The sequence below is a fragment of the Schistocerca serialis genome, chromosome 1 (assembly GCF_023864345.2).
Source record: "Schistocerca serialis cubense isolate TAMUIC-IGC-003099 chromosome 1, iqSchSeri2.2, whole genome shotgun sequence".
Lineage (NCBI taxonomy): Eukaryota > Metazoa > Arthropoda > Insecta > Orthoptera > Acrididae > Schistocerca > Schistocerca serialis.
Genome location: NC_064638.1, coordinates 706,661,484 through 706,788,074, shown reverse-complemented (window position 1 = coordinate 706,788,074; position 126,591 = coordinate 706,661,484). Strand labels below are relative to the sequence as shown.

The 126,591-nt window shown below is 43.1% G+C and overlaps 1 protein-coding gene across 1 annotated transcript; it reads left to right on the top strand.

Annotated features, from left to right (window-relative positions):
- Nucleotides 1-29,397: 29,397 nt before the first annotated feature.
- LOC126426824 (potassium channel subfamily K member 18-like) lies at nt 29,398-93,341 on the top strand. Its single transcript, XM_050088878.1, has 6 exons — nt 29,398-29,494; nt 42,637-42,792; nt 65,834-66,023; nt 79,580-79,682; nt 79,731-79,883; nt 93,003-93,341. The coding sequence occupies exons 1-6, from the start codon at nt 29,398-29,400 to the stop codon at nt 93,339-93,341; spliced, it is 1,038 nt and encodes a 345-aa protein (XP_049944835.1).
- The last annotated feature ends 33,250 nt before the right edge of the window (nt 93,342-126,591 follow it).

Below are 126,591 nucleotides of genomic sequence, written 5' to 3'. Positions count from 1 at the left end.
ACGAGAATCTCTCTCATCGTATGATCTTGTCGATCTTGTCATCTCAGGTGACGACGTGAGACGCGGCGTGCAAATAACGCCTCAGTAGATGAGGTGCGCCCTATATGGGGACGTTTTAAAGCTGCTAACGTAAAGTCAGCGGAGTTCGTGCCGGAGTAATGTGTCGGTTACTGCAACCCAGTGAGCGTCTTAGGCGTTGGTTGGTAGTCAGAGGATGGGTAGGGGGGGGGGGGGGGAGGGAAGGAGCAGAGACACTCAAGGCGTCTCCATTCCGCCAAGCTGCAACGCAGCCCTCCGCTAACCTCATTGCAGGCGGCAGAAGAAAGCCGTCGACAACGCAGGCTGTGTGACAGCAGCCTTTATGGGAGCAGGGGGGGCAGGGGGAAAGCACAGCGATAAGCTGGGACAAAGGTCCGCTAAGCGGAGCCTCGGCTGGTTTTCTACTGCAAGGCGCCGCCGACGTCGCGCTATCTAGCGCTTCCGCTACACAACAGACCAGATGAGCTCCGCTCTTGATGATGCCTCTGCTGTCCCATGAGCGATTTATCGCCCAGGAGAAACGGCGCAAATTCTAATACAAAACTCCTTTTACGCTTTTACTTCCTTTAGTCGTTATGTGTTTATGAACCTCACAGCAACAAAAGTAAACCCATAAGTAGACATTAGCACTATGGCTTACACTATACGCAGTAGTAACTGCGAATGTACCTTTTAGTTACTATCGGTACAAGTACAGCATTAGTAATTTCGTCCACTGCCCATATCATCACATACCCAGAATGGGGAAAGTTCTGAAAACTGATACAAAAAAAAAAAAAAAAAAAAGGTTCCAATGGCTCTGAGCACTATGGGACTTAACATCTATAGTCATCAGTTCCCTAGAACTTAGAACTACTTAAACCTAACTAACCTAAGGACATCACACAACACCCAGTCATCACGAGGCAGAGAAAATCCCTGACCCCGCCGGGAATCGAACCCGGGAACCCGGGCGTGGGACGCGAGAACGGTACCGCACGACCACGAGCTGCGGACAAACTAATACCACACATAAACGCTAACGGTGAGATGCATACACATGTAATGGATGCAAGCTTTGTGCCTGACATAGCACCACCACACTCACAGTAAAGGAACTGAGGTCAGCGCACTAGCCAACAACAGATTTCTTCGTTGGTAGTATGATCTAGATCATGCGATAACATTTCCAAATATTAGCCACAGCCCCTTTGGCAGCGCGTCTGTTGAGTTTGGCACACCTATGAAAACAGGTTTCGGCAAAGCGCGGCAAGATTGTATCACATCAGCACATTTAATCATTGCAGATGTTGTCCACACGTCCTGACCCAAACATGCACACACACCATCTACATCTACATGGTTACTCTGAAATTCACACTTATGTGCCTGACAGAGGGTGCATCGAACCATTTTCATACTACTTCTCTACCATTCCACTCTCGAATGGCGCCTGGCTAAAAGGAACGTCTAAATCTCTCCGTCTGATTTCTCATGTTTTATTATGCTGATAATTTCTCCCTACTTAGATGGATGTCAACAAAACATTTTCGCATTCGGAAAAGGAAGTTGGTGATTGAAATTTCGTAAATAAATCTCGCCGCAAATAAAACCGCCTTTGTTTCAGTGACTGCCACCCCAACTCGCGTATCATATTAGTGACACTCTCACACCTATTGTACGAACACGAAACGAGCTGCCCTTCTTTGCACTTTTTTGATGCCATCCGCCAATCCCACCTGGTAAGGATCCCACACCGGCAGCAATATTCCAGCAGAGGACGGACAAGTGTAATGTAGGCTGTCTCTTTAGTGGGTTTGTCGCATCTTCTAAGTGTTCTTCCAACAAAGCGCGGTCTTTGTTTCGCCTTCCCCACAATATATCTATGTGGTCTTTCCAATTTAAATTGCTCTTAATTGTTATTCCTAGGCATTTAGTCGAATTAACAGCCCTTAGATTTGTGCGATTTATCGTATACCCAAAATTTATCGGATTTCTTTTAGTACCCATGAGGATGACCTCGCACTTTTCTTTGTTTAGTGCCAATTGCCACTTTTTGTAGCATACAGAAATTCTCTCTAGATCATTTTGTAATTGGAAATCATCGTATGATGACTTTACTAGACAATAAATTACAGCGTCATCTGGAAACAATTTAAGGGGGCTGCTCAGATTATCACCTAGATCATTTCTGTAAATCAGGAACAGCAGAGGGCCTATGACACTGGCTTGCGGAACGCCATATATCACCTCTGTTCTACTCGATGATTTACCGTCCATCACTACGAATTGTGATCTCTCTGAGAGGAAATCAAACATACACACACACACACACACACACACACACACACACACACACACACACAAATGCATGCATGCATGCCTGCAGCATCCCTTGTTTAACCGAATGCTCTATTGTTGTACGTGACTTCCGTCTAATGACACGAGTCACAGAGTACTACATGAGCTACATTAGTGTGCATGGGGAAGGTACTTGAGGTAACACTGTCATGGCCCCACCTTCTTCTTCCACGCTTGCGAACAGTGACTGTCGGTAAGCTGACGAAAGAGTCATAATTGCTGTTATTGTCCCGTCGGGATTATCGTAAACACAGACCCTGTTCTACTGTTTACACACGTATCATATGCCTCCGCAGCAAACATCAAATATATCATTTCTCAAGTCAACAACCCCTTTCCTCGACACATACTAATCGAACAGCGATGAATGAGTTATTGTTAGGAAGGTTTCGTCACCGTCCTCTAACATTACCTACAGATGTTGCACTAAAACTTACTATTTATGGAAAATTTTGACATAAAAGAGGCATACAATTATCGTAGGTAAAAAGGCTTCCTGGGTGCCCAGCTTTGTCCACATATGTCGCGAATCTAACTTATTTGTCACTCCCTTTTCATATTATCATATTACAAGTACCATTTTACTTGTTTGAAAGAACTTAATAACATGATAATTTGTATGCAGCATTGCATTAGTTCATTACATGTGCCCGTCGTATAAGCTGAATTTTCTAAACGAATATACTTTCCGAAACGACAATCATATTTTGTCATTGTCACCCTGATTGTGATTTACCTGTTGATACTACGGCCTAATCTGCTTACTCTAAATGAAAATGTTTGCCGAGTTGAAGTTATAGGTTATGTGGTCTTACAGACAGTCTTTGCACTCTGCCCGTCGTACAAGCCGGGACAAACAGTCTGAATGCAAAACACATTTTTGGACACATGGAAATGTGTCTACAAGGATTTATCATAAATTCGTGATTATTGTTTCACATCATTCGATTCATTTTTTAAAGACGCTTTTTCTTCATTCCCACAACTACCCTGATCCCAACGACTAAATTTATTCCAAATACTGTCATTATTTATAACTGTAAAAGTGCGAAAGTTTCGTACAGCTCCCCTGGTTTATATCTAAAACGGATTACGATTGCGATCCAATAATACTTGAGCTCACAACATAAGGGGCAATAAAATGGAAAAAAATGTAAGTAAGCTCTTTATTATTTCAAAAGCAATAGCCGTAATTGTTAATACATTTATCCTCCTATGATATAAGACCGTCAGGGCCTTCATGGAAAGATGTTTGCGCTTGATTACGGAACCCTGTTTGGACCAAGGTGTGCACCTCTTCGTCCGAAGCATATCGACAGCTACGAATGTCTTTCTTCAGAGCTCCAAAAATGTGCAAATCGCACGGGCAGAAATGGGGACTGTATGGAGGCTGTGTAAGGACTTTGCAGGGAAACCTCTGCAGCCTGGTGGAAACAACAGGAACGCCAGGTCCGGGAAAGTCGTGGTGACCTTTTCCTCGACTGCAAAGACCCGCTGCTTATTGACTTTCTAGAAGACGGTGCCACTATTAACACGCAGCGGTACATGGACGCTTTACAGAAATTGAAGAGCACAATCAAGTCCAAACGCCCAGAAGTGATTCTGTTGCAGAACAATGCCTGACACATGTCGCCAAGGTTGTTTCGACTGCGCTGGAGAAGTTTCACTGGGCAGCCCTTACACATCCTTCATACAGTCCCGTTCTCTCGCAATGAACTTTCTGTATTTTTCTAGCCCTCAAGAAAGACAATCGTGGCCGTCGATTTTCTACAGACGAAGTGGTGTAATCCTGAGTACAATCATGGTTCGCAAGCAACCGTAAACGTTTTACCATGTAGGCACTCATTGTCTTGTCACACACTGTGTGTCTATTCTTTCGGATATATCCGAAAGAACAGACACCACACATTCATATAACTGATTCTTCCAGATAGGCAATGGATCCATTTTCAGGTGCACAAGAACGTCCGACCGCCTGCGAGAATCACTGAGTAGGGAGCATGGAGGAAATGGACAAGGACTGTGGATAGATGACGCTAGGTGGAGGTAGGCACTTTAGGCAATGCGAGGCTGAGTGTTACGTACGGCGCAGCATCTCATCGAAGACATAGTGACCTGAATATCAGGCAGTGATAAAGCGATTAGCTGATTCTAGGATCGCTGCATTCATTAAGGCATTAGAAATGCAGCATGAGTTTGTTGCAGATATTTTAGACGGTACTGGTAGACATAGAAAACGCTAGTGACAGTGGATAGGAAAACTCAAGTTGCACCAATTCTTGAAGAGAGATTCCTTCCTCTGAAGTAGCGCAAGCAAGTACCAAGCTGTTTCACTTCACACTTTGAATCACGTTTTTATTTTAACACTTTGTTTTACAACATTTTCATTTGTATACATTTAATAATTGTAATCATGTAATTATACATATTAAGCAAATAAAACAAAAATGAATTACAGACCTGTGGACCCTACCCCCAGGGAGAATTTTTGAGAATAGTTAGGGTATTTTTTTATGGTAGAGTTAAAGTGGCGGTCCCAAGTAGGGGTAGATTACATTTCCGTTTCTTTTATTTTTGGAGATTAAATTAGCTCGATGAGAAGATAGGTTCACGAGCAAAAAAGTAATTTGGCTGACGGCTTACGAACATAAAGAACGAGCGTTCGAATCTAAGAATCTAACTGGCAACTGGCGTTAATTGTCATTTCTCAATTAGATCCTTGCAGGTAATATTTTAAAGCTCATTTCGCTACAAACTGTGCAGTTGTAGGATTTTCTACGTTCCATAATCATTTTAAAAAATTCAAAAGAGGTGGTTAACGCACGTGCCTAGTAAGCAAGAGATCCCGGGTACGAATCGTGGGCCAGTACACATTTTCTCTCGTCGCCGCTGATTCCGCTTAATGTCCAGATGCAGCTGACTTCTGTGGACCCTTCCCCTTTCTTTCCTTGTGCTCGCTTCACCGTCAATTTACATGTAATATATTAACTGTTATCGGGATAACTTTCGAAATAATAAACAGGTTACTTACTTTTTCCACCTGCCTCGTTCTCATTGACTGGATCTTATACTATTCCATTGTGGTTGAAAAGCCACTCGGTATCTTTCACACAAAAAGCAAGTCGTAATCTGCTGCAACTTACACACTACATCGCAACAATTTAATTCAGAACTTTAAGTCCATCACTCAGTTTCCAATTTACTTTGCAAAAATCAACCAGCTTTGTGAGTATCGCATGAATCTCCCTGTAATGATAGTCTGCAACGTATTAGCATATGCATGGGAGGTCTCCTGACTGGAATATCACTACTTACCGCACACACACGCAACCGACTGGACTAAGTATCCCATTAAAACTGTGCTCCAAGCGAACGGTATGACTTTGGCAGGTGCTTTCTTCTTTTGTTTCCAACACAAATTTAGGAGATACAAATACAGCGACAGGTTAGTTCTGTATTAGCCGTTTTCGGTACAATTTGTTTAATCCATACAACATCTGCAACTAGAAATAATTTCATTCTCAGTAACGATATTTTGTTTCAGTGGCTATTGTTAAAGACGAAACGCGTGTCATAACTTCTGTATATGTGGGCTCTAAATGTTTTAGGGGTAAAATAAATATGTTTCACGGCCCTTCCAGAATCAACAACAGAAGTTGTTCTGCTCGATATTCTATCGCCTGGAGCCAGATTTATTGCAGCTCGCTGATAACTGCTCGCAGTGTTTCATTGTTTATAACATCGTGAGTCGCCATGAAATTGCGGCTGTTCGTCTAAATAGATATATGTTACTCCGTGAAAAAAGTTACAATGTAGCGATAGGAAATACACCATATCATATTTAAAAAATCCTGACGTTTTTAACACGTCGTCCGCTTTATCAGAGTCGCATTTATGAATGTGAATGAAACGAAAAGTCGTTGCTTTTCAGAATAAAAGTTATTTCTATCCTCTGTATCCTATCGTTTTGCATAGTGACGTGCTAAATCTTTAGATTCAAATTATATCGACGGTAGAGAATCTCAATCTAAGAAATTTGAGATTCGAAACTAATACTTGTGAATGATTATTAACACATACATACACATATTAAATATGATACCAAGATCTTCAGTACATAGCAACTGTTCAAAGAGGTGGTCGCCGGAGTCAAAATGGCGCTTGGGGGTTTTGCTACACTCTTAAGTAAGGCGCTTGGGCAGTTTCCACCGCTACATCCGTACCTTCTATGTTGGTGAGCTATGGAGTGAGGACTTGGCAATGGGGGATGAAATTCCTGATACACATTGCCATTCTCTCCCAGCTGTCAACCTATCAGTGCGGTAACACCTGTTGTCAGGAGCATTTGCACGAAGTACCGTAGGACGACGGTTCAGTCCCGCGTCCACTGATGACAAATAGTTCAAATGGTTCTGAGCACTATGGGACTTAACACCTGAGGTCATCAGTCCGCTAGAACTTGGAACTACTTAAACCTAACTAACGTAAGGACATCACACACATCCATGCCGGAAGCAGGATTCGAACCTGCGACCGCAGCGGTCGCGCGGTTCCCGACTAACGCGCCTAGAACTGCTCGGCCACTCCGGCCGGCCACTGATGAGAGAACGCAATGATATTGACTTCCTCAAATTTAGTTGGTGACTATTTTTTTGATGTTTTCAAAATACACACTTTAGGGTTCTTTATTGTCTGCGCAAATTTGAACCTGTTGACTAACGACGCTCTGGAAGACAAATCTTTCAATTTCATGAATGTAGACTGAAAAGACGAGTGAAACTTTGTACCAAGGCCCGGAAGCGAACCCGCCGTTTCATCCTACATACATAAATTCATATCTTTATGAGACCAGGAAAGTCTCTGAAATCTTGTCGTTTGATTTGTGAATCTTTAAATGTTTTTAAAAAAAAGGAATTAGTGTTTGTTGCTAGTGTTTAACAGAAGATCACTACAGGTGAACATGGATCTTGTACATTGCCAGGCACATTCTTCATTCTTCAGTTAAGTATTGTAAAACCTCTTTGAACAGCTCATATAAATTGTCAATAATCTTTGTTGCCATACCTTCTTGGGATAGTTGTTATCTAACCCTGTCTGACCCTGCGAGAAATCTGTACAGTCGTTGCGTGGAACAACTACTCGGTGGTAGGGGGTTCCCTTCTGACACATTTATATGTTTGACGCCAACTGCATTTGGTGGATACAACAGAAGTGCTTCCTGATTATATGACAAAGAACAGTAAACGACCCTTTTAAATGAGACATCTCTAGTCTACCTTCCAATAGTCTAATACTATCTAGACAGTTAAGTTCGCAGTCTTATCTCACTTCTTTCAACTTCCTCGGTCAGGATACACCACTCACACTCCCGTCACTTATATGCACATTCTTTACTGAGTCGTATTTGTAACAGAAGCTAGAATCATTTACCATTTTGTGGCGGCGTTCGTAGCGACAAGCAATTCGCTGCAGAAACGGCTTACGAAGTCACCGCCACACTTTTAATAGCGGGCCGACCGGTCCGCTGGAACAGTGAACAGAAAGAGGAAAACCCAAACACTCTGATTAAATAAGTCGGTACTTATCTTTATTATCGAAGATACAGCAACACAGTAGGGAACTCCGTGTCTACAGAAATCTGTCTAGTTCGAGTCGGAGCGGCTAGGTCAGCGTCGGCTGACGACAAACAACAACTCTGCTGCGATGAACACACAACTGACTAGCAAGTACACAATTCGGTGGCGAGTATACAACTGAGCGGCGAATACAGAACTGTCCTAGCGCTCGCGACTCCAGCGCTTAAGAAACCAGAAGCCAGCGGTGGCGCGCGCAGACTTGCGGCGATTTCCTGTCTCGCTGGCGCTGCTTATGCGGACGGCGTCCGGACTTTGATGCTGCCAACCTTTTGGCAGCGGGCTCGGGTGGCATTACTGGCTAGGATATAACATACCACATGTGATATGATGAAATATTTAAAAAAGAACCACTACGAAAGACGTGACACGAAAAAATGACAGTCCCATGAGGCAGTGCTAGAGGAAGTAAAAAATTATTTAACGCGATGTTCTGTGAACAAGAAAAGAACTACGTACTGGGCACGAAATGCACTTGCACGTAACAACTGTGTTTGGCTTGCTGAGAGTGGAGCATTGTAGTAAATAAACGGCTCTAAGTACTATAGACTTAACATTTGAGGTCATCAGTCCCCTAGACTTAGAACTACTTAAACCTAACTATCCTAAGGATATCACACACATCCATGCCCGAGGCAGGATTCGAATCTGCGAGCGTAGCAGTAGCGCCGTTCCGGACTGAAGCGCCTAGAACCGCTCTGTCATAGAGGCCGGCGCGAGCATCGTAGTTGTTTGGTACCTTTTCTACAGGGTGTTTCCGAGATTATGTTACAAATTTTGATGGATAATGGAGGAGGGTAAATGTATCAATTTGGGGCAAGAGACCATGGTCCGGAAACAACCGAACTGCAAGTTATAAGCAAAAATCGTCCTAATATTCTGACAGTGAACTACGTGTAGTGGTACTGTTGTTGAAAAGACTGTAGGCTAGGGAACTTCCAAAGGTGGTAGTATGGATCGATATAAGAAAAAAAAAGACCATTAAAAGTGGGCTCTACAGTGCGCGCGTTAAGAGCTATGAGCACTTGTTCAGCAGAAGAGGCGTGTTTGACAGTAGTGGGCCGGCCGGTGTGGCCGTGCGGTTCTAGGCGCTTCAGTCTCGAACCGCGTGACCACTACGGTCGCAGGTTCGAATCCTGCGTCGGGCATGGATGTGTGTGTTGCCCTTAGGTTAGTTAGGTTTAAGTAGTTCTACGTTCTAGGGGACTGATGACCACAGATGTTAAGTCCCATAGTGCTCAGAGCCATTTGAACCATTTTTTGACCGTAGTGAAGTTGAACAACTGCTCATTTGCTAGCTTCTACCTTGCGACTTGGTCCTTTACCACAAACAGATACATCTGTTTGTCTGTATGACTGCATCCCTATCTGAGTGGTCAGGGCGTCTGAGTGTCATACTGTGGGCCCTGGTTCGATTCCCTGCCGCGTCGGAAGTTTTCCCCACTAGGATGTTGTTCTCATGATCATTTCGTCCTCACCGACACACAAGTCGGCCAGTGTAGCCTCGAATGGGAAGACTTGCAACTGGGACGGACAACTTCCCCAGGACTCTCGGCCATCAACTCCATACGATCATTTTATATCTCTCGCCTCTATCATTCCTGGAAATTTATAACGTCATCACTGAACCACCCTGTACAAGTGTCTATTCGATGTTCACGACTAAAGTCGAATGACTCATCTGAGATAACATTAATTTCTCTGTTTCTCAAGTTTATGTTTCATGCATGTACAAACGGTTACAGATCTTGTCTCGCGCAGCCGGATGAAGAAATCTGGAAATGGCTGCGATGATGTTCTGTGTCTGAGAGGCATCTCTGGCAGTAGATTAGTATCAGAATTTACAGCGATCTGTTATAGCGCCGTGTTCTTTTTTTCATTTTCTGTTGGCCTAGCGAGTTATGTTGAAACAAGCCTGAAATACTGCCACAGAAAGTAGAGTGTATGACTCCACTTAATATTAAAAACGCACTGTCCACCTGACACCTGTACACACCCCAATTTATGTTTCACGTAAAAAATGAGCAAATAAGCTCTTAATATAATAACATGCGAGTAATCAGCTATTTAAAAAACATTCCGGACCCATTTTTGGTATATTTCTGTATACGTCTTCTTTACAATAATTTATCTATGCAATTCAATGTCAGTGGAAAGTAAGTTGACTTTGCCTGCCCGGCTAGCCGTGCGATCTAACGCACTGCTTTCCGGGCGGGAAGGCGCCCGGCGGATTAGTGTCGATGTCTGGTGTGCCGGCCAGTCTGTGGGTGGTTTTTAAGGCGGGTTTCCGTCTGCCTCGGCGAATGCGGGCTGGTTCCCCTTATTCCGCCTCAGTTACACTATGTCGGCGATTGCTGCGCAAACCCTTTCTCCATGTACGCATACACCATGGGTCCACTGGGGACCGAACCGCACAAAAACCCTGGGTTCGGTGGGGGGCGACGGTAGGGTGAGTGGACTGCTGTAGCCTGTTGTGGGGTTGTGTAGCACTGCTGGCTACCGAGGGGACGAATCCTCTCCGCCGTTTCTAGGTCCCAAGTTCCATACAATAAAATAAAATACAAGTTAATTTTTATTTTCGCTGTAATTTCACATATTTTCGAAGTAGTCGTTCTTCAGAAGTTCTCATATCTGATATAAATTGTTGAGATTAATTTTTTGTCCAACATGTCATTTTGACACTATCTTGCTTCTACATTTGCCAAAAAGTTTGATAGGCTTCACTTATTAAAACAGCGTTTTGACGTCGATGAAGATACTGTATATAAGGTTGCGTGTAATTACAACCGTAAATATTTGCGAGACAGCATGCTTAGTTTATTTAGTTTGCTTTGTGAAGGAACGTCCGCCATCGAGTTTTACCGCAATGAACCACCTGTAAATTTATATGGGGCAGTCAAACGGAAACGCGACAGATAGAGAAAAGTATGTAACTTGTTTATTATTTCAAGACTAATCGTCATAACTATTATCACATTTATTCTAATGTCGGACTAGCAGTATATGCCCTCATGGAAAAATGTTTGCGGTTTCCTACGGAACCATGACTGTACCTAGGAGTGCAGCTCTTCGTCCGAAGCAAATTAACTGGGACGAATGTCTTCCTTCAGGGCTTAAAAAATCGCGACCGGCACGGAACTTCCTGCACCATTCAACAACGGTGGTTTTGGACGGACATGCTGCCTCATACATATTCTCCGTTCTCCGATGGATGTCTACCGGTTTTGTCCTTCAGCAACCAAGGAAAAAATAACAGCACACTGATCCTGGCATGTGGTAATAACGTCGCCGTAGTTCATGTTTCCCCATTTATCGCACGCACGTCGGAATGACACAAACGCCACACTAATCCCTTGCCTACATGTCGGTGGTCACATACCTGCTACTGAGTCTCGCTACGTTACATGTACGCTGCAGCAACGCCCTCAAACTGAAGCTTTCTGATCGCCCGTTGTAATGTATTTACGCACTTTAGTCACCTTGGTAATGCTGTTAACTTACTTTCTCAGCGTTTGCTCGTCGAAATTGATTTCTTGGAATACTGAGGATAATATGCACTAATGTTGCTATCTAAACGTATTTCGGTACAGATGTGTCATATCAATATAATTGTTTCTACCATATTTGTCTGAAACGTGGATCGTCAGAAATAACACATACACTATTTTTCACTCATTAAACGTCTGTGTAATTTGGTTTCTTGCATACACTGACAAAAGAATAACCAAAGTTTTCAGAAAAGGAACTTTGCTATTACCGATGTTCAATTATTATGTGGTGATGGTGATTCTTCAATGTCATGAGAGTTTTGAATGGTGGCATTGAATGTGTGAATAGGAAAATACCGATGTGTGTATGAGTGTGTGTGTGTGTGTGTGTGTGTGTGTGTGTGTGTGTGTGTGTGTGTGTGTGAGAGAGAGAGAGAGAGAGAGAGAGAGAGAGAGAGAGAGAGAGAGAGACGCATTAAAATAAAGAAATGCAAGAGGAGTAAACGATCATGTCCGTGTGCAGAGAGATTTTACTTAATGAAAGCAAACTGCAGGAAACCTTCCCTGAGACTATAAGGAGCAAAAAGATATTATGGTCATATGGTCTCAAATCCATTCAATGGATGTGCCCCCAGTTAGACGTGGAGATAAAAGATCTTTTACAGAAAAAGTTTCTGTGACTGAAAGTGCACATGAGAACGTCTCAGGCAAGTGGGCATTTTCCGTGTACGCTAGTGTTACAGTGAAATTGCGACAGCAAATAATCAACACCGTTTCAGCTTGAATTTGTGGTGGGGGTAGATGTTGCTGAGACGGCAGCGCACGGAAATACGGAAGTGAGCTGGGCCACGATTATGTTGTGGCCACTTTACCCTTTGTACCACCAAAGACACGTCTTCCAACAGCCTTGCAGACAGAACGTTCCCATCTGTCCGCTATTGCGCTTTCAAAATTATTGAAATCTACAAAGATCTTTTACCTCAAAATTCAAATGGGTGTAGCTCCCTGGAAATGCATGTCCGTATGATCTATTGTACTCCTTATCCTCCTAGGGTTCCTTCCTCGTTTACCAAAATTATCCACAGTAGATGATTTTGTGCTCTGCAGAACCCTGAATCCCCGAAACTAATCCGTACTATATCACGGCTTGATTGGATATATTAACGGGTTTTTCCATACTACGGGGAATTGTCATGAACTCACAAAATTTAAAACGACGTCCATCGCTTTAGTTGGGGCAAACCATTAGCTTATCGTGGAAGTGTTTGGATAAGAAACGCCAACTTGCATCATTTACAGGTGTACAAATCCTTCTGATTATAGTCCAAACTGCAGAAGAATCACGTATTGTCCGTCAATGGACTCGTTCAAGCATATTTTCTTTTATATACATGAAAAATATTACAAACCCAGACATAGCAAAATATGTTTTAAACGTTTCCGGGAAGAGGACATAGACCGAACATAAGTTTTGTCAGTCCGTATTAAAGGGAAATGCTGGGTTACGAAAGCAGCCTTTTCGAATCATATAATTAACTTCTTAGTTATTAGATACGTGTAACAAAAAAAAAAATTCACTAACGAGGCCAAATCCACTTATTTCTGGATCAACTATTCCTTTAAGACCGGTAGAAATCAAAACAATATTTCCTACAGCACAAAGAAAATAACTGACTTATTTTAAAGGCGTTAGGGTTACAAATGAGCACATATACGCCAATAAGTATAGTCACAACAGCCGAAATTCGCCGTGCAGTTCAACAGGGAATTTAGTTATCGCAAGTTATAGGTATTCGTCCCACGAAGCGCAGTTTGAGCGCCCTCTTTAGAATTCAAATCTTATGCGAGCATCCCTTGGCAGGGGGTGGCTGGGAGCGGATGGCCGCGTGATGGGATTCTGATAGCGGAATCACTGCCCTGGATGGCACCGCGGGGACACCGGAAGCTGAATATAGGGCTATTCGGGGACTCGGCTGCGTTCTCAGTCTGCAGTAACGATACGTGCGATGAGTTAGCAGTAAACACATACAGAGAGGATATTGCTCCATTTATATCATTTCTGTAGCCTGCTGCGCTAACGCCAACATCGGCAGACGACTACGTACGTTAAAATGGTCCATTTTTCCTTCAGACGCTCGTAAGATTTTATTTGCAATAGATTTTGCGAAGTTTTTGGCAATCGGTTTCCTTTTTAGTTCGTTGCCGTTTGTAAAAACGGTTATAGTGTATCTATGTGGCTCCAGAATGGGCTGTGCCTACAAATGATTCACATGAACGATAACCCAACTCAGAACGTGACACGAAAAAAAGAAAAAGCACGGGAAGCTTTGAAAATAAGTTGTGTCACTGCTGAGACCACTGTAGTCTGTCAACTGAAATATTTCACATTATGTGAATACACTATTGTATTTCCTACAAAGTGAGCAGCAGCATTCTTCTTAGGTAATGGAAACCCCTGTTGCGACCTTTCCTCATGATGTGCCCAGACAGTCTCACATAATTATTATAAATGCGAAAGTTTGTGTGTCAGTATGTACGTCACTACTTCACGCTCAAACGGATGGACGGATTTGGCAGAAATATGGAATGGAATAAACTTATACCCTGAATTAACACACAGACTACTTTCAAAAGTGTGTAGTACAACATATTCATTGATTTGAAGAACATAACGCGAAATGTACAACAGTAATTACAGTTAGAAAAAAGCTGTATACTCTTTGAATTTTGAACTGTATCTTATTTGTGAAAATGCTTTTATTGTGTAATATTCAGTTAGTAATGTAATGCTTGTACAATCCTCAAAGTGTATTACGCATACTTCCATACATGCCCGTTGCATTTAGGCCGCTGAGCCTCAGGTGCATCTGGGTCGGCCACAGGATACTTCGCCGCGGTATATGGACGAAACCAACGAGGGCAATAAAAAGCATCTTTGCCGCTGTCGGCAAAGTTAATGTTGTTATTTACAGTTATTGTTTAGTTTACCGTACATTGCTTTTCTATATTCGTATAGTAAAGTTCATTATCCAATAGTAGACGATATTTATTGCGAAAGTGAGAATAAGCTAGCGTTCCCACATATCTTGTAACTCCTGAGACGCTTGAAGACACACGACGGTGACATTTAGAACCTGTACGACACAGAGACGACGTGCCTCTACATGTAGAACTTGATAGGCTTTTAGTGAGGCTGGGTGTTATTGTGATATGCGGCCTTATCTGCAGGTAATAGGTACACGTGTGAGGGAAAAATGACGTTGTTGCACGTGCAAGTAATATTAAATTCTCGCTGCAGCAAATTAGGAACTGCTTATTTCCTTTCTTGATTGATTTAATATGTTTGTTACTCCTTCACGCTGAAGCGACTTGTTGGATTTCGATGAAATTTGGAATGGAGATAGCCTACACCTTGAATTAACACGTAGGATACGTTTCATTACGAAGAAATCACTGTTCACATGGGATGGTCAACGCGACCAGTATTCCCATGGGAATTGAACGTTATCTATAAAACGAGTGAAGTTTAGCGTGGAGTTATTGGCGCCCAAGAATGAATCGGTGTGAAACATCAATAAAAATTGATGAAGAACCTGATGAGGTGACTACTTCATGTCAATCGATACAGTGATGGCAAGAGATAACACTGGTACAAAGCCTCTGGAGTTTCTAGTTGGAGCTGAAGGTGGGTGTACCTGTCATACTGATAACCTAGATGCACCAAGATAGTGCAGTGGTATGTGTTGGCACATGCAAAAAGATGATCAGAGCTGAGAAGTTCTTGTGAGGTGTGAGATGGGTTAGTGAAGTCACATTGGCACAAAATATCACCACATTTCTACCCAACGCCAGTGCGGATTAGTCACTCGTTGGGAAGGTTGTCACACCCTTGTTACCTATGTCTCACTCCTTCTTTTGAGGCCTCTGCGATGGAGTTCAGAACTGCGATGTAAAGTATTGAAATCACGCTGTTTTCTTATGGGTGTCTGAGGAAAACATTTCAGACACCGAGCGAGGTGGCGCAGTGATTAGACACTGGACTCGCATTCGGGAGGACGACGGTTCAATCCCGCGTCCGGCCATCCTGATTTAGGTTTTCCGTGATTTCCCTAAATCGCTCCAGGCAAATGCCGGGATGATTCCTTTCAAAGGGCACGGCCGACTTCCTTCCCCGTCCTTCCCTAATCCGATGAGACCGATGACCTCGCTGTCTGGTCTCCTTCCCCGAAACAACCAACCAACCATTTCAGACACACGGTCGCTCAGAATAAACACGAAAATACCCTACCGGGTGGCATAATGGCCGTCAATGAAACCACCCCCTTCCTTGTGTCGTTGATTCCCACGCTTTTCGCTATCGAAAAAGACAGTTCGCAATGGAATAAGCTACAGGACGGCGTCCTTGACTATCTTTGTTGACACCCCTCACCCCCACACCCTACTCACACCCCCTAGACGATTCAAACTTCCTACAAGGAATCATAGTCCTACAACCCCCGCGAACATGACTGTACCACTTTGAGATGCAGTGTGGCCGCAATGTTTGGTCTGGTGAACCGCCAGGGACAGTAAAAAACTACTCGACGAAATTTCAACGCGATATTCACTCATATGTCAGTGTCACACTCATGTGCCAATGTCACACTCCCCATGCTCACGCCACAGGAAGGTGCAAAACAGGAGTGTTTAAGAAGGATAAGCAACCCTACCGCTTCTGATCGCGTTCAGATTTCGTTCAATATTTTTGAACTTTCCTTAGTGGTTTCATGTACACCAGAGCAAAAATTGTGGTCGCACTGTACACCACCGGGGTATCACGTCCAACGTGGAGGCTGGACCACGATATCCTTAAAGAAGGGTTGAATCGTGTGGGGAGTGTCAGTAGTGGCAAAGGCTGTCAAAAACGTTGTCCTGTTGTTCATCGCACAGTGAACTGACGTTTCTGGCAGCGAGCAACAAGGAAGAGGGTGGCTTCACTGACTCGCTTTATACCACCCACTGAGATTCTTCCCGTCGAGCTTAAATGTTTACCTCGGTTACCATTACGAAAACCGCCTGATTTAAATGCCGGGGGCCTCGCTTCTGACCTCCATCGCAAAGACGTGGTGATGAAGCCCCATACCGCCGTACAAGGCAAGGTCCTAGCGGAGGTGGTTTGCCATAGCCTTCCACCGACCGTAACGGGGATGTATGATAATGATGAAGGCGACACAACAACAGCTACTCATTTCGAAGCATGAAAAAATCCGTGCCCTCGCCAGGAATCGAACCCAAGACCCCGTGCGAGGGAAGTGAGAACGCTACCGGAAGACCACGAGCTGCGGACGCAAAGACATGAAGAGCGGGTGAAATGTTGGTAAGATGGGGTGCGATGGCCTCGTCGTTATACACTTCCGCGGTGGCGTTGACGGATTGGTAGTGAATTTTGGTACGGGTTTGACATCAGTAACCCACTTAAACCTCAAATGAACCTTTTTTTTCACATGTCTCGACACGTTGCTGTCTGAAGCGTCGCCGAACCCCCGGGTCATATTGCAGGGCGGCACGTTTTACCATCATTACAGAGGAAGACTCTGTATGTACATCTTTCCAAAGATGGTTTCGGGACTCTGCTGTGCACTAGAGGATGTCAAATTAAACACCTATCGGCCGTCTAACTTGTTTTATTTGGCTAGCAGCTTCGGCGATTTACTACGCAATCTTCAAGCCCCTGACCGACATGTAGGAAGAGTCCACCTCGTTCTGGTCAAAACAGGAGTCAGCATTCAACTACTGGTATCTGTAGATTTCTTTTTGATATAGCGATCACTTCAACCGTCATCTGTCGGCAGGTGATGGTTGAAATGATTGACCAGTATTTGAATGCTAGGCACTGTTTTGACCAGAAGCGAGGTGGAATCTTTCTACACGTTGGTCAGGGGCCTGAAGATTGCGTAGTAAATCGCCAAAACTGCCAGCCAAATAAAATAAGTTTGGTATTTAGACAGCCGAAAGGTGTTTAATTTAACATTACAGAGAAAGGTCTTAGGTATCTTTGAGCTAAGTTTAAAACTTCTACGTCGCAATGGGAGACAATTTCGGCATTTAGAGAAAGTGATCCTTTAATTGTGTTACGCAGCGAACACCTACATCTACAAGATCACACTGCAATTCGCACTTCAGCGTTTGGCAGAGGGTTTATCTAAACACTTTCAGATTATTTTTCTACCATTCCACTCTCGGTTAGCACGTGAAGGAAACGAACACTCGGATTTGACATCTATTATTTTATTGTAATTTCCATTTCTTGGTGATTTAAATTCCGTGAAAAGATGTTATTGCAGTGAGAAGTGCCTCTGTTTCAATGAATGCCACGCCAAATTGCGTACCATACCTGTGACACTCTCTCCCTTTTTTGGTGATAGCACAAAACGAGCTACCCTTCTTTGAACTTTTCTGATGCCCAACGTGAGTCATATCTGGGAAGCATCCAAGACAGTGCATCAGGATTCCACAAGGTGACCGACAAGCATAATGCAGGTAGTGTCTTTAGCAAATTTGTTGTATCTTCCAATTGCTGTGCCACTAAAAATTACTATTTGGTCCTTCTCCACAACCTTTCCCTTGGCTACGTGTACTGCTCGCCTCAATTTATTTTCCATTAGCTCTTTAACTCCAGTCTGCTGGCTGATCAATATGTTTCTTTTTTGTATATATACATAGTTAAGGCTCACCGGCCATTTGACCATCTTCTTCTGTGCGGATGCTCAAACAGTGCCCGAACTCTTACGGGAAACTGCAAAATATAGTGCGGTACAAGAAGTTGGGAATATGGGTCTCACGGAATGCGTGCCAGAGATACGTCGCTGCAGTCGCACTGTCCTCGGTGGCTCAGCTGGATAGAGCGTCTGCCATGTAAGCAGGAAATCCCGGGTTCGAGTCCCCGTCGGGGCACACATTTTTAACTGTCCCCGTTGACTTATATCAACGTCTTTATGCAGCTACGGGTATTCATGTCATTGTAATTTCTTTTTTGTCTCTCTCTTTGTGCTTCCGAATACGTATCTCTCATTTTATCGCTCTGGATAATCCAGTTTTGCAATAGTTTTCACACTGAAAGTTCGTGCCTTACTGCTGTAACTCAAAGTGGTAACACACATTGATTGCAAACTTTCATCTCAGATTCATCGGAACCCAAGATTCGAATACCATATTCAGTTATCAAAAGCACTCCCACTCGTTTTTCCTTTGTGTTTATTTCTTTCCATGTCCATCTAGTCGCTGCGTTCATGCTTAATACGCAGTTCTCTAGCGTATGATACAAGGTGTAAGTGATGAGTGGTGGAGTGTTGAGGTCGAAAGGATGAGCGACACTGACGACCGTTGGGCTGCTGCTTCGGTCGGCCGGAGTGTGGTTTTTAGGACATTTTGTAATGGTAGGATGGTATTCAGTCTTCGCCTCAGAAAACACGATATACAAACAGTTAAAATTCGGTGAGCCACGGAACAAGGTTTACACGATTCACCCTTATGTTAACTGACGGCTAGGGGGACAGGGAGCACGTCCGGACACAAGGTTAAAATAAAGAAGTCTATAATACCATTAAAACAGGGGATCACGTACGACGAGGTGTATGCTAGGAAAGAAATTATAATAGATTTTCAGATTGTTTACTAGTAAGTTCATAGCTCGTCCTCGAAGTTTAGCTAAGCTGGAGATGAAAGATGAAATGCCATAAGCTAAACACAGGTAGTTCCAGTACGTTCCAAAACACACTTTCCTTCTTTACTTTGCTGGTTTAAGGATTTAATAAGCTCTACTACAACTGCTTAGAATATTCCGAGTCTCCTTACACGCCTCTTTCAATTACAAAACTCCTACTACCTTGACGGAGTCTAATGTAATCGGTAACATTGATGCTGCTACTTTTTAGTGTACTAACTTAAATTAAATCACTGTCTTCTTATTGTAGAGGTACATGTTTGGTAGAAACTGAATCAGGTTATTTATCGAAACCGTTGAATCTCATGCAAACTTCCTTCATAGAATTGCATGGAACCTTGCGTGTCAATTGAGTGAGAGCTGACTCTATCCAAAAATCTCTCAGCCTTGAAGCATTGCGGTATTTTAAAATCTGAGGACTGTTTAATCTTGTAACAGGGATTAATTAATATCAAATGAATTTGTGTTTATTTGGCCTTCAATGTAATTATTTAGCAATCAACAATTACAAAAACTATTTTTTTGAAACATCTTAACGAACATACTACTATCAAATAACTAAAGAAACTTTACTTCACTAGCAGTAAAAGGTGAATAGGTTTTCAATTTCTAGGCGCAGAAGTAGTGATTAAAGTTTTCTTTACTAGAAATTTTCGCAAACAGGTTTGTACAGTCACTATTCTTTGAGGCACAAACAGCTTTTTCAATAACCACTAAAATGTAATCCTGTCTCATCTACAGATATGTGGTCATATTTTAACATTTTTTATTAAAATAAATGTCATCAGAATCTAAGAGCCACTCTATCATTCGTTATTAAAAGTCCGCTTAGGCTTGCAGGGAATGGAATCCAAAATTTTTGCAATTCTGTATGTTTCTGGAACTTGGTACAAGTGGAGATTAAATGCCTGAGTCTGCAACTTTTGAATTATTCCAGTTTCAAGTGTCTGAATCTATAGGCAATAAAATGAAAAGAGAAGCTGTCACGATTGAATCTTACCCGATTTATTGTAGACAGGGCTCTGTGATATTGTGACATGTTATGAAACCAAGGTAAGCGAGGTATGTGACGTTGAAGCAAACCATAACACTTTCTTTTACTGCTATACCTACAGAGACCTAACTTAAGTTTTTACTTGATTAAATCAGATGTAATGTTGGAATGTAATATGGTTATCAGATGGAAGGAAGGAAGAGCAACACAATAATAATAATAATAATAATAATAATAATAAAAGTCATAGAGCTTTTAAGGAATTAAATATTTTTTGTTTATTCTGAGCTCTTTATTTATTCAGTCGTCTATGGTTCAATATTCCGTCATTCGGTTGTAGGTTTGCAACATCCTAAAAATTCCGGCCACATACGTATTTGTCAGGTGCTCCTCTCGGGTCTTTCCATATTTTATAATTTGCATGTAATCAGAAAGGCTACATAGCTCTAGAAGTTTCAGAGCTCTTCACGTTTCCTCCTATGCAATGAGTTACATCCAATCACAGTTTTAAGAAACCTTATTTTTACTTTTCTGCTCCGTCATTTCGTTTCGGTTGCATTATCTAATAAATTAACTTTTTAATAAATGCTATCGAAAGCGACATTTAGTGAAATGAGCTGAGCTCTTGTGCTTAATTGATACTGGATATCAGCTGATACAAAAATATTTTGTATCAAAAGTTTGGCAGACCTTGAGGTACAGGATGGCCTGTCAGAGTGATATGAACATCATGGGGAGGGTTACTGGACGCTGGGGACAATTGCTACGTATTTTTCTCGCAAATTGTGATAGACACACTGTTCGAGACTTCCACTTTTCTCATTCGGATGGAGTTAGGAATCTTCAAGCAGCCAGTTTCCGCCCTGAAGTAGTATCTCAAGGTTAGTAGAAGAATATTCATTAGTCTACTATGCTATGAACGCAGATCTCAAAAGCCGAAGAAATGTGCTGTAGTTAGGTAAAGCAACACAGGGAAAAATATGAGTTATTTAAACGAACCCTAATTTATTCGAAATAAAATTCGTTACTCTTGGGCTTTAAAAGGTAGTTTCATGTGGCTTAAACAGAGACAAAATCTACTTGGCATAAATATGCTCCATATTCGAGCACTTGCATCTATTGCTACAGGCACATACAATGACATTTTGCACTTAATCATTGTAGTTCGATGAGAAAGCTTGCCTCTTCTTTAAAAATTAGACCTGGAAGCGATCCAAGAATACTCCGAAAACTTCAATTTATTTGTACCAAATTCAGACTCCTAAGGATTGTGTATTCCATGCAAATTTGTGATCAACTGTTGACTGACGTCAGTGAAGGTGCAAACATAAAATATCTGGATGTCCAACGAAGTTGAGTTTCATTTAAGTTGATGGTCAAAAAGGAGAGCTTGGCGATTCTGGTCTGCAGAAATCCACTCCATTTCGCAGTATCAGAGTTATCGTATGATATCTAGTGTAGTTGTATGGGTTTTTAGGCCCTTACGTCTTTGATGCTGAAAGACGCATTGAGGTCACGGTGACGTCTCAAGTGATGTAAACTTGTTACAAACATTTTTCACTCAACGACTTCATACTTTTCACATTTTGACATCGAGCATAGTTGATTTCAAATAATGCAGCCACCTCGAACACTTCTCAATTGCCTGTCGCTAAAGTGAAACGTTTGTTTTACAATCACATGTACGTTAGTATGTTTTCCCGAAATGATTATCATTTTAGTCACCTCGGTTCAGCATGTATCCTGTTGCCTAGGAGGCACAGAGTCCACCATGGGCCATGGTAACTTGTTCCACCCGTGATGCCATCGACGCCTATAAGACGTGAATGGCATCCTATGGTACAACCACCCATGCTGCATTCACCTGGTTCGAAAGTTCATCTGTGTTGGTTGGCACTGTGTCCATGCACTGCACCTGTCGTTTCAGCATATCCCACACACTGTCGATTGGCGACAAGTCTGGTGATCTGGCGGGCCAGGGCAGAAGGCTGACATACTGTGACACCAAGAGGGCAAGTGTCCGCGCAGCAACATGTGCTCGCGCATTGTCTTACTGGAAAATGTTGTGCAGAAGTGGTGTGACTAGATGCACCAGAGCCGACGAGGACGCAGATCCGTCCTGCAATGCCATTCGGATGAGGTGTCGATCTTCTCGGGGGGTGGGGTGGGGGGGTGGGGGGGTGGGGGTTAACCCATATCGTCGCGTTCTCGTCCGTGAACCATTCTGCACGCACCCGTTACACTGCCGAAACATTTCGTCCCACACGAGATGCAGTTTCCCTGACGGATGCATCAAATCCTCTCATGCCCATAAAGCGCTCTCTTTCAAACTCACTGATGTGACAGTGACATCCTGCACGTCTGCTCAAGTCACACCGCTCCATTACCTTCGGTTTATAAAGACAATGAAAGCCCCAGGCACGTATTACCGGCAGGTGGTATTGCGCCGCGATATCGACATTGACCCTGAACCCGTGGGCCGAAATGGTTCAAATGCTAATCATTTCTGCAGAACATACTAATTAATGTACGTGTTCTGTGAATATGAACATGCTGTCTCTAGTAGTGCAACTTGTTCAGTTATTTTTTTTTTTTTTATGAACGTGAGTGTGCAGAATGTAGCTTGGCAGTAGTAAGACTACCTATCCTGAAAAAGACAAACATGCTAAAATCAAATAAAATTTAAATATCACATACTCTCTTCAGTTAATACTTCTCTAGGTAGCAGCGTTGTACGGAGGTGAATGGTTCGAGTGGCTCTGAGCACTGTGGGACTTAACTTCTGAGGTCATTAGTCCCCTAGAACTTAGAACTACTTAAGCCTAACTAACCTAAGGACATTGCACACATCCATGCCCGAAGCAGGATTCGAATCTGCGACCGTAGCAGTCGCGCGGCTGGATCTAAACAGCGTTTTGGTGCAGCGAGGTTGATAAAAAACAACTTGGGTTGAATGAGACAATTAATTGGATAATTGTGGAAAGTATGAAGACTAATAGTTATGAAGGCAGATCAAGCATAAAGAATAGGATGCCGCATCCAATATACATTGCCATGTCACATTAATGCGACCACCTGTTAAAAGTCGTAGTAATCATTTTTGTAGTGCGGACCGATGCGAAACGTTCTGGAAGAAATTTTGGTAGGTACCGACAGGGATTTGGAAGCATGTAGTCTCCAGTGCCATGACGAGCTACGCTATTTTTTTCGGTTGAGGCTCCATGGCGCGAACAGTCGGATCGAGATTGACCCACAAATTCTCGATTGGGTTTAAATCCGGAGAGTCCGGTGACCAGGAGAATATGGTAACTCAACCTGATGGTCTTCGAACAACGGACGTTTTTTTTTTTTTTTTGGTCATCAGTCTACTGACTGGTTTGATGCGGCCCACCACGAATTCTTTTCCTGTGCTAACCTCTTCATCTCAGAGTAGCACTTGCAACCTACGTCCTCTATTATTTGCTTGACGTATTCCAATCTCTGTCTTCCTCTACAGTTTTTGCCCTCTACAGCTCCCTCTAGTACCACGGAAGTCATTCCCTCATGTCTTAGCAGATGTCCTATCATCCTGTCCCTTCTCCTTATCAGTGTTTTCCACATATTCCTTTCCTCTCCGATTCTGCGTAGAACCTCCTCATTCCTTACCTTATCAGTCCACCTAATTTTCAACATTCGTCTATAGCACCACATCTCAAATGCTTCGATTCTCTTCCGTTCCGGTTTTCCCACAGTCCATGTTTCACTACCATACAATGCTGTACTCCAGACGTACATCCTCAGAAATTTCTTCCTCAAATTAAGGCCGGTATTTGATATTAGTAGACTTCTCTTGGCCAGAAATGCCTTTTTTGCCATAGCGAGTCTGCTTTTGATGTCCTCCTTGCTCCGTCCGTCATAGGTTATTTTACTGCCTAGGTAGCAGAATTCCTTAACTTCATTGACTTCGTGATCATCAATCCTGATGTTAAGTTTCTCGCGGTTCTCATTTCTACCACTTCTCATTACCTTCGTCTTTCTCCGATTTACTCTCAAACCGTACTGTGTACTCATTAGACTGTTCATTCCGTTCAGCAGATCATTTAATTCTTCTTCACTTTCACTCAGGATAGCAATGTCATCAGCGAATCGTATCATTGATATCCTTTCACTTTGTATTTTAATTCCACTCCTGAACATTTCTTTTATTTCCATCATTGCTTCCTCGATGTACAGATCGAAGAGTAGGGGCGAAAGGCTACAGTCTTGTCTTACACGCTTCTTAATACGAGCACTTCGTTCTAGATCGTCCACTCTTATTACTCCCTCTTGGTTGTTGTACATATTGTATATGACCCGTCTCTCCCTATAGCTTACCCCAACTTTTTTCAGAATTTCGATCAGCTTGCACCATTTTATATTGTCGAACGCTTTTTCCAGGTCGACAAATCCTATGAAAGTGTCTTGATTTTTCTTTAGCCTTGCTTCCATTATTAGCCGTAACGTCAGAATTGCCTCTCTCGTCCCTTTGCTTTTCCTAAAGCCAAACTGATCGTCACCTAGCGCATTCTCAATTTTCTTTCCACTCTTCTGAATATTATTCTTGTAAGCAGCTTCGATGCATGAGCTGTTAAGCTGATTGTGCGATAATTCTCGCACATGTCAGCTCTTGCCGTCTTCGGAATTGTGTGGATGATGCTTTTCCGAAAGTCAGATGGTATATCGCCAGACTCATATATTCTACACACCAACGTGAATAGTCGTTTTGTTGCCACTTCCTCCAATGATTTTAGAAATTCTGATGGAATGTTATCTATCCCTTCTGCCTTATTTGACCTTAAGTCCTTCAAAGCTCTTTTAAATTCCGATTCTAATACTGGATTCCCAGTCTCTTCTAAATCGACTCCTGTTTCTTCTTCTATCACATCAGACAAATCTTCACCCTCATAGAGGCTTTCAATGTATTCTTTCCACCTATCTGCTCTCTCCTCTGCATTTAACAGAGGAATTCCCGTTGCACTCTTAATGTTACCACCGTTGCTTTTAATGTCACCAAAGGTTGTTTTGACTTTCCTGTATGCTAAGTCTGTCCTTCCGACAATCATATCTTTTTCGATGTCTTCACATTTTTCCTGCAGCCATTTCGTTTTAGCTTCCCTGCACTTCCTATTTATTTCATTCCTCAGCGACTTGTATTTCTGTATTCCTGATTTTCCCGGAACATGTCTGTACTTCCTCCTTTCATCATTCAACTGCAGTACAAATGGTGCAAATGGCTCTAAGCACTGTGGGACTTAACATCTGAGGCATCAGTCCCCTACTTAGAACTACTTAAGCCTAACTAACCTAAGGACATCACATACATACATGCCCGAGGCAGGATTCGAACCTGCGACCTTAGCGGTCGCGCGGTTCGAGACTGAAGCGCCTAGAACCGCTCTGCCACACCGGTCGGCCATGGACGTACACTATCTGAAGTGTGACACATTACATTGTTCTCCTGGTAGATGTCATCGTGCCGAGGAAAAACAAATTGTATATAGGGGTGGGCACAGTAGCAGTGGATAGATGCATACATGCGTTTATCGGTTGTGCCTTCCAGAGTAAAAAGATAACCCAGGAAGGACCATGAAAAGATTCCCCAGACCTTAACGTATGCAAGGTATTTGCTTTTCAACGTCTCGCGCCGTACAAAATAACGGCCACCTGTCGTATGAGAAAGTCACGGTTGTCAGTCAGTGGAAGTTCAATTGAAGCACTGGCGGGCGAGTTCCAGCTTTCGTCGATGATGAACAGCAATCAGCATGGGGTATGAAACTGGCGTCTGCTGCGGAGACAGATACGCAGCAGCATTCGCTGAACGCTCGCTGAGGAGACACTGCTGGCAGCCCCTTGCTCTGCAGTCAGCAGTCAGCTGCTCAACGGCTGCACATCTATTCGTCCGCGCACATCTCTTTAGTCGCCGTACACCCCTGTCGTCTATGGCCCGTGGTGCACCACAGTTGCCTCGGTGCCTGTTTTGAATAGCGTCATTTTGCAATGCACAGTATATTTTAACCACGCCGGTGTGCGAACAGCTTACAAACAAAGCCGTTTTGCAAATGCTTCCTCCCTTGACCCGAATGCAATGGACACGCCCATTTAGATGTGTGATAAGTCACTCCCTTTTCGCTCATCCCCTCCCCCTCCCCCAGGCCGCCATTGTTAGAGGTGCCATCAGCCGTCTGCGAGTGGTTAGGGCACCGTGGCGGAACATAGGCGATGGCCACCTTAATGTGTGTGGACCGTGCAATGGTTACGAAACTACGAATAGATAGTCTCCTGTGGAGAACTGCGCAATCCTCTCTTCGGACACATTTTTCATGATTTCCTCAATTATTTTATAAGGCGTTATCATTTATGTTAAAGCTAATTTAAGATGATCCTTAGTTCTGCGTGATCTGATGACTTACATAGTAACTGATAGATAGTTAGGTGCATTTTAGTGTTTTGCTTGTGGTGTTTCGCATAAACGTCTCATTCTTGTTGGAACGTGACCAGGTGACGAGAATATCATACTTCGTACTGTGTTAACCACTCTGGTTTTCCATGTAGTCTATGATTTTGACAGTTGCACCAAGTACAGTTTGTGTCTACTGTGCCTACGCTGTGAATATATAAAAGCTTTCGAAAAATGTTGCTACAGAAGAATGCTGAAGATTAGATGGGTAGATCAAATAACTAATGAGGAGGTATTGAATAGAATTGGGGAGAAGAGAAATTTGTGGTACAACTTGACTAGAAGAAGAGATCGGTTGGTAGAACGTGTTCTGAGGCATCAAGGGATCACCAATTTAGTATTGTAGGGCAGCGTGGAGGGTAAAAATCGTAGAGGGAGACCAAGAGATGAATACACTAAGCAGATTCAGAAGGATGTAGGCTGCAGTATTCGTTTTCGTTACTTGCTCTTCACAGTTTTACTGCTTTAAAGTATTATTCTTATGATGAAATGAAGCTATTTGTCTGACAGATTGCAGATTAACTAAATTATACTAAATTCTTTACAGAGATTAATGTTCTCTTATGTGTCACATACATTAATGACCGTCGCAACTCTTCCATCAATAATGTTTTAATGTAATCCACGGAGCCTCATTATTTAAGCCAGAAGTATCAAACTCACGGCCTGTGGGCAGCATGGGGTCTAAAGCAGGTGTCAGTGCGGCCCAAGGAGTGAGCATCGTTCACACGATTGACAAAAGAAAAATCCATTGCATTTCGTTTACGTAAAGATAACTTCTGCTACACGATGGTAGTCTCACCTTGGTCCATCCCCCTTTTTTGTGTCAAGTGTATTAAGTATGGCCGAACAATACTCATATTTTTCGGGTGTAGTCGAGGTGAGCTAAAAGGTTGGACGCACCTGTTTAATGCAGTATTTGTATACAGGAATGCTTAAGAATGGCGCTGTGACCCCTGAAGCTACAGTGGTGTGCACACACGAAGGCAGGTGTTCGGGCGATGTGCAGTAACAAGAGGCAGAGTACCACGTGACACGATAGTGAATAGCGTCCGTCTGCTGCGTCTGCCTGTAGCGTGTACTATGGGTCACGCGTATAACGTATACCGTAAATTTTCTTGTTAATTTGTGAGTGGTGCGCATATTTGGCCATTGCGGTGCTCATTACTGGAAGCGTAAAACAAATGTGAGAAGTATACCGTTAATAACTGCAGCACTAATTTTCCGAGCATATAAATTATTCTAGGGAGAGTAAGAAGCAGAAACGGTGGTGCAATGTGGCGCTTATAGCCCTACTTTGCCTCTTACAAAAGTATACAGCCGCTGGCGTAGGAGAGTGGGACAACGATAGCGTATATGAATGTATGGTGTCTGTTGTCCGAAAGCGCAGACACCACACATTCATACAATTTAATAGGCCTAGCTGGGAAAGCCGGCCGTTGTGGCCGAGCGGTTCTAGGTGCTACAGTCTGGAACCGCGCGACCGCTACGGTCGCAGGTTCGAATCCTGCCTCGGGCATGAATGTGTGTGATGTCGATAGGTTAGTTAGGTTTAAGTAGTTCTAACTTCTAGGGGACTGATGACCTCTGAAGTTAAGTCCCATAGTGCTCAGAGCCATTTGAACCTAGATGGGAAATGAATCCACACTCTTCAGTGCGAATCCACAAATACGTCCGACCTCCTGAGGGTGGAATCTCGTAAGAGTGAATGTGGAGGAAATAGCCGCAGTCTGCGGATAGGTGGCGCTCGATGGGAGTGTGGATAGACCGTGAGGGGAGCTGAGATAAGCCGTGCAGTGTCGATAACGCTGTGTCCCGGATGGCGCAGTGGTTACCTCACCTAGTAGAAAAACATTGTCGAATAAAGCAAAGAAGGCATTGGGCACAAAGTAATTTTGCCAGTTAAGCAGTTGGTTGGTTCTCTATTTTTCTTATAAATTTGAAGCTCCTCTAAAAAAAAAAAAAAAAAAAAAAAAAAAAAAAAAAAAAAAAAAAAAAAGTAAGTAGGAGGTCACGGGTTCGAATCCCGGCCCAATGCACATCATTTTTTACTCGTCGCCTCCGATTCCGCGTAATGTCCCCACGCAGCTGACAGCAGTGGTCCCTCCCCTTTCCTTTCCTTTGCTTCCTTCCCCTCTCCACCTTCAGTTTACAGACAATGACAGGGGATACACTGGCGCCGCTGCAAAGCCGTCTCCGCCTGCGCACAACGCGTCACGCACCTCTATTTTTCTTGCACGTCGCTGTAGCAGCTGATAACAACAACAGTTACAACAACATTGCTCTTTCATTTGTACCAAGTAATTTCATTTTTCTGCGTCGTATTCCGTCCACTCGTTTCAGCTTTATGGCTTTCTATTGATTTATTCGTGTTTGACAGTCTGTAAGATATTTATTTGGCCAGGTGCGCCACTTTCATTTTCGGAGGCTATCCTCGTAACGTGGGATCCTTTGTCCCTCCTTTGAGGCTGTTTACAACTGGCAGAGAGGTAGAGCGGCGGCGCTCGGCGTCCATATCCATTAGCCACGTTCGCAAAACCGCCGGGCGCAGACCCGGCGCAGGTAACGGCGGGCATTATCGCCCATTCCGATGCGCGGCTGGAAGCGGCCGTCAGCTTGCTGCGCCAGCGGCTGCCGGTGGTCCGCTAATGACGGCCAATAATTAAAACACGCGTGGCCTTTGATCGGGACAAGACGCGTGGCTGCGCCCAGGGCGGAGCGCCGTAATGGCACGCGGGCGCGCCGTCTCCAGTAATGACCGCTGCGCCGCAGGCGTCGGCTGCGGCTTGGCGTCGAGTGGCCTTCCTTTTGTGGCAGACGCGCGTGAGAGCGGCGGGGCCTTTCACGTGAGCCGATACTCTCTCCTCTGCCTCCTTTATTCTCCCCTTTTATTGTCCGCCCGCCAATGTTGCGCTTTGTGTGGCAGTCGGTAATAATATACTAGCGTGGAGCGGCGCTTGTTGCTGCCGCCAAGTGTGCCCCCGCTGTGTGACGACGCGTCACTTTCACTCCAGTCGGGCCGTACACCGACAACGACAGTACCACCAGCAGATCGCCTTGTTGCCTCCAGGAGAAAAACCGTCGCAACTCTTCCATCAACCAATAGCTCAAAAATGTTCAAATGTGTGTGAAATCTTATGGGACTTAACTGCTAAGGTCATCAGTCCCTAAGCTTACACACTATTTAACCTAAATTATCCTAAGGACAAACACACACACCCATGCCCGAGGGAGGACGTGCTTGCTGGATGTCTTTTGCTAGCTCGTTTTGCAGTAAGGTGATCCGACTCTACTCTTCTTTAACCTCTGATATTTCTGCCTGTTTGTTGTCGATATGTTCAATGCACTTCGCGTGCTGGTCGATCTTTCGATCGCTTTTGGAGCATGGAAAGAATCTTTTTGGTTTTGCATATTTGGTTTATGCCATGTTTCACTCGTTCTTTGGCTAACAAAGCGTCCTTGCGTGCACCTTGGGCTACTAATATTCCCGAAGTGGGATATCGTTTTGCCTCATTCGCAACCTCTCGCTTGTCTATTGATGTTTTCTTGACTTTTCTACCTCTTCCTTAACACTCGCAACTTCCTTCTTAATCTGTTCTACACTCCTGGAAATGGAAAAAAGAACACATTGACACCAGTGTGTCAGACCCACCATACTTGCTCTGGACACTGCGAGAGGGCTGTACAAGCAATGATCACACGCACGGCACAGCGGACACACCAGGAACCGCGGTGTTGGCCGTCGAATGGCGCTAGCTGCGCAGCATTTGTGCACCGCCGCCGTCAGTGTCAGCCAGTTTGCCGTGGCATACGGAGCTCCATCGCAGTCTTTAACACTGGTAGCATGCCGCGACAGCGTGGACGTGAACCGTATGTGCAGTTGACGGACTTTGAGCGAGGGTGTATAGTGGGCATGCGGGAGGCCGGGTGGACGTACCGCCGAATTGCTCAACACGTGGGGCGTGAGGTCTCCACAGTACATCGATGTTGTCGCTAGTGGTCGGCGGAAGGTGCACGTGCCCGTCGACCTGGGACCGGACCGCAGCGACGCACGGATGCACGCCAAGACCGTAGGATCCTACGCAGTGCCGTAGGGGACCGCACCGCCACTTCTCAGCAAATTAGGGACACTGTTGCTCCTGGGGTATCGGCGAGGACCATTCCCAACCGCCTCCATGAAGCCGGGCTACGGTCCCGCACACCGTTAGGCCGTCTTCCATTCACGCCCCAACATCGTGCAGCCCGCCTCCAGTGGTGTCGCGACAGGCGTGAATGGAGGGACGAATTGAGATGTGTCGTCTTCAGCGATGAGAGTCGCTTCTGCCTTGGTGCCAATGATGGTCGTATGCGTGTTTGGCGCCGTGCAGGTGAGCGCCACAATTAGGACTGCATACGACCGAGGCACACAGGGCCAACACCCGGCATCATGGTGTGGGGAGCGATCTCCTACACTGGCCGTACACCACTGGTGATCGTCGAGGGGACGGTACATCCAAACCGTCATCGAACCCATCGTTCTACCATTCCTAGACCGGCAAGGGAACTTGCTGTTCCAACAGGACAATGCACGTCCTCATGTATCCCGTGCCACCCAACGTGCTCTAGAAGGTGTAAGTCAACTACCCTGGCCAGCAAGATCTCCGGATCTGTCCCCCATTGAGCATGTTTGGGACTAGATGAAGCGTCGTCTCACGCGGTCTGCACGTCCAGCACGAACGCTGGTCCAACTGAGGCGCCAGGTGGAAATGGCATGGCAAGCCGTTCCACAGGACTACATCCAGCATCTCTACGATCGTCTCCATGGGAGAATAGCAGCCTACATTGCTGCGAAAGGTGGATATACACTGTACTAGTGCCGACATTGTGCATGCTCTGTTGCCTGTGTCTATGTGCCTGTGGTTCTGTCAGTGTGATCATGTGATGTATCTGACCCCAGGAATGTGTCAATAAAGTTTCCCCTTCCTGGGACAATGAATTCACGGTGTTCTTATTTCAATTTCCAGGAGTGTATATTTTTGACAAGATACCATCCGTATCTCCTTGTCTCCTTTGTGACCAATTCCTTCATCTTCTCCATTTCCTTGGGATTAATTGCTTTAAATCCTTCATAGCTAACTTCTCTCTCTCTCTTGCATATTCTTCTCCACTTCCTATCTCTTACCCTCCGCTTCCTCTGTGTATCGCATGAGGGCCTCAAATTGAGATGCCCCGCTAATACCTCTGGGACTAGACGAACTCGATTACTTTCCTCTTTGTGGTTTTCTTCGTTATCTTCCACTCTCACTAACGTTACGTCTTGCTGTGCCTGAAGAGTCTACATGTCGATTTGCTGCTTTGTATGACCAAATTACTCGTAATGAACAGAAAATTCTGCTTTCGACATATCTGCAATATCAGCTGCTACATTCGAGTGAGAATTCTCCGCAACTTTCTCTTGATTAGTGCTAATAGTCTAGCAATGGTCCATCTGTGACGAATTTCGAATATGCACACTACTTTGGACCAAACGTGCCTTGCTTCTAGTGGGCATGTATTCAAGGTTTTACTCCCGCGAGATTTCAACTGCTCCTCGTCGCAATGCCACACAATTCTACCTTGAAATTTCCTCTGGTGTGCCACTGATTCTAAATCCCCAACAACGCATATCAAATGAAACAATCCTAATCTACGATAAAATACAAGAGCCACAGATAGTCCACAGATAGTCTCCCATCCCACGCATTCTTCGTCAGGAACTATCAACAAGTGACACAGAAATCACAACAAAAAATGAATGAAAATACGAACAAACAATAAACACATAGTTACAAATCATCAATGTACTGAGCGCCAGAAATTCGCATGGTAGCGAGAAACTAATTTACCTCGGTGCACCAACTGAATTTCAATAAGTGAAAACAGAAACCTTGTAGTGGAAATGCATCTGACGATCACAGAAGATGCCATCAATTTAGGATTCTGGTAGCGGTCGCCAAACTGCAAGGCTGCACTGGTCGTGCAGTACGATTTTAAAGGCTACAGGCGACTGTGAGTTTACGTCCTGGTAGTAACAATTTTACTAGTAAACGTTCCACTTCACTGGCTGGCCCATGCACCTATTAAATTTATTTTTCCCTTTGACTGTGGTTGTTGGTGTTGTTAGCCTGCTTTAGAGGTTATCACTTTTATCGACATCTAAATGACTTTGAATGCCAAAATAATTTAATTGAACTGTACCCCTGTTATTATTGTAGTCAAATGTTGATACGTGATTTATTTGATCGACATGGGCTTCATCCTTTATAAAAAGTGTGGCACAAGTTTATTGATCATAAAATAGGACACACTATAAAAGTTAAGCGTGATGACAAACAAATCATGATCTGGTGGCAACACCAATAGATGCAACAAATACTTAATACTTCACTGGGCGGCGATTAGTTGGCAAAGACTAACGTGTGTCTGACTGAATTATTTACTCTGGTTCAAAACGTGGATAACACAATCTGACATTATCTAACGCTGAAAGACTTCTATGGATTTATTCTACACAGAAATCACACTACGTTGATGCAGCTGAGAACAAGTGGCGAGACTGAAATTCTGCTTGCCCTAACAAGCTGGAGCAGGAGTACTATACCCCTTTCTGTATGTGTAGCGCTGTCTCCAGTGTCGGTCGTGGTTCAAGCGTCAGCGGAGCAGTGATACGCGACGCCTGTAACTTTTTATCATGGGGCACGAAAAATGCAATAACAATAATCATGACCAGAATCCTCTCGAGACTGGAGTCTGAGTTAGGAGAACAAGTTTTCCCTTTCCTCGCATTCCATCAGATCTTGGTAAACACCACAATGGTACTCATGCAGCCGCCCCCAGAAGGGTTTAGTCGTTTAGTGTCCCAACGTACCATTTCAGAGCTGCCATAAATGTTGCGTTACATAGTAAAATTCTTTAGAAGGCCTGAGTCTTCCGAAAAGAGTGTCAAGCAGAGGGATGACACAACCTGACGGCTACAAATGGCTCAAATGGCACTGAGCACTGTGGGACTTCATCAGTCCCCTAGAACGTAGAACTACTTAACTAACCTAAGGACATCACACACAGCCATGCTCGAGGCAGGATTCGAAACTGCGACGTAGCGGTCGCGCGGTTCGAGACTGAGGCGCCTAGAACCGCTCGGCCACACCGACCTGGCCTGACGGCTCCCTCGGCAGCGACCAGTCCTCAGTGAACATGGAAACTCGCGAATTCACAAAGATATTTAAGACATTGTCGAAATACCTTGGTCGGGCAACCTAAATTTCTCTCATGCCCTTGCTCCTGCTGTGGCTAGAGATGACCAACAGGTATGTCGAGATAGGTAGTTTTCCGGAGTCTTCAGCCGAAAGCATTTTCTGCATTCTTGGGAATAGTATTCTGTGCCTGGTAAGTGATTCGAGATGTACCTTTTCCTAATATCTGCATGTGGATTCCAAGCTGCATACCTCCACTGCAGGATTTACTATTAAATAACCAAACTGCCTGCTTGTTCTCAACTCCAGAAAACACTATTCGAAGGAGAGCCACCATGAAGATCCACATGCATTAACAACGTCGATACTCCCATCAACGCCTGCTCATGTTGATACTTCCTGTCGCCTCGCTAAAACGATGTTTTGGGTGTAAAATCAACATTAAACAATAACCTTGAATATGAAAAATAGTGGGTGAGTGACTCGTCCTCTCTCAATGTTTAGTACAGGAAATTTACTAGTAATTGTGAAAACCTTTAGTAAATAATCACTTGTGTGTTACCAAATAATAAAATTCAAAGAGTAAAATTCAATAAAAATCATCTCACACAGTTGATAAATTGTACGAGCTTCTCCCGATCTCACAAAGTGAGAAATTTTTATTATTTACATTTCACAAAAGGATCGCCTTTTTCGTCCATCACCTTTCTGCTGATGCATCAACAGTCCCCCAGTTCACGCTGGAATAGGCCGAATCATCAACAGAGTCGCCCTGCCAATTAAGTCACGCACCAGGGTCTTCTGGCTTGTGACATGGATGGCTATAGCAGGCGTCTAGGAGTTGCTGCCGCAAATCGCTGCTCTCTTCTGTTCGTAGTTGCCGTCAGAGGGACGTTCAATGGTCTAGTATCCTTTGCGTTTCCTTTCTCCTGCGTTTCCTTTCTCCTGCGAGATGGGCTATTGGAATCACGTTATTTCGCTTCCCTGGCAACCCTCACCTCGTAATCCCCTTAAGAATAAAAACCGATACAATCTCTTTTTTTCTGAACGTAATCACTGTATGTTATTTACAAGCTCACGCTGCTTTTAAATCCTTACAATACCTCAGCTCACCAAGCGGTTGTACAAAATGAAAACCAAAAGAAACTCAATAATTTTCCTTGTGTTTTACAGTTTCTTGTACAAATTATCAAAAATTCACGGGCAATCCATTAATTTATAGTGAATAAAGAAGGTGTTAGTTACTATTAAAGCGCATGAGATTCAGTACAATAAACAACATTATGACTCGACATTTTAAAGAAATTTTAATGAAACTGTAAATCGGGTACCCGTTTCTGCTGCCCTTATAAATTGTAAGTTACATCTGGCGCATCCTTAGCAATTATCCAGCAGTAGTCTGTCGAAATAGCAGAAGGCCAATTTCTTGCAGATCTCCTCTCCACGTCTGCAGTATGCTGGTGAAATTGCTCGCCAATTTCACTAGCAACTGTTTCGCGATTTTCAGTGAATGAGCACGAAGAAAGTGTATTTCAGAGAAACGTTACGGACAAGCTTTTATAACATGACAACAGTTCACCCACATGCTCCTTATAATTTTCTTCCATTTCCTAGGAAATTGAAGTGATCTAGGATCACAGGATAGAGTAGCATGGAGAGCTGCATCAAACCAGTCTCAGGACTGAAGACCACAACAACAACAGAAAAATATCGTCGACAAAAGCACTCTTATCCCTTCGGGACAAGGCTTGGGTTCTGAGGGAGAAATCAAAATAATGATAGAACACAATAACTTGCAGAAATACTGTTACATGAGTATTCAGCTTTGACACAGAGCGTTCCGTCCATGTCCAACTCCATGTACAAGTCCTTGGCAAAGAGGGGATAATTTAAACGCTTTGACAGTTCGCAGTACAGAAATAAACGCAATTCTTGAGGCCAGTTCTTACGTGCAATATTCGTAGAGGGAAAAAAACCGAGAGCTCAGAAGTTCATTTGACGATGTGACGTATCGGTTAATGATATCACATCGGCACCAAATTTTACCACAATTCTGCACAACCCCATCGTGGACGCCTCACACGATTTACAGATCATCACAGCCACTTCTGCCCACATTTCAACCCTTGTTTGATGGCTGTACGGCGGAGTTCAGTACCGCGACGTCCAGCGTTGAAATCACACGGTTTTATTAGGAGTGTCCAAGAAAAACATATCAGACACACCGCCGCTCAGAACCGGCAGGGAAAAGCCCAAGCGGTTGGCATGAAGGGGACAATGAAACAACCCCTTTCCTTGAGTACCACGTGTTTCGCTGTCAAAAACAATTTGCATTGCTATGAGCTACAGGGACCATGTTCTTGAGAACCTTTGACACTTCTGACACTTCCGACCATTTCAACACTTCTATAAGAATTTTGTGGGGCTCATTCCCACTGAACGTGATTGCACTCCTTTGGAGTGCAGTGTGACCGCAATTTTTACTCTAGTGTACTGTTGGGAACTACCAGGGACCGTCCCGAACCATTCGGCGAAGTATGAACTTGATCCCAATCAGAAAAGGGTGCTTACGCTTTTCCAGCCCTGCTGATTCACGTTCTCATGTAACAAGATCACGGAGCTGTGTGACATCCTCACACGCATCAATAAAACGGCAAACGGTCTCTCTCAGAGGTCATCCAGTATCAAAGGCTATCAAGGATGTGGTGCTGTTTGTTCATCATACTGCGAACTGTCGTTTCCGACTGCTAAAATGTGTGGGAACCAACACCACAAGGAAAAGGGGTGATTTGATTGGCGCCCTTTATGCCACTCTCTGAGGCCTCTTTGTGTCGATTCTGAGGGATGGTGTATCTGAAATATTTTCGTCGGCCAGTCACAGGAAAACATCGTGACTGCACCGCTGGGAATAGCAGTTCTGACCACCGTCGCGAACGCGTCTAAAGAAGGGGTGAAGTGTGGCCAAGACAAGTTATAAAAACTTTCCCATCGTGTGACACGTTCACACTGCCGTTCACTAGAATTGTCGTGAGATTTGGTGCCAATGTGACATCATTAACGAAACTTACAAGTCACTGAACTCTGGCGTTGCTGTCTTGCTCTTTGAAGCGTCGTTGAGCCCGAGGGTGACGTCACAGGGCGCCACGGTTTCGCGCAAATACAGAGGAAGGTTGAAGACAACTTTGAACAAAATTTCAAACATGTATGTCGCAACGGGAGACAACTACGGGGTTTCGAAAAAGTGATCCTTGCATTTTGTTGCCCAATGTAGTTTCATACAGTTAACACTTTCACAGTTGCATAGTGTCATAGAAGTATTACTGTCATCATATTTATATGGAAATGTAAATACTTTAGAAATATGGAGATATATTTTTTTGAATTTCCATACATCACTGAAATGGCGCCTTTCAATAAGCGACGATCGATTTGCTTCTGCATCGTACAGAATCGTGTATGTATAGCGGAGTTGGTAAATGCCTTGTGGGAGAATGGCAGGTTTTCTGGGTCAAGAAACAGTCCGACATACATGTTTAATTAGTCAGAAGGTTTCCAATTGATTCTAATCGACTGTGAGAAGCATCGCTTGTGAATTACAAATACCGTCAAACTTGAACAAGGCATTGTAACATTATTGACTACAATTTTTAATTGACGTAACTAGTAACTGGAAACAGAGATTTTTGATGCGTCACACTACACGCGATTGGCATGTATTTTTTTTCTCTGACATGTCTGTGACCTCTGAAATGTTTCTGATTAATGTTTTACGTAGTTTTCCATTTTTTACTCTGAACCAGTAATCCCGCCACTCAGATGCTCTAAGGAATCAGATTCCCACGAATAAAACGCTAAAGGATTCCACACAGCTCGACATTCATGGCGTCGTATCTTCTGAACTACGTGTCGTTTAGTAACATGTGAGTAGCTCTTGGCCTATTGGCTAGCGGAGCTGCCTCTAGAACGCAGAACCTCGGGTTTGATTGCCGAACGGAATGGAGGTTTCCTTCGCTCGGCATTGGCTGTTTGGCCGACAAAAGTCACCATTCTACAGGGCACGCGAAATTTTCACCATCCTTTCACTCTCTTACGCCACTGTCTCAGTCAGCTGTCTCGTTAACATTGTTGATTTCAATTTTGTTGTGAGGGCGCTCTATACTTAACCCTTACAAGCACAGTAGTTTCGTAATAAGGCCTGAAAAAATTAATTACTAGGTTTAATGCTGTTAGAATTCACACTGTTTTGACTTAGAATTTACACGAACGTCATTTTTTATATTTAAAAGTGCTGTGAGAGGGGTTTTTAATATTCAAAATCTCGCGCTTCACGCACGAGGTATGGCTTAGGTGGCTTTTGTAGCCCAGTTTGAGGCTTTTTAACAGTTTCACAGACCACACAACTTTACAAGCTGTACATGAGATGAGATACCGAAATAAATACTTATTTGAAACTACTCAAAATTGGTGAGACGCATACCTAAGACGAACGGCTATTTTTTTAAATAACGGTGCCAACCTGTTTTCAGTGAAAAAGCTATTTTCTTCGATGAAAAACTTCTTAATTAGCTGCTGTTTTTACTCGTCTTGAAATTTAAAGATACTATTAGCCAGATTACGGCATTTTTTTCGAACGCAGATATCAATATTGCGTTATAAGTTAGTATATACGCGTTCCAAGCTGTCACCATCAGTTTTTACCGCTTCCTACTTAATTACTTCTTTCAGGTCGGCTAAGGGGAGAGAGGGCGGGCTCCTATAACTTAGATATGTGATTGGAGCTATCACTACAGAAACACCCACAAGTGGTCAAATTAAGGAGCCTGGGGGCCAAAGGGTGTCACCAAAACATGAAATGCCCCTTCATGGAAGCATGTGACGAATCAGATTCATTTTCAGTGGTACAGTGTGTGAGGTTGCACCAGAATGTGGGAAATAAACATTTTTATGTAGTCGTCTTCTCAACGAAGTGTTGGGCATGTGAAATAGTGTTCAGAAATGATTGTAACATAAGTACAAATTTAGTTTTAAAAAATGGACAGAAAATGCCAGTCCCTCAGCACACTGTTATTCGCTGTATTGGCTGCGAATAGAAATGTTTTCGTGGCATTCACGAGGATTTCCGTTGGCCTATTATCAGATATTCTGTTTGTTGACCTCCCTTTTGAAGTGATAATGATGTTCTTTATTAATTATGATTATTGTATTTCCAATTTTGGAAATCAGAATTTGCGTTGAAATGGAAACGTCCTTTAATTAGTCAGAAACTGGTACCTTATACTGGTAAACAACGCACATTACATGTGGGTTACATTTCAAATCTTTCCGCGAACTAATTTTACTTCACGTGTATGTCTTTGTGCAATTCGGTTTCGTCATCGCATTAGTACTTGTCTTACCCTGTTTTCTGGGGGCTTTAGTGTCTTGCTTAGACACGATGTATTCCTCTTCACTATACTTCCTATTGTTGTCTGACGAATCCTCCTCAGAGTTGTAATGTGGCTGGGAACAGTTTCTCAGCGCCCTAGGCTGAAACGAAAGCAAAAAGGTCACTAAACGGCCAATCACTTACCATATACGCTATGTGCAAACATGTCGTGCCCTGCTATGCACTCCATCTCTGCTGAAACGTGAAATTGTCACTAATTCATGCACTCTACCCACCCAAGGCACATCATACTAGCTACGCTCACGGAAATGAAAATTGTTGCACTGTGACCATCTTAACCAGCTGTTACAGCTGTTACGAAATACTCCATTACCTCCATTCCTGCGCTATATGTTGATCAAAATCACATCCTTATTTTCAGTGTAGTAATGAGGTAAGGTGAAGAATAGGGTGAGTCGAAAGTTGCTGAAATTTTTCAGCTGGAGACTGAAACATAACAGGCACAGACGGCGCACACGTGTAGCTTAATCCCATTTCTCGGACTCTGAGAAAGGTCGAATCACTGTCATGAGGTCATAGAAGCATCACACCGTACATCAGTTAATTGCAGTTCAATGACTGCAGACGGAGTGGGGACGAGGTGGAATAACGACTACTGTGTGGGAATAAATGACCGCGGGTCCCTCCGGAAGGACTACACAATGACAAGGTGTTGGGTTGATCGATTGCCTTTCCCGAGTATACGGATGGCAACAACTGTAATCCGAACACAGGTCACCGGCAAAGTGCCTCCACGTACCGATGGGAACAGGTTACTGGAAGCTACCACTAACAGCATACCACGGACAACAGAAACAAATGACATATTTCAGCAGGATAATGCGAGCCTCCACACTGCAGGTCACGTAACTCACTCCCTGAGAAATTTGAGGAGACTTATGCCTCTGCTGAATAGGTCGCTAGACTAGCTGGTCATTTTCCGTTCAAAAATGTTTATGTAGTGACGTGTTTCGGGCACAACCCATCATGAGAATATCGAAAAGTCTTCATGCAACATATGGAGTCACATGTTGAAAAGCGTCAGAGCTTTTCATGTTTTTAATTAAAGGAGATAATTGCTTTTAAAATCAGTCATTAGTTTATTGCAATATATATTAAGTGTGATGGAGGGAATTATTGTGTCATTAAGCAAAGGGCTACGATTCTTCTCTTTGCAAACTTCGTACACTTTGAGCATGAAAGGAATTCTTCTGATGCGTTCCTAGCTGGGAAGCCCGGCGACCAGGTGGACACAGGTAGTGCGCCCACGGGCGAGCGGCGGTCGCGCGATTATGTCGGCACGCTTCACAGAGGGCAGGCCCCCAGAGGATTAGCGACAGGCGAAGACGCTGCATACATCAACACGCTGCCAAGGGAAGCCGTGGACATTCGCACGTGTGCCCAAGACAGCGGAAACTATAAACCTGGAGCGAAAAACAGCTTTGCCACGATTCTAGATAACACGGACAGAGCGGCGAGTTGAATACCCACAGCACGACTTGGGTGTCCAAGAATCTCAAGTGGCCCGGGGAATTTTGGCCGTTTCCAGCGAGCAGAACACCTGGGAGCGTAGCGGAAATACTCAGAGGGAGAAGTCTTGGTTTATTTGTATACTCTGTCTCACACAGTGTATGGCTCTCTTTTCCTCGCGGAATGCGGCGGCAAGGAGGGAAAAAAATTTGAAACGGACCTCTTCATTGGCAAGAATCTCATGTTCGCTTTGAAAAATAGTACAAGCTACGTAATTTACGGAAGGGCGGATACAAGACACTGGAGGGGAGCGGCTCTCTCTCTCTAGGTGCGAGGAGCGCACTAGTATTAGGGATTCCGAATTTTGCTTCTGAGGAGGCAGGATTTCACTCTTGACTGCTTCATATAAGTCGCAACAATTCTCTTATCGCTTGTCATGAGACAATGCACTTTGCATTCGTTGCAAACAGCGTAGAGAGCAAAATTTGTTAGATCCAAGTAGGTGAGCTTCACTCACTGTGCGCGTTATTAAGAGCTTAACTCAGGATCATTTTGATTTACTACATGTCCGATGACGGTAGTACTGTTAGAACAACTTTGAGCTTTGTTTAATGCAGTTTCACGTAGGTTTGCACTTTCAGATGGGCGCATACCGTCATCCAGTAATGATAACTTCCAATAGCAGGTTTCGGTCACTATTTTCAGCGTTGGGCATGTTAGACGCTATCAACTACGTCGCCGGCAGAGTCTCGATGCAGCCGCACGCAATCAGCCGACTCCACCGCCACGCCGACCACGCTATGAACATGGTAATACAGAAAACGCCCGCTTTTCTAGCTGCACATTCTTCTTTTGCTTTCTTCAATTTCCTTGCAATGTGTTAGATGCTCATAAAGACGCAAGGCACAGTATTCACCGTTTGCCCGCTAAGAGAGTCATATGTTCAGCTGCTTTTTTTATTCCTTCCTCATTTATTACACCAGGTCAACCCATCTCGTGTAATTTATTTATATGTTAAATTATAATGAAGTCATATAATGCTCATGTGAATAAGCAAATACCAGGGCAGGCACCTTATATAATTCACTTGTTGTGAGCTCTTGGTGTCAATTCAATTCTATTTGTCGTTTTTTTAATACTTTCTACAATATCTGGCGACCCAATTTTCTTTATTTTTGTTTATCATTAATTGAATAATTTGTGAGTGAATGTTTACTGAATTTGATAAAATTTCAATAATTATTGCATATACAGTTTAATGCAGTTTCACTGAATAAACCACTTTTATGTTGAACAACACTCCCTGCATTTCATTTATAAAAATCTAAATAAAATTCACACCTCTTTCTCCCTTCCTCACGTGGTATCTTGCAATGTGTCACGGGTCAGTATCAGTTCTCAACTTGCGTAAAGTACGGATCCTTGACTGTCCTGTCTATTTGTCTCATTTTTGACCTATAGAGCATGGATAGCAAAAGGAAACGTATTATTTCATACCAGCCTCCAACCAGCAGTCTTCATGATCGGAACCAGCGTGCGTTTCAGATATGGAAGGGAATTCCAAGTAACTTAAGGTGACTTGCAGAGATTATTTGTCTTCAAATCACCACTGATGCAATAGTGGAGTTTCACATCTTAAGCTGATGTTGATTATGGACTTCAATTCTGAAAGGAAGAAACACTTAGTCATTTAATATCTGTAAAGTGATGAACACCTCAATAACGTTCGGTAAGAACGGTTCTCATCTACGCCACTGTATATCACAAAGAAGACCTGTTTCTGTCGTCCACACACCTGTTTCTATTCGCTACATTAGCTGTGCCGCCAGTGCAGCCCGCATCGCCTGTGTTGTCGGCAGGGTACGGCAACCTGGCGCCCAAGACGGCGGCGGGCAAGGTGGCGACCATGGTGTACGCCATCGTGGGCGTGCCGCTGATGCTGCTCTGCCTGTCCAATCTGGGCGCGCTGCTCGCCGACACGTTCCAGTTCGCCTACTCGCAGGCGCACGCCTGCTGCTCGCCCCCTCCGCCTCCGCGGGCCTCGGCCCAGCCGCCCCCGGCCGGCGCCGCCCAGGCATCGGCCCCCGCCGCCGCCTCGCCGCCCCCGCCGTCGCGGCAGCCTCCAGAGAAGCCCCTAGTGACGGCCACCCTGCGTCGCAACCGCCCTATGGCTCCCGAGGTAAGGCGCGCATTGTCTTCGCACAACTTGCGTGCGGTAGAGTTCTCGGATTACTTAGGAGCTGACCCTTTAGAGAGGCAGCGAGAAGTATTTAATTAGCCTCTACCACTGACGTACGTCAAGCAAAGTATCGGATTTACTATGGACTAATTTAGCTCTCCCTTCACTTGCTTCATTCTCAACAAGATTTTGGTAAGAACTGTTTACGTAAGTTACTAACTTAGGAGTTCGTCACATCATTTCTTGTATATGTTGTGGTTGGGTTATGTTTATACTTAAATGATTAATTTGCTTACTGTTGATTTAACTGCCACAGATTGCTTTTTGCATACAAATTTCTTGAAAACACATCAGTGGGGTGAAAAACCCATCTTTGAGTTAGTAGATTTGTATAGAAATTAGTGCACCATAATGTCGTCATCAGAGCACAGATTGCCGGATGTAAACAAAAGTTTTCAACAGTAAAGCAGAAAAAAATCCCGACAAACTTTCCTAGCGAATTTGTTTGCCCACTGCTCCAACAGTGTAATATTTTACTGCATGTTGCTGGCCACTATTTCTCTTTTATTACTATGGTCTTTTATTGGCGCCATATATCATTAAATAATCTGTATGCAATAGACAAAAGGCTGAATGGTTATTTATATGCATACGTCATCTTTAGCTTGTCAGGTTATCACAAGAACCCATCGTGTGCGAGGTCGCAAGCTCAACCTTTAGTAAGGTCATTTGAAAGTGCTATGTTAATAATCATGACAAGAAAATTTTTAGCTACTATTGATTCACCATTTGCATCAGGAGGGCGACGGAAAATGAGTGTTCGAGAGGTGCAGAGAGTAAACTATTATGGGACATATGTATTACTCTTCACAAAACGGACATCGTCGTCATTCACGAAATGTTCAAAGCAAACCATTAACTTGCACCATGAACACCCAGTGAAAAATGATGCGTCACAGTGACCACAAAGGTTCGAACCATTAACGTCGAAGGTGAACTTTTTGGAGTTACAAACAGTGCAGGACATTCAGCTAGGTATTCACTCTTAAGGAATGCATATAGAACCATATTGGTACAACGAGGTGATGAGAACTGATGGAATGTGATGGCAAGCAGCCGAATGCGAAACAGTCTGAAGTGGAACTTATTATGAAACTGGCTATCTTTGAAGGCGTGGCTCCAGACAGAGAGATAACATGTTTTATAGGTACGGAGCAAAACTTTCGGAGGCCGAATTTGTCCAGTGGTTACACGTGATATGAACTGCAATGTCACACACATTTTAGGAAGGATAGTTTGCTCTAAAGAAGGAAGATTTCTATACGCCGACCAGGAATCAAGCAAAAGCAACTTATTTTCACCAGATATTGACCAAAAGCAGTGCCCATACCACAGCTGTCGTTTTCTTATGACTACTTTCCCACTCTTGTTTGCTGTAACATAAACATTTCCCCCTGCCCTTGCAAGACCACCCACACTAGAAAGAGTCTTAGAGAACAGAACATCTCCGACTTCTCACAGCAAAATAAATAGCTTTCCAGACAATTTACCATCCCGATTATCACTCGGCATAACTGTATACGATTGAGTTGAGGCATTCATGTTAGTTGCTCTTGACACAACTCTTTTGGTAAGTGTAATTTCCAGGGTTCCTTTCGTACACATTTCCTCTTCAAATACCGAGTTCAAAACAAATTCCCTACTGAACGATGGAATGAGTTTGTTTCTCACGTACAAATTTTCGGGCCGACTCCACGGTTTACTATGCATCGCCAACTTAACACATTGTTTGAAATTTCATTATCTTGCGTCTTCCAACTCTGTACAACTGTTTGAAGTTATGCAAGCATCCACGGCTCCTCTTCAAATCACTGTAATCTAGTTCACACAAAATTTGATGTGCAGCGTAGTAGGTCGCTGTCATGCGCACCGTTAATCTTATCAAGCACCCTTGAAACGCGTAAACACCAGTTTTTGTAACAAATGCGCCTTGTCCTCCCTTGAATATCCGTAGTTTTTCTGATGGTCTTATGCACTACACAGTCATATTGTTGCAGGCTTATTCGAAATCTCTCTCTCTCTTTTTTCCACTGCGCTGCGGCTGATGTTCAACGTACGTAATTATGCGTAGTACCCGTCCTTGGAAACGGTTGCCTGTTAGTGTGTTTCACTGGAGACGGGATTTGTGACTCTCTGTTCGACTAGGGTAATGAACTACATGACTCGACACTTTCACTTATTAAGCACGTATCGTCATCATTGTACTCCTCTTGTAAATTGTTCACACTGTCGAGTGCATACAACACAACGCATTCTACTTACTCACCTCGCAGAAATGCAAGTATTTCACCTACCACTTCTTTCTCAGCGAAATTCCTTGTATTCTTTTCTGGCGAAACATAAACTTCGCCACGCCTGCTAGCCGCGCGGTCTTAGGCGTCTTGTCACGGTCCGCGCGGCTCCCCCCGTCGGAGGTTCGAGTCCTCCTTCGGGCATGGGTGTGTGTGTCGTCCTTAGCGTAAGTTAGTTTAAGTTAGATTAAGTGGTGTGTAAGATTAGGGACCGATGACCTCAGCAGTTTCGTCTCTTATTTATTCAACAATATTACACTATTCCGACTTCGGCTTAGAATAAACCATCTCAGCATAAAACTAATAACTTCGATAGGTGCAAAATACTCGGTTTGGCCCAACCATGGGTTAAAACTGGGTGTCCATTTAAATTATTGGAAACAAACATGAAAACAAGAAAAAAGTCTTTTCAGCGATCAGAAATCCTTCAAGATGCTACCAATCTATTTTAGGTACCAAAATTTATTTTTTTCGAGAATTTATAATTTTCGAAACATTACACTAATACAGAAAACGTTCTCAATAACTGGTTCTAACAAAAAAAAAACTTTTTATAAAACACAGAAACCACAAACGAAGTGGTTGTCTTCTCCCACAACACTGGGACATTGTTCTTGAGCCCAGCCACAAGTAGACTGGCTGTTTTCTTTCCTTCGATAATGAGTTAAGTTAAAATATAACCCACTTCAAAATATGAAAGCTTCGTTTGGGCCTTCCTCACCTGATAAATCGAAGAATTTTTTGAGTCAATTTAGTCTTCCCAAACCGTCATTTTCCTGCTCCTTCGTCTTATTTACGGTTTGGCCTTTTTGGTTCTTCAACATAAAAAGCTTTCGTTTTGAATGTTTCTACGCTTCTTTCTTTCCTGGCTGCCAATTTAGTTTTGTATGGATAGGACGGCAGTATTACTGTTTTGCCCTTTTTTCTATTGATGATTTTCTTTCTACCATATCAACCTTTGGAGGAGGCATTAGAGACTTCGATGACACAGATATTGGCGACGGCGTACGAGAAGTTCCAGCAAGCCACAAGCAATCCGCCCAATGTCGTTTTCAAAGTCCCAAGAACAGCTACCAATACATATTGTGTGTTTTTTTGGAATTTTTCGGTTATAGAGGATTGAAAGATTTTGTCTTGAAGGACACTGACTCGAGGGACGTCATCCTGAAATACTTCCCGTTGTGATACTTTGATTTGTGGGCTCTTATTTTCTTTAAACCACTGGTATACCAGATTTTTCCCCATATGGAAAACATACTAAGTCGAAATAATTGCTTACCTATTGCTTATCAGGTAATGTTTCTCTGCCGGCTGCGGTGGCCAAGCGGCTCTAGGCGCTCCAGTCCGGAACCGCGCTGCTGCTACGGTCGCAGGTTCGAATACTGCCTCGGACATCGAAGTGTGTGATGTCCTTAGGTTTAAGTAGTTCTAAGTTCTAGGGGACTGATGACCTCAGATGTTGGGTCCCGTAGTGCTCAGAGCCAATTGAACCATTTGAATATTTCTCTTCGAAACACTGCTCCAACATCGGAGAATATTTCAGAAAAACATTAAAAATGCCTGAAAGAAAAAGAGCAGGTGTCCACTGTTGATGATTATCTACTGATAATAGTTCCTAGCGTTATGAGACGCGCTGGTCACTGAGATCTGGAGCTACCTGGTTTGACTCGCATAGCCGGTTTTGGCCCACTCTTCCTTAAAGCCTTTTCAAAAATGGTTCAAATGGCTCTGAGCACTATGGGACTTAACATCTATGGTCATCAGTCCCCTAGAACTTAGAACTACTTAAACCTAACTAACCTAAGGACATCACACAACATCCAGTCATCACGAGGCAGAGAAAATCCCTGACCCTGCCAGGAATCGAACCCGGGAACACGGGCGCGGGAAGCGAGAACGCTACCGCACGACCACGAGCTGCGGACAAGCCTTTTCAGAAGTTGTCATCAGTTTCTGTATAAACAGACGAACCAATCTGAAACGACGACGTTCGTGGACTGTACTCATGTCTCTGCGTACAAAGTTACAGTGATACTTCTAATGGTTTTATTATGAATGATCAGTGTGTACCCGTTGAAACTCTTATTTCCACTGACGTCTAAGATGAATGTTGAGTTAACACGACAACTATATGACACGCTACACTGAAAACGTTAAACATCAAAGCAAATCGGGGGGTGGGGGGGCGACCAAATTCGTATTTAAGATAATAAATAGGCTATATCTTCTGTGTGAACTGTTGAACGATGTTTGAATCAGAGCCAAAGATTTGCAGTTTAGTCGAGAATACCAACAATAGATTAACAACGGCTGTCATGTAGCAACCTTCACAGTTTTACTACCATAAACTTGATAATAGCGACTTCGGCATGAAAGTTCAGAGGGCAAATGTTCTACAATCATTACTGGAGGAATCTAAAGTAGGTGTAGAATAGTACAATCTAGATAACATTTTTCTGTCCTATAAGTTTATCAACCGGAATGAACGGCTCTCTTGAATGTTTTTGTTAACTATTCTTCCGTGAAGATCACATTAATGTAGGTGATAATTTTTCCCTTTTAGGGTAGGATCTATCAGAAACATAAATTGCGTTCCCAGACTACTAATTACGTCCGAATGTGACTTGAAGATCCAGTACCTCATTGTACTTAACAGATAATTAATTTTTCAGGACACTTTACTCATAATGTTATTTATGTGGACACCTTAGCCATTTCAGACAGTATAGTCTCAGACCTATTTGCAACAACTAAGTGACTTACAGCTCTTGCAAATACCAAAATTCTATATCTGTATAAAGTCGTAATAATGTGAACTGAGCGTGTATACAGGGTGATTTCAAATGGTTCAGATGGCTCTGAGCACTATGGGACTTAACATCTGAGGTCATAAGTCCCCTAGAACTTAGAACTACTTAAACCTAACTAACCTAAGGACATCACACACATCCATGACCAAGGCAGGATTCGAACCTGCGACCATAGCGATCGCGCTATTCCAGACTGAAGCGCCTAGAGCCACTCGGCCACTACGGCCGACATACAGGGTGAGTCAAGAGTCATGTCCCAATCTGCATTGGTGACTCAAAAGCACTGGCTCTTGAGAGAAAGTCGTAATTAGTGAAGACGTAATACAAAGAGATGAACGCATGTTGCAGATGTGCTTTAACCGTTCACACAAAATGTTACGTCACTGGTACATCGCAACAAGGATTGGGATAATATTCAGGAAAAACACGTGGAAAGCGGACCCACATATTTCGTCATTTGTTGTTTCATGGAATACACTTTATTCCTCAACAGTAATATTATAATTAAAATTTGGAAAACCTAGTTAGAAGAACAACAAAGCTCACAATAATTTAAAAGACTTGAATAGCCGCAATTCATGAATAACAGACTTTAACGGTTTATACCATTAAGAACAGGGCTTGAAACCAGGAATATACAGTCTCCAAATACAAGTAAGAATTCACACAACTAAAAGTGGCTGGAGGCGGGTTCAACAATCTGTTTTATCAAGAATGAATTACGAATGACTCCCACTAAATATATTAACAATTCCCAAGCATGGATGACGTGTTAAACAAGTGGGTAACACCCATCGAAAATACAGAAAAAATAACAAGTCATGCCACTCATTGTGGCTGTTGGAAAGCCTTTAACAGTGTATAAGACTTAATAAAATCCCTTAAGCAATAAAATACACAATGCTTGGTTCAAATGGCTCTGAGCACTATGGGACTTAACTTCTGAGGTCATCAGTCCCCTAGAACTTAGAACTACTTAAACCTAACTAACCTAAGGACATCACACACATCCATGCCCGAAGCAGGATTCGAACCTGCGACCGTAGCGGTCGCGCGGCTCCAGATTGTAGCGCGTAGAACTGCTCGGCCAATCGGGCCGGCCACAATGCTTCAAAATACAAGAAAAGCTGGGAAGGTATACAATTTAAATGTGACTCCCAGCTGTTACACATCAGCAGGAAGATTAAGAATGAAGCTTAAATAAATGTACACTTGCTGAAAAAGCAAGATAAGCTGGGAGGACATGCAATTTAAATGTGACTCCCGACTGGTACACACCAACAGAAACATTGACAATGACCCTTAAATAAATATACAATCCCCCGAAACACAAATAAGCTGCAAATACAATCAACAGGGAACAAGCAGGCAAGTTTCACAATGAGTGGAGTTAGCTAATGATTGTGGATAAAAGGAAAAGCTCAACAGTTCACATTCATAAGTAAAAAGCCTTAAAACTTAATACGCTCCAGAAGTAGCAATAAGGGTGCAGGGTTTAAACGAGTGGTTAAAGAGACGGTACAGTGAGGTGGAACTTCTCTTACAGGACACTGTTTAAGCCTCATGAGCTTACTGAAGGCACCAAATAGTATAGATTAATAGTTCGCAGTCAGTTGGTGACGCTCCGCCGTGACACGTACCAGACGATCAACTTTGCCTGACTTGAGGTAACACGAGGCGGCTGATAGAGGCACCAGATTTCGGGACAACCAGTCGTGTGACGGCGGAAGTGGTGCCACAGCAGAAAGAAAACATGTCTCTGCTCTGATCCCAGAGAACAGGAATGCGTGGTCCGCTGTCAAAACTACCCTGCAGACACGCATCAGATGGGAACAGTTATCTGCCCAAATAAGGGTACAGATGAGAACGCCTAAGATGCAGGGAATATTAAAATGCTGGGCATTGATTGTAACAACACTGCTGGTATTTCTGTATAGGCTCAAAATGATAATCTCCTGCAGGTAGATTATTGTCCTTGGTTTGTTGGTGTACACTGTAGGATTCAGATGCCCCCAGAGAAATACTACAGGTGAGCTCTGGTGACCTAGGTGGTCATTCCAGTGGACCGCGTCTTCCAGTCCAGCGCCCAGAAAGAATCGTATCCAAGAGTCGGCAGACGTTGCGTCCGAAGTGTGGAGGTATGACATCCCGCAGGGAGAAAAACCTACGTCTCCGTTCCAGAGGCAGATCGTCCAAATAGAGTAGTAATGTTTCCTCAAGATGATGTCTGTAGCGCCTAGCACTGAGTGTGCCGTAAAGTATGTGACCAGTGAGGACATCCTCATGTATGCCACACAAGACATTTAACGTAGGGTCAGTCTGAAAGTATGCTTCGGCGGTGAGATGGGGTCTGTCGTTTGCCCAACAGACGGCGTTATGTCTGTTCACCCTCCTTATTATATGGAAACTAATTTCATCGCTGAAGAAAATATCAACTTCAAAGTTCCCCAGGTGTATGCCTATTTCTTTAAGTCATTGACGGAATTGCACCCGCCTGTCAAGTATCCAGTAAAAGGGCCAATTGAGTTTACGTTGGTTTGTATGTCGCCTGTGATATTCTGCTGCTGCTTCCCGTTTATCCATGCCTGCCGCATGGATGAGAACCTCCTTCTCCTGATGTGTATACGTTGCTATACGAGTCACTAAACTGTGGAACAATGTTACACTAGACGGTTATGGTAACTGGCACATCTTTAATATCCTTCCGTCGGACTACATCAATCTATTGCCTCACAAACGACCGTATGGTACTATGCTTTGCGAGCTACTAATCATGTCGGCGGTGTGGTAATGGTAGGTCGTTCCTCTCGTTGTAGTATTCGCTGTTTCGAGTAATAGCCAATTTGTCGTATGGCACGTGACGTTTGAATCTCCCCGTATGTTACATACATTTCCAGCTGCTAGAGATTATTTTCTGTATTTTTGAAAAACAATTTATCAGCTTTATTCAGAGAGTTTTATTCAAACCTTAGAGATACAGGCTCTGTGTTTGATTCTGAGACTATATTAATGTTTACTCACTAGACAAAATATCAGAAACCCTCTGAAAATGGTACACTGGTCGCTTACGAGTGCTATAGAGCTGTTAAGAGGCGGCCATGCGATGTCTACCGCTGATTTAAGTCATGGCTATGATGTGTGTGTGTGTGTGTGTGTGTGTGTGTGTGTGTGTGTGTGTGTGTGTACTAGTTGGTTGTATGGAAACAGCGCAGTAAGATGGATCGACGTGGAAACGTGACGGAATGGCAGAAATATTTGAACGTGCCGCTGACCACATTGCGAATGAAGTGTATCAACTCACAGCACCACGTAAAACTGTGCGTATTCACTGGAAAAAAAAACAGTGTAGAAAGTGGACAAGAGACGTGTTATGTTATCCAACCTGTCACGAATTCGTATTTTTTTCAAATGAGGCGAGGCGTTGAATGGACCAATAGCGCTCTGAGGCTTTTAATTTCGCAGTATTTTGAGGTTGTTGTTCAGGCTGGAAGGGTTTCATGATGTTTTAGGGGTATTTCCCATACAGTGTCATGGGCCCATTCAGGTTCCCGCGATGTTTGTTTCAACTTTCTCGGCGACCAACTGTTTCCCTTTCTTCTACATCTCTGCGATGAATGTGCTGTCGACACTCCTGTCCCCGAAGGTGATAGCAGCAATTGTTCACACAGATGCTGGCATGTATTAATAGTTTGATGAACACTCTGGCAGGATACAGCACTTCGACTGTCCCACGGTCACCCAATATTAATTTAAATGAAATGAACTTAGCAATCAACGTCTCCACATCGGCTGTATACGACATATCTGACGAAACCTGTGGACCCTCTTCATAGCCGAGTTGAGACCATTACCAAATCAAGGTTATAGATGGAGCTACATGGCGTTAGCGTGATGTCTCATGTACTCTTACATTCTAAGCATGATTTCAACATTCTGATAAAGACTTACGCAAATGATTGGAAGAGCTCTGTCAACGTAAGCCTTTGTTATTTCTCAATTTGCAAAACCTTAAGTGAACGTCTTTTCGATCATTTTACATGTGTGAGTTGTCTTTGAAGTGGAGACAAATGCTGTAGGTAATATGGCGCTGTAATTTCAATGTCCTGTTTGGGTTACTTCCAATTCGCCTAGCTGTGGCGTACAAAGGCCATTGCTGTCATTAGTGTCGGATCGTTGTAGTGTTTCTTTGACAAGTGACGTAGCAACCCATACAGTTGCTAGCCCACAGAATAATTTAATCATTGTCGCTCTAGTTTAGTAAGGACAATTTCGCGTGATTGTATTTGCGGAGCTCGATGTGTGAATGAGGAAATGATCCTGCGAGAAATATTGGAGTATTTTACCGCACGTGCACAGTCTGACAAAATGCATTCAAAAGAAAAGAAGGAAACGAGGTAAAACTAAACGCGTCGAGAGGGTACGTGATGTTAGTGCGGAATTATAAAAATGGAGTCAAATTTATAAAGAACTTGGCAGTAAGGCTCAGTTATCAGCATGACGTTGCACCCGTCTGGCCTGTCCTGGACAGATGATGATGTCATGAAGCAGCTGTGTCCTCAGCTGAGGCAAGATAGCCCGCAACTATTGTTCCGTCGGGGACAGATCTGAGGATCTTACTGGTCATGCAGACACGTCACGGAGACACGTGTCGTCTGAGGATGACTACCGTTCAGTTGAAAAATTGAACAGTATACTGTCGAATGACAGGTAACACATGAGGATGCAGTGAGAGTTCCCTAAGTAACTATCAAGCATAATCTGAAATGCCCCAAGGCACCCACACCATGTCGTCGTGAGCAACATCAGTGGGCCTCTCTAAAACGTTTGAGGAATCAGACCTCTCCCCACGTCGCCGCCGTACTCGGCGGCATTGGTCATTCAGGGTAGTTCGGAACGCCTATTCATCAGTGAACGTAGTGCGATGCCATTCACCAACTGTCCAAGCGTCCCAGTCACGGAACCATTCCGGACGCAGACGTACGTGTTGTGGGTTTACGGTAATCTATGCATGGAACTGTAACTCCCCAATCCGGACACTGCTGACCTCCGATCGGTGGACCAAAATGACACAGAATGTTGTAGGGAATTCATTTCTTGCTGTCGGATGACAGGTGCAGATGTGAAGGGGTGACTGTGATGAACAGAAAACTTGACGACGAATATGATTTCCTTCAAGTTCCCACGCAGTTCAACATAGGGACAATGTCACATCCAAATTCCCAAGAAATGCGGACATAGCACGGTTCTACCAGCTGGCCAAATAGGGACCCAACATTGTCAAGTGCTGATAACGCCATGTGTCAAGAGCATGTGTCATCTCCGTGTTCTTCACAGTGATGATTTTACATCTGACACTGATCACGTCTACATCTACATCTACATCTACATCTACATGGATACTCTGCAAATCACATTTAAGTGCCTGACAGAGGAATCATCGAACCAACTTCACAATTCTCCATTATTCCAATCTCGTATAGCGCGCGGAAAGAATGAACACCTATATCTTTCCGTACGAGCTCTTATTTCCCTTATTTTATCTTGGTGATCGTTCCTCCCTATGTAGGTCGATGTCAACAAAATATTTTCGCATTCGGAGGAGAAAGTTGGTGAATGGAATTTCGTGAAAAGGTTCCGTCGCAACGAAAAACGCCTTTCTTTTAATGATTTCCAGCCCAAATCCTGTATCATTTCTGCGACACTCTCTCCCATATTTGGCGATAATACAAAACGTGCCGCCTTTCTTCGAACTTTTACGATGTACTCCGTCAGTCCTATATGGTAAGGATCCCACTCCGCGTAGCAGTATTCTAAAAGAGAACGGACAAACGTAGCGTAGGCAATCTCCTTAGAAGGCCTGTACATTTTCTAAGTGTCCTGCAGTCTTTAGTTAGCCTTCCCCACAACATTTTCTATGTGTTCCTTCCAGTTTAAGTTGTTCGTAATTGTAATACCTAGGTATTTAGTTGAATTTACGGCTTTTAGATTAGACTGATTTGACGAGTACCTTTTAGTAATGTGGATGACCTCACACTTTTCGTTATTTAGGATCAACTGCCACTTTTCGCACCATTCAGATATCTTCTAAATCGTTTTGCAGTTTGTTTTGATCTTCTGAAGACTTTATTAGTCGATAAACGACAGCGTCATCTGCAAACAACCGAGGAAGAATGCTCAGACTGTCTCTAAAATCATTTATATTGATAAGGAACAGCAAAGGGCATATAACACTGCATTGGGGAACGCCAGAAATCACTTCTGTTTTACTCAATGACTTTCCGTCAATTACTACGAACTGTGACCTCTCTGACAGGAAATCACAAATCCAGTCACATAACTGAGACGACATTCCATAAGCACGCAGTTTCACTACGAGTCGCTTGTGTGGTACAGTGTCAAAAGCCTTCTGGAAATCCAGGAATACGGAATCGATCTGAAATCCCTTGTCAATAGCACTCAACACTTCATGTGAATAAAGAGATAGTTGTGTTTCACAGGAACGATGTTTTCTAAACCCATGTTGACTGTGTGTCAATTGACCGTTTTCTTCGATGTAATTCATAATGCACGAACACAATATATGTTCTGAAATCCTTCTGCATATAGACGTTAACGATATGGGTCTGTAAGTTAGTGGATTACTCCTACTACCTTTCTTGAATATTGGTGTGACCTGTGCAACTTTCCAGTCTTTGGGTATGGATCTTTCGTCGAGCGAACGGTTGTATATGATTGTTAAGTATGGAGCTAATGTGTCAGCATACTCCGAAAGGAACCTAATTGGTATGTAGCCTGGACCAGAATACTTGTTTTTATTAAATGATTTAAGTGGCTTCCATACTCCGAGGATATTTACTTCTACGTTACTCATGTTGGCAGCTGTTCTCGATTCGAATTCTGGAATATTTACTTCGTCTTCTTTTGCGAAGACATTTCGGAAGGCTGTGTTTAGTAACTCTGCTTTGGCAGCACTGCCTCCGATAGTATCTCCATTGATATCGTGCAGAGAAGGCATAGATTGTTTCTTGCCATTAACATACTTCACATACGACCAGAATCTCTTTGGATTTTCTGCCTCGTTTCGAGACAAAGTTTCGTTGTGGAAACTGTTATAGGCATCTCGCATTGAAGTCCGCTCTTAATTTCGAGCTTCTGTAAAAGATCGCCAATCTTGGGGATTTTGCGTCTTTTTAAATTTGGCATGCTTGTTTCGTTGTTTCTGCAACAGTGTTCTAACCCTTTTTGTGTACCAAGGAGGATCAGCTCCGTCGTTTGTTAATTCATTTGGTATAAATTTCTCAATTGCTGCAGATACTATTTCTTTGAATTTAAGCCACATCTGGTCTACACGATTAATTTGGAATGAGTGGAGATCGTCTGTCAGGAAGGCATCAAGTGAATTTTTATCTCCATTTTTGAATAGGTATATATTTCGCTTTTTTTTTCGAGGATTTGAGCATTACAGTATTCAGTCTCGCTACGACAACAATGCGTTCACTTTCCCATAAATCGGTTTTGATGCTCGTTATTAACTCAGGATTATTTGTTGCTAAGAGGGAAAGTGTGTTTTCACAACCTTCTCTTATACAGAGTAGCTAGGAATAACAGTACGCGTTTTTGAATAAAAATCTCTCGGTGTACATGCCACGTCAATTCAGGGTGAAACTCCAAGCTATCGACCACTACCTCCATGGTCGTCGTCAGGGCTAAAACTGACTGTCGTAACTATTTTTTTTTTCTTCATTGTGATTTCATTCCCCTGCCCCATATGGGCAGGGGAGGGCTGTCAGCGGCACTAAAACAAGAATAAAATGATACATACATACGGAGATAAGAAAAGAGTAAGGGGGGAAAATGGAGGTAAAAATACACTGACATGTAGACGTTCATGGGGGACGGTTAAAAAAGTCACTAGAAAGTTAAAAAACACAGTTGGCGATTCTTAAAACACAGAGAAGACACTGAATGCGCATGCACAGGTTAAAAGTTGGCCACAGTATTAAAAACACTCTGAAACAACACACTTAAAACCCATTTTGAGCACACATGACGAAGAATAAAACTACCAGGTGGGACCTGCCGAGGGAAAGGTCAGAGAGGATCGAAAAGGAGGGGGAGAATGGGGCAGCTGGGGAAGCGGTGGGATGAAGAGGGGCAACTGTGGCTTCATGAAGAGGCAGGAGAAATGTGGGTCGGGAGAGGGAAAGGGAAGACAGGGCAGGAGGGAGCGCAGAGACACTGAAAGGAGGCACAAGAGATGGAGGGGTAGTAGGAGGGGGAAGCCGCTCAGGAGGAGGGAGGGGGAGGAGAGGGAGCCCTGAGGAGGAGGCAGGAAGAGGGGGTAGAGTTGGTAGGAAGGGTAGATGTCAGGGCGAAGCTCATCATCCGGGAGGGGTAGCCGGTGGAAGTTGTGTTGGGAAAGGAGATGGAGAGAGGGAGCGACACAACGATAAAGGCGCGGCAACTGGTTGGGGGTGGAGAGGAAGGGAGACACCAGGGGGTGAGGGGGATCAAGGCTGCAGACAATATATAGTGTGCGGATGTGTTCAAGGAAAAGGAGAAGGTGGGGGAAGGGGATGAGGTTGTAGAGGATGTGCGTGGGGGACGGTAGGCGGATGCGGAAAGCGAGGCGGAGTGCATGGCGTTAGAGGATTTGGAGGGCTTTATAGAACCGGGGGGGGGACACGGACAACCAAGCGACGCTGGCATAACAAAGGATGGGGGGATCATGGATTTGTAGGTGTGAAGGATGGAGGAAGGATGCAGACCCCACGTCTGGCTGGACAGGAGTTTCAGGAGGCGGAGGCGGTTGTGAGCTTTGTTTTGGATGGTTAGGAGATGGGGAGTCCAGGTGAGGTGGCGGTCGAGTGTGAGGCCAAGGTACCTGAGGGTAGGAGTGAGGTGGATAGGACGGTCATAAGTGGTGAGGTAGAAATCATGGAGGCGGAAGGAGTGGGTGGTGTGGCCTATGATGATCGCCTGGATCTCGGAGGGATTAACACGGAGGAACCACTGGTTGCACCAAGCGGTGAATTGGTCAAGGTGGGTTTGGAGGGTACGTTGGGACCGTTGAAGGGTAGGATAAAGGGCTAGGAAGGCGGTGTCATCAGCGAACTCGAGAAGATGAACAGGATGGGGAGGTTTGGGCATATCAGCAGTGTACAGGAGACAGAGGAGAGGGGAAAGGACAGAACCTTTCTGTCGTGAACTAGCGAGGCTCCCACATACCTTGACGACCACTTACTTTTTATACAGTGGAAATTATTATGAAATGACGGATGGAACAGCCATGGGTTCGCCACTGTCACCAACAATAGCGAATTTTTTCATGGAGGATTTTGAAGAACGAGCGTTGAGCAGTGCTCACCTCAGCCCCTCATGCTTCTACAGATACGTCGACGACACGTTTTTAATCTGGCCACATGGCAGCGACACGCTGCAGCAGTTCGTCGAACATTTAAATGGTGTACATCCAAACATAAAATTTACATTGGAGGTAGAGAAGGAAGGGAAGTTACCTTTTTTAGATGTGTTGGTGGAGCGAAAGCCGGATGGACGACTGGGCCATTCCGTGTACAGGAAGCCAACCCATACAGACTTATATCTGCATAGCCACAGCTTCCATCATCCGTCTCAGAAGAGCCAGGACTATTTCCGACAAGGACCACCTCGGTCCCGAGATTAACCATTTGATGACTGTTTTCAAGAGGAATGGTTATTCTGCCGGTGAAATTAAATCAGTATTGTCCAAGAATGTAAGACACGATGCCGGCCATATACAAGAAGAGGACCAACACATAGCGCGGCTTCCTTTCTGCGGTGCTACAACAAGCAAGATAGGCAGAGTGCTAAAGAGGCAAGGAATAAAATCAGTTTTCCGATGACCTAGGAAAGTTAAGGAAATGTTGAGACCAGTTAAAGATAGTCTCGGCTTAAGAGTGCCGGGTATTTGTACTATTCCTCGCGAATGCGGCAAGAATTACGTGGGCCAGTCCGTAAGAACCGTTGCCGACCGCTGCATCGAGCACCAGCGCCGCCTGAAATACAGGCATTTGGAAAAATCAACGGTGGCTGAACATAGCCTGCTCAACAAGCATAAGATTTTATTTGAAGAAACCAGAATAATAGCCCACGCATCGAATTACTGGAAAAACTTCCCGCACTTTACCTCCTGATTCAAGGGATGGCGCTGCAAGCAATGTGGGATAGAAACTACATCTATGAAAGTAGAGGGCACCACGTCATTACGCGCCATATTGCTGTTGCTATGACGTATTCCAGCCAATCAGAAGCCGTCCTTTGCATGTAAAAGTGGGAGCCTCGCTAGTTCACGACACCGACCTCAATATCCACAGCTGTGATCCTGCCGACCTCCAGCGGTGGTATCAGTTTCTCACCACCGTCCAGGGAGACCTGGTCCCCCTGTCTCAGCACACCCGACCCGAATCCAACACCACTCCTGATGTGGTCCTTGCCCTTCCCAACCTCCTTGGGCGCATCAACGCAGTTGTCCTTGACCTCACTGGCAGTGACCATGCTCCTGTTCTCCTCACTATCGCCATCCCTGCAACGCTCCTCGCCCTGACGTCCCTCCTAAACTTGTCCATGATTACTCCCGTGCCAACTGGGATGCCTACTGGGACTCCATTCACACCCAGGTTGACAGCCACGACTTTACCCTCCAATCTCCTGATGACATCTCTCACACTGCTGCCTTCCTGCACCAGACCTTGTCTGCCGCCGTCGCCACCCATATCCCCACCAAAGCCATCCATCCTCACCGCCCCGCCCTGCCTCCACAGGCCGTCCTTCTCCTTCGAGAGTTCCGCCGTCTCTACCGCTCTTTTCTCCGCACTCGTGATCGGGATACACTTACCCGCCACTGGCAATTACAACGACACATCCGCAACCTGCTTACTGCGAAGAAACGCCGTGCCTAGCGCCAGACATGTACACAACTCAACACCACGCTCCCCATAAACTCTTCCAAGTATTAGTCTGCTTTCCACCGCCTTACTGGGAACCGCCCCACCCCACAGTACCATCTCCTCCTTAATGACAGTCCCTTTCCTGACAACCTCAGTAAGGCCAAGCACTTTGTCTCTCACCTCTACAATGTTTTTTACATTCCAGATGATCCCCACTTTGATTATTCCCTCTTCCCTGACGTCATGGACTGTATGAATACCTCTGTTCCTCCCCTTGCTCCTAGCTTCCAGTACTTGGGCCACACACTTAACACTCCCATCACTACATAGGACATTAGCCTCACACTGCACACTAAATGCAACACTGCTCCCGGCCACGACTGTATTACCTACCGCCACCTCAAACACTGCCCTCCCTCCTTCCTTTCAATCCTTGCCACCCTCTACAATGTCATCCTTGCCACTGGCTTCTATCCTGACCTGTGGAAAACCTCCCGTATCCTGATGTTCTCCAAACCCAACAAGCCTCCATCTGATGCCTCTTCCTATCGTCCTATCTGTCTCACATCAGTGTTCAGTAAGCTCTTGGAATCCATCCTTTCCCGGCGCATCCATCACCACCTCCGCCAAAACCACCTCCTCCCCAACACCCAATGTGGCTTTTGACCTTTCTTCTCTGCTGATGACCAACTCCTCCGCCTCACTCATCTCCTCTCCCTCCAGCTTAACTCCTGTCGCTCCACCATTTTTGTCTCCCTTGATCTCGAAAAGACCGTGTCTGGCATCCCGGTCTCCTGTTTAAACTCCAAACCTACGCCCTTCCTATCAACTACATCCGTCTGATGGCCTCCTTCCTCTCCCACCGCCCCTCCTATGTTACCATCCATAATGCCAATTCCCCCACCTTCTACCCCCCTGCAGGTGTGCCCCAGGGCTCTGTCCTCTCCCCTCTCCTCTACCTCCTGTACACGGGAGATATGCCCCCCCCCCCCCCCCCCCCATCCAGTACACCTCTTGCAATATGCTGATGACACCGCATTCCTCGCCCTCGCTCCTACCCTCCAACGGTCCCAACACCTTCTCCAGAATCACCTTGACCTTTTTGCTGCATGGTGTAACCAGTGGCTCCTGAAAATCAATCCTTCCAAGACCCAGACAATCATCGTACGTCGTACCACTCACTCCTTCTGGCTTCTGGATTTCTCCCTTACTGTCTGCGCCCGTCCTGTCCGCCTCATCCCCACCCTCCTTGTCCTCACCATTGACCGTCACCTCACCTGGATCCCTCATCTCCGCTCCATCCAATCCAAAGCCCACAACCACCTCCGACTCCTCTCTGGCCGGACATGGGGGTTGCACCCCTCTACCATCCTCCACACCTACAAATCCTTAATCCATCCCATCCTCTGTTATGCCAGTCATGCCTGGATATCTGCCCCCCCCCCCCAAATTCTATAATACCCTCCACCTCGCCTTCCGTATACGCCTCCCGTCCCCCACGCGAATACTCTATGATCTCATTCCTTTCCCGCGTCTGCTCCTATTCCTCGAACATATCTGCATCCTCTACACCTCCCACCACCTTGAACCCCCTCACCCCCTGGTTGCTCCTCTCCTCTCCTATCCCCGCCCCCTGCCACATCTTCATTGTTGTGTCCCCCCTGCCCTCCATCTCTACACCCTACATCTCCTTTCCCAAGGTGGCTTCCATCAACTCCCCCTCCTGGATAATGCCCTCTCTCCCTCCATTTATCCCTCCTATCAACTCTCACCCTCACTCTCCTTTCCTCTGTCCTTTTCCCGGACTCCCTCTCCCCCCTTCCATCCTCTTTCTTCCCCACCTCCCCTCTCTTCTCCCCCTTCCCTCCCCAGAGTCCTTTTACATTTCCCTCCTCTGCCTTCTCTCATTCCCTCTCGCGTCTGCCCTTCTCCCCTTTATTAGTCCTCTCCCTCCTTGGTTCCCCCCCCTTTTCGTTTTTTTCCTTCCTCCCTCCTTGTTCTTCCCCCTCCTCCAGGTCCCTCCCCTCCCCCATCTGCCTTTCGCTCGGGAGTGTCATCTTTGTGCCGCCACTTTCGTGCAGTGTTCTACAGTGAGTGTTCTACAGTGAGTGTTTTACAGTGAGTGTTCCGTGTTGTGTGTTTTGGGAAGTGTTACGAACGGCCATCATACTGTCGCTGGGTGTGCCTTTTATCTCTTGCGAACAGAAACCAGACTGTCGCCGTGTTTTTTAATTGTGTGTGTACTATGTTACTTGTCTGATTCCTGTGTCTTTTATTAATGTTGCCAACCCCTTTTGCTTTCTGTTTTAACTTTCCGCCTTTTTCCGCCATTTTACACTTGACGTCACCATTTTATCGCCCGTTTTTCTTGTTTCTTTTCTTCTTCCGCTTTTTAAAATGAAAGTCTGTAGGCTGTAGAGCAGCGTACTAAAATCAATAAAGGGGAAAAAAAATAGTTCACGACAGTCAGTTTTAGCCTTGACGACGACCATGGAGGTAGTGGTCGAAAGCTTGGAGTTTTACTCTGAATTGACGCGGCATATACACCGAGAGATTTTTATTCAAGAAATACGTCGCGAAAGACTTCGTAGCCATAGTACGCATTTTTGTTTTACCAAATATTAAAAAGAAAGTATCTTGCAGAAGCATTAGATCAGTTATGCATGGAAAATGTAATTTAACATGTTGGTAACATCGTGTAAAATTTCGTTGTTCAAATGGCTCTGAGCACTATGGGACTTAACATCTATGGTCATCAGTCCCCTAGAACTTAGAACTACTCAAACCTAACTAACCTAAGGACATCACACAACACCCAGCCATCACGAGGCAGAGAAAAATCCCTGACCCCGCCGGGAATCGAACCCGGGAACCCGGGCGTGGGAAGCGAGAACGCTACCGCACGACCACGAGATGCGGGCAAACTTTCGTTGTCATCCAGTTATTATTAGAGGAGTAATAAGTATATTCCAAGAAAATAACTTTTCATACTCTTACGCCATTGTGTGGGGTAAGAGTACTGGGGCATGGGGCAAGAGAACGCAATACGTACTTTTACCCCTAACTGGGGATTAAAGAAATATACGGAAAGACAAATTAAAAATTCTTTATTATTCGGTACTAGTGAAAAGTAAATGTCATAGTTGCAATAAGGCCGAAAAAATGTCTATCGAGTGAAATGCAGTGCTGCTATTGCTTGTTCTTCCTCCAAAGAAACAGTTGTCGTGAATCGGCAGAGGTGATCACTGTCTTTACGAGTTTTAAAACTTTGAAAACTCAGTACCTTTGAATGCTTGCGTATAGAGCACCCATTTTCAACATTGCCAAGAGCTTGATGGTAATGGCTGTCGAGTTGGCATGCATGGCCGGCTTTTGGAAAAGAAAATGCACTATGGAAGACGTGGACTTCAGCGGTACTTATGCCTGAAACAGCCACTACCAAACGAAAGAACAAAAAAAATTAATTCAAATTTTTTAAAATGAATAATGAGGCATCCAAGGTAAACAAACACAAACAAAAAAATGTATGAATACCCTGGAAGGGATTAAATAAGTCGAAGTACAGTTTATGGGGTGAAAACTCGTTTCTTGGTGCGGTACAAGTATGCGTTGCTAACTTGTACTCCGTAAGACCTGCGTGCTTTTATCCCCTTCCGCTATTTTGTTTTTCGGTAATTGGCAGCTATCACACACAACTAAAGTCATATTGGAAGCTTAAAAGCGCCAGTTTCGATACCGAGGTTATCTAACTTTTAAATAGATGAAGGTTCATGTAACCCTCAGTCAAAACTATGCAAATTTTGTATCGAAATCGTAGAAAAGTGACATACCGCTTTTTCTGCAGATGTAAGAGGACGACTGCCAGACGTTCCAGAGTAAAACTGAGGAGGTGATGATTTCTGCGCTACCTGTGGGAGAATGGTGAACTTCTGCTTTAGGGACCTGTATGTCCGATGAGTACGCTTGACCCACACGTACTTCTCCGTAAGAGCCCAGGTAGTAATACTAAAAACAAACAACACTAATGTATTCTGATGACAGTTCTACCTGACTCAGAGAAATGAAACTCAAATGATTTACGATATTCGTCGACGGTATGTTTGTATACTAAGCCAGTAGAAAGACAGGCAATAGTGACTATGATGTCGTCATGGGGACAATGGTTATTAAAATAAATAAATCAGTTAAGAACGCTAAGAGATTATTTCTGGTAGAAAGAGCAGATAAGCAGTTGTTAGCACCCCACTTACACAATGAATTTACCTCATTTAGTTCCAGTGCGATGGACATAGAGGAATTATGGGCATAGTTTAAAGGAGTTGTAAATCGTGCTTTGGAGAGGTATGTGTAGATTAAGTAGATTAACGACGGAAAAGACACACCGTGGTTTAACAACGAAATTCCGAAATTGGTGAGGAAGCAAAGCCTGTAGCACTCTCGGTTCAAAAGAGAATGCGCAAATAAGGACAGACTCAATATGTTGGAGGTTTGTGCATTTGTAAGAAGTTCGCTGCACGAAACACAACTGTCACCGTCATACCTCAGAGAAAGATCTTATCGTTAAGCTGGTCTAAGGCTCGTGTCCATTCAGTAGTTGACCAGTCTGGCGTGGTAACAGAAGGTACCAAAAGAAAAACCGAGTTGAAGAAATCGTTGACGCAGGAAGATCGTATAAACATACCGTCGTCTGGCAATCGCACGGACTCCCGTATGAAGGGCATAGTGATGGCATCCTTGGCGTAGTGAAATGAATGTAAGAGATGAAAACAAATAAATAGCCGGGTCCTGATGGAATCCCAGTTCGATTGTACAAAGAGTACTGTAGGGCATTGGCCCCTTACTTATCTTGCATTTATCGCGACTGAAGTTAAGTACAAGTGACTCCTATGTGCGAGAAGGGTAAGAGAACGGACACGCAACATTAGAGACCAATATTCCTAGCATCAGTTTTCTGCAGAATTCTTGAATATATTCACAGAATATAATAAATTTTCTTGAGACGGAAAAGTTTCTTGATACATATATATTAACAAGGTGACGGCGACCAAGGGTCCTTTCTTTCAGTATGGATACACCCCATGTCCGATGGCAGGGGTTCATAGGTAGGTGTCACTACGTCAGTAGTGAATAACAGGCTGGGAAGTTGGGTTGGAAGGGTAGCGTGCTCGAAGGTCGAAGTGGTTAAGGTGACCGCTCACGTAAAGTAGGAGATCGGGTTCGAGTCCCGGTCCAGCACAAATTTTCAATTCTTAAAATCGACACATTTCAAGGTCCAAAAGTTTCGAAAGTCATTAAAACCTTTGAAGGAAAATTTTCTGCCAACGGTTGGTTGGTTGGTTGGTTTGGGGAAGGAGACCAGACAGCGTGGTCATCGGTCTCATCGGATTAGGGAAGGATTGGGAAGGAAGTCGGCCGTGCCCTTTCAGAGGAACGATCCCGGCATTTGCCTGGAGTGATTTAGGGAAATCACGGAAAACCTAAATCAGGATGGCCGGACGCGGGATTGAACCGTCGTCCTCCCGAATGCGAGTCCAGTGTCTAACCACTGCGCCACCCCGCTCGGTTTTCTGCCAACGAATCAGCGCTGTTTTAGAAACTATCGCTCAGTGAACATGATATCTTGTGAACTGTGGATGAAGGGCGGCAGGCAGATTTGATATTCCTAGATTTCCGAAAAATATTTGACACGGTGCGCCACTGCAGACTGTTAACGAAGGTATAAGCATACGAAATAGGTTCCTAGATGTGTGAGTCGCTGGAAGACTTCTTAACTAACTGGACCCACTACCTTGTCCTCGATGGCGAGTGTTCATCAGAGACAAGGGTAACGTCATGAAAGCCCCAGGGAAATATAGTATGAGTGTTGTTATTTTGTAAATAAATGATCTGGCGGACAGGGTGGACAGCAATCTGCGGTCACTTGCTGATGATGCTGTAGTGTATGGGAAAGTATCATGGTGAATGACTGTACGAGGATTCAAGATGTCTTAGGCAAAATTTCTAGTTGATGTGATGAATGGCTGCTAGTTCTATGTGTAGAAAAATGTTAATGCAGATGGATAGGAGAAACAGGCTCATTAGGTTTGAATACAGCGTTAGCAATGTGCTACTTGAGAGGGTCACATAGATTAAATGTCTAAGCAAAACGTTGGAAAGCGATGTGAAATGAGACGAGCACGTAATAAGTATTGTAGTAGGGCACGTATAACAGGAGAATTTTAAAAAAGTGTGAAAAGTAGACCGCGTATAGAATACTAGTACGATCCATTCTTGAGTACTGCTCGAGTGTCTTGGAAGACATCGAAGCAATTCAGAGGAGGACTCCTAGATTTTGTACCAACGGGTCCGAACGACATGCAAGTGCTACGGAGATGCTTTGGGAACTCAAATGGGAATCCTTTGGAGTGAAGGCGACATTCTTTCCAAAGGAAACTATTCAGAAAGTTTAGAGAACAAGCATTTGAAGTTCACTGCAAGACAATGCTACTGATATCAGCGTACATTTGGCGTTAAGTCGAAGAACATGAAATACCAGAAATTAGGGTGATATTGAGATATATAGAAAGTTATTTTACCTCGCTCTATTTGCGAGTGGTACGGAAAGACTACTAGTGGTATAGGGAACCCTCCACCAAGCACCATAAGTTGCCTTGCGGAGTATGTTGGTGTAGAAGTTACACTGACTTCTGACCATACGCCCTGGGTGATCGGTTTTCCCTTTTTCTTCATACAGTGTAAATGACGTCCCTCTTTTTGTTGTGATGAACACTTGGTAGCTCGGGTAACAGTGGTGGTGGTGCTGGTGCAGGTGCGTCAGCTGCTGACGGAGTGCGCCGAGTACCAGGTGTCGCAGGCGGGCGGCTCGCCGGACGCGGCGGCGACGCGGCTGCTGCGCGAGCTGCGCAGGCCGGCCCCCGTGGGCGGCGGCACCGTCGCACTGCTCGTCACGCAGCGCCGCGACGACGACGACGACGAGGCGCCCGGCGCTGACGACGACGACGACGACGAGGACGAGGACGACGAGGAGGAGCGCAGGTGCGTGCTGTGAGGGCAGGCAGCAACTACGACTGCGGGCGAGCTGCACTTCCCGTAGGTGTTGACATTGTTACACACTGTGAATCAGCTCACTTCGCACTTGTGACAATTCAGCGTCATTAACGGTGAAGGCACAAAGCAATTAATGACATTATCTGTCATTGCGCATTGATTTAAATCGAGACACAAAGAAATTAACGAATTAGCTGCCAGCGGGCATTGGTTTAAATCGATGGAGAAACTTGAGAATTTGTTCCAGACCAGGATTCGAACTCGGTTCCTCTTATTGCTAGGAAGATCCTCTGACCACTGCGCAATACGGACACACTGTCCGTCACAACTGCACAGGCAGCCCTAGCACACCATGCGTCAGACTCATCTTCTTAACTTACGCACACACTACTAACGTAGCGCCCCTTCCCCATTATCCTCATTACTCGGGCCATTTAGCCTATTCCTGTAAGAGTTCGAGCGTGGTGTACATCCGCAGTGAAGTGATAATTTGGTCGTCCTCACCTTAATTATATATATATATGTGGCGTCTGTTTTTACTGACATGTCCAAAAGGTGAGGACAGCCGATTATTCAGTAGGGATGCACGCCAAGCTAGAACTCTTAAGGGAATCGGTGAAATTCTGCGAGGAATGAGGATAATGGGGAAGGGGCACTACATTAGTAGTGTGTGGATAAATCGAAAATTTGGGCCTGACGGGAGGTGTGCCAGGGTAGCCCGTGCAGCTACTATGACCACTGTGTCCAGACGGGGCCGCAGCTCGTGGTCGTGCGGTAGCGTTCTCGCTTCCCGCGCCCGGGTTCCCGGGTTCGACTCCCGGCGGGGTCAGGGATTTTCTCTGCCTCGTGATGCCTGGGTGTTGTGTGATGTCCTTAGGTTAGTTAGGTTTAAGTAGTTCTTAGTTCTAGGGGACTGATGACCATAGATGTTAAGTCCCATAGTGCTCAGAGCCATTTGAACCATTTTTTTTTTGTCCAGACGGCGCAATGGTTAGCACATCTGCCTACTTATCGGGGAACCACGGTTGGAATCTCAGTTCGACGCAAATGTTAGAGTCCGCCATCGATTTAAATCAGTGTCTGCTAGCAGCTAATGTCATTAACTGCTTTGTGCCTTGACTGTTACTGGCGCTGTTTTGTGTCTTGACCCCTGTCTGTTCTTTCGGATATGTCTGACAGAACAAATATCACATATATTATTATTATAATACATTTTTGATCTTAAAACAGTGATTGAACTTCAATGTTATATGTTTATTCAATTTTCCCCCTTTTTTCAAGTTTTCTTATTCTTTTTCTCTTCCCAAAATCACTTCATTCTTTGGCTGTGTTCCTCTTTCCTTTGTTATATCCATATTTACCCTGGTCTCTTCGTTTCTTTTATTTCAAATTTCGTGTTCATAATTTTGTTTCTGAATTTGTCTCTTTCATCTATTGATTTCTGCTTGTTTTAGGTCTTCCTCTATTTCATGAAACCAGTCGGTTTTTTTGATTGAGCTGTTGACTACATCAAAAAGTCTCTTTGTGACTATAGTGTTGTTCATCGGTGTTTTCTCATTATGTCTTTGAGTCTGTCTGTATTTTCGTATAGTTTTTTGGTTGGCCTCTTCATCCATATACCGCCTCCATGTACTGCTCCACAAATTTTTCAAAGGATTTTACGTTGTATCTTTTCTGTCTCTGTGATGCCTGTTTGTGGTAGTTTCTGATGCACAGACGGTTTCTGGTAGTACAAATGTGTTGTAGTGCATGAGTTTCGCCTGTCTTGAGATGTTTCTTCTATTGTAGTGAGTCCATGTGAGTTTGTACGCTTTCTGAAGTTTTTCTGTTCGTTCTGTACTGGAGGCCTTGTTTTATCCTTCTATTTGTGTGTATTTCCCTAGATACTTGAATTTATCCACTCTGTTAACCAATCCGTATCTTGTGTGCATGACTTATGCACTGTTGTTCTTTCTGTCCATATATTGTCTTTTCTAGTATGATATCTGTAACTCAGTTTTAGCAGAGACTTCATGTAAATATGCCAGGGCTTCCTGCGCTTCTTCCCTGTTGTTGCTGAGTATTTCCAAGTCACCTGCAAATGCTAGGCATTATCAGATTGTCTTGTTTGCACGTGCTCTTCCTAACTGAATTCCTTTTACTTTTTCTTCCCACTGCTTGATAATTTTGTTCAGGACTATGTTGAATGGATGTGGTGAGAGACCATCTCCTTGTCTGACCCCTGTATGTGTCACAAATGGTTCTGAGATTTCTCCCATAAATTTTATTTTGTATGTGGTGTCGGTGAACGTCTGTCTATCAGTGCCTTGTTGTTCTGCCTATGCCATGTTCTTTTAGTGTGTTAAAGAGAGTTTGCCTGTCAATGGAGTCATAGGCCTTCTTAAAGTCCTGGGACCTCTGCTGTTCCTGATCTATGTAAATGACCTGGGTGACAATCTGAGCAGTTCTCTTATGTTGTTCGCAGATGATGTTGTAATTTACCGTCTAGTAAGGTCATCCGAAGACCAGTATCGGTTGCAAAGTGATTTAGAAAAGATTGCTGTATGGTGTGGCAGGTGGCAGTTGACGCTAAATAACGAAAAGTGTGAGGTGATCCACATGAGTTCCAAAAGAAATCCGTTGGAATTCGATTACTCGATAAATAGTATAATTCTCAAGGCTGTCAATTCAACTAAGTACCTGGGCGTTAAAATTACGAACATCTTCAGTTGGAAAGACCACATAGATAACATTGTGGGGAAGGCGAGCCAAAGGTTGCGTTTCATTGGCAGGACACTTAGAAGATGCAACAAGTCCACTAAAGAGACAGCTTACACTACACTCGTTCGTCCTCTGTTAGAATATTGCTGCGCGGTGTGGGATCCTTACCAGGCGGGATTGACGGAGGACATCGAAAGGGTCTAAAAAAGGGCAGCTCGTTTTGTATTATCACGTAATAGGGGAGAGAGTGTGTCAGATATGATACACGAGTTGGGATGGAAGTCATTAAAGCAAAGACGTTGTTCGTCGCGGCGAGATCTATTTACGAAATTTCAGTCACCAACTTTCTCTTCCGAATGCGAAAATATTTTGTTGAGCCCAACCTACCTAGGTAGGAATGATCATCAAAATAAAATAAGAGAAATCAGAGCTCGAACAGAAAGGTTTAGGTGTTCGTTTTTCCCGCGCGCTGTTCGGGAGTGGAATGGTAGAGAGATAGTATGATTGTGGTTCGATGAACCCTCTGCCAAGCACTTAAATGTGAATTGCAGAGTAATCATGTAGATGTAACTCCAGTATTGTTCGCCTGTCTGACCTTCAAGAGTGTTCGCAGGTTCCAAATTTGTTCAGTACAGGATCTTCCCTTTCTGAACCCTGCCTGTTATTCACTTATCTTTGTATCACTTGTGGTTCCAGTCTGTTCAATAACTCCTTGAACAGAATTTTATGAGTGACTGGTAGAAATGAGATCCCTCTCTAAATTTTAGGGTCTGTCCTGTCTCCCTTTTTGTGGAGGGGGTGAATCAGAGCGCATTTCCATTCCCGTGGATTTTTCTCTATTCTCCATATTTCCAAGTGAATTTTATGGATTTTCTTTGTAATATTTTCGTCTGTGAGTTTCCAGATGTCGGCGATAATGCTATCTTCCCCTGGGGCTCTGTTGTTATTTAGTTATTTTATAACCTCCTCTACATCTGTGATTATAGGCGGCTTCGGGTCTGGGTTTGATAGTGTTTTCGTGAAGTGTAATTTTTCTTTGGGTTTCTCACAGTTGCCGGCTGGAGTGGCCGAGCGGTTCTAGGCGCTTCAGTCTGGAACCGCGCGACCGCTACGGTCGCAGGTTCCAATCCTGCCTCGGGCATGGATGTGTGTGATGTCCTTAGGTTAGTTAGGTTTAAGTAGTTCTAAGTACTAGGGGACTGAAGACCTCAGCTGTTAAGTCCCATTTTTCTCACAGTTGAGGAGTCCACAAAGTATTCTTTAAGAATATTGTAATTTTCTTTAGTGTTTGTTTCTAGAGATCCAGTTGTTCTTCTGAAACAGGGATTTGGAGGCTGATACCCCATTAATTTTTTTCCTGTATGTTCTATAGAAATTTCTGGTATAATTTTTTTTGAAGTCTTCCTCTATTTTACTTCGTCTGTTTTTGTCGTATGTCCTTTTCACTGCTCTAATCTCTTTCGAAGATTGTTTTAGTACTTTGTGGAAATCGTGTCATGTTTCCGTTGTTCTGTTGCTGCTGTACCTCTTCCATGTCTTAGCTCTTCGTTCAACTGCCTAATCAAAAGTTGCATTCCAGCATCTATGTTTGCTTTTCCTAGGAGGTTGACCCCAACGCATTACCTTCTGAACTGTCTTCGCCAAGTCTGTCCAATTCTCTGTTGTGTTATGATTAACTTCTTAATAATTTTGTCTTCGTTTATGTATTCTGGATGTGGTCTTATAATTTGGTTCTGTTTTGTGGCTCTAAATGGCTCTAAGCACTATGGGACTTAACATCTGAGGTCATCAGTCCGCTAGAACTTAGAACTACTTAAACCTAACTAACCTAAGGACATCACACACATCCATGCCTGAGGCAGGATTCGAACCTGCGACCGTAGCGGTCGCGCCGTTCCAGACTGAAGCGCCTAGAACCGCTCGGCCACTACGGCTGGCTCATTTGCTTGTGCTTCTTCTCTTTGCCTAGTTGTGCACTGAAATCTCCTAGTGCAATCTTGACGTGTCTTTCTGGTATTTTTTTGTTATTTCTTCCATGTCTTCCCGAAAGTTTTCGACTCCTTGTGGTCTCTTCCTGTTGTGATCGTTTATAGGTGCATGTGCGTTGATGGTTGTGCATCTTTTGTTTCCTGATTTGATGATTATTGTGAAGATACTGAACTGAAATCTATGATGTTGTCTGTGACATATTTATGTACTGCAAATCCTGTGCCAGAAATTGTCGGTGTTCCTCGCCTGACAGTAGGTTTTCCTTTGTATATGCCGTAGTTTTACATGTTGAAATGGTTCTCGTCAATAAAACTCGTCTTTTGTATTGCGAGGTTTTTTTATGTGAAATTTTTCGAGTACATCAGTAAGCGGTTTAAGTTTGCCTATCTTAACCAGAGTATTGGTGTTGAGTGTGCCAATAAAATGTTTGCGAGGAGGTTCCGAGAAGCTCAGACTCTTCTCTATTTCATGATGTTCCTGGTCCCCAGAATCTGATGACCAGGAAAATCCAGTAAATTCGCTGAGGCCTGTGGTTGTGGGTATCGTTCCCGTTGTTCCATCATGATTTTTTTCAAGTTCAAGGTGGTTGTGGTAACCTCGAAAGGTGGTCACAATTGTTAAAGACTTGATTGTCGAGATCAAGACGTATTTGTAGCAGCCGGTGAACAGACGCTGACCACTAGCCGCTGTATGCCAGAACAGACACTAATGGGTTTAGGCCTGTGTTAGTATTTGGTCCGCAATGGGTGTTTCATTTGCCCAGTACCATCATATGTGGAAAGCTTTCCCCTATCCGCCATCTGGGGAGGCGCCTCATGGGTAATCTAGCAAACACACACACACACACACACACACACACACACACACACACACTTAAGTAATGGACAAAATACGCAATCATTTCCAGCACTTACCTCTGTTTTACATTCATTCTTTCGACGTATTCTGTAGATCCCAGCAACGAGCAACAATGGACATGGAACGAGTGAAGGCATACACTGACAAAAGATCAAATCACAGAAATTCTGATATTATCCATCTGAAGGATTAGAGGTAGCGCTTGGGAAGACAAACGATACCGTTATTTAGCGTACAACACAAACGTGTGGAATGTCATGCACAGTTCCACACCACATTTCGGGAGTACAGTTCCAGTTGCCTGGTTGTCTGTGTTCAACCCTTCTTACACACGCACTTTAAAAATCACATATAGTCATGAATCAAAATTAAATAACAATTATAAACATGGTTGACCTTCAGCATCCATATTTAAGCTTTAATGAAGGATACAAGAATTCAACAAGTTGCACAGATTTTATTGCAAGTTGACTTGCTTTCGATACCGCCTAAGGGTACCTTCACCACAATGCGGTCGCCACCGCGTGTTCATCGTGAGCATGTAATATCCACACACAGACGGCAGGCTGTAGCATTAGCAGTGGAGGATATATAAATCGTGTCGCGGGGACACGAAAAACAGTGTAGTCGTTTTCGTAATATTTAAACGAAGCGACTTATTTTACGACCAAAAGCACATGATCACTGGTTTTTGGGCCAACATTTGAAGGATTTTGGAAACGGCTAAGTTTGTAAACTATTAGTGTTAGTGGTTACGGTATACCTTGCCTGGTAAAATAGAGCTATCCAAAACCGGCACTGAGGCAACTGTGGTGCACCACCGGCCTTAGATGACAAGGGTGAGCGACGGCTATGGAGATGTGTATGGGCGAATAGACGCGCAATTGTTGAACAACCTACCGCTCAGATGAACCAAAGGGCTACCTACAGTGTTGTTGAGGAGTCAACAACCTTTCAGCGAACGTTACTGCGTAAGGGCCTCCGCAGTAGACACCTGGTTCGTGTACCCATTCTGACTGCTACACATCGGCGACGAACGCTGAAATTTGCACGCCAGTGTCGCTACTGGACGTCCACCGATGGGTGACTGATGGCCTTTTCAGATGAATCACGTCTAATGCTTCATCGGACTGAAGGCTATTGGCCTGAACGGCGTGAAACATCTGAAAGCAAACACCCTTCAACAATCGTCGGAAGGGTCAAGACCGAAGGGCTTTCCCTAGGTCATCTCGTCATTCTGGAACGCACGATAGATAAACAAAACTTGGTAATCATGTCGAACCCTACATGCAGTTTGCTTTTCCTCCGCACGATAGCATCCACCACCAGGACAGTGCAATGTGTGACACAGCTCGCACTGTTCAAGAACATACGTGGCTCGAAGAGCATCAGGACGAGTTTCCCGAATTCCCCTGGCCACAAAACTTTCTCAGATTTAAAGCGAATCGAGAACCCGTGGGACCACCCCGATCGAGATGTTAGAGTCACGAACCTAAAATTCTCGCGCAGCTGGATACGACACTGGAATAGGGATGGCTTCACACCCCTGTCAATATCTCCCAGAACCTCACTAACTCACATTTTGCACATTTCTCAGCGGTCAACGCTGCTAGAGAAAGTTAGTCAGGATTCTGACAGATGGTCACATTAACGTGACTGGACAATGTAGTTACACAGATTCACATTGCATGGAGATAAAACGAAACCACATAAGCTGAAGTTCTCATGTCAAATAAATAAAAGTTATCTTGTAAAGCCAACATTAAAACCACTGGCATAGCAAGCCACTAGAACTGACATCAGACTGAAAAATTTGTCAACTGATAATGTCGCTACGTGGAAATGGGCAGTTTAATAATTTTCTTCTTACGGCACTCCAGGTCATATGGTTTTGTTATCTCTCTGTGCAATGTGAACCTATGTAACAAGAACTTATTCTGATGAAGATCCCATTAGTCGGTATCAGAACCAAGTCAATATAATAAAATTAGTGCAACCGATTGGCAGTCTTTAATCCTTCATTAAAACTTAAACGTGGTTTCTGAAAGTCAGCCTTGTTCAAGACTAAAATTTTTATCATCCCTTGTATCTATGATTCTGACAAAGTACAAAGATGTAAGAAGAAAATTTTAAACACAAGTTGCGCGCACTGCTCTGTTTCCACTTATGTGCGTAATCAATTAACAAAACTTTCCGTCTGACGTCAGTCCTAGCAGCTTTCTATGCCCGTGGTTTTAATGCTCACTTTACAAGGTAACTTACATAGCGTCCTGTCTTACTTCAAAATCGGCAACACCTGATTTTCTATTTTTGCTTCTTTAAACTGCCACCGATTCACTAAGTGCTCCTCTCTGGTGCTGTTAACTCCGGCCACATCTGCTTCAAGTCACACCAGCTGCTGCATTCACGTACCGTGTATAGTTCGGTAAATATGCACACGGTTCCAACTGTCTACACTGAGCCAGCAGCCATTTCACTACGTTCCAGAGATATTACATGCGACACGAAATAAAAGCATAACAACTGTTATCTACAAACCTCTCACATGTCGTATTACTACTAAACTCAACACATATCTATGAACACACTAAAGAATGCGTCACCTCTCTTTCCCTTTTACGTACATTTCCTCTGAATAAAGCGTTACAACTCCTTCCCCTTCGTACATTCAACAGAATAGCTCTTTCGAAGCTCAGTGACTTATCTCTTTCTCTGACAAGGGTATACATCTTTTGCTACATTAATATCAGCTTCTTTACAGAACCGATAGTCTAGGGTATCGTAGCTGTTGTATTTGTTCGTAAAAACACAGTTTTCTCCGCCTTCTGACTGATTTGACTCTCCCGCCACTAATTCGTCTTCCGTGTGAGTCTCTTCAACTCAGAGTAGCGTTTACATCGAACATTCACATTTATCTCATGTACACTTCACCCTCTGTCTTCCCCTAAAATGTTTACCTTCCATTAGCGCGCAAACTGTTCCGTGATATCTTTTCAGATGCCCTATCACGCAGTCCGTTTCTCTGATTCATGTTTTCGACATTTTTCTGGTCGATTCTGTAGAGAGTCTACTCATTTCTGACCATCTTTAATTTTCAGCATCCTCTTGTGGCACCTCGTCTTAACCTTTCGATTCTGTTTTCCCCACAGTTCTCGATTCATTTTGAAACATTCTCCGATACTTCCTCTCGTATTTTACATGAATTTCCTTTGAGATGTTTTGATGCCTATCGAAGCAGCAGCGAGAGGGAATAACTGATGACCAAACCGTCACAAACAACAAGTCATAAGCAAACTACCTGCCTCAGGAGGCGCAAGGCTAACAGTGGTGCATGGCTGTACTGAATATCAGACCTGGCTGTTGGCTCTACGTCTTTGAAGTCCAACCACACATCCTCAATCTTTTAACCTTACCTGATCTTACCTGCAGTGCAACTGTTACAACGTCGCGCTCCCACATATGAACTCTGACAGTGAATGATTGTAAAAGAACATCACTTTGTGGTTGGTAAACCTATAAATAAATACCAGAAAAAAACTGATGAAAACTTAATATATTGTTGAGGCCCAGTGTCCTCCAGTTTTGCAGGTGTTCATTAATTACATCAATTGCACAAAGTTACCAGTCACTTTTATTAGAATTTACAGATCTCAGACGATCGAAACGCATCCTTCCCGACGCGACGCTATCCGTATGGACGATGATTTATTCGCCCTTGAAGGTAAAGTTCTAAGCTGCCACAGCTCTGCTAAGTCATGCAGAATATACTTCATGCTCTCTGCCACACGGGACTTCAAACTGCAACGCCAGGATTGTTTAGGATCTGTTGGCACTTAATAAGTCGGTATTCACCAAGAAACAAAAATAAACTAACCCACTAACCCCACCATTGTAACCAAGTGGTCATCAGCAATGGTATAAACACAATAATGAGACAGTGAACAATGGGACAGTCAAAGTATGCTACTTATTGACATGAGTTGGACTGATAGCTTCTCGCCTAGCATTAATTATGCTTGTTACCTACCTTCGCCTAAGTTCATTTGTTCTCACGAGTGAAACTACACTTTGTAAACACCAAAAAATTCACTTTCTGTGTGTCAACAATTGATTAGGCGTTATTGACTCAATATGATCAAAGACAAAGCTTATCGTACCGTAACTGTGGAGCTGACGTTCGCTGCACATCCAAGCTCCTCCAACTCCAGCCGCGTTCTTCCATAACAATGGAGCGTCTGCCCCATTATTGGCCGTCCTGGCCGTCAGTGACGTCACACCATCTACTTTAAAAAGTATTAATGCTTTAATATAATACTAGATTAAATGGTTGACTTCATTGGAAATACTCTTAGAACTGCCAGTATTCCTCCTACCACTTAACTATGACGATCTGTAACTTTATCATGTACTATTGTCCTTCTTCCCATCTTCTGCCCCTTGGACTCTTCCACCAAGTAGTGAAGGGGTGTCCGTCCCTTCATTCTATGCATATTAGCGTTCCTCTTCCATACTTCAAAAACTTCTCATCATCGAAGTCTGAATTACTCTAATGCTTTGTCCTCGACAATGGCTGCTCGCGCTCACCACTGGCTCGAATTAATTATGATCATCAACATAAACTAAAATTAAAATATTTCGTGATTCTTCACTCGTGATTCTTCTTATTACCAAATTTAATATTAAGTTTTACATACATCTACACATATTAGACCCGATAACTTCTCTCCATTATTTTCATGTAACAACATACTACCACCGAGATGACGGTGTACAGTGGGATAAAATATCACTGCCTCATCTCAATCTGCATACTATTATTTGCTCCAGATGCATACTGTCAGAAATTTCTTTCTAACATTAAGTCGGATTATTGATAGTAGTAAACAACTTGCGGTAAAGAATGCTTTGTTTGCAAGTGCTAGTCTGTTTATGTCCCCGTTGCATCACTCTCTATGTGTTATTACGCTTCCATGGTACTGCAAGGAGACTTCAGTAACTTGGTTACACGTCCCTATGTCAGACCAAGTAACTATCATTGAATGCAGCTCTACACTTTAAACAGACACAGACAAATGAGAGAATTTTTCAGCATAGTCACCATGTCTCTATAAACAATGGTCGAAATGTCCTCTCAGTCGGTCAGTCCATCGAAGACAGAAATTCACTCCTTGGTGAAGTCACCATTTGAGGACCACTGTGTGAACATCCTCATTGTTAGAAGAAAATCTCTTTCCCCGCCAGTGGTCTTCGTCGACTGCCTGGGCATTGTCCTCGGTGATCGATGTCGACGTCCCCCCTTCCGCATCAGCGGCAACCACGTCTGTGCGGCGTTCATCATATTGTTTGCTTACTAACTGTAAGACTTGACGCAACAACGCGTTTGGCCCGTAAACCGCCAGAATTTCGTGGTGAATATGTGCGCAAATTAGATGTCTTACGCGCAAGACTCCTCTTACGTACTTCAATGAGGACTACCTTTCAGTGACTGTGCTACTTCGTTCACACACTGTGATGCATCTATTAACAGTGCCGCAGCATAATTTCGTCTGCAGCACCCGGAACATGTACTCTCTTGTGACAATGTGTCACTCTTGTTACGGAAAAAGCGTGGGACAAGATGCGTAACTCACTCTCTGAAGTTCGTACGTTGAGTTTCACTTGGTCTATCACTTCTTTACCATTCAGCTTAATGTTTCACGTCTACCTCTAGCACCACGCTTGAAATACATTCTCTCTTCGGTTTTACATACTCTAAATTTCAATTCCTTACGGTGTTACTTTGAAGGACAGTATCCAAATCATTTCACAATTCTGTGTCGCAGTGGAGTTTTATTGCTGAATATTTTTCCGACATCCTCAATTTACATCTGACGTCCCACTTAGTGATTTTGTTCCATTGTCTCAGAAACCATTGCATGCGGTAACCTCAGGCATACACGGAGATGAAAAAAGTCATGGGATACCTCCTAATATGGTATATCGTATCAGACCACCTTTTTTCCAGCATAGTGCAGCAGCTAGACGTAGCATTGCCTCAACAAGTCGTTGGAAGTCTGCTGCTGAAATACTGAGCCATACTGCCTCTATAGCCGTCCGTAATTGCGGAACTTTTGGGGATTCAAGTCGGGCGATCTTGATAGCCAAATCATTCGCTCGGATCGTAACGAATGTCCTTCAAACCAATCACGAACAATTGTGGCCTTTGGTGACATCGTTGTTTGGGAACAAGCAGTCAATGAATGCTTCAGATGGTTCAAATGGCTCTGAGCACTATGGGACTTAACATCTATGGTCATCAGTCCCCTAGAACTTAGAACTACTTAAACCTAACTAACCTAAGGACATCACACACATCCATGCCCGAGGCAGGATTCGAACCTGCGACCGTAGCAGTCGCGCGGCTCCGGACTGAGCACCTAGAACCGCTAGACCACCGCGGCCGGCAGTCAATGAATGGCTGTCAATGGACTGCAAGTAGCCGAACATAACCATTTCTAATCCATGATCGATTCAGCTGGATGAGAGGACCCAGTGCATTCCACGTAAACACAGCCCACACCATTATGGGTCTTCCACCAGCCTGCACAGTGCCTTGTTGACAATTTGGTTCCATGACTTCGTGGAGTCTGCGCCACCGTCGTACCCTACCATCAGTTTTTGTCAACTGAAATCGGGACTCGGCTGACCACGCCAAGGTTGTCCAGTCTCTTTTGGGTCCAACCGATACGGTGACGAACCCAGGAGAAGCGCTAAAGACGATGTGCTGTTAGCGGAGGCACTCGCGTCGGTCGTCTGCTGCCATGGCCCATTAACACCGAGTTTCGCAACACTGTAGTGCTTGTCTGTTAGCTCTGACAACTCTATACAAACGCTGTCGGTCGTTAAGTGCAGGCCTTCTCCGTGGCGAGAGGCAATACCTGAAATTTGGTATTGTCGGCACACTCTTGACACTGTGGATTTCGGAATGTTGAATTCCCTAACGATTTCTGAAATGGAATGATGTCGCATGCGTCTGCCTCCAACTATCAATGCGCTTTCAAAGTCTGTTAATTCCCGTCGTGCGGCCATAATGAGGTCCTATATATTTTCATGTGTATGGCCAGTGTACAAATGACAACTCCGCCAGTGCACTGCCCTTTTATACCCTGTGTACGCGATACTAACTAATTCTGTATATGTGCGTATCGCTATTCTATGACTCTTGTCATCTCAGAGTAAATCTACATCTACATCTATATCTACATGACTACTCTGCAATTCACATTTAAGTGCTTGGCAGAGGGTTTATCGAACCACAATCATACTATCTCTCTACCACTCCACTCCCGAACAGCACGCGGGAAAAAACGATCACCTAAACCTTTCTGTTCGAGCTCTGATTTCTCTTATTTTATTCTGATGATCATTCGTGCCTATACAGGTCGGGCTCAACAAAATATTTTCGCATTCGGAAGAGAAAGTTGGTGACTGAAATTTCGTAAATAGATCTCGCCGCGACGAAAAAGTCTTTGCTTTAATGACTTCCATCCCAACTCGCGTATCATATCTGCCACACTCTCTCCCCTATTACGTGATAATATAGAACGAGCTGGCCTTTCTTGCACCCTTTCGATGTCCTCCGTCAGTCCCACCTGGTAAGGATCCCACACCGCGCAGCAATATTCTAACAGAGGACGAACTAGTGTGGTGTAAGCTGTCTCTTTAGTGGACTTGTTGCATCTTCTAAGTGTCCTGCCAATAAAACGCAACCTTTGGCTCGCCTTCCCCACAATATTATCTCACACTCTAGTACCGAGGAGCCGCTTGAAGCTCGGCGCCCACTTTGCAAGGCAGCCACGCTACACTGTGTCCAAACGGTGTCTCTTAGGTCTGCTGTCACGTGTAGTTTAGCCTCCTCTTTGTGATACGTGTAAAGCTGTGACAGGTTGCCGCCCCTGTAGCTGGCTCGTGTCGCCTGGTGTGTTACACAGCGCGGCGGCGCACGACACGCCGTCGCGGGTTCCTCTGATCTGGAGGCCGACCGAGCAGCAGCAGCAGCAGCAGGCCGGCGGCGGCGGCGCCCAGCTGCACCTGCAGACGCTGCCCCATAAGCGGCCGCCCACGCCGCCTCCGAGGCGCGTGTCGCACGCGCATGCGCACGCGCATCAGCCTGACGTCACCGCCGACGCCACGCCGGCTTCCTGCACCGCCACGGCCGACTCCGCCGTCTCGGGCGCCAACCACGACGACGCAAGGCACCGCAACGTACGTCTTAATGGTCGACCACTGCAATCTGAAACATTCTCTTTGCCATAATTTACAATTATTTAAAACTGTCCACATAAATTTCTTAATGCACTGAACCAACAGTCAGACAGTCACGCTTGAACCGCGTTGTTACGATAAAGATTGTGGATACATCAGAACGAAGGAGGGAAAAGCACATCGATACTCCAGCGAGTACCATTATAGTACAATACTACAGCAAACGTTCAGCTGGGAGCAGGAAGGTCTCAGGTCAACAGATCTTACATTTCAAACAGAAAGACAGCTTTATTTTCAAAATATCCAGAATGAATCTATCATTCTGCAGCGGAGTGCGCGCTGATACGAAACTTCCTGGCAGACAAAACTCTGTGCCGGACCGAAACTCGAAATCGGGATGATAGGAGATAAGGTATTGGCGGAAATAAAGCTGTGACGACATGTCATTAGTCATGCTTGGGTAGCTCACTGAGCACTTGCCGGCGAATGTAAAGGTCCCGAGTCGAATCTCGTTCTGGCATACAAATGTAATCTGCCAGGAAGTTTCGGTACTCTAAATAGTTATATATACTCTGATAAATTCAAGTGAATGCAAGCAAATGAACAATGTAAGTTTAGTGTTATAAATAGAACAATTTTCCTTGAGATACCAAACCGTTGAGCTTCACACCCTCTGGTGGTTTGCTTCCAAAATAAATAAAGCACAGTATGAAGTAAAAAGAGAGAGAAAAACGTGTCGCTTAACGAATGTTCAATAATAATAAATCCAACATGAAAGAAATTTAGCTATTAGAACATGCAGTGGGCCACTATAAAGTAGCACTGAAATAAATAGGTAACGATAAAAGGTGTATGCATAAAATTTAAAAGGAAGACGCCTAGCTGACTTCAAGAACAAGTAGTAAAGCCGTGAGTACCAAAGCCAGCACAAATACTACTGACAAATTACAAACCTTGCTTGAACCCGATGGACAGGAATATCTCTAGGACAGGCAGACAGAAACTTTGGCATTGTACATAGCCTAACTTTAAATTGAGATTATTGAGGTTAATTCCATTTACGAGCGTATAAATAAAATTTTAAAGTGAATGCCCAAGTGGCTTCAACTAAGACAGGAAAACTGAACTTGGATTTATGATGAGTACACAATAGATTGCGGAAATAACTCGTAATATTCATAAATTATCAACTGCCCTCAAAGCCAATACAAATAAATAAGAGTGGCATAAAATAATTTATCACTGTAATTTAGGGAGACCCACAAATTCATTTTAAATAACAAGCCAGCTCAAGCCTAAAACACACAGTATATTGGTCCCTACGACCTAGCTGTTTCGAATGTTCACACAGTATGCACACTAGTGTGCTCACCATGCACGTCCAGCGTGCGCCAATGCATTAAGTCCACTCTTTAGGCATAAGTAGATTAAATTCCAGAACTGTCATCCACCAAATCCGAACGGCTTGGTTCTCGTTCTTATAAACAGATACAAAGGCGTCACCCACTCCATAATACTTTGCTCCGGCAGTTATTCCTAACATCCTTGTCTCACATGACTGCCAGCACTTGCTCTCGGATGGCCATCCTCCAGTTGTGGACTGAGACCAATCTGATGTTGGCTGCCGTTAAGTCGCGTGACAAAGTCTCCCGCTTGGTGGGACGTGAAAGAGGCAGTTGCTTACCTACGAGCAAAGACGTTACATCGCACTTTCGATTACATATCACTCCGGTCAATTAATGTAAATTAAAAAGAAATAACGTGACAAAGATCCTGTTTTCCTGCTTTATATGATTTTGTTAACTGTTCAAAGTCATCCGTGTTGATTTGAGTTACATGGTGACTACACTGTAAGAGAAAGTGTGTTTTGTGCCTAACGTTACGTTCTAAAATACTACAGACATTCTCTAAGGGTTTAAAGACTTTGTTGGTTCATATTCGAACTCCGACTTGCCCGACGGTGACAACTGTCACATCATTAATATGCTAGAATGTACAGAGGTCATATAAATTAAAATAAAAATACATTAAACTAGCTTTGACAGAAAATAACTGAAATTAGGTAACCTGTAATGCGTATCTACATACATCGTATGCATTTCCCTCTGGTAAATGCTATTCCTGGATCATTATCTTCACCTGATGCCTCAGTTTTTCGTTTCTAGCGTCATTTCCTCATTCATTAAAGATACGGCAAATCTCTTGTAAAATTCTTTGAACTCTTGTTTTCCTTTAACTTTGTTTATGGTAAGGAACGTTTTGGGTTTTTCTACATTTTCAGTTGTATTATAGCTTTTCCATATTTTCGTCTTTATGCTTATGTGGAAAGCATTTTGAGTACTGCATTGCTAGCTCATTACGCGTGTCTCATGCAGACACTTACACACGTTGACATACAGCTGCAACGTAGAGTTCAATACGCGGTGCCACATCTTGACAAAACGCTTAATAGTGGAGGAAAGAGTTAAAGAAAACAACAACAATAGCAAGCCAATTCTTGAATATGGATAAAGTCTCCAAATAACGTAAGGCGGAGCAAGACGTTGGAATTTTAGGTAAAAGAATGAAATACTGGAGTAGAGCAGTGACCGAAATGTTCAACAATATTCAAACCCAAGCCTCTGATTCTTTGAAATGTTTGATCAGAGCAACTGCAAGTTGCTTTTCCGTGCACTCTGCTTGTTGTCACAATTGTTGTACTCAAAATGTTGCTGTCTTGGTCTCACTTTATTTTATATGATTACACTTTTAGGCACTCAACCATTCTCAAATCTCATTTCCTCGTTCCACTATATAATTATTATCGGAGTTGCTCACGTGTAGCTTCCAGAAATTTGTCCGCAAACAGTCTTGCCACAACTGGGTGCAGTGAACGCTCATTTTTTCGTGGCGTCAGGCCAGAGGCACTTGATTCGCCTGATCAGGAACGTAGCGAACTAGATCACGTTCAACAACAAGAAATGATACCTTCTTTGGTGGCAATGGGGACTTTCAATCAGACCTTTCGCTCCCTAGTTGTTACAGAGTTTGCAATGGTTGGAACAGTACGACCAAGTTTCAAAGTACTTTCCTAGTCCTCAATTTTCATCAGCGGCAGTAAGTCAAGTTAGCTTTGTTAAATCTCTGTCAAGTAACCTTCAGTTACGGACGGTATAGCGTCCCCTTAGAAGAATTATGAAAGACTGTGCTAGTAAACTTCTGCGTTATTTGATTTTCAAACAGCTGAGCAAAACTCAACGTACTCAAACAGTTTTATCTTTACTTATTCTGATCATCACTAAACTGAAACACAATATTTTTAGCGCAACGCAATCTGACTTTCAAAATTCCCTACAAAAGAATGGCCCTGACTAACAATAGCCTATACCTTTCATGAATCACTTACCTCACAAAAATCTTCGTAATTCGAACAGCGAGCGCCAATACTGCCAGCTAAATAAAAGATTCGAACTACTGAAGGTACTAAGTATGGATAGGCATAGTTAGCAAATGAAAAATTTGCATAGAGAACAAACAATGTATTTACCATAATAGTGTTCAAAAGGCATCATATATATATCTATCAATTCATGACATTCATCTTTACAAATTTCCTTTTTATGGCGGACACACGTCCAGATCGTCCTCTTACAGCAACCTCTCAAAACTCTGGCATCTCTCTCTCCACATCCACCACTGCTGGCGGCTCACCTGCGACTGCACGACGCAACGCGCTGTTCACATCCAACTGCCCAAAACTACACAAGCGAATATTCGAACAATGAGTCCAACCAGACTGCATACACCACAGTTAGTGAGTTTCATATGGAGCGCTACGTGGCGTTACCAACATAAAAACCTAACCCCCTACTTACAACGGTTCATACTGGTTGCCGTGCAGGACCCGTTGCACTGATGAATTCAGCAATATGTTTTCGTATTCCTTGAAAATATTATTTTACTTCCGCGTAAAATGTGAAGGTAATGTCTAATTAAATTTTGTTGCACTTCTTCAAGCCATAACCTAGCCTTTCACGACTCCATAACAAAATCGAGATATAATTTTAGTACCCATGGTGCGTATTTACTGAAACTGACTAAGTGACCAGATGTTCTTACTGTTCCTTTCACTAAAAAAATGACTAAGATAACAATCGTCCCACATTTTTACCACCATTTGAATTATCAGCCAGCAGAGCATACTGTTTTGGCTGTGAAGTCTTTCGCTACCTAGTCCTTAGACAAAAAGTTATCGGGAAATTTGCCCTCCGTTTTAGACATTGGCTTGTATAGACTCTCTAACTGGTTATAAATTGAAACTTCCTGGCAGATTAAAACTATGTGCCGGACCGAGACTCGAACTCGGGACCTTTGCCTGCAGAGTGAAAATCTCATTCTGCAAACATCCCCCAGGCTGTGGCTAAGCCATGTCTCCGCAATAACCTTTCTTTCAGGAGTGCTAGTTCTGCAAGGTTCGCAGGAGAGCTTCTGTAAAATTTGGAAGGTAGGAAACGAGGTACTGGCAGAAGTAAGGCTGTGAGGACAGGCCGTGAGTCGTGCTTTGGTAGCTCAGTTGGTAGAGCACTTGCCCGCGAAAGGCAAAGGTTCAGAGTTCGAGTCTCGGTCCGGCACACAGTTTTAATCTGCCAGGAAGTTTCATATCAGCGCACACTCCGCTGCAGAGTGAAAATCTCATTCTGGTTATAAATTATTAAAGCTCGGGTTGAAAAGTAAATCGCTTAGTATTATGAATGTATTACGTTTAGACCGTACAATAAAGAAGAAGAAAAAAAAAGGTCGCGCCGAAGGACTTGGCTACACTGTAAAACGTCGCGAACAACTACGTTTTGCTTAGTGGTGGAAGCTGGACACCTAACTGTGCCACAATGAGAGGGAAATAATGAGCGCACTGGCCTGTAGGTTGGGTTAAGGATTAAAATATGCATGTAAACTTTACAGAAATGCATTGAAACATCTTAGAAGAACCCACTTTGAAGACACTCTGGCTGAACCTAAAATTAATGACAGGAATATGGAACAAAGATTGACACTACCGTTAATCTGTAGTGACTCCGACTTCCTTACTTTCACTCACCGACCCAAGTCATCTGGTGAGAGAACATAACAATAAATCATTTTTAGGCGTGTTCTATTCACAGCTTCAAGCAAACTTTGTCCATAATATTGTGGTGCACGTTTGAAATATGAAAATAAAACTATTGTACCTCTTTTTAATAACTAAAATTAGGCTTAATAAGTAGAATTTGGCCAGTACATCCTTCAGAAGTTCTAAAAATCCAGCCAATACTTTGTCAGTGATGACACCACGGCAACGGGGCCACTTACGTGCGACACGTGCCGTTTGGGTAAACTCCCTCTGCCATCAGTAGTTGTGGCAATTACTTCCAACTCGTCTATCTAGTGTGTGTTACTAGAACTTGTTTATCTAATATGTAGATTTCAGCCATTTCTTCTTTCTGAAAGGCGTAACTTGCTTTTATTCAAAGCGGTTTATTCACGCCTCGGAGGTGGAGTGGCGGACGGAGGTCGCTGTTATGGCACACTTGCACGGAAAATGTGACGGAAGCAAATTCGTTCCGGGCGGTAAATGTGCCCTATATCAGCGAAGGATTAGGCCGTTGTGTATGCAAACGAGGGTATCGAGAGCACGAAGGAAAGTCTCCGCAGCCAGTTAGGCATAAAATGAGTTTCGTTATACTGAGTTAAAAGCCGTGATTTTTGCGTGAACGTGAGTACTTGAGTTACAGGAGGAAAAAACAGTCGTCTTAGAGTTTTATCAGAGCCTAGTCCCAATATCAAACTCAATTTACTTTTGATGTAATATACAAACGAAAGCTTTCTATCAGCCTTAAAATACATAGCACCTCTCCCGGAAGTGAATATTTGAAACTTATTGAAAAACATTGACAGACTCCGTTCACAAAATTTGCATTTGACCGATATGAACCGATTGAATAAAATGCCGTAGGAGAGAGAATTTGGAAGCACAGTATCACGTCCGTTCCAACGTTAGATTAAGGAAACTTATCATTTTCGTAGCTGTGTTCATACCCACTTGTCACGAAAAATTGGAACAATGCACGTAGCCTTTTATGTCACAATTTATTACATATAACAAGGCCTTTGGACACTTTATGGGTCTTTGGATTCTTTATGAGCTTCTGTTTCGTGCTACTGTTTGCAAGTGATTTCTTCGTTCCTTACTACGTTCAAGATAAACTCTATGGCAGGCCAGACAGGACTTCAGCTCTCTGCCATTCTTCTTGTAAAATATATCTCAGACATGCGAGGCTCGTTTTTTATGTGCTGACACTTCTACGTGTCACATGGATTCTTCACTTAGTTGTCAGCTAGTTTGATATTTAGGTGCGCGGCGCTTTAGAACTCAATTCCTTAGTTTTCATATTTCAATACTGTGCTCTGTTCCGTATATACTATTTTGATCTATTTTACTGGAAAGTCGGGGACCGGAGTTCAACTCCCAGTACTGCTAATTACTTCTCCCTTGACCTGAAGTGGTGGTTGTGGGAGAGGGGGGGGGGGGGGGGAGACTGGAGAGTACTCAGCCTCAATGAGCCAGACAGGGAGCTACTTGATGGACAAGTGGTCGCTCCAATGTCCAGAAAGCTGACAACGTGCGCACCCACATCGCGTCCAGAGACGCCATTTGTCGAAGGATGACAAGTATTCGTTTGGACTTCAAGTGTGACCGCAGAGTTGCTTTCCCTTCTTAATTTCCTTAACTGCATATATGGAAATGACTCTCTCTTTTGTTTATTCACAAGATGAAAAGTTTTGTGACATACTTTCTGCAGAAGGACCTGGGAAAAAAATCTGCGACGTCATCAGGATTCGTCTATTGGCAATAACGGCTAGACGGCTAGAGAGATTGGCGAATTGCTTATCGCATGTCCTACGATTATAGATGGCTGCTAGTACCGCCTAGTAGGTAGGATTTGCCAGTAGGAACAGGCGTAAAGCGTAATCTTTCAGTTGTCCTTACGTTTACTTCTCTATCGGAAGTTTAATGAATTTCGTAATCTATGGATGACAGTCATGCGTTCGGAAAGTTCTCCTTCATTGCCAGGCTCATTAACAATGGATACCTTAACGCATCTATTCCTTTAATGAGTGAGAATTTTCCCGTGAAATTCTTTTCTCGTCTGGCGGCCGCTTCCTTTCGTTCTTGATGCAGTGATTTGTACCATAACAGATTACTGTGTTTCCGGGATTTCTTACCTGAGAGATCCACGTTTTGCCATATAGTGTGTGGTACGTTCATTCTTTTCCATCGTTTGTCAACACCAAATGTCTTACATTTCTCTCTTGTGATTCATCTCCTAAGTTTTCCTTCCATTAGCTTCATTTTTTTCATATTACGCTCTAGCTGTTAAGGTTATTGCTACTTCGTCTTACCACTTCTTCATGTTAACCGTGATTCATTTTCACAGTTAACTCCTGTCACCTAATTGTATTTGTCGTAACACTAATTCTGAAGGAAGTAATATTTATTACTGTTTAATGAGTCTCAATTCTTTAGAATGATTGCAATATTTGATCAAAAGTATCCTTACACTTATCTGTGGACATAAATTTGTGGTGTGACCAGTCCTCGCCTTTCTGACATACTGAACTCTGCTGGAGACGCTTTCAGTAATGTCTGTGAATGTCTATGGAGGAATGGCAGCTGAAGGGAAGTCGATATTCTAACTCGTCCGAAAGGTGTTCCGATGGGTGCAGATTTGGATTCTGGGCACGGCAGTCCAAATGTTGTCCACATATCATTGCCTCACAGATGCTGCTGTATGACAGGATGAATTGTTATGCTGATACAGTTATCGTCTCTGAACAGTTCCTCTCCTTTACGTAGTACGTAATGCTGTAAAATGTATTCGCATCCTTCTGCATTTGGCGTTTTCTTAAGTGCGGTGAGGGGACTACACCGTAACACAATACTATAACATTACCTCCTTCAGTTCGGAACCACGCGGCTGCTACGGTCGCAGGTTCTAATCTTACCTCGGGCATGGATGTGTGTGATGTCCTTATGTTAGTTAGGTTTAAGTAGTTCTAAGTCTAGGGGACTGATGACCTCAGATGTTAAGTCCCATAGTGCTTAGAGCCATTTGAAACATAACATTACCTCCTCTGTACTTAACTGTTGGCGTTGCACTTGATGGCACTCGAAGCATTCATTAAACCCAGACCCTTCCATCGGATTGCCACAGGGATCTAAGTGATTTATCACTCCAAACCACTGTTTTCCAATCATCCACTGCCTAGTGGTTCAAAATGGTTCAAATGGTTCTGAGCACTATGGGACTTAACATCTGTGGTCATCAGTCCCCTAGAACTTAGAACTATTTAAACCTAACTAACCTAAGGACATCACACACATCCATGTCCGAGCCAGTCGCGCGGTTCCGGACTGCGCGCCTAGAACCGCTAGACAACCGCTGCCGGCCTGCCTAGTGGTGTCGCTCTTTACATCTCCTCAAGCGTCACTTAGCAGTGACTACAGAAATGTGTGACTTATGAGGAGCTGCTCGATCATTGTACCACATTACTTTTAACCCTGTGCACGAATTCATTGTGCTAGTTGGACCGCTGGTAGCACTTGGCAATTCACGACTGTAAATCGATGGGTATCATTACTGTCAGCTGCAGCAGGACATCACGCGGAATCAGCCGTGACTAGTGAAAATTTGTACTGGACCCTGATTTGTACCCGGGATATCCTACTTACTAAGAGGTGCCTTAACCATTGGGCCATATAGAACACACCGTTATAGAAACTACGTGGACTATATCGGCACGCCTCATGGCCGATCCACATTCCCACAGAGCGCCATCTATCCTCAGTCCCTGACCATTCGCTAATCTGAGTTTCCCACAGGAAGTCGGACGTATATGTGCATCAGCACAGAGGAAGGTGGATCCATTTCCCAGCTAGACATATCAGTTGTATGATTGCGTGATGTCTGTTCTTTTATCTCCATTTACATACTGAATTACTGGCCCAGTATCCTCATATACTTTCTCTATCTTCATCTTTGGCTTGCGACGTCTGCATGTATACCTGAACTCTCGTTGTCGGTATAGGTCTGCTACCGATTCTGATGGGAACCCTAGCACTGTACTTTTCACAATAACACCTTCTCCGTCCTACTTTCCTATTCACTCCAGATATACCATTTTCTGCTGCTATTGATGTTACCGTATACTCATCTGACCAGAAATCCTTGTTTCTTCCCTCACTATATTGACTGAGCCTTATCATTTCCCTTTTCACATTTTCTAGCTTTCTACGACGTTGAAACTTCCAACATTCCATGTCACGTGTCGTAGATCGTTATCCCTCGTTGGTTATTCAATCTTTTTCTCCTTGGCAATTCTGGAGATCCGAATGGGGGGCTATTTCGAAATCGATTGGCAATGGAGAGAACATCATGACAGATTTTTAATTACAGAACTTTCAGCATTGCAGTGCGTCAGCAATCGTAAGTATCGAAATATTTATAAAAATCCGCCTCGATTGCACAAAGTACCTGGCGTTTACCTAGGTTTCAGCGTGGGTAACCACGCCTTCTTCAGAACAATTATATAAAATAGCTTGCCTAAATGGGCATAGTCAAAGGCTAAAATAAACAGCTACAGGGGTAAGACCCCATAAATAATACACGGTATTTGTAAAAAAAAATTGTGGGGTCTTGCCCCCGTAGGTGTTTATTTTAGCCTTTGACTATAACCATTTAGGCAAGCTGTTTTATAAAATTTTTCTGAAAAGGCGTGGTTAACCACGCTGAAACCTAGGTAAACACCAATTTTTATAATTATTTTAATTACAGGCCATGTGTGGTGGGGACACACATTGTACAATATGTCTTTAATGCAGTGGTTTCCATCGTCTTCTGCATCCTCATGCCATTGATCAGTGCTGATTCTTCCATCTTTAGTGGCAGTTTCCCAACACAAGGGCAAGAGATTGCACTGGACCTCTTTCCGCTCCTCTGCCCCCTATGACAAGGCCATTGGCAGAATGGGGGTGACTTCTTATAACGTAAGTTTTCGTCCGCTATTACCGTTAATTATTATTCGAAATTTAAGCGGTGGTGGGGATCGAATCCGGGACAGAGGACTTTTTGATTACTAATCAAATACATTACCACTATGGGTTCATCATTGTCCGGTTATTTCGTGATTAGGTGACAAATATCGACTTGGGGACTACTTGGGTGACGTAAGGCGGAAGCATAACATTCTCTTTCTTACGTGCGCCCTCAGTAGTGTCTGACCGTAACTACGTTGCACTTCTCTGGAAGCTGGTGTTGCCGTGTTGTGCCCTCTATGTGTATGGCTACATCTCGTTTATTCTGGCGGACACTAGCTATTTATAGAGGATATACCAGAAGGAATAGTCAATATTCAGGGATACGACAGGAACGATTAATCGATATGAAAAACATGGTAATCAGGGGCGCTAAAATGCATACCTTAATAGCTATGAACCATCTCCGCTACTGAAAAATACATCTAGTCTACTGAAATCGTTTCATAGCTCTTGAGTTACGCTTTTTAGAGACAAAGTTCAGACCACTTCGTCAAGAAATCTGGAAACCGAACAGATCTTAGTAGACGAGGCCCACTGTCTATAAGAACGATATTAGCTTTTAACTTTCGACTCGCTTACGGAACAGGTTCTCTTACCTCAAATTGATAAATTTATGTAATATCATGACAGAATCATTTCGGCTCACCTGAAATAAAAGACACTAACCTTCCGTACTACGCACATGGGCTACGTAAGCATAGTTGAGACTAGGACAGTGTCCTGTTAGGAAAAACGATATGCACTGACCCACTTCATAGTGAACTCTCTCTTGAGAATGCCACAATAGGCCAAAATCGCGACCATGATGAATACAGAGATTTAGTAACAGCCCTAGCTTGTCCTGTCTAAAATATTGAAGGCCTGTGGACACAAGTAAACGGAAAATAATCCTCTTCTTTTTCCCTTGCCTTTTCAAATTATTTTGGAAAATATTGCTGTGTTTAGCGTTACATTACTGTTTATTGAGAAACTGTAAACATCTTGAGGGTTTAAATTGCTTTATCAACTAGGAGATGTGGTGTTTGACATATAATCACAATTGACACCTACAGTGGTTACGGTTACTACAAGCCACACCACAAGTTGGGAAATGGGCCCAAATTTCTAGTAGATTACTGTCGAGTTGAGATTTTCACACACAAATGTTTTATTCATATCTTACAGAAACTAGCAGTACGGCAATAAACAGCCTTTTAAACACGCCGCTAACGGCAATCAAGTAATTTACAGCAATGCAACAGTTTAAAAATTTCTTTTAAAAACGACAATCAAGTCATTTATAGCAATACAACAGTTTAATATTCTTTTTTTTAAAAAAAAACACAGAAGCTAACAGTACGGCGATAACAGCCTTTCAAAACACGCCGCTAACGGCAATCAAGTAATTTATAGCAATGCAACAGATTAAAAATTTCTTCAAAGAAAAGCACATACACACACACACACACACACACACACACACACACACACACAGAAGCTAGCAGTACGGCAATAACAGAGTTTCAAAACACTCCGCTAATGGCAATCAAGTAATTTATAGCAATACAACAGTTTAAAAAATTTAAAGATCATTAGTAAACAGGCTACTAAAGTAAATACAGAGCTTTGATAATAAATTACGGTGAGGTAGTGAAGCTACCAACACCGCCATTAAAAAAAAATCTAAGGTCTCAGCAAACACACGATTAATGGCAATAAAGGAATGGAGGAATTTAAAAGATTTTTAAACAAGAGTGTCCTGGAATATCATTAGAACATAACAGATATGACGGACCCGTCTAAGGCGGCCACAAATCATCCACTCAGGGATGCTCAGGCTAGGCAAAATGCTAACCAATTTAAATACGCCCGTAAACACCATTTCCACTCTCAGGCTGGTCACTGCACCGACTTTTATCCAGCTAAAACTTGTAATAAGATGGCTTAAATTGGTGACAGAATTAGAGCTAACCTCGTGCAAGGAAACATTACACCACACAGTCCTGAATGAGGGACCACATGATCAACCAGCAAGAAGCATGAATTTACTCATAACACATGACAGAATAGCGAAACAATTAAATTGCCAAAACTACACCTCCCATCCGGCAGTAACGAGAGGAGGAGGAAAGATCACTGTCTTCAATTACACCGGTGACGGGGACAGGAAACCCGATCGCCGGAGGCCACAAGGCAGAAGAGACACTGGTTACGCAAACTTATTACTTAATGATTAAAACTTCCACTAACTTAGCTTGCAATTATGCTCGAACAGGCAGTACACGACCTCCAATGGCAAGGATCCACACCTCCGACCGCGCACGCGTCGCCAGTGTACCCAACACGCCACGGTCACGCGACAACACGCTCTGCCACCGGAGTTCAGGTCTTCTCTGCAACGTTGACGGGTAGTGACCGCTCCTTCATGTTAGTTGTCTCCTTTTTAAACTCCAGTGTTGAAACGGAGGACTTAAAGAAGCTTCTTAACGTCCCACTAAGGTGAAAAGAACAGCAACTACTCGTGGGTCGATTCTGTATACGACCAACCCGCGGGGAGCTCTTCCGTCAACTCGACCCGCTCGTTACACACAACCGATATGCATCACACGGCGGCTCGGTACAACCGACCACGCCTGGTCCGCGCTGGCGAGCCACACTGCCCTCCCGTGTCTGAGCGCACGCCCCTACTTCCGCGCCACCACACGAGGTTACAACCGGTCAAATGTCTCACATACTCCATAGCAGTTTCCCGGAAGATATTGATAGCAGAGGGAAAAGACAACCAAGCAGCCACTTAATGACAGACAACATATCAAACAAACATGTCAGGGGAAGAAAAGGAAAACCAATGCAATCTAAATAAAAGGTGTAGCACGAGTCGATACACAGGTCAACAATGTTGCGTTCATCCACAAAGAGAACTTTTTCCCTGTGCCTAACGCTGTTCGGAAAGTAATTAAAGCAGGTGACTGTTGGAGAGCTGTATGTATATGTGTAGACTGTACTGTGAGTGGTTGCGGTGTGGGCAGGAGGCGCTGCAGAGCCGGGTGCCGGTGTGGCTGGTGCTGGTCGTGCTGACGGGCTACATCTGCCTGGGCGCCGCCATCTTCGCGCGCTGGGAGGACTGGAGCTTCCTGGATGGCGCCTACTTCTGCTTCATCACGCTGTCCACCATCGGCTTCGGCGACCTGGTGCCGGGCAAGTCGCTGCGCACGTTCCAGCAGCGCGCCGAGCTGCAGCTGGTGGCGTGCTGCGCCTACCTGCTGCTCGGCCTCGTGCTGATCGCCATGTCGTTCAGCCTGGTGCAGGCGGAGGTGGTGGCGCGCTGCCGCCAGGCCGCCGCCTCGCTGGGGCTGCTCAAGCGGTAGCGCCGGCCCCCGCGCCCCGCCGCACGGTCGCCCACCGACCAGTGGCTCTAGGGCGCCCAAGTTCTCAGACCCCACCAGCACTCGCCGGATGCAAGTGAAGTGCCGGCGAGATTACCTGACTTTGTTCCAACTTGAAATATGTCTTCTCATATAAGGAAGATCTACACACCCTCATGCTTCAGTTGGATCAAAACACTGTCGAGATCAATGTCTTCCCTCATTTAAGAGAGGTCTTTATTGAATCTTGTTCCAAATGGATTGGTGTATTGGTTGTCATTAAATGTTAATCCTCACGCAGGCCGTATCTAGACTGTGTCCAGAGAGCACACAGTTAACATATGAGGACGTAACTAACATCAGGGCTCAATGTTTGGATCCGTTCCGCACCAAAATGTCGCTCTCTACGTATGTTGTAAGTGTTCCCTATTTGGTCTTGTTTGCTGTAAGACAAGTTTTGACGCTACATTTTTTACTTTCACTTTTATGCACAGTTTTTTATTCGTGTCAGAGGCATTAACACAGAGAATCTCAACAAGAAATCACAGAATTCAAAACAAATAGCTTAATGAAAACATTTCTAAAAATTCGTCAGAGATGACACTATGGATGACCAAACGCAGGTTGTCTCAAGAGCATTTGGATCTGCCTGAACATGACCTTCCTCATTTCGGGGTAGGGGGCAAAACCAGATGCAATGCAAGTTGTCCCTGGTCCGCCTTTCTGCGAGTTGCCGCTCGTAGTGACAGGAAATCCCATTTCTGGTGCGGATTATCCGACTCACAGCGTAAAATATTGAGAGCAAGCAGTGTAGTCAAATTTTCTTGGTGGGCAGCGGAGAGATTTTCAGGTGAGTGAGGCCAATGGAGAAGCTTTTAGCTCGTGATTTACACATTTCTATTCTTATTTCGGATGTAATAGTTTGAAAGATGATGACGATACTTCTTGTGAAGTTTTTACTTGACCTCCATCTGTGGAAGGTTGGTATATAATCATGCAATGGACAACTAGCTTTCAGAACAGATTTTTAGTTGACAGAATGAGATTTTCACTCTGCAGCGGAGTGTGCGCTGATATGAAACTTCCTCGCAGATTAAAACTGTGTGCTGGACCGAGACTCGAACTCGGAACTTTTGCCTTTCGCGGGCAAGCGCTCTACCAACTGAGCTACCCAAGCACGACTTTACAGAAGCTCTCCTGCGAAGGTAGGAGACGAGGTACTGGCAGAAGTAAAGCTGTGAGGACGGGGCGTCAGTCGTGCTTGGGTAGCTCAGTTGGTAGAGCGCTTGCCCGCGAAAGGCAAAGGTCCCGAGTTCGAGTCTTGGTCCGGCACACAGTTTTAATCAGCCAGGAAGTTTCAGATTTTTAGTTTCTGCATTTGCATCAACCTCACTAAAAATGTCTGGAGGTGCAATCCTTGAAAGATGATATACCTTGGCAAGTAGTGTTGGACTCTGACATCCAGTAATAAGCCTCAAAGTTTCGTTTACCACCTATTCGATTTTTTTGTTGTGGCCATACTTCTACCAGACGGTCTGACAGACTTGTAATGCCGTTGTTCTTAAAATTTGTGGGTGAGAGCCGAATAATTTTATTACGATGTTATTTCTTGTTTTTTTCTTTCAGCCCTGTCTTACGGCAATGGTGCTTTAATTCAAGATGTCATCAAGTACGCACACATTCTAAAGGCTAATGCCTTGTCGGTGCAACCACTTTCTTCTGTCACTGGCTGTTCGTTTCAGTTCCTCGTAATTGTCTCATCCTACTATCTTCTCGATGCCTTTCAAATACTTCATTCTAAGCCCTCCTCAACCTTTCTTTCCCTTGAAAAATATGAGTGATAATGACTTTTGCCTCATATATGTCCAAGAAATTTTATTTGTCGCTTTTCTGGTTTCTTTAATAATCTTCCTCCAAGACACCCAGTTGGTTTTTCTCTCCGTGCAGATAGTTCTCGTTATTTTCCACCATATCTACATAGCACCAGTTTCAGGTCGATTCCTTTCAAATCCATCCAGTATTCAGCTTTCACTTCCTAGAGCAGAGTACTCCATTCAAATGGTATTGCAAGGACTTTTTAATGTCTTACATATGCTTTCATAAGTTTTCTGGTTAAAATGTTTTTCTTAGTCATTAATGTCTGCTTTGCCAATGCTATCGTTTTCTTCACTTTAGTTAATCATGCATTGTCCTTTGTGACTGTACTGCCAAGATAACAAAGTTGATTCACCTGCTCAAATCTGACCGTGTCAATTTCCATGTTGGCTTCAATTTCTCTCATATTTTTCTGTACTAATATTACTTTTGTTTTACATATGTTCACTTTTAATTTCTGAGTATCTGATAATGCTTGCAATATGCTATTCATTTCTTTTTCGGAGCATGCAACTCTCATGATGTCATCAGTAAATCTAATATACTGAAATGGACACATCTTAATTTCCGCATGAGAGGCTAACATTTGTTAATTCTGTACCATGTTTACGTCGCAGGTTACAACTGCTGTTTAATGCGGCGATCATCTGCATCCACGACACCCTGGAACAGCACTAGAGATTGCTTTACTGCTGGCCGAAAAATCACAGGTGGGATTTTGGTCATCTCTTACGCTCTCCTCGTCTACGACCTCTAACGTGTGTTAGTGTCCCGTTCATAAACCCTAACTTTCAGGTAAGACACGATTTCAAATGTGGTGGTCTTGGTGGCCATGTAGTTCGGAATGATCGGCCAGTGATTTAGTTTGCTCCAAATGCTTTACGGAGTCACCGAGTGATCTCATAAACAATTTGAGGTGGTACTCCATGTGGCATCAAAACTTTTGATTCCAAACCACATTTTTCCTGTACACGAGGGATTGAATGTTGTCGAAGCAGGTCACACTAACGTGTGCCATTCACGATGTATGTCCTTGGTCCTGGAGGTCCCACTTCTTTCTACGTCACCGTATCAGTGTCAGCGCCCAACAGCAAGCCATGAAATTGAACACTACCAACAATGAAAATCCTGCAGCGCACAGTCTGACCATCATTCGTATAAAATTGGGTACCCGTACTGGAAATACTTTTCTGTCTACTCTGGTTCTATTAGTGAAAGTTTAAATATAGTCACCCTTCATTTAGTGATGTAGTTGTGTACAATGTACATACGTTTCGCTAATTACTGGAAATCTGATTAGTGAATCTAATACTGAGCTCACTGCCTTACATTTTTTTCTTGTTTCGTTTAGTTCATGAGACAAATCCTAATAACTTTGGGGTGACAAAAATGAATTTTCCATACATAAAAGTGTTTAACTCTAATTTCTATTATATACTACACGTGTAAGTGTATTATTTTAATAGATTACGAGCAAGTGATACATTTTAATTGTACTTGCCAGCAAAACTGAAAGTACATTTGACATTTTAAGGGACAGGTACATTCTAGGAATTCTTAGCTGGAAGGAGAATATCCTGCAACTCGTTGGATCTGAAGATAATCATGTGGTGGCTTTATGAGAGCGTTGTCTTTTGACTTGACTGTTGTGCTTCCAGAGAATTCCTACACAGATTACAAGTAATCAGTCACTCTGATATATTTGTTCCATTACAGAAATATCCTGTTTCAATCTTTCTCTGTATTCATCACTAACAACTCGTCAAATAAGAGGGAAAAGTCTAGTTGTTAATGGAGTAAATGGACTTTAGGCGACATGTTGCATTCAAGTTGATGTTATTTTCGCAGATTTATTGTCACTAACTGTAATTGTCATCTCCTTTGATGTCTGAAAATCCATCAGTAGCATGAAGGTTTCTTGAACTTCCTTTTCTTTGCATTCCAAAATTTCGTCAAATGCAAGATTCTACATGATGTCGAATTTGTGTTCCAACGAAAATACCTTCTATGGCTTTTGCAACAATTAATGTAGAAAAATTGTCTCCAACCGCCCGTCCGTCTCGGATCATACTTAAGACAAAATTTTTCATGAACCCAAGGTCTGCAGAAAGGGATGGAATAAGAACATCTTTTGGGTCCACCAAAGACTGGGCAACGTCATTTTTCTCGCTGCGTTTCTTATAGGTCAGTGTGACTGAATATAGTGTGATGTAGAACGCACATAAGAAGCATCACAATATAGTGAACACCGATGACATTGAGACTGTGACAGAGTTCCCAATTGTATTCATATGATGGAGTCAAGGAGGACTGAAAGTCTGGGGCAAGTCTCCTTTATGTGAACTGCATCACCAACAGGTAAACGAGAAAGACGGTAGCCATTGTGAAGTATCACACCTTGCAGACTAAGCTTGGAGGATTCTTTGAATAGCTTCCAGTCAGTTGGATCATGATAAAAATTCAAGTTTTTTAACAGTCCATTAACGTCGCAGCAAACAACGAGATTTTTTATTTTTTTAACTTTTTTAAGAAGAAAACAAAGTTTTTCTTCTTCCACGGTGTCTTAATTTTCTGCTTCGAGTGCATAGTTTTAAGGTAGAGTAAGAGCTGGTAAACCATCTGAATGGAACACCTCGTCTTTTGTTCATTGACAGTCCTACCTTTATAAGTGGAATCAAGCAGAAATAGCAGTTATCTGTATGGTTTGTAGACTCTCGTCAAACCACAGGCGCAGCACAAGCAATAGGTGGTTTTCTCTTATTTTTCATCCATTGTCGCAGTATAGCTGAGGAAGAGTTGCAACAATGTGCAGAGTTCATCATTTATCCCGGTCCCATACCTTCATACTAAAATAATGCTTCACAAGAGGCGTCATATTGCGTTTCTGTGACGAAAATGTTATTCCTCCACAAATATATAAAAAACTATTCACTAAATTTACGCATTTTCGTGTCGTTTTGATTTAACAAGTTTTACACTTCAAAAGCACTCTAGAACTAGAAATTCTGCACTAACTGGAACGCAAACAATACGAACTGAAAGTAAAAGCAACAGTAGTGGTGTTGATAAACTACAAGCAGCTGGAGAGAGTTGTGTTTTATCATTTAACTGATGTGACAATTTCAGAAACAAAATTATTTCCAAAGTAAAAATGTTGATCGGGAAAAATGGCATGTCATTGTATCTGGAATGCAAGAGCTAACGTGTCATTTCTACAGTGATTTCTGAAATGAGCAGTAGGAAATAAATGAGAATAGTCCGAAACATTTTCATTGTTGGGCAGTATATTTTGCCACATTATTGAGTAACACCAGTACTGCGGTGTATCAGATTTAGTTATTGCTCCAGGATTACTTGCAATACCACGCCAGCTTGCTTTTAACACCACCATTGTGTTGTGGAAGGCACTATTTGAGGATTATATCAGTTACGGCTGCGAAGTGTTCTGCTCGATGCACCATGAACAGCCTCACATAATAGTTCTCAGGTGGCATTCAAGCAGTTAATCTGAACCGTTAATTGTCATCCCTGTAAGTTTTGTTTCCTGGAACTCTGAGACAAAATGTCTATACACTGCACTAAAAACTTACCTGCAAGGAAATTTCCGGGCCCTTTAAATAGCTCTGAACAAGAGTCTGATGTGACTCGTTCTTCTTTCTGTTACTAGAATGGTGGGCTACCTCCAGGATATTTTTCTGCACAAGAAAAGTGCCCATTTCAGAACACAGTAAGCTTCCAGAATGTCTTTTCACTCTGTAGCAGAGGTGCGCTGATTTAAAATATCCTGGCAGTTCCTTTCTTTCGCGAGTACTGTTCTCACAAGCAGTGCAAGGGAGCTTCTGTGACGCCGGGGAAGGCAGGAGGTGAGGTCCAGGCGGAAATAGAGCTGTGAGAGCTAGTCGTGAGTCGTGCATGGATAACTCGATCTGTAGAGCAACTGCCGATGAAAGGCAAAGGTCCCAGTTTTGAGTCCCACTTCCTCGCGCAGTTTGCCAGGAAATTTCAGTGAACGTTCGTTTGAGCTGTTAATCGTAATTTTCCATACCTTTCGGGATGCAATTATCTGATCTTTCTGGCTGATACCGGTAAGATTTGCTAAATACGAAAGACACCGACTTTTATTCTTGATCTGAAATAATGGTTGCTTTCTCACAAATATGTCAGTTTCTCCGTCCATTATCAATTAAAAGTAATAGACAGCTACTTTGAAGTACTGGTAATAGTTTCCGTCGAATTATTTTCTAACCCGAGGGAGCCCCGATAACAGTACAAAAAATTTCGTTATGCAGTTCCAAACAGCACATCTTTTTATCCATACATAAAACCATGATCTCTCACCCATCCCATCCTCCCCCCCTCCCCCCTCCCCCCTCCCCCCCCCCCTGCCACCTTTCTGTCTCCCTCTCTACACCACATACACAAACTTATACGATATTTAAATTACATTCAACACAGCAACTGTCTTTCCCTAATTTCTCTGAGTAGTTGTTCCTTTGAATATAGTTGAGGAATGGTAAGATAATCTTGATTCTCCTGCGAATTTTAAACCTTGAATGATGCAGCTGCAGTGGACAACTTAACTATCCATTCTACATTCGAGTGCCATGAAATCATTTAAAGAAAATTAACAAGGTTTTTCCTTTCAGACCTACACTCCTTCTGTTGTACATTCAGAACCTTCCATTCATCTATACCTGCTATTAATAGAACAAAACAAACGATCTCGTTAAAGTTTTTAACACAAAACGCTAACTTTTAGTGTGCAGGTTTAAAATATTCAACATATATTGAATAATTTCATCTGGAGGTAACAGATATCTGCGTTTAGAATAAGATTTCTACTGTTTCTAGGAAGGAAATGGAATACATTAAGCCAAAGTTCCTCAATACGGAGTCCGAAAGAATTAGAACTGAAACCAACTCAATTGTCCAAGGGAAGGTTTATTTTCCCTGTGCCTGCGAGACAGAACTCTTAAAAATGTCCGGTGTGCCGAATGTGTAAACAAAACAGTGGTTCATCTGAGAACCCATTGAAGACTTTGTGGTATAGCTCAACGTCTGTTTCGTGTGTAATAAACTGCTACAGCTTCAGAGCGAATGCAATGGAAATAATATTGATGTAAGTGCTTTGTGACAAGTATTTTTGTAAGCAAAATACGTTATCGCATGTATTAATAATAAGTGTCACTAGCTATATAGGATGTAGAATACACTAACAACAGTAATATCTTCAGCAACTCTGATAATTGCCAAATGCATTAAAAAGTTCTAATTAAGCTACGTGCTAATTAGAACGTTGAGTATTAAGTGACAAATCAATAGCATAACACTACTGTTGCTAACAGCATTCAGTGTTAAAGGACGTATGTCTTTCTGTTCAGTTTCATAATAATGAATGTCGGCATACACTACTGATTTCGTGTTCCTACTTTATGTTGCTCTACCCAGAAACTGGTTGACCTGTAACTGTAAAACAGAAATTTATCCAATGAAAATTATCAGGGAAAGGAGAAAATATAGTCCGGAACAATAAACATTTTTGCTTTATGCATATTGTGTGATCTTAAACAAAACACTAATGTACTTGGTTACCAACGAAAACTCCTTTCCCTTAAGTACTCTGATTTTGCTAACATGTCTAAAGATGTTCAGTAGGCTAGAGAACTGCTCTTATCTCATCTGGAATAACTGCGTGATTGATACTTGTTTCTTTCGTTAAACCTTTTCAGCAAGAACAACAGGCTGCGCTTGCAGACTTTTAGGCTGTATAACTGTTACGTTCTCATGATTCTGGCAAGTTTATTAAGCTCTAAGAAGCTAACTGTATGTGAAAAACCAAAAGTGTGCTGGTAGTAAGTCTGCTCTTTGATGCTTTTGCTGTTGTTACACAAGTATTTTGTATCGACATTGTATCGTCATTACTGGCACCGCCTTAATAAACGTGAGAAAAGAAAAAAAAGTCTCTTGGATTTTTACTTTTAAGTTGCATTTGTATGTCCTATCCCAAAACTGTAAATTTTGTGCAAAATATTTGCTGAAGTTTGTGGAAATAAGTCACGAACTACAAGACAGAGTTCGTCATAAACACGACACCAAGATTAATAAGAATTTTTTCTTGTATATACGAAGGAGAATGTGCTTCAGAAACGTGGTAAGTGTTTTAGCGTGATAAAGTCTCTCTGTTTTGTGCTACCTAGACAGTAATTATGTTTGGTTGAATGTTTAGAAGAAATATCCCTAAAATAATGTTGCTCTTATGGAACATTTGGTGAAACAGGTATCACAGTATTATAGAACAGAGATTAACGCACATACGGAAAAGTTTAAATCTTCTCGCAAACGACTTGTGTGAGATATCTTACCAACTTACAATGTCGGCCCCTTGCTGACACCAAAGGAATACTCCACATAATGATTACTAATAGCTCCTTTTTCGAGTTTAGGTCTCTGATTCAACTCGTGTTGATACTTTTTGAGCAAAAACTTCGTGGAACAAATTACCTATGATCGTTATAAGTATTATAAAAGTCTCTTGCGTAAGAAGTTTAACAATAAATAATGACATAGAAAGAAAAGATAAACTCTGATCACAAGACTGGAGCTCCCTCTGGCGGTAACTTTCTATCTGCAAAATGACAGGTCCTAACATTCTCTTCAGCTGATGGCAGGTTTCCGTTATTTTTAACAGTGATATCTATGTATGAGTGCGGTAAAGTACACGGTATGCTGTTAAAATGAATGTGCAAGGACTAGTAAGCTACCTGTTAGTAAAGGTTTTGTCTAAATGACTTGCTATGAATGTTACGTTTTTAAGTTGATTGGTATTGGTAACATTCAACATGTGTATATGTGGGAAGATGTGTCGCAAAATAACAAGAAACAAAATTTTTAAATGTGACTCACACATCACCAATATCACATCAGGAATTTAAACAGCAACTGTAATGTCGTCCACTAGTGTGTCTCACCTATTTACTATACTTTTTATATTATATTGCAGATATTTGAAAATGACGTAAGGCTGAAACTTGCGAATAATGTAATTTATAAGCATGGTTCATTAATGGAATAAAACTGACATCTTCGGTGGTTAGAATGGTTCCATCATTTCAACTTTTTAACGCAAGACCAGTGTTGTTTCTTATTCTAATTGTTGCATTGATGCTAGGTTGTCGCATTACACCCTTTTCTTATAGGCCACATTTTTGTGTGGCTTTGATGAAAATAGACTCATGCTTATTGTTATTACAGAAATCATAAATCCCACTACTGTTCATTACACAAATCATGAAGTGGTACACCATTACTGCCCCTCGCCACTGTAGTTAAACTATACTGATATTTGATTATCCTATGTCACATAAATCAGTAAAGTTTTAAAATTATTACAGTATTGTACAAATGTTAACAGTATTGTTAAATACTAAAATAATTTACATTCGTTATTACAGTATAAAATAAGTGTCGCTCTGGTAATATGTTGGTTGGTTGATTTGGGGGAGGAGACCAAACGGCACGGTATCGGTCCCATCGGATTAGAGAAGGATGGGGAAGGAAGTCGGCTGTACCCTTTCAAGGGGACTATCCCGGAATTTTCCTGAAGGGATTTAGGGAAATCAGGATGGCCGGACGCAAGTTTGAACCGTTGTTCTCCTGAATGCGAGTCCAGTGTGGCAATAAGATCAGTCACTCATGTTACCTAATTCACATAGAACGTAAAATACCATTAAAATTGCCTAAAAATCTATTTCGGAAATCCGTATGCTTATTTAAAATTTGTATTGGCTGCTTTATGAGGTACTCATTGTGAGATATAATTGCCGGCAGGGGTGGCCGTGCGGTTATAGGCGCTATAGTCTGGAACCGCGAGACCGCTACGGTCGCAGGTTCGAATCCTGTCTCGGGCATGGATGTGTGTGATGTCCTTAGGTTAGTTAGGTTTAAGTAGTTCGAAGTTCTAGGGGACTGATGACTTTAGAAGTTAAGTCCCATAGTGCTCAGAGCCATTTTTTTGAGATATAATTCAAGCTCCTCCAAGATATCTATGGTTTTCAGGGTTCCATGCATAACCTGTAAAATCGGCACCTTTACAGGATCGCTTTGTTGGCCCTCTGTCTATATGTCTAGCTGTTAAGAAGCCTATTTCCGACAAGCGATTAGACGTATGAAGTTCAAAGTTACGTCACATACTAAGGTCTATAGTGGCTTACAGGTGTAAATAATTAAAGCTTCTAAATGAAACGATACGACAGTTTATGTGACATATTTTTATACTCGAAAACTCTCTCAGTAAAGCCTACAGGATGCTTTCCCTGTGACACAGAATCACTATATTTGACAAGAAGCAAAATTTCAGTGTAGGTAAATGAAAAAATTCCGAAAATCGTTAACTTGTATTACATACCAAGAAAAAATATTTTTACTCTCCTTTTTTATCAGCTTGTCTGTCTGTCCGTCTGTCAAGACCCTCTTTCTCTTAAATATTTAGGCGTATCAAGTTCAAATCTGTCGCTTACTAAAATCTATGGACCGTTGCCGGCATAAAAAATTGTAAGCTTCTTAGTCAATGCAATCAAAAGATACGGCCATTTATGTCACACGTTTTAACACAAACTCTCTCATCAAAACCTATAGCGTATTTCCAGTTGACCTAGAAACAACACATTCGGCAGGAAGAAAGGGATTCAATATAAGTAAAGTAAAAAAATCTGAAACTTGTTAAACAGTGATTATACCATATAAGAAATAACTTTTGCCTGCAGTAAATTCGTTGTATTCATCATCCGTCAAAAGTATACTAGACGAACTCACTGCATGTAAACATAAAATGTAAGCTGTAGTCATGTTTTAGCTAGCAAATAAAATATTTTATTAAATCTTCCCTCTCTACACATATAAGCTGAAATCCCCTGCTCGCGTTTGTTTGTGTGTCTGAGCTAGTTTGAGGAACTACTGCAGAGATTTTGATATGGTCTTGGAGTTCCTGGGATCAATATCTTGTTAGTATCGATATCGATAACACGCAAAAATCTTTGAAATCTCGATTCCAGGAATGAGTTAACAGAATGTACATAATTAAATTTGTACGAACCCTGAGTGCGCGAGTCCTACTCGCACCTCGTCAACATTTTTTTTTTACCTGCTCTGATTAAAAAAATGTTTTGTTTACGACTAATGCGGAGTGAATGCTTTCTCTCAAACGTATGCGAAACTTGGACGAACTACTTTCACCCTGTGTGATGCGATCTTTAAACCGCGCGTTAAAATTTCTCCCCATTAGGCCAATATAAAATCATAGTAATCACCGTAATTCATTTTGTACATTCCGGATTTAGAGAAATGGGGCTCATTCTCCATTTTGCGACGTATAGTGTCACTCATCGTACTGGAAACTAATCTGAAAGTTGAGCTTAAGAAACATACGTTCTGCTTTATCTGAGATCGTTCCGATGTATGGCATGACAGTGTATTTGTGATTTTCTTCTTTGATGTTTGTACCTAGCGTGATTTCGTTATTTTTTGTTAATTGTTTCGGATTCAGCTTCTTCTGGTGCATTTGGTTAGCAGTGTTTGGATTATAAAGGTTATTTACAAAAGTTCAAATGTGTGTGAATTCCTAAGGGCCCAAACTGCTGAGGTCGTCGGTCCCTGGACGTACATACTACTTAAACTAACTTACGCTAAGGACAACACACACACCCATGCTGAGGGAAGACTCGAACCACCGGTGTGAGAGGCCGCGCAATTCGTGACATGGCGCTTCTAACTACGCAGCCACTCCTTGCGGCTTTATTTGTAACAACAGATCCTATTATTCTTCCTTCTTTATCAACTTCGTCTTTTTCTAACTGAAGGTCTTGTAATGGGATGCAACATGGAGCAGAAAATCGGAAGAATGAGAAGAGCGGCTGTTAACTACCGTATATGTTGTTGTGAGCTTTCGATAAACTCGAAATTCCAGAATGAGATTTTCACTCTGCAGCGGAGTGTGCGCTGATATGAAACTTCCTGGCGGATTAAAACTGTGTGCCCGACCGAGACTCGAACTCGGGACCTTTGCCTTTCGCGGGCAAGTGCTCTACCATCTGAGCTACCGAAGCACGACTCACGCCCGGTGCTCACAGCTTTACTTCTGGCAGTACCTCGTCTCCTACCTTCCAAACTTTACAGAAGCTCTCCTGCGAACCTTGCAGAACTAGCACTCCTGAAAGAAAGGATATAGCGGAGACATAGCTTAGCCACAGCCTGGGGGATGTTTCCAGAATGAGATTTTCACTCTGCAGCGGAGTGTGCGCTGATATGAAACTTCCTGGCAGATTAAAACTGGGTGCCCGACCGAGACTCGAACTCGGGACCTTTGCCTCTCGCGGGCAAGTGCTCTACCATCTGAGCTACCGAAGCAGAAGTGAAGCTCTGAGTACCGGGCGGGAGTCGTGCTTCGGTGGCTCAGATGGTAGAGCGCTTGCCCACGAAAGGCAAAGGTCCCGAGTTCGAGTCTCGGTCGGGCACACAGTTTTAATCTGCCAGGAAGTTACATATCAGCGCACACTCCGCTGCAGAGTGAAAATCTCATTCTGGAAACATCCCCCAGGCTGTGGCTAAGCCATGTCTCCGCTATATCCTTTCTTTCAGGAGTGCTAGTTCTGCAAGGTTCGCAGGAGAGCTTCTGTAAAGTTTTGAAGGTAGGAGACGAGATACTGGCAGAAGTAAAGCTGTGAGTACGGGGCTGAGTCGTGCTTCGGTAGCTCAGATGGTACAGTACTTGCACGCGAAAGGCAAAGGTCCCGAGTTCGAGTCTCGGTCGGGCACACAGTTTTAATCCGCCAGGAAGTTTCAAACTCCAAATTGCTATTTACTTTTTTAAAATCATTGAATCTGATACTCTTTTCCGACTAAACACTTATAAAGTGTATAAATTTAGCAATGATTAATTTAAATGCGTTAATTTACGGTAGAAGAAAACAAGAAGGTACGTGACTTGCAATAAGCCGACTTTATTTTCATACATATTTTCCATTCGATAGGCCAAGCTTGGCGTTACTACTACCTGTTCTTATTAGATGTTGTACACTTCTCATGGGGTGCTGTTAACACAGTCATTAAGCTGTATAAGATTTAATAAACTCTCAAATGTCCTAGTCTAACAGTTCATTAAAACGATACTGGGAGTGTAAGTGTCAAGTATGACGCAATAGCCTTAACATACCAAAGCAGATCGTTGATCTAGTATGTAACTTAAAGTCCGCTATTCCTCGCTCGATTGCAATACTTCCTAACAAGAGGAGACAGTGTGACAAGACACAAACCAAACTTCAAATTATAATATTAAAAGCGGACCGTGTAATGCAAGGCCTTGCTAAGACTAAAGCCTACTAAAGAAATAAGTAAATAAGCTAAAGAAGTGTTAGAGTAACATAAAAGTTGCAGGCCTGTTTCAGCCCCAGCATGCAGTAGATACGGAAGTAAATAGTGGTAAATTAATGAAAAAAGAACTAATGATTTTTTCCTTCACTTGCATTTTCAAGACAAACACATACAACCCCCCCCCCCCCCCCCCCCACACACACACACATATACACATACAGACAAAAACACAGTACAAGCACGCAGTGATACTTTTCCTGAATGACTGAAACACGCTGAAGTTAACCCTTTGTATAAGAAAGGAGATAAAGAAATGTCATCGAACTTCCGTCCCATTCACTTTTACCAGCGATCTCAAAATTTTTCGAAAAGAAAATATGCAGTTGTCTGCTTAACCATCTGAGCACAAACAAAATATTATCTAAGTCACAATTCGGGTTCCTAAGAGGTTCCAATACTGAGAAGGCTATCTACACTTACAATGAGAATGTACTTTAATCCATTAGACAATAAATTACGGGCTACTGGCGTATTTATCGCTAAATCAAAAGCATTTGATCGCGTAGATCACAATATCCTTTTCAGTAAATTATAATTTTACGATGCGACAGGAAACACTGCTAAATAGTTCAAATCCTACGAGTATATCTCTGTCAGAATACAAATGGTGCCAGTAGGGAAGAGACGTGTATTAAGCTTTCAGGCATCATCCACACAGGAACCAAGAACACGTTTGTTTTGTCCCCCAAGGTTATCTTAGGGCCTTTAGGTTTTGTTGAGTATATCAATGACCTTTCATCAGTAACATTATCAGATGCCAGGTTTGATTTGTTTGCAGATGATACAAACATTACCTTAGAAAGGTCGGCTGATGAAGCTTCCATGGATATTAATAAATGGTCACTACCCAATTCTTTCACTAAACCATGAAAAAACACACTGTATGCAGTTCAGAACTTCTAAAAGGTTTCCTGTCAGTATATGCTTAAAATATGACGACAAACAGATAGAAGAAATTTAACAGTGTGGCATTCTTGGGTTTACAACTTGATAATAGTTTTAACTGGGAGGATCATACCACAGAAATGCTGAAGCCCCGAAACAAATCTCTGTTTGCTATATGAATGTTGACAGACAACGGTGAAATAAAACCAAAAAAGCTAGGTTATTACCCTTGCTTTCATTCCATTATGTCATACGGAATTATTTTCTGGGGTAACTCATAAGCCAAGCTGAAGTTCTCCGAGCTCAGAAGCGGGAAATACGAATTATTAGTGGTGTGAACTCAAGAATGTCCTGCAGTGAGCTCTTTAAGGAAATTGGGATACTAACTACTGTTTCATAATATTTTTATTCCTTAGTAAAATTTTTCATTGATAATACATCTTCTTTTAAAGCCAACAACTCAGTTCATGGAATCAACACCAGAAATAGGAATAACTTTCACAAAGATTTAAAGTCAATTACTTTGGTTCAGAAAGGTGTTCACTATTCAGCAATACACATTTTGAGTAACATACCAGCAGCCACAAAAGGTTCAAATGATAATAAAACTCAATGTGAGAAGACTAAAGGATTTATTGGTGGACAACTCTTTCTACTCCATTCGTGAATTTCTTAGCAAAACCGATTGACGTGTGTGTGGTAATAATAATGTCACATAATGTGAGTACTGCATATAATCTTATCTCTGCACAAATTTTGTGCAGTAATGCGATCATTGTAAATAAGTGCTGTAAAATGTTTTTGTTTCCTTTTTTACGCGTGGCTAAAATAATCTAAGAATTATTATGTGCAGCTAACTGCATTCTACATCTATTATTTGGTGCAAGTTTTATATTCTTTTGAATTTAAATATGCTGTTTCCTCTTGTTTTTCTTTTTTGTCCGATTCCACATTCACAAAAGAAATTTCATTTGAGGTATTTGGAAGATACCTTGGCATATCTGTTCTTATTCTGTAAATATTTATTGTTTATTCTTGTTTTCTGATATGTTTTACATCTCAGAATCTCCACACTATGTATCACTTAGAACCACAAGCACATCTAATCTAATCTACAGGCAAGTATTTTATTCCAGATTTCGAGTTACGCACCAGCTCTGATAATTAAAACATTTTCACCGCCTGCTTAAAACTTGTTGGTCTACCATTGGAAAGTCTAACAAAAAAGTAAAACACCCAAATTAGGAAGAGGAAACGAAGTGAAATTTCACAGGATGATACGGTGATTTTATTTCAGTAATTACAAAATGGAGTCAAATGTACAAAGAGCTTGGCGGTATGAGCCAGTTTATCAATATGACATTGCATCCTCACTGGCCTGCACACATACGCTAATCCAACTGTTATATAGACATTGTAACATCTTCTGGGACAAGCTGTTGCAACTGGTCCTCGATACACTGGATACTGTCACTGGGACGGAGTCGACGTTGGAGCACGCCAGTTCATTGAGACACGTTGCATGTGGGGACGGGCATTGTCCTGCTGAAAAACGGCACCACTAATCCGTCATATGAGGACGCAGCATGTCCGTGACGTACAGTAATGCCAGAAGAGTTTGTTCTATTACTACCAGCCGTGACGTGGAGTCATATCCCGATTGCTTCCCGCTCGATGACCCCCAGGAGTAACAACCCTGCGTTTCTCCAAAACATTGGAAGAATGAGACTTTTCTCCAGGTTGCTGCCACACTTGCTGACGATGGTCATTTAGGGTAGTAGAGGACCGCGAATCATCGCTAAACACAATGAGACACCACTTAACACTTATTTCGTGGTTACGGCACCAGTGATGGGAATACGTTGCCGACGCATCCGTAGCGAACCAGCCATGCCAAAAATAAACTGCAAGACTTTTTAAAACATCCAAAATCTATTAATGGGTATATCCAGTTTACAATGGAAACCGAAAAGGGGGTTGGCTTTCGTTTTTGGAACTACTGTTTCGTCACAAAGTTCACGGCACTTTGGGACGGGCAGTTGACCGGAAGCCGACGCATACGTTTTACGTGCAAATAGCTTCCACAACCCTTCTCAGACGATAAGTGTTCTCAGAGCTTTTGTTCGGTGAAATATATCATTGCTGACGAGAGAAGGGCGCAGAATGAGTTTCTACTCATAAAAGACAATGTTTGAAGCAAATGGTTACTCTCCAGAACAGATACGTAGCATGCTACGCATAAAACCTAAGTAGAACACTAGGAGTGTGGAAGAGGACATAGAAAGACGGCTTTCCTGCCACATGTGGGAAGGCTGTCGTTAAAAAGAAGAGAGATTGACAACAAGAACAAAGTGAAAGTGAGTTTTCGCCTTTCACTAAAGACAGCACCGTTTTTGCGTCCGTTAAAGACTGGGCTTCACAAGAAGACTGGGCTTGACAAGAATGCCTGAGAACGTGGCCTTTCGTACATCGGGCAGGCAACTCGTACAGTCCATGAAAAATGCATGCAATACAATAAGTACACCCGATATTTACGGCTCCATATATTGGCTTATTCAGAGCAATGCATTGACACCGACCGCTCTGTGCTGTATGAAAGTGACGAGACTTTGCGTTAATTTAATGTTTGTGGAACTCTATGCTGAAAGAAGCAGTTGTATTTTGTTTGGCGACGAATTTAATTAAGAAAGTGCTTTCAAACTGGACAAATCGAGGAATCCAGCGGTTTCTTTAATAAACACGCTAAGGCGTCACAACAGCGCAGTGCGTAATGATATATCGACCTCCCAGGGTCGACCGACCGTATAGCCACAAGTCCAGTTCATGCATACTTCGTTACCTCCGATCAGCATCTCTGGTGCTTGCTTATCTGTGGTCACATGTGTAGTGCCGTGGGTCGCGGTTTTAAAAAGTTGTATCCAGTGCTGCAGTTTGAGTTTTCCGGCTCACTCTGAAGACGACTGAAAGATATACGACCGAAACATTAGAAAAAGAAATATAATTTCTTCCGGCCCTCTGTGGCCGAGTGGTTCTAGGCGCTACAGTCTGGAACCGCGCGACCGCTACGGTCACAGGTTCAAATCCTGCCTCGGGCATGGATGTGCGTGAATATTCTTAGGTTACTTAGGTTTAAGTAGTTCTAAGTTCTAGGGGACTGATGACCTCACAAGTTAAGTCCCATAGTGCGCAGAGCCATTTTATAATTTCTGCTGCTGCCCGAAATTTCATGGATCACAGGGAAATGGTTCAGTACCAGAGCTGAAAGTTACATCAATCAGTACATTTACATGGGCATTACATACACCAGCTTTCTGTTTGGACAGAGGAAGACTTCCCTATCTTAGGGATGGTTCCAAACTCTTGAAGTGGTGTGAATTACGGAGGACGGCGGTGTTATTGTACGATGGTGCGTGAACGAGAGATAGTGTGGTTGACAACAGGTGTAGGAGGATCCAAGATCCTTCAATCAGGGTATTACTGATAAGCGAACATATTCACGGTGTACCGCTTCTGTAATCGTGGGACTATCTATGCAGCATGTCGGTACATGTATTCTTGTATGGTTTTATGTCTCACCTTGTTCTGTAACATAGTCAGCGCGGCCATCCAACGCGCAACCTATGCTAAGAAATCACTTCACAGGTAACGAGAATGAGCAGTCTCTCCGAGCATCTTGACTAGTTCACTTTAAAGAATTATATCATCTGGTGTCAGTATTATTCAGTTATCCATCCACCATTCTCAGCCATTGTACATCTTTGATCCTATTGCCAACGAGTATCGTATCTCTCTCTCTTTCTCTTTCTCCTGTAGTTACAAAATTCCTGCTCCTAAAATTATACCCATTGACTCATAACTCTGAAATTTACAAGAAACATGAGAACACATTACAACTGATTAATATCAGATAGAAGTGGTACTTCAATATAACATTTTTAATTGTGCTAGCCTTCGAAATTTGTTGACCTGAAATCTTTGATAGGATATTTGTAATATACCTGATCTTCCACAGGTTCACTATTCTGTTCAAACTACTTTTATCATGCAAATCAAAATGTATCCTCAATTCCTTGGATCCAATATCTATGTATTATCCAGAGTGCTGTACTACGGTATTACAGAACTTAGAATAAAAAATAAACATGTGATATTGGCAGAAACGTATCTACATGGACAAATTGGCTCAATCACCATTCATTCTCAAAAACTCATTATCAGAATGGTTAGGACATGTAATTCAATATCTATATTTGACATGACATATTAGGACAGGAAAAAAATATCCTGCAGCCTTCAGATGAGAGAAGTTTGATGTTAAATCCAAAATACGTATAAAATATACGTTAGCAATATGCGTTACTAAGGAAAAAATCAATTCTTGTACAAACGTCAATCAGCAGTCAGTGCAAGATGTCCATTAACATTTGCAACTCCTGTCACCTAATGTGAAAACAGCATGAATATGCCTTGTAGGAAACCAAGAAGTCGTGTAAGTTCAAGCCTAGATACAAAAAAATACAAGGTGACCCAAAAGTCCATTACCATTTGAAAATTCAGTTCTTCACGAAATAATATAAGTAGAAAGGAGACACATGCCTAATATGACGTGGGGTTTTATTGAAACAAATAAAATGGGGAAAAAATGACCAACAGATGTTGCTTCATATGATAAAAAAGCAATAATTAGCACAGCAATTGATTTTTACCAAAGAGGATGTTCTTTATATCAAATGCTCAACATGTCGGTCGTCATTCATCACCAATACTTGTAGCCATGGGTCAATGATGTAGGCAGCACTCAGCATATCAGTAGGTATTGTGAGGAACTGCCGTTGGATTTTGGCTTTTAGCATCCCTAGTGAGGTCGGACGATCGCGGTAGACTTGCTACCTTGGGTAACCCAATAACAATAATCACATGGCTTGAGGTCTAGGGATCTGGGAGGCCAAGCATGATGGAAGTGGCAGCTGAGCAAGAGATCCTCACCAAACGACACGAGCAAGATATCTTTCACATGTGTAGCAATATCGGGTGGATTGCCATCCTCCGCCAAACCCTCACCTTCCAGCACATGTTCATCAGCCAGGCTACGGATGATGCTATTCTGCAACGTATCGACGTACCTCGCAGCCCATCATGCTGACAGTTTCAAAATTTAGGAAAAGATCCGATCACTATTCGTGTAGTGAACCCAGACCACACCATAACTTGTTCATCAGGGAATTGGCTTTTCACATTTCTAAGATTTTCTGTAGCCCAAATTCTGCAGTTGTGGGTCTCACTGACTTGATGATGTCCAGCACCATCTGTTGGTCAGATTTTGCACTCTTTCTCGTTTCCAATAAAACTCCATGTCTGAAGTCTTACCTCTCCATCTGCATTATTCTCTGATTAGTGCATTTTCAAATGTTAACGGACTTTATAGCAAAGACAAACATTAACAGAACTAAAAGAAAAATTATTATCAGAGCTTCGCTATGAAAGTTCTAACATTAACATTGAATCACATTTGCTGAACAACTGCAAAAGGTCTCCGCTCAAACAGGCCATGAAGGTCCAGCGGTACCAACCGGCCGCTGTGTAGTCCTCAGCCCACAGGCGTCACTGGATGCGGATATGGAGGGCATTTAGTCAGCGCAAAGCTCTCCCTGCAGTATATCAGTTTACGAGACTGCAGCCGCTACTTCTCAATCAAGTAACCCCTAAGTTTGCCTCACAAGGGCTGAGCGCACCCCGCTTACCAACAGCGCTTGGCAAACCGGGGGTCTCCCATCGAAGTGCTAGCCCAGATCGACAGCGCTTGACTTCGGTGACCTGACGGGAATTTGTTTTACCACAGCGGCGAGGTCCTCAGCGAACAGCTGCAAAAGGTAAATAATAACAAGAATCTGACACCCTGGTTCATTGGCCGGTTCAGATCACTCTCAACTGCGTCACTATAAGGAGAAGGAAAGAAAAATACTCAAAAGCATTCAAAACCTAACTCATCAATTGCGTACTTTCCTGCATTAGAAAACTACAAAAATCCAAACCTTTGAATTGTCCTATCATTACAGACACTGGGAAAAACTCATAAATCTACATTATTTCGCAAGTTCCTGGTTACATCAATATTCACTCTGGAGAATTTCCAAAAAATTTAGAAATAATTTTGAATATGTTCATTAGAATGTCTCGCCTCTTGGTTAATCCAAAATTTACATACCTTATTATCTTCAAAACAGTTATCATGATCACTTAGCAAAATTCACAGAGGAAGGAGCATCCTCATACTCTCCTCATTGTTTCTGTTCTTAACAATTACTTGTTTCCAGAAGCAAGATCTTAGTTTGCCAACTCCCTGGTCATTTTACATTAGTTTCTCGATATCTAAACATAAGAAGTGTGGCTTTGTATGCTTTGCAAAATAAATATTAGTCTCATCCAATTTCTGTGTTGCAGAAGCGCCGGCCGTGGTGGTCTCGCGGTTCTAGGTGCGCAGTCCGGAACCGTGCGACTGCTACGGTCGCAGGTTCGAATCTTGCCTCGGGCATGGATGTGTGTGACGGCCTTAGGTTAGTTAGGTTTAAGTAGTTCTAAGTTCTAGGGGACTGATGACCACAGCAGTTGAGTCCCATAGTGCTCAGAGCCATTTGAACCATTTTTTTGTTGCAGAAGGTCTTAATCTTATTGCGGCTTATTAGAGATAAGGGTTTACTCACTCATGCTCATTCAACATATATCTCCTCTTTTCTCATGTCAAATAATAACTGGGCTGTTCTCTTCCCTGCTGTGTGCTTGCCAGCATTAGAGAAATACAAAAATCCTAACCTTTGAATTTTCCTATCATTACAGATACTGGGTAAAATTCATAAATCTACATTACTTCACAAGTTCCTGGTTACATCAATTTCATCAGTCATTAATCCATGAGAACCCTAGAACATACCTAAGCACCGAGTAGCCTTTTCGGCTACTTCCCTATTTTACTCAACAAGCACAGCAAAAACAAAACAAAAAAAAAAACAAAAAAAGAAAAAGAATTACTCAGTAACTTCCCCCACCTTGAGAAAAGTAATAAAGGAATCATACACTTCTTACTAATTAACATTAACAAAACCGCAGAGTCGCAATGGCACGTTATCCATCTGGAGGGGATCAACAATCAGACTAATTCACCTCTGTATTAATCTTAGAGACAGCAGTATTCAGTACAAATACAAAAGATAATCGCAGCATTCACCTATGAATAAGTTTGCAAATAATTATATTCAGTTCCATCAAAGCTTGGAAAAACAATCATAATACATAAGAAATTTCACTCGAAGAGAAATATTATCGCAAGATAGAGCTCATAAATTAGTCCTTGCCTGTTACAACAACTCAGATAAAATCAATGTCATAAACAACACTTCATTTCCATTTATCATTGATATATCACATTTTCAGATGGCTTTAGCTTTTTCAGAACACTCAACAGCAAGATGCTGATTTTAGGAACCTATGGTAACACATGTACTCGTAATAGGAATAGAGCTGGAAATTGAAAATCTGAACAACACTGTTAACAGCTGGCATCCTTAGATTTGCTTCAACCATGACACATGAAGCTGGATTATCCCCATGAGGATTAAATGGTATCCTCCCATCATATCAATAGCACAAATTCATCCTGGCAGTTTAATCTTACTGAGAAAATAACAATGGACTGTAGAAGACATTTTTCATGTCATGTACTTACGCCACACTGACCAGTGGGCTACAATCTCTAAAATTCAGAACTAACTTGACAGAACACAGGAACGAACAATAATCTCTTCTAACAGATGCGTACACATAAGCCAGAGCAGAAACATCAAGAAAAATATAAATATCCAGAATAATGAACTGCTTCATCCAGTCCATCATTTCAAATTATGCTTAAATATAACTTCCAGTAAGGACAGGTTTCTGCTTGAGAAAATTCACTTATTTACTGCGAAAGTAATAATTTCATAAAGTATCAAGAAAAAAACTGAACAAATCTACACACAAGTCAGTCTAATCAGTCTGTAGGATACATCCGCTCATGTGAACATTAATAAAAGTTCTTCAAGCACAAGGCAGGAATTATCAGCTCCATATATTAAATAATGATAAGAGAAAGCTGGTACTATTAGAGAAAAACGAGAATCAAATGAATACATTAGGAAATGCATTTTTGGCAAATTGTTCATACTCAAACCACTGCAGATTTCTTACATCAGACATAGCACTCAGAAAAATGGCACAAGAGAAAATTATTCCAGCAAGGAGGAAAACATAAATACAGGGAAAATACACGAAATAACGGATAGGAAGCATAACCATAACTAGCTGTGGGCACGTACTATCACATGAAAAACCACTACGCACGTTACTTATCAATTATTATATGGAAGAGCACTGGGCACTTCCTAATCAATCATGTTTTTTTTCTGAGTCATCTGTCTTGTGATTGGTGTTATGTGGCCTGCCACAATTTCCTCTTCTGCGCCAGTCTCTTCATCTCAGAGTAGCACTAATAGCCTACGTCCTCTATTATTTCCTGGATGTATTCCAATCTCTGTCTTTTTCTACAGTTTATGCGATTTACAGCTCCTTCTGGTACCACAGAGATCATTCCCTAATGTCTTAGCAGACGTGCCATCATCTTGTCTCTTCTCGTTGACAGTGTTTTCCACATATCCCTTCCCTCTCCGATTCTGCACAGTGCCTCCTCATTCCTTACCTTGTCAATGCATCTAATTTTCGACATCCGTTTGTAGCACCCCATCCCAAATGCTTCGATTCACTTCTGTTACAGTTTTCCCACAGTCCATGTTTCACTACAATACAATACCGTGATCCAAATGTACATTCTCAGAAATTTCTTCCTCAATAACCATGAGGAAGAAAACCGTATGTATTCCTCATATCATATAAGGAACAGTTTCATAAAGGAGAATCGTACAGCATGAAAACTGCTTCTGAAAGATGGAAAAATAGCACTACCAGAGAAGTACACACCCCTTATTTCTTTATGTGCTATTCACATAGAGAAACTAATGACAGACGGCTCATCAACAGTAAAGATCCTAACGGAAAAGAAGTCACACAAAATAAGAGTGCACAGGGGTTATCTGGTTACACAAGGAAAACTATCAACAACACACAGGCAGAGACTCTGGATATTTCACCCTGGGCACAGTGATTTTAGAGAAACTGGTGATACTACATTTTCTCAAAGGAAACATGAGTTATTGTTTTATGCTCATTAGTAGTGAGAGACAGACATACATTAACCTTTAACAATGAGCTGGCTCTTTATAAAATTCTGTCTCTCGCAGGCACTGTACAAGCAGGTTTTCCTATCTTACTTTCAGACAGTTGTGTTACAATAGCTGCATATATATATATACACCTTTTCTGAAATTACATCCTTTGCTCCTTTTTTGCCACTAATTCAACTTCAGCAATATTTGTGACAAATGCCAAACCTTGTATATCCTGTTCCTCTTTAGTTACTTTATTTGTTCATTTACTTTAAGGAACCCAAGCTCAGACTCACCCCTCGTCTTTTGGATGATCTGTACTGTGTGGTCTTTAAATTCAAGTACAGGTTTTCCCTGAATGATTGTGACCTGACCTCCTACATCAATCTGTTCTTTCAGCTCATAAGCTTTACGTTTTGACTGATTTTCTATGTTCCTCCTAAAATTTTATACTCGTCTTTCATTTGATCAGTACTAGTCCTCTACGACTTTCTTAATTTATTTGCATCGATCTACATTCTTCTGTATTAACCTAAAGTTTTTCTCATATTCATACAAAAGCTGTAATGATAGGTAACTCGCATCCTGTTCAATTTAGGTTAATGCAAATACCTGCTGCCTAACGTAATCACAAAGAAAAATTACAACAAAACGAAAATATCTATTAAACTGACTTACTGTACCACAATAATTACATCAAATAATGAAAAATAACATACCAATGTATGACAAGAATGTCTGTATCTCACCATGAAAGAAGATTATTAAATAACTATAGCAGGTATGGTTTTTCAGAAAACAGTAGACTAAGTAATTATAGATGAGTTCAAACAAGCCTCCAAAGTCTGATTTCACCACAAATTAACATAAAAATGGAAAGAACAATCACCAAATCACCTTCAATAACCATCAAATTCATACTGCCCATCAATATCTTAGAATCATAAAACAAATGGCCTTACAAATCACTCGAAAATGTTATTCTGAGTGGGAAGAGCTGCTTGCAAGTCACTTGAAATTACAAATGACTGACACCGGAATGGATACAGATTACCACGCGTTTTGAGTCAGTTGAAAGTGTAAAAAGTCCAGGTATTCTGTATACGAAATCCACATGTTAAATAGAATCCAAAAAGAAAACGATTTTACCTAATTTGAATATTATCATAGATCCTAACCATCTGAAAACAAACACAATGCTCGAGGTTTGCTTCGGTCTCACCTTTGCAGCAAAGATTGCCGGCTGAATGCGCCCTCGTTAACAAAATACAAATGTCTCAAACGATGCTTGCTGTAGTATGCTGTCTTAGGCGATATTCCGGAAGAGAATGTCTTCTGCGTCAAAGCATCCTGGAACCGAAACGAGTTCTGCCACCTAGCGTTTCTACTGGCCGGCTTCGGTGAAAGTTTTAGCCTTTCAGTAAGATATAGCAGCACATTTACATCTACATCCATATTCTGCAAATAACTGTGAAGTACATGGCATAGGGTATGACCCTTTGTATTATTTATTAGTTCTTTTCCCGTGCCATTTACGTACGGAGAGCGGTAAGTGATTTATTGAACGTCTCTTCATGCTGTAATTAGTGTGATCCTGTCCTCGTGATCCCTGTGAGAGTGACATGTAGGTAGTCGTAGTATATTTATAGAGCCATCGTTGAGAGCCAGTTCTCGAATCTTTGTCAGTCGGTATAGTTTACGTCAGTCTTCAAAAATGTTTAAGTCGAGATCTTTCAGCATCTCTGCGACACTCTCTCTCTCCCACTTTCTAGAAAAAATGAGTCATTCTCGCGGTCAGAGCCAGCTTGTGACTGACAGTCTATGATCGACAAATGACTTACGCCAAGTGTGGTGGAGGTCTGCGATGTATGAAAGGCTTCTTCCGAAACGGTCTCCTTTAAAACGTTACAGCATACCGTACAAAACTCTTTGTGACATGGAATGTTTAAGATGCCCAGATTTCAGTAAATTGCCCGTACCCTTCTATGAAACAGTTTGCGTGACAGATAGATAATATTGTTCTGGTTGGCAGGAGAGCCAACACCGTGTTACTAGAGGAGGCCCAAAGGCACGCGTTTTAGCTCACGCAGGCTGGCGTGAGGTCTGGAACAGGACAAGGAAATTAGAATTTAGAAAAACGGACGTAGCTGGTGGAATACTTAACTTTAATCCGTTAATGAAGAACGTTGGTCTTGACGGTACTTGAATCAATATTAATTAACTGATAATGGCGGCTTGCTAGGTCGTAGCAAATGACGTAGCTGAAGGCTACGTTAAACTATCGTCTCGGCAAATGAGAGCGTATTTTGTCAGTGAACCATCGCTAGCAAAGTCGGTTGTACAACTGGGCGAGTTCTAGGAAGTCTCTCTAGACCTGCTCGGTCTGCAATCACTGATAGTGGCGACACGCGGGTCCGACGTATACTAACGGACCGTGGCCGATTTAAAGGCTACCACATAGCAAGTGTGGTGTCTGGCGGTGACACCACAAATATATAGGCAGATTTCCTGACCTACGTGTTCGCCAGATCTAAAGCGACATTTGAAAGTTCTTGCATTTTGAACTCTGGCACCAAATACAGAGTGTCTTTAATTTCGCGTTTTGGAAGGCTGCGAAATCATAGCCAGAACTTCAGCACTACATTAAAGCACGTAGGTTTCATTGAGACGTCGGATTGATTTATGTATCACTGCTAACGAAGAGCATTTTGAACATATCATATAAGAAAGCTTTTGTTATACGAGTGCTATTCCGAAAGTGGGGAACCATTGTTCATGAAATGGAAACCACTGTGACAATCTGATGAGGCTTTTCACAGACGTTTTGGGCAGTGTCTCTAGTATGCACGTCGATCGCATCAAGACGCTCTTTTCAGTTGCGAGCGTGTAAAGGTGCCTAGAACATCAATGTCTCCCACCAAGTAGGTGGGCGCGATGAGAGGCTTCGCCTTAATGAACGCAGCCCACCCAACACAACTGCCACGCACTTCCTTCTTCATGGCAATTCTCAGCCACACTCTGCAGGGGCAGTGAAGACGAGCCTGCAGCTTTTTCGATGGGAAATGTTCGATCACCTACAACACAGCCCTAATTGGTTCGTCCTGAGTATCTTCTCTGTTCATATGAAAAGCTGGATACGAAAACAACACTTTGGCGCAGGCTACACGCTATAGACCAGCGTAGAGAATTATCGGAAAGCACAGGTGGCTGCCTTTTATGACAATGGTATTGGAAATTTGGGATAACGCTCCGACAAATGTCTAAGTCGGAGTGGCGACTATGTAGAGAAGTACCTGGAAGGTGTAGCTAAATGTGCAAAGGAAACAGTTTTGATTTTCATTGTGGTTTCCACTTCGTGACCGATCGTTCCTTACTCATATTTTTTCGGTGTCTTTCTGTTTTCCTTGATTAATTACTAGGAAGAGTTGTAGAAACTATATTATCATTTGAGAATACGGCGTTTACATACCCATGTACATATAAGAACATTTTGTTTTGTTCGTGAGGAACGTTTCTTACATGTTATACGCTGTATATTACTGTAAAATGGTTACTAGAGGGGAAAGTGTGTGTTTAACTGGACAGAGTGATAGGGGTTCTGTTTTGTATTTCAGTTAAAAGCTCAGTAGGGACCACCAGCGCAAAAGTACATTGCCTTCTGCGACACAGGGGCGGTTTAGCGGCAACCTCTGAGGAAAATGACGTCCGTAGCGGAGAAGAGGCTCATTATATTGCCCACGCAGGAAACTCGCGATTCTGTCTACGGAGCGGTTCCGGCCTGTAACTGGCTCTCCTTTGTACACCTGTAGGTTGGTTGGTACCTTCGTTCCCATCCTTCTGTATTTCACATAATAACTACTGAGTAAACAGTATTTTCCCTATGGTCCACTTTATTCTACAGAACGTTCATGCTGGTTTACCTTGACGTCTGGTTTCGAAGTAGCTACAACGGATAAGGATCTAACTCCAGAAACGTGGATGAAACTCTGCCATTGCGATATGAGGAAAATGAAGGCAAGTCAAAGCAAAGCAAATACGAAACGTAAAATTTTGGTAGCTACTGCAAAATTAAACAAGTGAGTGGAGTCCAAGCATTTTCTCTAGGCTCAGCTGACATTTAGCCGGTCACATGATTCCGAGTACTGAATGCATATAACTCCCACAATATATCTTCCCTGTTAAGGTCTGTTGTCAAAGTAAATTTAAAACGAACTTTTGTGTGCATATTATCTACCATTGTCTTGCATTCAGCCGTAGCTTTGTCGAATGGGGTTCAGTTACTCTATTACTGAACACAATGCCGCTGGCGTAAAACATGCACTCGAAAGATGTATGTTGGAGAGAAAATTTAAATCAAGTTAGTCTTAACGAATTCGTTTGTTAAACGACACTTTGTAGTCATACAGGTATGTGTGCTTAAGCCACGTATTCCAAACCTGGTCGATGTTAATACTTGTGGAATGTATTCATAATTTTGAAGCATTGAAAGGTAGAATAGTTTACAAAAACAGATTATTTCTTCCGTTCCGTTTCATTCACGGCAATTTCTATCGTCATCATCACCTTTCCGGCCACTATGTTGTTCTAGATACGTCTCATACTGTGCAGCTCATCCTAAATTTCTGAACAGCTCACAGTCAGGATCATTGTCCATATATTTAAATTTCGGACTGGCATGGAAGAATACAGCTCCGAAGCTGGCACAAGAACAGCAGTTTATCATCTCTAATGCGATAATCGACAATATAGTTTATACTATCAGTTACTTTCTCGGCCGATAATGAATTATATTACCAAATATATGTTTACTCTACTATCCATAGACACAATCTGCATCAGAGGTAGTAAAATTACCTTTCAGAAAAAATTAAAAAATGTACATTCAAAATCCGCATATGAATGGTTGATGAAGAAAACAATAACGTAATTGGATATACAGCTGCTGCTTATATACAAAAGAGTGTGAGAAGGAGGCCATATTACTACAAGAGCCTTACAATCTGCCGTTTGTAATGACTGAGAACCAAACAGCTGAATGTAAACCATCCACAATCTTGCGGGATCTTTTTCCCGCCGCAGCGATGTAGGAGACTTGACGTTTTACCGGATTCCTGATATTCACGGTACACTCGTGAAATGGTCATACGGGAAAATCTCCACTTCATCTCTACCTCGGAGTTGCTGTGTCCCACTTCTCGCGCGCCGACTGCAACACCACGTTCAAACTCATTTAAATCTCGATAATCTGCCATTGTAGCAGCAGTAACCGTTCTAACAACTGCACCAGAGACTTGCTGTCTTATATAGGCGTTGCCGACCGCAGCGCTGTATTCTGTTTACGTATCTCGGTATGTGAATACGCCTGCCCATACCAGTTTCTGTGGCGCTTCAGTGTAGAAACCATTACAAATATCATAAAACATCCCTGTGAGCAAACTTTTGGTCTCCACTGTGCAGAAAATTTAAATGACACACTGCTGGAAAACGTTTGTACATGTGGTTCTAACCGATTACTACCACAGATATCATGGGAGTTCAAGTGAATGCCCGGACTCAGCAGACTGATGACAGCCACAATCATCGATCTCGTATAAAGCTGTAGTGGAATGAGTCCCCATTTGTCTCCGCTCCACAGCACGGTGTGACATCAGTCGGCACTCGATCTCGCAGTAGATAATGGTGATTACTTTTCGGTCCATATATACAAGGGTGCTATAAATGATTCATTCGTCTCATAATTCTACGTTTTCCAAAGTACTGAATACACAATTACGATCTGTGTATGAATAGAACTGTAAACTCATCAAGTTTGCATTTTGCACACGACACGCCCAAGTGATTGTCAAGATCGTTCCAAACGTCATATAGCAACATCTAATCGGTGTGTATCTTGAAGTTTTCTCGTCGTACCGACTATTCTTTGAGGTTTCGGGATTGCACCCGGATATTATTGACTTCTTGTCGCAATCAGGTGAGTGTCCACCACTGGAGACTGCTAGTTTTTTTTCTTTATTGTTACTTTGCACCTCATACAAGGTGGGCTGGCAGCGGAAAATTTTACTGCGCTCTTCGGCCACAAGCAATGCAATAAAAGAGAAAACCAATGAAGACAGAAAAGTAACACGATGGCGGTTAAAAAACAGTAGATAGAATGATTAAAAAACATCATGCCATTCACACTCGACGAAAAACAATAAAACTGTCGGCATTGTGCACAAACACTGATGATTTAGACGACACACGTGAACGAAGGAGCGTGGGCGGCGAAAAACAATCACAAACACGACGACACACGCACGAAAAACTGATGGCGATGATCTCCGGCGCGCGAATGTCCACTTAACGTGTGCGAGTCCAGGGACCTGCCAAGAGGGAAAGAAGGTGGTAGGGGAGGGAGAGGGGAGAGCAAAGATGCCAATGGCAGAGGAGATGGGGGGAGGAGTGAAAGTATGGGGGGTAGCGGAAGGAGGAGGGGGGGAAGGGAGGAGGGAGGGAAGGGAGAGAGAGGGGAGAGAGGGTGCCCTAAGGAAAAAAAACGGGAAATGGGAGGGGAGGATCAAAGTTGATAGGAGGGGTAGATGGAGGGGAGGAGGGCATCATCAGGGAGGGGGAACTGGCGGAAGCCACCTTGGGAGAGGGTAAGGAGAGTGGAGAGATGGAGAGCAGGTGGGATATGGAAATACAGGTGTGGCAGTGGATGGGGGTGGGTGAAGATGTGAGAGACAAGTGGGTGAAAGGGATCTAGTTTACAGGAGGTGTAGAGGATCCGTATCCATTCGAGGAAAAGGAGGAGGTGGAGGAACGGGATAAGGCCATACAGGATCCGCATGGGGGAGAGGAGACAGATGGGATAGGCAGGGCGAAGAGCATGGCATTCGAGGATTTGAAGGGATTTGTAAAAGGTAGGAGGGGCTGAGGTCCAGGCAGGGTGGGCTTAGCAGAGGGTAGGGCGGATGAGGGATTTATAGGTGTGGAGGATGGTGGAGGGGTCCAGACCACATGTACGGCCTGAAAGGAGCTTGAGGAGACAGAGTCAGGAGCGTGCCTTGTTTTGGATTGTCCGGAGATAGGGAGTCCAGGAGAGGCGACCATCAAGGGTGATGCCAAGGTACTTAAATGGCTCTGAGCACTATGGGACTTAACTACTGAGGTCATCAGTCCCCTAGAACTTAGAACTACTTAAACCTAACTAACCTAAGGATATCACATACATCCATGCCCGAGGCAGGATTCGAACCTGCGACCGTAGTGGTCACGCGGTTCCAAACTGACGCGCTTAGAAGCGCACGGATACACCGGCCGGCAGGGTACTTAAGGGTGGGGTTTAGGGCGATAGGACTGCCATAGATGGCGAAGGAAGGAAGGGGTGGTTTTGCCTACAATGATCGCCTGGGTTTTGGAAGGATTGACCTTGAGTAACCACTGGTTGCACTAAATGGTGAACCGGTCAAGATGGGATTGGAGAAGGTGTTGGGAGCGCTGCTGGGTGGGGACGAGGGCAAGGAAGGCGGTTCATCGGCATACTGGAGGAGGTGGATGGGGGGTGAAGGCGGGGGCATGTCCACCGTATACAAGAGGTACAGAAGAGGGGAGAGGACGGGACCTTCGGGCACACCGGTGGAGGGGAAAAATGTGTGGGAATCCGTGTTATGGACGGAGACGTAGGAAGGACGTTGGGAAAGAAAGGACTCGGTCAGACGGACGTAATCAATAGGAAGGGCGAAGGTTTTGAGCTGGAAGAGGAGAGAGACTGCTAGTTCCCGGTGTCGGCTTTATAGAAAACTTGGTGCGGAAACGCATGCGCATTGGCTGCCGTCCCAAGAGCGTCCTCTATCGCAATCCGCGTCCTCTCCAAATACTGTTTCACCTGTGTCCGCCCTCTGTCGAAATGCGACTCGGGTTGCTAAAAACAACCGTCAGATGTCGTCAGACGTGTCATTATGAATAAAACGTTTTCTCTCAGAAGAAATTAAAGAGATCACCCGGTCTCATGCCTTGTCCAGTTAAATGCCACTGTCACGATTTATAAGATTTTTTGCTAGGCGCATTTCCACAGATTCTTTTATTACTGAATCCTAAAAGAATTGTACTGTGCATATCCTCTGACCTATGTATGGTTTACCACACTGGTAAGGAATTTTGTAAGTTCCGGCCTTCTGCAGACCCAGTCCGTCCTTTACCGAACCGAGACGGGCACTAATCGTCGCTGGTGGCCGAAAGATTACTTTAACTTGATGTTTCCTTACAATCTTGCCTACTTTAGAGGAATGGTTGCCGACGTATGGAAGGAATGCTCTGGACTACAACAGCTCCTTATCTTCTGGGTGATCACGTCTCTTCCTGCTTAGCGCTGGACTAATCTGATGTGGAGAGTAAGAATTATTTTTGAATATCGACTGTAGAAGTTGTAGCTCCTATGTAAGACTGTCTCCATCAGATGTAACATGAGCCCAGCTTACCAACGTTCTGACGACGCCAGTAGCTTTTCAAGTGTGAGGGCAGCTCGACGCTTGCATATAAAGGTCCGTATGCGTAGGTTGAGGACAAACAGCATGACTTAATAAGCCATCCACTCTACTAGTAACCAAGACGTCGAGAAACGTTAAGCCACCATCCTTCTCTATTTCCATCGCAAAATCGATGTTCGGTTTAAGTTCTACATCTACATCTACATATATACTCCGCAAGCCACCCAACGGTGTGTGGCGGAGGGCACTTTACGTGCCACTGTCATTACCTCCCTTTCCTGTTCCAGTCGCGTATGGTTCGCGGGAAGAACGACTGTCTGAAAGCCTCCGTGCGCGCTCTAATCTCTCTAATTTACACATTCGTGATCTCCTCGGGAGGTATAAGTAAGGGGAAGCAATATATTCGATACCTCATCCAGAAACGCATCCTCTCGAATCCTGGCGAGCAAGCTACACCGCGATGCAGAGCGCCTCTCTTGCAGAGTCTGCCACTTGAGTTTATTAAACATCTCCGTAACGCTATCACGGTTACCAAATAACCCTGTGACGAAACGCGCCGCTCTTCTTTGGATCTTCTCTATCTCCTTCGTCATACCGATCTGGTACGGATTCCACACTGATGAGCAATACTCAAGTATAGGTCGAACGAGTGTTTTGTAAGCCACCTCCTTTGTTGATGGACTACATTTTCTAAGGACTCTCCCAATGAATCTCAACCTGGTACCCGCCTTACCAACAATTAATTTTGTATGATCATTCCACTTCAAATCGTTCCGCACGCATACTCCCAGATATTTTACAGAAGTAACTGCTACCAGTGTTTGTTCCGCTATCATATAGTCATACAATAAAGGATCCTTCTTTCTATGTATTCGCAATACATTACATTTGTCTATGTTAAGGGTCAGTTGCCACTCCCTGCACCAAGTGCCTATCCGCTGCAGATCTTCCTGCATTTCGCTACAATTTTCTAATGCTGCAACTTCTCTGTATACTACAGCATCATCCGCGAAAAGCCGCATGGAACTTCCGACACTATCTACTAGGTCATTTATCTATATTGTGAAAAGCAATGGTCCCATAACACTCCCCTGTGGCACGCCAGAGGTTACTTCAACGTCTCTCCAGTGATAACAACATGCTGTTTTCTGCTTGCCAAAAACTCTTCAATCCAGCCACACAGCTGGTCTGATATTCCGTAGGCTCTTACTTTGTTTATCAGGCGACAGTGCGGAACTGTATCGAACGCCTTCCGGAAGTCAAGAAAAATAGCATCTACCTGGGAGCCTGTATCTAATATTTTCTGGGTCTCATGAACAAATAAAGTGAGTTGGGTCTCACACGATCGCT

Coding starts and splice junctions, on each gene's coding strand:
- LOC126426824 (XM_050088878.1), top strand. CDS start 29,398: ATGGCACGCGGGCGCGCCGTCTCCAGTAATGACCGCTGCGCCGCAGGC. Junction 66,024..79,579: donor GACGACGACGACGACGAGGC/GCCCGGCGCTGA, acceptor CCGCCCCTGTAG/CTGGCTCGTGTCGCCTGGTG. Junction 79,884..93,002: donor ACGACGCAAGGCACCGCAAC/GTACGTCTTAAT, acceptor CGGTGTGGGCAG/GAGGCGCTGCAGAGCCGGGT.